The following is a 144,179-nucleotide window of genomic DNA, read 5'->3' as shown; positions in this document are numbered from 1 at the left end:
CTTCGTAGTCACTGCATAGTGACATTGTTAATTATGTTTTTTCTAAGTCTTCTGATTATTATCTCCAGTATATTATTACACATGTATTACCCTATCCCCAAGCGTGCTTCCAATGCTACTGCCGAACACTCTTTTAGCGAATTACCCCCACATGAGTTGTCCTATAGATTTGCGCTGCGCAACAACACATTCATTAGTATGCTACATCATTCTCATCAGACCAGCAATGCTACAAATTGTTGGATATGTGGCCGACTCCCTCCCTATCAGAAATACAAGGGAGTTCTGCCCCTCTTTCCGTATCCGTTCACACACAATGGCTCCTGTGGAGCATGGTTTAGTTTGATTAATTCCCTAGATTCAAATTCAGTAGTTTATCAAGATAACTGGGTTTGGGGAAACCTGAACCTAGTTTTACTTAAAGTCTGCTACCCTAACAAGGAGGGACTTCCCAAAAGAACAGGAACTGATCTAGAAAATGAAGTATATGGATTAGGTAACTTTACACTTAATCTTATGATCCTGAATATTGAATCCGAAGCTACACCGATCTTGCCTACTATGTCAGTATTTCCAGTTAGAGGCGAATTATGTGTAAGAAAGAATGGTTCAATACACACGGGCCATAGTAAATGTACCACTGTAATAGAATTCAGTGATAAAGGCAAATCTACATTTAGAGCTTCTCGTCACTCCTACTTCATCTGTGGTCACACGGCTTATATACGCCTACCCCTAGATTGGGATGGTACCTGTTACATTGCATTTCTTCTGCCACCTGTTTTCCTAGCCCCTCCTGATTATCACAGAAATACCCATTTAATACACAATAGACAGCAGAGAGATCTCCCGATTGTCGACTACACTGAAACAGCATGGGAGAAATACACAGATTTCAATAAAGGTTTCTTTCCCTACATAGGTACAGTCACTAATAGTAAGCTGATACGTAGATTAACTAGAACCCTTGAAGCAGTAGTGAATGAAACTACTTCGGCCTTGGGCAACTTAACAGAGGAGCAGTCTGCGATGCGGATTGTTGTTCTCCAAAATCGTCTTGTCCTTGACGTCATTCTGGCCGATAGGGGCGGAGCTTGTAGGGTCATCGGATCAAGTTGCTGTGTTTTCATACCAGAAAACGCGCCGTCAGTATATAAAGCCATAACTCGACTTCATAAGATCGTAAGCCAGATACACCAGAATCCAGGCACCTGGACTTGGTCCGGTTGGTTCTGGAGCGTGTTGTCAGCCTGGGGATGGAGGATCCTATCCTTCCTAGGTATTGGCTTTCTCATACTATTCAGTTGCTGCTTGTGTCTACAATGTGGGCCAGCGATTTGTGGTCTATGTGCCACATCGTGTATCCCACCTTCAAATTTTCATTCGAGATCCCGGAAGAAGAAAGAAGAACAAATGATGCTATATGAACAGATTGATGGATTGATGAAGATGGATATTTCATGAGGGTCCGTAGGGGACAAGGAGGGAATGTGGAAATATGAATTTTTATGGTCAATTGTGTCCCCTATCTTAGACCCCAACGGCTCCATGTACATGCTATAAGTACATGTATGTTCCCTCCAGTTCCAGCTATAAAGACGCAAATACATGTGCGTCCAACGTCAACATGCCCTCTTTCAGATCCGCCATGAATGGGTCGAATATTCCATTCCTAAGTATGAAAGGCCACCGACTTTATATGGTCCACTTTTCTAGTTTTGTAGTTCAGGCGAGTAGGCCCTGAATTCTGCCATCAAGCCTTTTTCTGCTTCTGCCTCTGAAATGCTCCAGCTTGGACCTGCATCCGTGTCCATGAACTTTGTCTTACTCCCTGCGCGGCTAACGGTGCCTGACGCGGCCTGTTGCCTGCCAATAAAAACTGTATTCAGCCTTCAAGTTATCTGCTCCGCTCCTCATCCAATGCATTCCTGTCTAGTAGTTTAAGTAAACATCCTTCCAGCTACCGAGCAAAGGGCCCAGCCTCGCTGTCTTTTTGCAAGTAATTCATAGCCCTATGGAAGATTCCTGCCCCCCTTGCATCGCATGTAGACACATAGACGCTTGTACACGCACTAACAGTCAGTATAGAATAGGATCTGTCCGAGAAGACCTTTCCTTACAGATAATATGGTTCCTTAAACACAAGATATTAGATATGATTTAGGACTAGGTTGTCCTGACACCCCAGACTTCTGTCTCCATATGTAGAGCTAAATGCCAATTCCCCTTGACCCTCTAGTTGCACGTCAATCACACGTCATGCGGCTGCGCGCGCATCTCTGCCAAATATTTCTGCTGACACTGCAGGATTCTCTTATGGATCCACCCACTTGTGACATCATTTTAAATGACGTTTCTAGTACACGCCTGTATTACGCCTATTTTTCATTACGTATGTGTATTCTTATCTGTATTATCAGCTGTTACGCCTCCTGCATCTGTCCTAATGCAATGCTTTTCATATAAATATTGTTACTTGTCAATAATGTATTGCTGATCCCTTCCTGAACCTTCGTGGTGATGGAATATGATTGCCTAGTTCGAACTATAATTCCTTTGTAAGGAATAAAGCCCTTTTCAGAACCTCTAATATCACAGATTCTGCCTCTTCTTTTGACTGAGTTATTCTTACTAGACTTTACCGCATAAAAAATAGTACAGGTAATTTAAATATTTACCACACATGTATTAGAAACATTCATAATTCCTGTATATGTAATGTGCAGGATGAAATTATATTCGTGCAACGTATCCATGTTTAGCTTACGTTGCCTGAATCTTAGGCCCAATTTGTAAAGTTGTTGACAGTTTCGATTCTCCTTAGCCGCTCAAAACATTAATTAACTGAAACTCTTTTGTATTCAAAATTAGCGTGTTCTCATTCTATTGTAGGTGCAGGAATTCAGCCTCGTTATTCTTAGATTTAAGGAGATACTCGCAATGTCTTTGAAGAAGACTGGAAGGAGAGAAGGAAGGACTCCTTTCGTGCCTGGCCTGTCTGGGAACCAAGGCCACTGGAAGACGGAGAAGAATTAATTAAAGCTACTGGAAAGTTACTGACATTATACAATAGAGTAGTTTGCCACATGATTAATTGGGGGCTGAACTTTGTCTGTTTTAAATATGATGCGTTGGGACAGAGACTGGAGTTTTTCTGCTGATTCTCGGAGGAGAAGGAGCATCTTAGAGCGAGCTCCATACCCTTAAGCTAGGAAAACCATTTGACGTGAGTACTTCTTAGGAAGTCAACACGTGCTGACACCTTTGGGAAATTATATAAGAGAAATAGGTAGGACCCTCATTTAGAGCAGTGTAGGTAAAGATGTTTTTCTTTGTTTTGTTTTCCTCCCAGATGAAAAGAGAACTCGACTCAGCCTCTATTATTTGCTGTGTATTGATTTTGAAGTTCATCATATTATGCCTTTTATGCCGGATGAACTATATTCGTAAAATTGGCTCTGTATTGATTTTCATGTATCTGTATACTCTTATACTCAAGTGTGTTTATATTCAATTATTTTTGGCCTTATAAATCCACAAAATTGGAATTCGGAGTCTGTGGTCCTTTAGAGTATGACTAAATTTGAAAGTATAACCATGACTTGTTTTAATTCCCTCTACCACCTTTAGCAAGCAAATAAAAGACCATCAGTCGTAACTTAGTAGAATAATTAGGGAAGACCAACTTGGCGTAGTCAGTACCGTATAGGTGCCATGATGTACATACAGGAGCTCAGTGTGTTACAGGAAGTAGCTCAGTGAGATGCTGGCTGGAGCTCATTGGGAAAGCACAAGACCCCATTTGGATGGCCGCCGGTGCTCATTGAGGTGTCAGTAGGAGTTAACAAGCATTTGCAATGCAATAGGTCTCGCATTTGCGAGATTTTGGGCTATCGGCATTGTAAATGAGAATACCTTTTATTTATGTGTTTTGAAAACCTGCAAGTGGTGCGTAAACACGCACTTTGTACTTATAGTCGTTGCTTACGAGAATTAAGTCTGGCAGTAACTGTGCCTGTTTTACTGCCCGCCTTGATTCTGGTAAGCAAGGACTATAAGTACAAAGTGCATGTTTACATACCGCTTACAGGTTTCTAAAACACATAAATTAAAGGCATTGCTATTTACAATGCCAATAGCTCAAACTCTTGCAAATGCCAGACCTATTTAATTGCAAACGCTTGTTACACTAAGAGCTCAAGTTGTCCCATAACAAAAACTAATTACGAGTGGGAGGTTTTTTTTTTTTTGCCCTGACAACAAAGCAGGCAGTACTTGTAGTTTCACTTTTCGAAGTATGTGCCTGCAAGTCCCAGAAAGCTACGGACAAATGGTTGAATCACCACAAAAGGCTGCCTAGCCTTTCTACCATCCACATGGGGCTAGTTGAACATTAATTCAGAATTTGTTTTAAAGTGTGCGAAGTGTGTCAGAAAGACACAGTGATGTTAGGATCAGCAACAGTCAAATGTTTTCACACTTTTAAGTTAAAGAAAGCAAACCTCATGTAACACCAGTCCCAATGAAATCTAGACAGTGATATGAACCAATATCAGTAAGTTTCGTAGGTTTCAGAGATGTCAGAATTACACAGTCAAAATGATGTAAAAGCATTGGCGAGGAGGGGGGTAGAGAGGGTTGCAGCTCTCTTGGGATGAGGAAATAGAATTGGGAAGTGATGACGTAGTCAGGGATAGATTTGAACAAATGAGAGCTCATAAGTTTTACCAGTCTTGATCTGCACCTAATCGGGTTCTTTAACTGTGTCTGATGTGGTCATTTTGTAACCTTACCTGACTGGAAACATGGTGCCCCACTATGTGCAGTCCTCCATCTAACCCAGTGCTTAATTTGTAAAAAGACATAAGTGCCAGGGCCCTCGTCAGGAGGCCACTGCTGCATATGCTACCCATTGCCCCTGCCACCGCTTCCAGTGACAGTAGCAACACACCTACTGATCATCACACTGCTACAAGTATGACATTTCTGACTATCCCAGTCGCCAAAGCTATAAGAATGCCTTGGGAGGCAGGTATGAGTCATTTTGAACGTGTATTGAAATAATAACCAGCAATTGTTGTGTTGTCTCTAAATTAGACAAACATCGCCACCATGTGACAATTATGTGCGGTACCGAGCACCGGAAACCACCAGCTCAAATTAACCACGGATCTAACCTGGTTGCAGTTAATAAACCCCACGTCATAAGCGAATCTTGAAGTCAGAAATCGTTTTGAGGCAACTACACAAAGAATGCTGGGACTTGTAGTTTTTCTTCCTTAAAACCGAGGTGTAACTAATGCTATTGGCTAAAAATCATCATAAGATAAAAAAAAGTTAATTTAATGGCATGGAGTAGGTTGACAGCTATGCAACCTAAATATTCTAGTGAATAACGAAGAGTTCAGCAGTGTCAATAAGATGGGCAAATGTGGGCAGAGACCTACATAACGTTATCTGCAGCTCTGAATAACATGTTGACTAGGCAACCTCCACCAACTAAATAACGCAAGGCCCATACCTTGAGGTACAGTGTCTCTAAAGTTCCTCCATACCTGTGAGAGAGGAAGGAGGCCCTTTTGAAGCTTAGGCTGCGTGAGGGTCCGAGGCTCAAGGGTGCAGAAAGATAAAGAAAAAACAACATGAAACCAGGTGCCATGCTAGGAAGCGTGGCACACGAATGCTTCGATAAAAAAAAACACCCATGACACCGGGCACCATGCTACGCAGTGTGGCACCTGATCACATTCATTAAAAAAAACAAAAAAAAACATTAAACCGGGCGCTGTGCTAGGCAGCGCAGTGTCCAAACACATTAATAAAAAATAAAAAACATGAAAGCAGGCTTCGTGCGAGGCAGCACGGCGCCCGAACACATAAAAAAAAAGAAAATGAAACTGGGCACCGTGCGAGGCAGTGTGGCGCCTGAACACATTCATAAAAAAATATTTGCGATGCCATAGCTCTCGAATTTAAATGCAAGAACTATGGCATTAAAAACAAGTGGCTGCCATTGTCCCGACTCAATAAAGAAAAAGTACACATACTGTGTAACAACTAAGTAAAGGGGCCAGTAGCCATGGGACAACATAAATGACGACATGGCCATACTAAGGAGGGACTAACGAGCCTATTAAGGAATCAAACGCCAGCATTTACGAAGGACAAAGACAGAAGCCAATGAAAAATATGGGCGGGGCTTCTCGTCCGTACTCCACCAACAACTGATCGCCAGAGGAGGGCTTGTGCACTGGCTCAAGCTCGACCTAAAAAGGGTGTTCGCTGAAACTAAGTGGCTCATTACGATGGCGGGACAATCGCCACCGACTGCTCGGCAGTGGCAATCGTTCCGCCATCGTCATGAGATTTACCCCCTGCCACATTATGATGGCGATGGATATCGCGGCGGAAGGAAAGTACGTCCATCGCTTTTCTGTTAGTGGCAATCGTCAAGATTGCCTGGCGGGGCGGTTAGCATGCCTACAATGGTGGCGGAGCCTAGAAGGCTCTGCCTGCAGAATTATGATGCTGGCGGGAGCTATCCTTTCCGTGGCGGTTGAACCGCCACTGAAAGGCTGGCGAGGAATGTCTTCGGGGGCCCATTGCGGGGCCCCCTTGTGTTGGGGGAGATGTGGGTGCACTGGGCTCCCTACATTTGACTGCACCAAGTGGCAGGCACAGTGTAGAGCCTGCCACGTAGTGCAGTGAAATGCACAACATGCTCTTTTTGACATTGCGGTGGTGCTGCTGTCAGCAGCCACCGCCGCAATGTTAAGGGTGCGAAATCCGACGACAGCGGTTGCGGTCCCATCATAATCGTGTATGTGAGACCGTCGCATGCATGGTGGTCGGACCCAATCACAGCTACGGTGGCGGGCGGTCCGCCCGCCATCGATATGAGCTCCTAAATAGCAAGTGCGGAAATCAATGGGGTGCATGGGCTGTATTGGACCACTGCAGGAGGTCACTGGGGGATCAGGAGGAGCTTAGTTGGGACTCAACAGAATAAGAGAGAATCTCTACCGGGTGCCAGCTGGAGCTCAACTTGATCAGTGCAGGAAAGTAGTAGTGTGCCAACAGTAAGTCAATAATTTCTAACCTACTGGAGCTGACTAGGGTGCTTGCAGGAGTTAAGAGGAACTCTGCTGAAACCACGCAGGAGCTCAGTTGACTGTTTGCAGAAGCTACATTGGGTGCCTGCAGGAGCTGAATTGCAGAAAACCTCTAAGGAAGACACAAAAGCGAACTTCGCATAGATCAAATCCAAGATGTGCTTCTTCCAAAGATATGGTATTTGCAGTAGTTGTGCAAAATTCATGCAGTACTCTATAATGCATAATTGTACTTTTCGTTTAAAGCTGAGTTTTGTATCTTTTATGTTCCAGATGCCTCCTGTTGGTAACCATATCTGTTTTGCTTTTTAGTTATATAAATTACATTCCACAGTCTTGTGTCATGCATACCAGTTTTACAAAACCAGAAGAACTAAATTTAAAAATACTATTTTACAGTTCCGTCTTTGTTGAAGATACAAAATAATAACAGGGCATGAAATGGAAGTCATCAATTTCCAGAACTTGTGACTAACCATTGACTGGGATCCTCAAAGAGTAAGAAAACTTGCTCTTCTGCTGCGAGTGTTTTTATTTTATTTTTATAGCATCTTTTTATTCTAGAAATACATATATTCGCCGCATATTGGTAGCAATCTGGAACTTCTCATTATCACTAGATTAAAAGGAACATAACTAATAGCATAACACAGCTGCTTTTGAAAGAGAATGTGCCCTCCATAACACAACATTACATCTAAATAAGGGTTTTATTTATTTTCTTATATGCCTATAAAGTGCTTTATATGGGATCTGTCTGAAAGCACTAACTTTCAAAGAAGCTCCTTGAAAGAGAGTTAATAACACATCTTTGCGTTTCGGCTACCAGAAAAACATACTTTGAAGCGTGAATGAAAATACGATGCTGAAAGAAACATGGTTTAAATCTGGGTTTATGTTCTTTTTTTTACTTTTCAGTAAATGTTTATCCTTAAGGAGGCCAAGAAGGTGGCAGTAGAGGAAACTGAGGTTCTCTGTTTGAACAGGCTATTTATATACAGACCAGGTGAGCTATAGGCCAAGCTGCAAGCCCAGCATTTCCTGTCAATGTTCATATTAAGACGACGGTCTGTATGGGCAAGGACAGTTTTAGTTTCTATCGTAAATTACTTCTAAGCTTCTTTCAGTCAAGCCAGTCAGTGCGGCAAGATGTGAAAAAAAACATATATTTGCATATTACATTTTGCATTTACTAACAAACGTGTTGGCTCGTTTTGCATTATTAATAATTCGTGTAGGGCTACAAAGAGTGTCATTTAATTATCGCATACTTTTCCAAATACACACAAAACACATCACAAATATCAATGTGTAAAATCAACCACAAAGTGTGAAAATAAATCTAACGTTAGTTTATGTTTTCTTGCTGTAAATTATTTTTGGGCTCATATGAATCCTAATAATCAAGGAGACCTTCTATATTTCAACATAGGTGAGTGAGGTCATTTCTATTGCAGCGCTGCTACCCTAATTGCCTCCTGGCACACTGTATTTTAAAGTACCTGGAAGTGTTTGACATCTCCGTTTGCCACAACAGATGCCGATCTGCAATGAACACATTCTGGATTTTCCACTCTCCCAACCATAAAAACTTGGACACATTCAATTAGGATGCTGTTCGACTCCCAAGGAACAAGGCAGTCCCTCGTTTCCACCCTCGTAGGCTGTGTTTTCTTGTTTTAAACTATAAAGTTGTGGGGTACTTGTGGCATTAGGGATTTAGCAAACAACATTTGCTCCAAGGCCTGGATTACTAATCCCCGGGCAATAAATGTGGATGGTACCTCCTGCCATTGTACATATCTGGCAAATCCGAATAGAATTTGGACTTCAAAAACAATCAGGCTTGGCATATTTCTTAAGATCTGCTACAGTATGAAGCAGGGCCGGTCTGGGAATCTAAAACAGCCCTGGCAATGTTGTCGCACCAGTCCAAACCCCTTCCCCCCCCTGCAAGTGTGAAGCACTGCTGCTTGTGTTAATGGGGGCCAATACTGAAGCACCCATGCAAAAAGAGCACCCAGTAACAAAACCAGCCCCTACCACTGCAAAACTGGCCCCCACCCTTCCAGCCTCCCCTGAAAACGCCTGATGCCTGCTATGGCCAGTATGAAGGCTGATATGAAGGCGCCCTAGGAAAATATGGTAGACAAACTCTTATGGTCAGAAATAGCATCCTGTAATGCGCTGCTCATCGACTCTATCTGGAAGAAGCTCTAAAAACCCTGCATATATGAGAAGTTTGGAATGTATGACTCAGTTCGCCTGGATTTAAAAAAACTAGTACGCAAGAGTGTTCCGTGGTTAAGCAGGTTTGAGGATATAAATGAACTGGCGCAGCACACCCATGCCTGTTCGGTAATCAACTCTTATTTAAAATGGTCAAGCCAACCATATTTAAAGGCTTAATTTTCCAAGTTCACTAAGAGCAAGGTTATGGTATATCACTCATAATAAATTCTTTGCCCTTTTGCGCACATATTTTGTAAAGCAGTATAGGTCTAAACAAATTACAAACCAGAAAGTCTGCCATTGGTTTAATAAGGAATGTAGAAAGGCACATGAATCATTAGGGCAAGTTATTAAAGCAGGTGATTCTGCCGCTGTGCGAGCAAATAGGCAAATATATAGGAGTACCCAGAAAAAGGCCAAGAAAATCTGGGATGAAAAAAGATGGCAGGACCCTAAGGAGGCTTGTGCCTCAAATAACATCAAGTACTTCTGGAATATAGTAAAGTGGGACAGAGGGGGGCAACCGCAACAGCCACAACATCATGTAATGCAGGAAGATTGGGTTAATCATTTTAAACCCCAATATGTGCGCAGTTTTTCTGAGATAGACCCGGTTGAGTCCACTTATTTGTTTTATCTAGATGAGGCTTTCTGCATAGCTGACGTTGATGCAGCACTTAGATCAGTAGTAGGTGGCAGAGCACATGGCCCAGATGGTGTTCCTGCAGATATGTTTCTTTATGATAAAGCTAGATGGTGTTGGTACATTCTTTTGTTGGCTAACGCTATTGCCCAAGGTGCGCCGGTACCTGACTCTTGGAAAGGGGCAGAAATGATTCTCGTTTTTAAAAAGGGGGATAAATCTCACCCAGGCAATTATAGGCCCATTAGTTTAATAGATTCCCTGCAAAAGATAATAGGGAGGTTAGATCTTAACAAGATCCAGGAGTGGATAGATGATCATAGTATCTTATCCCCCCTGCAGGCTGGCTTTCGGGCATATACTAGTACCATCGATCAGGTGTTTCATTTTATTTTACTATACTGTAAGACGGTGGTCCTGGGAAAAGGCAGCCTGTATGCTGCCTTTGTTGACTTAAAGTCAGCCTTCGATCTTGTCCCCCGCACTAAACTATGGGTGGTGGTGCATGCAATGGGGATGTCTCCTGAACTGCTAACACTCTTTATCAGATTGCATGAGGATAAATATGCTAAAATTCGATGGGGCTCACAGGGTAATGTTACTAGTGCTTTTCCAGTTGAGAGAGGCGTTCTCCAGGGCTGCGCTATGGCACCGACACTATTCTCCTGATTTATCAACGGAATAGTGAATTGTATGGAATCTACCGCTACTGATTCCCCGGCACTAGCAGGTGAAAAAATCCCTATTTTAATGTTCGCGGATGACACATAAATTATCTCAAAGACCCCAAGTGGTCTCCAATGGGCCCTGTCAATTTCTGAGGAGTTAAAGCATCGACAACTTTCAGGAGTGCTCCAATTGGAGTATAACACCTCACTCACTAAACCAATCAGTCCGGTGTTCCAGGTATATAATATGAACGTGGTTAGCTCAACCCTCTATGGAGCAGAAATATGGGGGGGGGGGGGGGGGGTGAGAAATTGTCCAAACTTACCATAGTAGAAAATAGGTTCCTACGTAAGATTACCAACCTTCCTCAAAGTACCTCAGTGTGTCCTTTACTTTACGATCTTGGTAGAAAACCTTTGGCTGATATTTCAAAATTACGCCCTTTACTATAGTGGAGTAGATTATGGAGTACACCTGAACTGGCATCATATGCTGCAGGCTTTAAAGATATAATAAAGGCTGAAAACTTCCATCAAATTAAATGGCTACGGGAGGTTAGAAATACCCTAATAAGTAATGGCCTGACAGTGTTATGTAATGACCCAATTAGTTGTTATTTCCCTTTGAAAAAGATCTTAAAAGAAAAATATTTCGAGATGGTAATGCTCAAAACACTGAGAAATAGTGAGTCATCTTCACTTACAGGAATTTTCTTGGAAATTAAACTAACCCCGAGCTTAGAACAATATTCAGACACAATAACTAAACCGCATGATCAAAAGCTATATTTCCACTGGCTCACTGCCATTAAGAGCTTTCACTGCTAGATGGGCTAAATCTGGCGATAATAAGTGTCCCGTCTGCCAGGTTCATGTGGAGTCATTGGCACATTTATTGTTTGTTTGTCCAGCATATGCTGCCCCACGACGTGCATGGCTGGTGCCTATTAGTAAATTGCTAGGCACTAGAAGGAGCGCAGAAACAGAAAGAATATTACGCACCGACACGTCAATTCCTATTACTGTAGCAGTAGCAAAATTCCTAGGGTGGTCATGGGCCATAAGGTCGCATTCTTTATCTGTATAATACGGTCGAACTTGCTTTTGTTCATTTGTACATGCACCAGCATACTATATTAAGTAGCTACTAGTTCTAACTAAGGGGGTCATTAGGATGGCGGCTAGATCCCAATCCGCACACCATCCCAACCTGATTTCCCCCTGCCATATTATAATCGTTACGATCGCCAGCCGGGTGGACTAGGCCACTAATATGGTGGCGGTGCCTACCAAGCACCGCCACCCATATTAGGATGTGTGCGGAAACTGGCCTTTCCCGCCATGGAAAGGCTGGCGGGGATTGGCTTCGGGGGCCCGTTGCGGGCCCCCTGGGGGGTGCAGTGGTGCACTTGGGGAGTACCCATGGTACCCCCCTGCCGTTCCCTGCACCAAGTGGCAGGCACCGTGTGGAGCCTGCCACGTGGTGCAGGGAAATGTTGTTCATGCCCTTTTACCATTGCGGACGGTGCTGCAGCCAGCAGCACCGTCCGCAATGGTAAAAGGGCAGGATGCGCCCGCCAGTATGGCGGGCGCATCCTAGTTGGGCAGGTGGGACTGCCAGACGTCTGGCGGTCGGTCCCATCAACGTTATGGTGAGGGGCGGACTGATGTCTGCCCGCCATCATTATGAGCCCCTAAGTGTTTGGACTAATTAACTACAGCTAAATTTCCGTGTTTCTTTGGATGTAAACCCCATAAATGCTGCTGTTTTTAAGCATATATTGCTGTTTTAAAAGCTTTTAATGAAACTCGTTTTTTATAATGATTTAACTTAATTCCCCCAAACAGGCTTCAAAAATCATGTTTTGTATTTTGTGTTATGAAATAATTATGTACCGTGCTTTTATGACTAAAAAGTCGAATAAAGCTTGTTTGGATTGGATTGGTGTATCATCTAGGATCACTGCCAATCTTGGATCACACTCGAAATGGCAGAGGACTGACTCAGATAATGCATGCAGGTTCCGTGAAAGATAGTCACGGCTCCTCCGATATGGCGGAGGAGTGTCGCTCCCTTTGCCAGCAGCCTAAAAAACTTGAAAAATAAAATAATAAACAAAACAGGTTTATTCTGGTTATATTTTCATGTTCTAGGCCGGCCGAGTCGTGGGGCAGTCACCAGGAGGAGTGGTAGGTGCACTGCTATCACTGCGCATGTTGGTTTGCCGGCTGTCACAGGACGGCCAAACTGACAAAGGCCCTGAGCTGTCTCCAGCCTAGCTGTGTTGCCGGGTTGGAGACAGGAAAGTACAGGCTCCCGTCGCCCTGGGAGCGCAAATCGAGGGCGCTCAGGCTAAACCTGACGCTGCTCTCATGCATGAGTAGGGTCAGGACTGGCCCCAGAGGAGACTGGGAGTCTGTGCTGCAGTGAGGACCAGAAGAGCAGTGATGTGGCGGGCAGCAGAGCAGGTAAGTTCTGTTTTTGGTTTTTGAATGTTGTCATCTGTTGTTCCGCCCACCCCTACACCTGCGCCACACTGTCCTAATACCGGACGCTACTGGTCAAAGAGACTGAAACGCTCAGGTATGTCGTTCTCTCCATGCCTGCGGCTGTAACTGTTCGCCGAGATTTTATACTATTATTGAAATCACTCCTGCAGGACATACTGTCCATTCTTTAAAATAATCATAGCTGAATAATGAATGTTATAAGTTTCTTATTTAACTATGCATGATTTCAAACTAGTTACCAATGCAGTATGTATGTGACCATTTTTAGTTCGACGTTTCATAATTTCTTATTTTTTACTCTTCTTTTCATGTCTTTTTCATGTATTGTAATGATTTTAAGTAATCACACAATAACTGTATATTTACCATATTTGGAATTGTGAGTCCTGCTGCAAACACCGTACACCTGCAGTTTTCCCTAGTTAAACTTTGGCAGTCCAAACCTGCTGATAATTTACTTTGGGGAAAATGTCCGGTAAATACCAAGACAAGCATTTGGTGCAGTAAACAGTGTTTAATTTGAGCCGTGGTTTCCTGTGCTTAGCACCGGTACTTAATTCTTAATTGTTATCACCGAGACTTTTGACAGTCTACCACATGGTGGCGCTGTATATCTCATTTAGAGATCAGGACAAGAACAGTTGTTCGCGCGGGAGCAGGGGGTCATAATAAAAGAAAAGAAAAAAAGAAAAACTTACGTTAAGGCCAGGTCCCGCGTCTTCTCTGCTTCTGCTCTCCTGCCTCCGACTCGGACAGGAACAGGAAGCAGGCAGCCAGGCTCCCTCCCCTAAGCCAATCACAATGCTGCAATGCAACATTATGATTGGTCTGAGCGCCGTGACACGGAGCTCAGCCAGGGGCTGGAGGGGCGGGCATGTGGAGAAGGGGAAAGTGCACATGACTGGGTTGGGAGGCCCAAGAGGGCTGACCAAACAGTCATTGCGCACTCAGGTGTGGGCAAATCACTCCTCCCCTGCCCTGCTCCGTAAGCAGAGCAGCCCGCCTGCCCACAAAGGAAACATAAAATGGCAGTAACTAAAAGTTGTTACCATTTTATGTTTTTGCTTCTCGCACTGCGAGAAAGCAGTGGGGTGACAAGCAGCCACTGGAATGATTGTAAGTGCAGAACTAAGGAGAAACTGGCCAGGAACCAGAAGGCTGCAAAGACCACAGGAGGACCAGTGTTCCAGGAGGACTTGAGTCACTGATTTCAACAGACTTAATGGCCAGAGTCGAGAGTACAAACACCGCTGAGATTCATTGAAATGTTTTTCCTCATGGTATTTATTTTGTAAATGTAAAGATTGATATGATCAAACTGCCATATTTAAAAATAAATCATCCAATGCAGTGAAACAAGTAAAGCTGCGGTGCTGTTTTGTCTGAACATCAGAGGACAACATTCCCGCACATCCTATGATACGGCATTGTGGTGTTTCCCCTATGCTGGTCCACTTTATGGTGCCGATTTAGACACTCTAACATCATAGTGAAAGTGTGTCTGCCTGTGGTAAACATAGTTTTGCTGCAGCAACGTGTCCCTTTATATACCAAAACAATGCTTAAAAGTTCTGTACTCTTTGTATATATGCACTAGAATGCAGCACACATGCAAAGAGTTATGTAAATATTCTCCTTTGCAACATATACTTCGGGTAGGCATAGTTTTTTTGCAAACACCTGTTAACAAATCTTTGTAAATAAACGATTAGAATCAAACCCCATTGGTGTTTGCATGGGAATGCCCATGCAGAATCCATGTAACATCCCCTTGAGGCAACGTGATGCAAGGGAGCACATTGTGAACATATGCCTTACTTTTATTAACGATCAAATGCAAATTGTGATTTCTGCTGGATTCAAAATAAGACTTTGCATTGGGGTGATGCCAAAAAATAACAGAAGCCCAAAGTCTTTGTACATTTTGGCCTAAATGTGAACAAAATATATTTAAATTATTTAATGTTCAACTATTAAATGTTCTAAATTAAAGTAATTTCTCAACATAATTGAAATAACATAACAGAAATATGAAATGTTATTAATAATAGTAATTTACATGCTGTAATTCATATTTAATCTTTTGTTTTAGAGGAACAACATATTTCTCCAGAGCTACATACTACCAGTGGCGTGTCTCCTGACCTTGGCTCCAACCTGCCCTCATTGGATGATGACCCCTACAATGATCTCCTGGAATTTATCAATGGTTCTCCTCACAACTTGGCAAGGGATGACAATGTTGCTGTGTCTCCGAGCGAACCGCCCCAGACTTCTTCAAATCTAACACTTGCCAAGCATGCTACAGAACAACCAGTATACCAAGAAGTTCAGTTTGAATTAAAAGTGTGCCGGGTACAGGAGGGTGCGTGGCCAAGATGGTGGCCACATTGTATGTGCTGTAACAAGCTCTGATCTGGACCTGCACAATATCCTGCCCCATTCTGAGCATTCCGGGGTATCAAGGTTATACAAGTGATACCCCTACATTGCTACTGTCATGTAGTGTTGCCGGAGAAACGACCCTGCACAGCTGTCACACACCTGTGGTGAACTAAGGAGTCGGACTGTGATGGGCCCATGTGCAAAGCTTCTCCAGCAGGCACCCGGCAACCATAGCAGGGAAGCCATCCAGAGGTCGGGTACCACCATAAAACAGCCTGTGGTACCCCTGAGCACTGATTGCCTCCTCCCTTCTATTTGCGGCGGCCTGCTGCAGTCCGCTTGGTTGAAGGCTGCCAGATACGGGGGACCTGTACGATTGTCTCCCATGGGATTGTGGCAGTAGATGGAGCTATGCAGATGGGCTGCCCTGGCGAGCCCAGACTCCGATATGCACTTTAAAGTATTTAGTGGCTGGTGTAGTGTCCTAGCCACAGAGGACACAGACGCAGGGCCAGGATTCTTTTAACGCGCTTTATTTCCAACCTTCCTTCATCGGTTCCCTCTTACAACTGCCCTTTCCCAGGCCATGACTCCGTCACCCTCTACCAGCCTCCTCAAGCGAGGAGGTCCTAGCGCCCAGTGTCTGAATGCAATACTACATCTCCCCCTTTCTTAACAAATGAGTTAGTTCAATCTCTTCAACAGATAACCAAAAAAATGTCACATAGTTACAGTTCTTCAATCAGACGACTCGGTCTCTTAATGGTTCTGCGTGGACGGATATGGACGTCTGGACAGTCAGGCTCTCCTCCATTAGGGGTCACTCTCAATGGCTGGTCTCTGGTTTCGGTTACACTAAGTCTTGTTTCTCCAGTGACAGGACCATTGAGTAGTTCTTTAACTTTAGGACTGCACTTCTGAAAGTGCGCCACATTTCGGGTGATTCTCTTATCCGATACAGCAGTGATCATGGTTCCCTTTTGTTTGATGACTACTAGTGGAGCTTCATGATAACGACAATCGGTTTTCTTTTGCTGTTCTTGTTTCACTAGTACCCAGTCAACTTCGTGAATCGAGGACGGTGCAGCTCTTCTACGACGATCTGCATACGTCTTCATTCTCTCCTTCTTGAGTCGGTCAGTGACAGCTATGTCATCTGAATCAGAGTCGTGGGATACTGTTCTATCATTCCAGTCAACCATGGGTATTCTGGTGCCCACTGGCCGGCCCAGCATTAGGGTCGCGGGGCACTTACCGGTAGTGGAATGAGGCGTGTTTCTGTACGCTCGTAGGACTTCATTTAGGACCATTTGAGTGTCTTGCCGCGACACTTCAGCCTGTTGAATTGTTTTCTTTAAGGTAGACATAAATCTCTCAACCATTCCGTTGGCCTGTGGCCACAGAGGTGTAATTTTGCGATGCTTGAAATTGAGATGCTTGGCGAAGTCCGCGAAATCTTGACTGTTGAACGGAGGTCTATTATCCGTTTTGACTATTTTGGGAATGCCCCAGGCGGCGAACACTTCATCCAAGACCGGTATTGTGCTGGACGCTTTGGTTGACGCAATGAGTTGTTCAATCAGAAAACGGGAGTACTCATCCATGATAACCAGGATATATTGTCCAGATTTAAATGGCCCAAAGAAGTCTACAGCAGTATGCTGCCACACACCCTCCGGCAATCGGGACATTTGCAGTGGAGCGGGAGGATCAGGTCGGCTGGCCAGTTGACATTGGGTAGAGTCCTTCAATGAGAGCTCTAACATTTGATCTAGCGCTGGAAACCATACTCGCTCCCTCAGGGCTCTCTTGGTGGCCACAATGCCTCTGTGGCCTTCATGTGCCAGATTAATAATGCCTTGCCGTAAATGTTTCGGGATGACTATTCGATTGTCTCGTAAGAGCAGGCCATTTGTGGCTACTGACAGTTCCTCCTTCACATGCTTGAAAGCGGCAAGTTCATGTCTGTTAACTACGCTATTTGGAGTGTTGACATCTAAGTGTCTCCAGTCATTGTTTTGTATACAGCGCTTTACGTCTTGCATAGTGACATCTTCAAGAGTGGCATCTAAGATGGCTTCCAGCGGGACTCCTGGTGGTCGAGCCTGATTCACCACAAAGCGTATGTATTCCTCGGCTACAGACGATCTGCACTTGGTTGTCTCTTTGGGGTGCCTTGACATGTAGTCAGCTGGTTTTCTGCTTTTCCGGGCTTGTGTACAATTGTGTAAGTGTATTCTTGGAGGCGAAGGCCCCAACGTTCTATTCTAGGTGGCATCTTAGCTCGAGGAGTGCCAAAGATGGTGATGAGGGCCTGATGATCGGTGATTAGTGTGAAATGTTTTCCATATATGAAGATGTGAAAGTGTTCACAGGCCCAAACGACAGCCAAGCTTTCTTTCTCGGGCTGTGAATATGCTTTCTCTGTCTCATTCAGGCTTCTGCTGGCATAGGCAATTATGTATCGCTGGTCACTTTCAGAGTCATATTGGGCTAGAATGGCTCCCAGCCCCACGGGACTGGCATCTACGGTGATTTCTGTCTTTTTCTTCGGATCAAAATAAGCCATGTTATCGGCTGACTCCACAGCCGCTTTAATTTCGCTGAAGGCTTGTTCACATCCCGCCGACCACTGGAACGGACAACCTTGTTTTGTGAGTTGTCTCAGGGGATAGCTGATGGTTGCATAGTCTTGGATATATCTGGCACAGTAGCTGGCCATCCCTAAGAAAGAACGAACATCTCATGCATCCCGAGGGCTGGGGGTGTCATTCAACGCAGCCACTTTGTCTGGATCTGGTCTCATTCCCGCCTGGGAGAAGATATGGCCAAAGAACTTCAACGTGGACTTATGGAACTCACACTTGGCTTTATTTAACGTGAGGTTGGCTTCCATTAGTGCATGACAGACTCGTTCTAGGGCGGTGTTGTGTTCTTGCGTTGTGGACCCATAGACCAGGATGTCATCACTGTAGTTTAGTGTATTGGGGATGTGATGAATCGTTTTTCTAATGGCTTCTTGAAAGATTTCAGCAGCAGAAGACACTCCAAAGCTGAGTCTCTTGTACCTGAACAGACCAATGCGGGTTGAAAACGTTGTGATGTAGCGCGACTGCTCGTGTAACTCCAGTTGGTGGTAACCTTTATTGAGGTCCAGTTTGGAGAATATCTTTGCTCCGTTGAGTGACGCAATCATGTCACTGATGTGTGGCCCGGGGTGTCTTTCTCTTTCAATGGCGGTGTTGGGCGCCCTCATATCAACACAAAGACGGACTTTGTCAGGTTCGCCTTTTTTCGGCACGACGACTACTGGAGAAACCCAGGGTGTAGGTCCATCTGTCCTTTCAATGATGTCGGCTTTGAGCAGTTCCTGAAGCTCCTGTTCGACTGCTTGTTGGAGATGAAAAGGGATCCGTCGATGGTGTTGAGATACAGGAGTTATTTGTTCGTTGATGTGTAGTTGAATTTTGCAATGAGCCATCTTTCCCAGGCCAGCAAATAGCTTTGGAAATTTTTGAGCCACATCAAGTTCGTCATCAACCTTGTACAAGATGTCCACTAGTCTTAGCCGCTCAGCAGTCGGAAGACTCAGAAGGCAGTCAGCCTCTGGCCATTTAATAACATGGATGTAGGCAGGAATTGTGCGATCTTGATACGTGAGATGCGTTGAGAACTTTCCCAAGCACAGGAGTTGCTTTTTGGGCATCCAAGTGTAGACCCTCACATGAGCAGGGCTTAGTTGCGGGGGTGACTTCATCCTCTGATATTCCGCCACTGGTATATAATTGAGAGAAGCTCCGCTGTCCATCACAAATTTGGTCCCGTGGGTGCCGATTTGGATGCTAAGCCGAGGATATTTCTTCAATCGGTCGGGGTCAGTGACCATACATACATATTCATCACTGTCCTGTGAGATGGGAGACAGTGACCTTGATTCTGGAGAAGACGCGCGGCGGGATCGATAACTTCGGTGAGACTGACAGCTGGAGCGGGACGATCCTGTTGACGAGTCTCTGTGATCACGTACTGCTTTGGCCTGGTGACGCGTGCTCAAAGGTCGAGATGACCTTTCCTGATCTCTCGGTTTGTCTTTTCTGTAGGTTCCACATACGTTCTCGAAATGGTTCTCCCCTCCACACTTCCTGCATTTCTGACCCATAGCAGGGCACCCGTCCGTGTGAGGAAAATCATAGCCACATCGATAACATTTGAGATGACGCTCCCGCCGTCGGTTATTTCGACTGGAGCTTTGACGTCGTCGGTTCACAGGTTGCTGCTGTATCTTGGACCGGGATGACCTCGGCTTCACTGGAGAATATCTGCGTGTGTTGCGAGATTGAAGCCTTAACGCTTGTTCACGCTTTTCATTTCTCCCTGCTTCCATCTTTTTGGCATGCTCTTCAGCCTGATCATGCATCCGTGTCATCTCCTCAATTTCGTCCAGTGAATAGCTTTTCTTTAACAGTTTCCGTCTTAACGATTTGGACTGACAGCCTTCAGTAACCCTCAGACAAATGGCATCTTCGGTCGAGAAAGAGTCAAACTCGCAATAGCGTGCCAGACGTCTAAAGGTTAAACGTGTATCTCTCATAATCAATGTTCTTTTTGTGCAAGAATTTCCTGTTCAAAGCTTCACACACATCAGTGTAGGAGGTCACATCGGCTGCAGGTAGTTCCTTTATAATTTGGCCGACGTCTTTTCATATTAAATTACGTAGTGCTATCAGCTGTTGACCGGCGTCCGTCACGTGCGAACCCTTCATGAAGTCTTCAAAATCCTCAAGCCACTCCTTCCACCGAAGACCCATGCCTCCTCCCGTTTCGAGGACCAAAGGTTCAGGTGGACGCAGAAACGACACTCCAAGCACCCCCATATGTCCAACATTGGCTCGCGCCGAACCTACTGACGTAGACATGGTGACGAAGCGGCCTTGCAGTTGACTTTACCAATGCTTGACGAATTTCTGACTTTTCAGTTGAATTTATCAATGCTTGATGAATTTCAAGTTATTCAGTTGCATTTATCAATGCTTGATGTCTTTTTGGCTTTTCCCAGTTGCCGTTACCAGTGCTTGATGTTTTTTTTTTAACTTTGCCTGACTTCAAAATGGCCGCCAGGACTTCTTCGCAGGGGATTGGTGCAGGTGCCTGACCTCAAGATGGCCGCCACGAACTCTCGCGCCCCACGAGATTTGGCCTTTCACACACCGGCAGCAGCTCCTCAAGCAACCGGACCTCACCCACCAGCCGAACACGAAGGAAGGCACTCACCTACGGGTACCAGGGCTCAGCAACACGCGACTGGGGTGGGCCCCCAGATCGCTTTTGCATGCAGCACACGTGGGACCACCACGCTGCTCCAACGTCGGGGGGGGCTCCCAGGTGTCCCTCACTCCTTTGGCGCTACTCCCACGTCGGGGGGGCTCTCAACTACCCCTCAGTTCTTCAGCGAGCCAGACACGACCGGGGTGGGCACCCGGATCGCGATGCGCCAAACGAACGCGGTCGGGGTAGGCTCCCGAACCACGCCACAGAAGTCCTTGAAAAGTGCTCCACACGCTCGCACAGCCCCTCCTGGCAGCCGCACTCACAGGGCACGCACCCACACCGCATGGGCCGTGGCCACCCTCGTCGCCAGTTGTAGTGTCCTAGCCACAGAGGACACAGACGCAGGGCCAGGATTCTTTTAACGCGCTTTATTTCCAACCTTCCTTCATCGGTTCCCTCTTACGACTGCCCTTTCCCAGGGCATGACTCCGCCTCCCCGCTTATCCCACCCTCTACCAGCCTCCTCAAGCGAGGAGGTCCTAGCGCCCAGTGTCTGAATGCAATACTACAGCTGGGCACGGAAGAACTGAGGGCACGCTGAATTGCGCCCCGCGAACCGCCGCCAAGCCCCACAGCTCCCCGGAACACTGCCTACTTTTCCCCATACCTGCTGTGGCCTACTATGGTCTGATTGCTGAAAGGCCTCCAGCTACAAACGGCCTACACAACAGTGTTTCTTAGGATGACGGCAGTTGGGAAACTCAGCTGGGACTCCGGATAACCTGGGGCCTGATGCTGCATTAGGCCGCAGGGCGGGGACACTAGGTTGGGGAGCTCACCTGTTTTCTTGAGGACTATCCCCCGTGCTTGATGGGAAGGCGGCTGGGCATGTGGGGTCTTCATAATCCCTATGCTGGCCCCCCAAGCAGAGCAAGAGCTTGGTGACCCAGCCGGACAGCGGTTGCTCATACTCTGCTGTTTCATCGGCCAACATGGTTCTTGCCCCCAGGGAGAGTGCTAATGGACAGACTGGATTGGTGAGCTCCCTACGGATGCACGTGTGACCGCCCTAGAGTTATTGAGTGTGTGAACCAGGGGATAAAGGGGGCCTGACTGAAGTGCTTTGTCCTGACACCCAACGGCTGAGTTTGACACTGCGCCTTCTCCCCCCCCCCCCTGCTGTTGCCAACCTCTGTGCCCGGGACTGCAGCATCCCTACAGGTACCGGCATGAGGATCCACGGAGGGGGCAGTTGGGAAACTCAGCTGGGACTCCGGATAACCTGGGTCCTGGTGCTGCATTAGGCCGCAGGGCGGTGTCACTGGACTATGGGGCTCACCTGTTTTATTGAGGACTGTCCCCCATGCTTGATGAGAAGGCGGCTGGGCATGTGGGTTCTTCATAATTCCTATGCTGGCCCCCCAAGCAGAGCAAGAGCTTGGTGACCCAGCCGGACAGCGGTTGCTCATACTCCGCTGTTTCATCGGCCAACATGGTTTCTGCTCCCCAGGGAGAGTGCTAATGGACAGACCGGATTGGTGAGCTCCCTACGGATGCATGTGTGACCGCCCTAGAGTCATTGAACCAGGGGATAAAGGGGGCCTGACTGAAGTGCTTTGTCCTGACACCCAACGGCTAGGTTTGACACTGTGCCTTCTCCCCCCCCTGCTGTTGCCAACCTCTGTGCCCGGGATTGCAGAAGCCCTAGAGGCACCAGCATGAGGATCCACAGAGGGGGCAGGAGGATGCCATCTCTAGTTCTGAGGCTCAATGGTGCACATTGGGTGTTGGATTTCCTAGCAGACCCGAGTGCATGGAAGGGGCCCCCATGGAATGTCTACCACTGTCATACATTATGAAGGGCATGATGGTATAACCCAAACCTACCAAGAACTTGGCCACAAAACCTAGTGATGCCATGGGTCTGCCAACCCCCTCTGACCACAACCTAGGTGATTTGGGCCATCTGAAAGCCACTGTATGCAATCACTCAGCCCAATTTGAAAAAGTGCTACATGCCATCCCTAACACTAAAACCACATTGGAACGTAAAATTGACACTGTATTGACACTGTCTCCCTGGATGTTAACCTCCTTTCGGTGGACCATCCGAAGCTGACAGAAGGGGTGGATGAGGTGGAGTCCTCCCTGACTTCCATGCACCCCACGGTACCGGATTTCCAAACTCAAATGAAAGACATGAAGAAAGAGACGGCCTCCCTCCACTATAGGGTGGAAGGTGAGGAGGGCCACTCAAGACATAACAACGTTCAGTTCCTGGGGTTCCCTGAACAGTCTGAGGGCCCAAGCATGGAGCTCTTTCTTGAAATTTGGTTGTTGTCTATGGTGCTGGAGGGCAAAGTTCCCAAGTTCTTCGTGGAGCGTGCACACTGCATACCGGGCAGACTGCCACCCCCGGTGGCCCTGCTCTACCGGTAATTACTCGCCTCTTGAACTACAGGGACAGAGATTTAATACTCCAGCAAAGGGCCCATGGCAGTTTGAAGGGGGTGTTGTCACTGCATACCCAGACTTCACCATGGAAGCACAATGTCGTCATAATTCCTATGCTGTATTCAAACTACGCCTCCAGGAGCTACAACTGAAATACGTTTTTTCTATCCTGCGAAGCTTAAAGTAACGGAAAGCGAGCCTTCCCACTTTTTCTCATTCTCTGAAGATGGATAGACCTGGCTTCATGCAAATGGATTGACGAACATCCCTGTTGATGACCAAACAACTGGTTAGTGACACCTAGACCCTGGCACATGAAGAGAAGGGAAATCAGGAATCGCCCCACCCAAGACTAGGTGACCAGGGAACAAGCACAGGCAGAGGCACTGCAGCATGGTAGGAAACATTATGAGGGACTGCCGTCCGACTGGCACAGAAACCGGAAAATCTAGGGCCTGGACAGGGGCGACACCCTAAGGACCAGAACTGACGCCAAGACTGGCAGATTATCTACTTTGAGAGTTTGGGAGTATATGTTAGCACCTGCTGATGTGGCTTGTTGGGATGACACACACTGGGATCTGCAATAGACTTTTATGGATGAGTTCTGGATGCATCGTCATCCGCAGCGGGCCTGCTTGCAGGAGGGCTCTCATTATTGACGTGCCACGACCCGCATGGTATCCAAACAGGACCTGTATGTATTCGTATTTACTTCTTTTATTAGTAGCTGCTGGTTGAGAAGTTTTGGTTGGGGGCACATAGACCTTATAGCCAGGGAGGGGAGGGGTTGTTTATATTTTCTGACTTTCTTGTTGATTATGTGGAGTCTCATGTATACATTATGGAGCTATGGTAGGGGCACTTAATGGCAGTTGGACAGTGCTGGTGAGCCCCTACATTGCAGTCCTGGGGGGTGGCCGCGTAGCTTGCCATGCATTATCATTCACCATCAGAACCAATCGCCACAGCTGCAGGCAACCTGATCCTACAATACAACCTGATGACGTGAAACGTGAGGTGCATGGCCAGCCCGACGAAATGTATTTTTTTTTTATTGTTTTTTATTAAATTTTAAACTCGTTCAACATGAGACTCACATAACATCATGTCCATATCAACAAAGTTTGCTGTTGGTTACATCGGTACGGTACAATCATCAAACAGGCAACATCAGTCCGGGCGAGCAGTCCGGTGGCAGTGGGCTTGCTCGTGGGAGCTGAGGGCTGCGATTGAGCTTCTAAGTGCTTTTAGCGCGTTGTCACGCCGATCGAAAGCGGCGACACGCACTCGTTTTTAAATTGCTTGTTTCTGTTGTTTAACCTGTACTGAAAATTAACAGGTACCTTTTAACCCCCACCCTGCTTTTTCTGGGGCCCAGCGAGGCTGGCTGGCAGCTGATTCCACCTCAGGCGCCTAGCGGTAGTGGCCGCCATCTTGGATCGGGCTGGCTCGCCCGACCCCACCCACGCCACTCCCCCCACGCTGCTCCTCTATTTAGGAGTGCTTCACAGTTTCCCCAGCGATTGCGAGCAGTCCGGTGGCAGTGGGCTTGCTCGTGGGAGCTGAGGGCTGCGATTGAGCTTCTAAGTGCTTTTAGCGCGTTGTCACGCCGATCGAAAGCGGCGACACGCACTCGTTTTTAAATTGCTTGTTTCTGTTGTTTAACCTGTACTGAAAATTAACAGGTACCTTTTAACCCCCACCCTGCTTTTTCTGGGGCCCAGCGAGGCTGGCTGGCAGCTGATTCCACCTCAGGCGCCTAGCGGTAGTGGCCGCCATCTTGGATCGGGCTGGCTCGCCCGACCCCACCCACGCCACTCCCCCCACGCTGCTCCTCTATTTAGGAGTGCTTCACAGTTTCCCCAGCGATTGCGAGCAGTCCGGTGGCAGTGGGCTTGCTCGTGGGAGCTGAGGGCTGCGATTGAGCTTCTAAGTGCTTTTAGCGCGTTGTCACGCCGATCGAAAGCGGCGACACGCACTCGTTTTTAAATTGCTTGTTTCTGTTGTTTAACCTGTACTGAAAATTAACAGGTACCTTTTAACCCCCACCCTGCTTTTTCTGGGGCCCAGCGAGGCTGGCTGGCAGCTGATTCCACCTCAGGCGCCTAGCGGTAGTGGCCGCCATCTTGGATCGGGCTGGCTCGCCCGACCCCACCCACGCCACTCCCCCCACGCTGCTCCTCTATTTTAACGTCCCCCATGTGTCAGCGCAGCGGACGAGCGCAGCGGGCGCGCCGTAGGCTCGCCGGAGTCAAGCCAGAGTCCTGCCCGTCTGCGCCCGTCCGCGGCAGGCCGGGGCTGGGGGCTCTCCCTTATGCCCTCCCGCTGTCATACACTTCCTCCGAGCTTCTTTCTCACTGGATCCCTGGCACTATTAGTCCTATTGTGTCTAACTCAGTACAACATTTAAATCTCCTTACGAGCCCCCCCGCTGCACCCCCCGCCGTTATTCAAAGTTGTCTTCCTCGGCCTCGGGCCGCTGCGCCTATTCATTCCATCTTGCCTGTTCCCCACACGCCGTCCTATAATACCACTGCCATACTCCTCAATACCAGATCTGTCGTTAGCCATCAGCATGAGCTACACGATTTTCTTGACAGCCACAACCCGGACCTCTTGTTCTTAACAGAGACCTGGCTTAAGGCAGACTCCCTCCCCAACGTCTTAGCCGCACTCCCCCCCTCTTATTCCATCATTCGTGCGGATCGCCCGGAGGGCAGGAGAGGCGGCGGAGTAGCCCTGATAACACATACTGACTCCCCCTTTCAAATACTCCCCTCTCCTCTTATCCCCGAGGTAGACTGCCTAATAATTCGTGCTAGCTCTTACTCTACCCCCCTTACTGCTGTTCTTATCTATCGACCCCCGCACACAACTTCCAATTTTGTTTCCTGCCTTCAGGACATCCTCGCCACACTGGTTATTAACAACTCCTCAGTGCTGGTGCTGGGTGACTTCAATTTTTGGCCCAACGATCCCGTCGAAACCCCCCTTTCCAAAGAATTCACCAGCCTCATGACCAGTCTTAACTTTTGTCCCCTCGTTCACAGCCCCACCCATGTTCATGGCCACTCGCTCGACCAGGTTTGGACCCTAAATATCCCCACCACTTCTCCTGTCATCTCCCCCTGTTCTTGGTCGGACCATTTTTCAATCTCCTTCTCCCTCGCGTTAGCCCCAGTGCCTATACCTCTTCTCCCAAAGAACATCTGGGCTAGAAAATGGGGTAAGGCAGACATGCCTTCGTTTTGCTCATCCCTGGCCAATTCCTGCCCTGACCTCTCGGGTCTCGCCGCCCCGGACCAGCTGACTATCATCGATGGCTGGCTGACCCGGGCAGGCGATGATTTTGCTCCCCTGAGACGGATCACGGTGAAGCGTGCCCATGCTGCCAATCGCTGGTTTACCCCCGATCTCAAGGAGAAGAAATTAGCCGCACGCAGAGCAGAGCGCGCATGGAGAAGAGAATATAGTCCCGCCAAAAAAATCATCTACCTCTCTGTGCTCAAAGTATACAAACAAAGCATACTTGACGCCAAGACCCTGTTTTACTCAAACAGGATACTAGCAGCTGAATCTCAATCTAAAGAGATTTTTGCCACAGTACATGAGCTTGCCTCGTCTAATAGAGCCACGGCCTCGATCCCCCCTTCTCAACCGCTTTGCGACTCCCTCAACGACTTCTTCGTTGATAAGGTCGCAACGATCAAGGCTAATATCTCCCCCCCTTCCCTCACCTTCACTAATCCCTCCCCCCCTGCTATCACTTCCAAACTCACTTCCTTCCCCCCTCTGACCACAGTTACACTTCCTCTCCTGCTCCAAAAGGTAAAGTCAGGTTCCCCCCTAGACTTTGCCCCTGCTCGTATCTTGCGAGAAGTCTTCCTACACTGCCCTACCCCTTCCCTTACACTTTTAAATGACTCACTCAAATCCGGAGTGGTCCCCACTGCCCATAAATTTGCGGCAGTCATTCCCATTCTAAAAAAACCCGGTGCCGACCCTTCATCCCCTTCCAATTACCGTCCCATTTCCCTGTTACCCTACCTGGCCAAGGTTTTGGAGACCCATGTAACCAGCACCCTGAGCACCTATGTGGAAGCCAACCACTGCCTCTCCCCCCGGCAGGCGGGCTTTCGCCCCCTCCACTCGACGGAGAAGGTAGTGATCTCAGTGATGGACAGCCTACGTGAGGGCATTGATACCAACGTCCCCCAGGCCCTCATTCTTTTAGACCTATCCGCCGCATTTGACACGGTGGACCACTCCATCCTCCTCACCCGTGTCAAGGCGGCGGGTATAGAGGGCTTGGCCCTCACCTGGCTTAAGTCCTTCCTGAGTGACAGGGCTCAGGCAGTCCACCTTGCTGGCTTCACCGCTGCCTCTCGTAAGGTTGCATGTGGAGTTCCCCAAGGCTCCTCCCTCTCCCCTCTTTTGTTTAATTTATACATTTACCCCCTCATCTTTATGTTACAGCAGCTCGAGGTCACGGTGTTCAATTACGCCGATGACCTCCAGCTAATTTTTGACCTTTCCCACTCCACTTCCTCTGCTTCAAATGTCCAATCCGTCATGCTGTTCATCCAGGATTGGATGAACTGCAACCACCTCAAACTCAACCCGGACAAGACGGAATTAGTCTTGACCAGAGGTGGTTGCAGTCCCTGGTCCCCCTCCCATTGGCCAACCTCACTTGGTGTTCCCCCGCTCCCAGTTCCTAAGGTCAAGACCCTTGGCATCCTCCTGGATCCCTCACTTTCTGTTCACTCTCAGGTCAATTTAGTTGTTTCCTCCTGTTTTTTTTCCCTTCGAATCATTAGGAAGATTTCTCGTTTTTTTTCTTTACCTGCCCTAAAAATTATAGTGATGGCCATGGTGCTTTCGCGCCTCGATTATGGGAACATCATCTATAATGGCGCTCCAGCCTACGCCACTCGCCGTTTGCAGCTAGTGCAGAATCAGGCTGCCCGCCTGATCCACGGCCTGCCCAAATACCATAGAGCTACTCCCCTACTGCAGGCCTTGCACTGGCTGCCGGTGAAAGAGCGTGCTCTGTTCAAGCTTGGCTGCACTACTTTCGAGGCCAAAACAGGCACTGCCCCGGAATTTATCTGTTCTGCCATCACCCCCTACATACCTGGACGAGAGCTTAGGTCCACTCATCAGGCTTTGTTAACCATCCCCCGCTTCAGCAAGAAAAAGACTGGCGGTACGAAATTCGCAGTGCTTGCTCCTGCATTTTGGAACTCCCTCCCCCCGGAACTCCGTATGTCATCTTCCTACATTGAGTTCCGGAAGGGTCTTAAAACTTTTCTCTTTTCCCGTGCTTACAATGCTTAAATTCCCCTCTGCTCCTGCTTGCTTCTCGCAATCCAACAGCGCCAAGAAACCGCTTGGTAAAAGTGCGCTATAGAAATGTTTTTAAATTCAAATTCAAATCATGTGTACATTACCCTCGTGCCTTAACCGGCCGCACACTCTTAGCGGTTACCTCAGAAAAAGTTACCACGCACCTGATCTCCATACTCTAGAGTAGGGATCCTGCAACTTCCTTTTCATTTGTACGCCTTAGGGCCCAGATGTTGCGTCTATCTCCTCCACATTTGCAGTGTCATCGTCTTCATGAGCGTTTCCCTCTACATAAGTTTTAAACAATGCCCAGAAATATTTGGGTGTGTTTCGTGGTGGGAGCAAATCATTGTAAACTTCAGTTTGCGTAATACAATATAGCATATCCCTCAACCATTGTGTAAGTGTGGGAGGAGGCCTTCGCATCCAGCATGTCGCTTCACATCGTTTGGCTAGAAACAACCCCATATCTATTAATCTCCGTACCCCCTTGGGAATTGCCTTAGAGTATCCCAATAAAGCGAGCGATAGCTCTGGTCGCTGCGATAAGTGCGCCACTTGGTTTAGTTCAGCAAAAATCAGTTCCCAAAAGTGTGCTATTACCGGACAAGTCCAGTCCAGATGCAGAAAGTCAGCATCTTGCGCATTGCACCTATCACAGGTCGACTCCTCTCGGAGCCCGTACCTATGCAGTCATTCTGGGGTGTGGTAAATCCTGTTGAGGAATTTGAAATGTATTAGTTTATGCCTCCCATTCAAGGATATGCATTTTGTGATAAGACAACAGTATCTCTGCATATCGTCCGTGATATCCCTCTGAAGGTATCGCTGCCAGGCCAGTCTAGCCTTAGTGTAGTCACCACGCCTAGTGGCCATCGAGATATGGTAGATCCTGGAGACTATTGTGATAGGGGCCTTAGCAGTGATAAGGTTGGTCAGGGCCTTCAGTTCAGGGGGTTTTGACATGTCTTCACCCAGAAGCTCACTAAGTGCATGATGGACTCTGTGAAATTGAAACCGCGTAAGTAGTGTCGGGCTCTCATCATCTGTGCCCAAATCCCCCCAGCTTTTTGCCACACCATTTAGGAAAAGGTCTCCTATTGCATGTATCCCAAGTGCACTCATTGCAGTAACGACTCCTTTATCCGCATATGGCGTTAACTAATGACAAAAGAGGGGGGGGAATAGACCACTTGTCCTGTGTACCAGGGTCTTATTTAACGTGGATGGTTGTCGTTAAAAAACCTTCATATACGTACACAAGTCGTAGGCGGTATATGTTGGTTCTCCGCCTTTATGTGTCGTAATAGCATTATCATTGGGTTTTTTTGTCCAAATGCTCGCCTCCCCATGGAGGAAGACCAACTGGTTCTGCAGTAGTGGTCAGAGAGATAAAAAAAGAGGGTGTGCTCGTGCTCAGTGAAAAGGTGATTCTGGAAATAAAAATCCTGCTGTCAAAACTCTTTTTCTTTATTCTTGAGATATTTGACTTGGGAGATTAAAATCGTGAAACGTGCATGTGGAGACCTAGTTATTGGTCTGATGCACTGGTTATTGTCTATAAGAGGTCTGGTCTACATGTTTCAGCCTCGTGCAGAGTCTAGAGGCTTTCGTCAGGACCAAGGGGGATTAGGGAGAGCTATCTTCGGCTCACCTTGTGAATTCTGGGGGCGGTTGTAGTGTACTCACCACCCTTGACGTTATTCGTCAGAGTCAGAACAAGTGGGTCTGCCGGAGGAACCGCAACAGGTTTTCTACCACCTGACTAATATCCTGAAGCAAGATGTACAATTCCAAAATAAGGAACAGGTACTAAAAGATCTGACTCCTTACATCAAGGGTGGTGAGTACACTACAACCGCCCCCAGAATTCACAAGGTGAGCCGAAGATAGCTCTCCCTAATCCCCCTTGGTCCTGACGAAAGCCTCTAGACTCTGCACGAGGCTGAAACATGTAGACCAGACCTCTTATAGACAATAACCAGTGCATCAGACCAATAACTAGGTCTCCACATGCACGTTTCACGATTTTAATCTCCCAAGTCAAATATCTCAAGAATAAAGAAAAAGAGTTTTGACAGCAGGATTTTTATTTCCAGAATCACCTTTTCACTGAGCACGAGCACACCCTCTTTTTTTATCTCTCTGACCACTACTGCAGAACCAGTTGGTCTTCCTCCATGGGGAGGCGAGCATTTGGACAAAAAAACCCAATGATAATGCTATTACGACACATAAAGGCGGAGAACCAACATATACCGCCTACGACTTGTGTACGTATATGAAGGTTTTTTAACGACAACCATCCACGTTAAATAAGACCCTGGTACACAGGACAAGTGGTCTATTCCCCCCCCTCTTTTGTACTAACCATTGGAAGCTGAATAGACCACCGCTTCTTTTTCCCTCCCCCCCATTGATGATTTGTTAACTAATGACACCAGTCGAGTCTAGCAACCGGAGAATATAGGATAACCCTAGCCTGAAGCTGTAATATATAATGCCAAGCATGTACAACAGAATTGAGGGAGTCCACCATCCCCGTACACCTATCTGGGAGGTTAAACAGCAAAGCCGGGAGCGGAGTGGGATCTGCCACGACCGACTCTATACGGATATACGGTATGTCAAGTGGCCCATGTACCCAATGGTATGCTTGTGCGCTTTGTGCAGCTCTATAATATAGATCCAAATCAGGGGTACCAAGGCCTCCCATAGAGTACGGGAGAGTAAGTATCCGCCAACTGACCCGAGCCTGCTTACCCGCCCAAGCTAGATGGATCATCAGAGATTGGAGTCGATGGAAAAAGACCTTTGGCAGCACCATCGGGATATTTGTGAAAAGGAATAGGAAGCGAGGTAGGATAACCATTTTCATGATAGACACCCTACCCATCAGGGACAGTGGCAACCGTATCCATCTTTCTATATCTTCTTCGAGCTTATTAACCGCCACCCCATAGTTCTCCCGAAACACCATTTCTAAATCTGTATGCAATTTAATAACCAGATATCTCACCGCATCTGTGGACCACCGTAACGGGTATTTTGGCTCAAAAACCATAGTAGCTGCAGTTAGAGGAAATATAATAGACTTGTTCCAGTTGACTCGTAATCCTGACAGGGCTCCAACATGTACCACCTCTCGTAATATTGGGGAGAGGTTGTCTTCTGGTTTACGGATATATAACAGCGTGTCATCCGCATAGGTAGAGACAATCAATTTGTATCCAGAAAACCTTATGCCTCTATGGCTGTGGTATTCCCGTAGTTCACATGCCAGGGGTTCAGCCACTAGGGCATAGAGAATAGGGGACAAAGGGCAGCACTGCCTAGTACCTCTAGAGATCCGAATAGGGTCAGAAACCAGGTTGCCTATTTTTATGCAGGTTGTGAGAGAGTTATATAACACTCCAAGCAATTGGATAAAGATCGGGCCCACCCCCATCCGAGCAAGGACATGTCGCAGGAAAGGCCATTCGACGAAGTCGAATGCCTTCTCCATATCTAAAAATACCGCAATAGCGGGGATCTCCGGTCTAGTGTGTTGCAGTGTGGCAAATACCGTACGCAGATTATACGTCAGATTTCTGCCCGGCACAAACCCAGCTTGTTCCGGCGCTACCAGGGTAGGCACTAGTGGAACCAGGCGGTTCGCTAATATTTTTGCAAAATATTTTGTATCCACGTTGAGTCAATGGCCTATACGATGCACAATCATCCGGGGGCTTCCCCGGCTTGAGGATCGGGACTATGATTGCCTCCCTCATGGATGTCGGCATCGTCCCAGTGATGCACGAAGGCGCAGGAACCTCCTACACACTAGGTCGACGCAGTGAGGCAGTGAGCGCAGAGCGAATCGAGCGGAGGAGCTGAGGAGAGAGCGGAGCCTGGAAACCTTAGCGGAAACACTGCCAGGGTCTGTTTTTGTGACAGGCTCCCGCTCCTGCTCCCGAAAGTTTCTCCCGCGTCCTGTTATACGGGCGTTTTAAGCTTTACTGATCTGCTGCGGGACCAGGAACGGTCACTGCTGGTACCGCGGCGTGAAGGCGCTGTGGTGCTGCTGGTGCGGCGGCCTGCCCCAGGGGTCAGAGGACCCTTGGCCTGCGGGTGCGGCAGCAGCTGTAGGGGACAGAGGAGCTTGCTGCTTGCTTTTACGCATACATACACCAAGCATTGAGCAGAGTCGAGCCGAGGAGCGGAGGAAAGTGCTTACATCTGCCATCTGTAGTGTGACTGGCTCTTGATTCCGCTTTTGCTCCGGAAAGGATTGCCAGCACTCTCCCTTGTACTCTTGACAGCGATGAAGATCAAAGAACAAGCAATGAAGAGCGAGTGGTGAGTGACAAGTGGCAAGATGGTTGTGGCGTGTGGCGTGTGGCGAGCATTTAAGGTTGCTCGGGCAGTAAATTGCTGAGCCATTGGACCTTGTTGAAGCATCCCTGTTGAATCATCCCTCGACCCCTGTATCACTCTGCATGCCTAGACTAAAGCCCTACCCGGAGCTTTGATATTAATCTATTAATTGATTAATAAGTAACTAGCTGTACCAGCGGATTCTGTACTGAGGTGTGATTTGGGGTGCTTTGGGTGTATTTTCCTTGGAGGTGTTTGGAGGTGTTTTTGCTCTATCAAAGAACCCACTGGTCTTGTCACTGGCCCATTTGTCTCTCTGAAAGAGGCAAGACTTCTTTTCCTTCGAGGGGGTATCATGAGGTCAGGAAAGGAGAGGCCACCTTTCCCTCCTATCAAAAGGAAAAGAAAAATACAACAAACATTAATTTTAGATACGTTTCAAATAAAACAGGCAGGCGACATACAGTCCTTTAAATCATCTAAGGTACATACCTTTGGGAAACTGGGAAAGTCGCCGTCAAAGTTTGACATTATGCAAGACCCAACTGGTGCTATGCTAACAATGCTAACTAACTCTTGTGATCGTCAATCTCCAATTAAACCACTGAGTGGAACAAATAGTATATCCCCTAAACAAGGAGTAAGTGAAACAGGCCACCCTGTGTCTGAAGCTGAAGTCGAACGAATGCCAAATTAAGGACCAAGTCAATCATTGGCGTCAAATAACGGACCTAGAGATGTTAACTATTCCACCTACTGGTCGTTCACAACAAGGGGACCCAAAATGTACAAGTCCAACGATGGGAGATACTCAGCAAGCACTACCAACTAGGCAGCCAATGCCAATAGAAGTGCAAGTAAAAATCAGAAAAGCCAACGTCATAGGTGAACCATCTAATTTGGGTCAAATAAATCAACCCGAGCAAGAAGCTCCAAATGATCTAAATGGTGGGGTGCAAATTATAAGTGAAGCCATACCCCACTGAAATTGGATCTTAATCCGCCAAAAATAAATTCTGCTCAAAAACTGTACCACCCAAAATTTAATCATAATAACGGATCCCAAATTAATAAGGATGAATACAAAAGCAACCCAGAAACCCTGCAGCGCTGGAGTACCCCATATCAAACAAATGTTTGGAATAGTAGTCCACAATTCATTAATTCTTGTTATGAAGGACATGATTTTCAAGGACCTCAAAAAGAGGAGTATAAGGACCTATCATTTATAAATGGGCAACACCATATCCCTGGTACTCAGGTACCTGGTAGTGGGAACGCAGGAGCAATTTGGGATTTATTCTTCAAAACCTCGCAATTAACTTTGGAAGTTTTAACATATCAGTCCAACAAAATGGAGGTCCAAATAGACCTCTTGAGCTCTATGGCATCCTCTGTTGCCGGGATTGAGCAGAAGATAAGAACGCTAAATAATTTAATAGTAAGGGCACAATCTCAGCCAATATCTACGCAAGCAGAGTGTAGTTGTCCCCACTAATTAACAAACTCCAGATATTTTAAAAACAATAATTGACGAGGTAAAAGGGAATTTCTCTAATGTGGGAATTCAACCCATCAAGACGACTGTTCCTCTAAAGATACAATAAAATATAAAGACAATAACATTGTTGTTAAAGAAAAAATAGTCGATAAAACAAAAGATCAAGAAGTGATAAACCTATGCTCGACACAAGAAACAATTACAGACGCAGCTCCGGAAGTTCATCTATCAAAAAGACAGAGAAAAAAACAAAGGAAAGCAAGAAATAAAGTCTCTAAAAGTATAAAAAATACATATGTATCAGATATAGTGAGATTGAATACTGGAAACAACCATGACTAAATATATTGTGAAGTTGAGGGTAAACAAATGTCTCCAATAAAACCTTTTTACCCTCTATTTAATAAGGATCTATCGGAGGTACAAGCAGTTATGAAAAATAAATGCTTAAACAAGCAAGCCGATAGTATAAAAACGATAGAGAATGGAAAAAATCAGTCCTTAGAAATGCTGCAAGTAGAGGCAAGTAATAAACAGGTGGAAAATAAGCCATCACAATTGGAAACAATTAGAGCAATGAGTGTGAGTACCAGAGGGGATGAATCGAATAGAGATTTGTTAAAAACCTGGAAGGATATTAAATTACCACAAGATTTGGGAACTGAAATGAAGCAGTTATATAAACATCAACAATCATGGTCTCAAGCTGTTAGTAATCACAATGGAAGGTTAACTGAGCATACTCAAGGCGAAAATAGCCTGCAACAAATTAAATTAAATAATCCAGATCAAAAAGAAGGAGGGGTGCAGGTAATCTTTACGCCGGAATATAAATCTAGGGGCAATAATGATATCTTGAACCGTGGAAACATATTAAAATTGTGTAATGCGGTACCCTCATTGAAGAAAATTAAATGTACCGACATAGAATCAATTGAATGCCTCACAATCAAGAATAATAATCGAGAATCAACATTAGTAACCTGGACATCATCTACTGCCGCCAGCCTCATTATCCAAGAACACAATCTCTTCCAGGATTGGGGAATAAAAATAACAACTCCCCTTCAACCTTCCTACCCTAGCCCTTTTGTTTCATCAAAATTACAAAATCATAACCAAATGAGAACCGAGAATATTAAAAAATACTTAATATTAAAAAAAAACATAGGTATGACCAGCGGGCATCTTTTAAGCGCATTAGAGGAAAAAAAAGGAGACCCACTATTTGACACTGTCAAATTAGGATGGCTAACAGCAGCTCTCCATAATGTCAGGCATGATTGACATATTCTAACCGAAGTTCCTTTAAGGGGGCCAACAATTATGAATGAAAGGGTCAGATTGTGCTTGTGGAATATAAATGGGGTTCAAGCAAAGATTCAGAACAACCAGCTTAGCCACCTTGTGCTGTTTTCAAATCATTTGTTTACAAGAGACTTGGGCTTTAGTTCCTTTTAGATTGGAAGGGTATAAAGGCTATTACTCATTAGCTAAGAGAACAAGTAACTATGGCAGACCTTGTGGGGGTGTGGCTATCTTTATATCAACTGATCTAAAAATGGAAAGTGAAATGGATGTCCAAAGCCAAAAGGATTATCTAATTGTCAAAATACGATACAAGGAACAAAATATGATTAAATCTCTTGTAATAATTAACGTATATATTCATCCCGATATTAAATCACGAAGAACAATGGTGAACAATTTGATAATTATGATATTGCAGCAACTGGACAATGACACCCAACTGGAGATTATCATTACCAGAGATTATAACATGAATATGCTATGGTTTTACGTCAGAGATGTTGAAATACAACGGCAAAACTATTTATGGTCAATTCCAACTTTTTCATCAACAATGGGTATAAGGGAACAAAAGAATGAAAAAATTGGTAAGTCTTTTGTAAAAGAATTAGAGTCCATAGGCCTAAGAGTGCTAAATGGGTGATTTCCTCAAGACTCGCCACCTGCATGGACTTTTCAAGCAGGGGATCATAGTTCTAGAATAGATTATACCATAGCATCGTTGAATTTATTTCATAAACTTTTGTCTTATCGGATAGAGGGAACAGATATAAGCGACCACGATCAACAAATAATTGAGCTAAACCTAAATGGCCTAAGATTTAAAAACTATATGACACTTCTGGGAGAAATAGTGACAGTAAATTATAAAAAATTATATTGGTCAGATAGCATCTAAGATTCTATTACAAACACTCCCCAGGCAATTGTTGATTTTCACATTGAAGGAGATGATTCAAATACTGTCGAAAAATGGTCCCTCTTCACTAAGGAACTAATTACCAATCAACCTCAAATATATGCTAATAAACGTCAGTGGAGGAAAAAACCAGCATGTTCATTGGTGAAAATCTCGTCTGAAAGCCATCAATTAAAAAAAGAGCGTAATAGAATCCTGAGATTGGTAAAAAAGTTCCCAGTTAATTTAATTTACCGAGCAAACTTAAAAGGATAAATACAGAAGTAAGGAAAACGGTCTGGAAGGATAAAATGCAAGAAAAGCAATTGTTGTGGGCCAATGCCCTATATGCTTGCAAAAGGAGTAATTCAAGAGACTTCTGGATTCTAGTAAACAAACTGAGTAGATCTAGTAGGAAAGCTACTTCATCAATAGTAACTGAATCTGAATGGGTATCGTTTATAGATATGCATCTAAATCCAACTCCAAACATGGCTATGAATTCTACTGATTGGGCTATAAATGGAATAGTAGGAGAAAAGAATAATAATTTAATTGAGATAACAGAAAACCAAGTTATTAAAGAAGCAGAGATCCAATGGTGCCCCAGGCCCAAATGGGATTCCCGCTGTGTTGTACAAGGAGAAAACATCATATTGGTCGAGCTATCTAACACCAGTATTTAATCACGCTCTCCAATCAAGAACAGTCCCCGAGGCATGGAAGAGATCTATAATTTCTCCTATATATAAAAGTGGGGACTGGTCCCTCCCATCCAATTACAGATTAATTACGCTCCAAGATATTGAAGCCAAACTATTTGTATCGGTTCTACTTAAGGAGTTAATTGATTGGGCAAACGAAAAACCATTTAATTCCACCGAACCAATTGGGTTTTGTACAAGGTCAAGGAACAACAACAAATGTGTTAACTCTGGGAATTTTAATGGAAAAATAAAAAGCAAAAAAACAGCCATTATATTTATGTTTCGCTGCCTTTGACTGCGTGAATAGGCAGATTTTATGAAGGAAACTGGATCGTTATGGCATTAGCTCCAGCCTTTTAAAAGCAATACAATTGTTATATACCGATACCTGGACAAGAGTTCGGCTAGGGAATGGCTCAAAGCTTTCGAGGAAAATTAAAACAACTCAAGGCATAAAGCAAGGGTGTGTTTTAGCCCCATATTTATTTAATCTATTTTTATCAGACTTTACCCTTGCAATGAACAATGAGTTAGCAGACTCACCAAAGCTGGCTGAGAAACAAATATCGAATTTATTGTACGCTGATGACGTCGTTCTGCTAAGCCAAACAAGGATAGGGCTGCAGCGATTAATAAACAAAACATCAATGTATTCAACTGAGAACAAAATGACTATAAACGAAACAAAAACAAAAGTAATGGAAGTCAGTACCAAGAAACGAAAGGGCAGCCAATACAAATGGTACCACCAAAAGCGGGAGCTAGAAAAAGTTCAATATTATAAATATCCGGGGATACTGTTTGACGAGAAAAGATCTTTTTCATACCATAAAATGGAGATGAAGAAAAAAGCCAAAAGTCTACAAGGGGCTTTTCGCCTACTTTATAGCTCCCTGAGAGGCCCAACCTACACCCCATTAATAAAAGTAATAAAAGCAAAATTGCTTCCGAGCCTTACATATGGAAGTGAAATACTTAGTGGTTTGGATTCTGCATTATTAAATAATGCTATTACAAATACATCTAAACATCTGTTTTGGCTTCCACTTAATGTATCTCCTGCTCAGATAAGGCTGGAATTTGGCTTTTGTAATCAACAATATGCAAGAATGGGTCAGTACGTTAAGACCTGGAGAAAAATCAAAACTAATATCAATAACCCAATGTGCACATTTTTGTGGAAAGAAATGCAACAAAATGAAAAATTGTCCTTCTATAAATATCTGCAAAAAGCTCTCGAAGAATTGTCAATTGCTAAGCTTTGGGAAATGTCTTTCACAGTAGGAAAATAATTAACAAATCAGTTAAACATTTTTCCCTTTTAAAAGATGAAGAATTTTTTATTAAGAGATCCCACGCATGGATGTTAGTCCAGGAATATACAAGTCTTAAAGTCCAACCATATTTGGAAATACCATGGTCTGTACAAACCAAAAACACTTTTATGAAAGCACGATTCGGTAATTTACCGTGCTTAAATCATGTAGTTCCCAGGTTGAGACCATCTAAGCCGACTATGTGCAGACTATGCAACCTGTGGGACGAAAGTGTTTTGCACTTTGTTTGTATATGTGCAGCAATGATGGCGGAAAGAAAACGAAATTTGAAAAACTGCTTCATTGACAGAGGTGTTCATACCTGCAGACATGCCATGGTAGTTTGTTTTAGGCCAACAGATACTAAAATGAACGCCAATTTTACAAAAGTTTTAATACTTGTTAAAAAGAAGTAGGATACTTGTGAGTTGAGCACAGGAAATCTGGAAGTTTCAAAGTATTAAGGACAAAATTTTAGGACTATTTCTATGATATTATACATAAATTATAGAAATATTAATTGCTATGTTTTACATTAAGTCCTGGAAAGATGACGCTCTGACGTAATGTCAATAAATTGTGTTTATGTTTATTTAAGAAAATTATTTTAGACTCTTAGAAATTTTAAAATCTATTGGTCTGTATTTTAAACTGGTGTGCTTTTTTTTTGTTTAACTTTGTTTTATTGAGTTTAACATAAGGCAAGCACAATACAATTCTATTGTGTCCCAAGAAACGTGACAAAAATGAGTCCCGGTACCCACTCTTCCTGTACTCAATAACACAAATCCGCCGAGGTGCTTTTATAAAGCGCACAGCTGTGTGTGCTATCGTAGCCGAAGCTCCTGCTACCGGTCTCGTGCTGGCTCTTGAAACCCCCACCAAGAACAAAACCCTCCCCCCTCCCCTGAAACTCCCCCCACCCCAACCAGTGTACCAAGTCTTTACCTCCATAAGATGTTGGGCATGAAAGCAGGTAAGTGTCTACATTCCAGAAGTGGCCTGCTGGGTCTGTGCGTTTGTAAGTCGCAAGAGGCGGAGATACTTTGGGCAGGTTATTTCGTTAAATTCCGTTGAGAGGAGCGACAAAATAGGTTGCCAAGTTGTATGAAAAGATGCAGTAGATTGCGTAAGAGAGGCGTGGATGCGCTCCATACCCAGCGTGTATCATACTTTTTGTAGCCAGCCGGTGTGAGTGGGCCGAGTGCAAGTACCCCATAAAGATAAAATGTGCTGAACAGCTGCACTCATGACCAACCCCATCTGTCATCCTCTGATTGATTTCAGTGGAAATGTAAGTGCGTTCGGGAGCCCCAGTAGTGTGTAGGCGGGGAAACGGGGAATTGCGGGATCAAAGTGACTGTCAATATCGTTAAGGGCTGCTGTCCAATAGGTCGTGACCTCTCTACAATCCAAAAGCAGGTGTGTTAGTGTACCCTCTTCGTCACACCCTCTCCAGCAGGTCGGGCTGCGGCTACCTCTATGTATCCCGCACCGGTGTCAAGTACCAATACGTCACAAGTTTCACCGCTGATTCCCTGCTGGCAGTGTTCCTAGCTGTGTGATGAGCCCTGTAATATATAGCCTACCATTCCTTGGTCGTGAGGGTTCTCCCCAACTCTACCTCCCAGCGTCGCTGACCTGCTGATTTATGCCCATCTGGGAGAGGGAAGGTCATCTTATATAAGTCCGTGATAAGTTTGCGGTCCGATTCTTTGGTAACTAGCCACTTTTCAAATGTCGTCTACATCCTACCAACTAGGGGACGTGTTTCAGGATGTGTTAGCCAATGTCGGAGTTGAAAGTATTGAAATCGTTGTGGGGCGGTGATGTTGTAATGCTATGGGATCTCTGTAAACTGTATAAACCCTTCAAGGCCAAAAAGATGACCCGCCGATCTGCATGCTGACTTTCGCCATTGCTGGAACGCGTTCGCATTCTTCCCTGAGGAGAAGTCGGGATTATCGAACAATGGTATAAGTGGCGAAGGGAAGGTAGTAAGCCCTCTTTTAGCTGTCACTGAGTCCCACATGCGAAGCACCATGTGAGTTATGGGGGATTTCTGAAGGTATGCAGGCCTGTCCGTACGTTTTAAGAAGGGTATCTTCCAAAGCGAGGTTTGCGCCATCGTCCTGTCCTGGAAGAGCCATCTCTTCTCTGACTCGGGTCTGTACCACTCCACAAGGTATCTTAATTGTGTCGCTTGGAAGTATTGTTGTAGATTGGGGATCCCTAGGCCCCCCACATCTGGTGCCTGATAGGATAGGCTTCGTCGCATCCTTGGCCTTTTCCCGGCCCATATAAAGTGCTGCAGCGCGTCCTGCAGTTTCTTGATGGTGCCCCTGGGGGGAACTACCGGAACGGTCTGAAAAATATATAAAAGCTTGGGGAGAGCGGACATTTTTACCGCAGCAATGCGCCCCAGCAGCAACAAAGGCTGTTTCTGTCATCTCCTGAGGTCCCTTTGAATTTGGGAAGTGAGGTTTGAATGGTTCAGGGTGACTGTTCGCTCAGTGGAGGGGGTAAGAGTGATACCCAGGTATGGGAGCTCCGACTGGATCTGCAAGCCCCCGTAGGTCAGAGATACTTCATGGGTGATTTGTGAGTTGCTGCCCAATGGTAGGAGCATTGATTTCCCCCTGTTAAATTTGAGGCCCGGCACCCTCCCAAAGGCCTCTATCTCGTCTAGGAAGGCAGGCACTGACTGTGTGGGATTGTCTAGCGCGGTCAAGTTATCATCCGCATATAAGATTGGATGGGATTCCCCCCCCAAAGGTGGTCCCGAGGATGTTTGGGTTGTCTCGAACTCTCTGCGCTAGGGGTTCTATATAAAGCGCAAAAAGAAGGAGCGAGAGTGGGCACCCCTGTCGTGTGCCCCGTTGAATGTCGAAGGGTTGTGAGCTCAGGCCGTTGACACGGATCCTTGCTCTTGGTTTGTCTCAGCAGCTGGCAATCCATGCTCTAAAGCGTTCCCCAATCCCAAAGTGTAATAAGAGTTTCTCCCAAAAACCCCAGTCCCCTCTGTCAAACGCTTTCTCAGAGTCTGTGGACAGGTGCATGGAGTCTGACTGCACATAGTGGGTTTTGTCTATTAAATGAAAGATGCGTTTAGTATTATCACTGCATTGTCTGCCGAGGATAAATCCGAATTGGTCGGATTCTATGATTCCAGGGAGTCGAGGTCCGAGCTTGGAAGCCAATACCCCCATGAAGATTTTAAGATCAAGATTAAGTAGGGAAATTGGCCTGTAGGCCGAACAGAGAGAGCCCTCTTTGCCCGGCTTAGGCAGTACAATGATGTCGGCCTCCAACATGTCAGTGGGGATTGAACCTGGCCCCTGGAATGAATTGAAAAGTCTGGTAAGAAGCAGCGCTATTAATGGGCAGAAAGCTTTGTAAAAACCGGAAGAAAAGCCATCAGGCCCAGTTGACTTTTGGGGCCTTAGGCGGGATATTGCGCCGATAACTTCTTCCATTCTGATAGGCCCGTCTAGCGAGGCTGCGCCTTCTGCGGAGAGAGCAGTTGTGGCCACTCCTTGCAGGTATGTCTCATCATTTCCGTCAAGAGCAGGGTCTGCACTGTATAAGGATGCGTAATATTCTCTAAAAGCCTCAGCAATTTGCTCGTCATCTCCGAGCTGCTTGCCCCGATTATTATATAGGGTTGTTATTTTGGACCGTTGGACCTTGGCTCTAAGTGTGCTTGCAGGGAGTCATCCAGTTTTGTCGCCCCCCACGTAATATGTGTGTCGGAGCTTTAGTGCGGCGTACTCGGCGCAATCTATATCGAGTCCTGCCAGCTGTGCCCTAGCAGCCTTCAGCTATTTCCAGATCCTCGGGGCCCATGTGCGGCTGTGTACCCTCTGAAGTTCAGTCACCTTGGCCGTTAGGGAGTCCTGTTTGTCTTTGCGCTCTTTAACTTCTGCTGCGGAGATGGTTATCAGTTCCCCCCTCACTACTGCCTTTAAGGCTCCCCAAATTGCAGCTACAGGTGTATCAGGTCGGTCATTAAGTGTAAGGTAGTCAGTAATGCGGTAGTGAAGTTGTTGGATTATCTCCTTACGTTGTAGTAGGGCCTCTCACAGTCTCCACTTTCCCCCTGTCGCCCTGATGCGCGGAACCCGTATGGTTGCCACCACAGCGTCGTGATCTGAGATAGCAGCTGGGATAATGTCTGCACCCTCCACTAACGCGCGAAGCTCCGAGGAGCCTACAAGATGGTCCAGCCTGGCGTATGTGTGGTGCACATGGGAATAGAAGGTGTAATGTATGCTCTGAGGGTGTAGGTCCTGCCACAAGTCCACCAGCCCCCTTTGACGCATCCAATCCTTTCCGCCCGGTGAAAGTGCCCCAGTGTTACCCAGGCGATGACCTGATCTGTCCACCTCCCTGTCCATGACTAGATTAAGGTCCCCGCTGATGAGTAAGTGTCGTTCTTGGGAGCGTAGGGTCTCCGAGAGGGCGCCTTTGAGGAAGGATTCCTGACCAGTTAGGAACATACAGGGACCCCACAATCAAGGACAAGCTGCCCACCTGGACATTATAAGCTAGAAGCCTGTCTTTAATCTCACCCACCTTTTCCCCTACTTGCCCACAAAAGTGTTTAGCAAATAGAATTGTGACTCCCGCTTTCAGCGGTAGAGGAACAGAATTGCTGGGGGAAGGCCCGGGATCTCATCCGGTGCCAATCTTTAGTTAGAAGGTGCGTTTCTTGTAGCAGGCATATAGATGCGCCAGAATTCTCGAGGTAGGAGAGGACTGCACGTCGTTTAATGGGATTGTTGAGTCCCTTCACATCTAGGGTGATAACTGTTAGGGTGGTAGCTTAGTTTCAGAGGGGACGGCCCCTGCTTGGGGTCGCTCTCGAACTCCGTTCCCCCATGGCACACTGGTTCCCACCCCCCTCCCATCGCCCCAACCCTCACCCAGCCCCCTCTCCCCTGGACTCCCAACCCTGACCTCGACCCTTACTGAACCCTCAGCCCAAACCCCTCCTCCCCCAGCCCTAACCCCAACAAAACAACCCCAACAAGTTACCATAGTCCCAAGCCTGTAAACTCGTGGCGCAGGCCTGCGGTGAAGTCAATTGAATGAGCGTGCAGCCGTGGCGAACCCCCCAGCTCCCCCCCCTCCCCCGGGCCAGCTGGGCGGTAATGCAATTGAGTCCCCATCTCGCAAGTAGATTATTCTTTAGGTGACGTATCTCTAGGCACTGCCTTAAGGGCCGACGCCCGTTCCTGTGACATGGTGGCTGGGCCCGGTTTCAGTTCCGCAATGGGTGAGCGATTACGACCAACCTGTTGCTTACCTCCCCCCGTAGGCACCCAGGAACGATCCGGGGAGGTATTTGTCTCCGTGTGTTCGAGCCCTAATAGAGCGCAGGTCTCCTGGAGGGATCGCAGCTGTTGCAAAGTACTGTTCCATTTAAAGATCAGGCGGAAAGGGTGACCCCAGGAGTATGGTATCCCCTTGGCCCTCAGGAACGCCGTCACTTCTCTGAATGCTTTTCTTTTTTGGAGCGTGATGGTTGATAAATCGTGGAACAGCGCTACCGAATGTCCTTGGTACTGAAGAGGTTGCTTCCGTCGCACCTCGCGGAGGATTCTCTCTTTCAGCGGAAAGTCCAGCAGGAAGGCCAGGATGTCCGAGGGAGGGGCAGGCGCGCGCCTCGCCAAACCCACTCTATGGACCCGGTCAATACGAATTGCAAAGTCCGTATGTTCCCCTAATATCTGCCTTGGAATGCTGCTAGGGTGGTCACAAGCCAGCGCACGGCCCAGCCGCCTAATCAAACTCCCCCAGCCGGTGTAGCGCTAGGCCCCGTATCTAGTCCTGGTCAGGCTGCCGGTGTGCCAATGTAAAGGTCCCCCCAGGGGTTACTGTCCGCTGCTGCCTGGCACTTCCTGCCCCATGATAAATAGTGTTGGAGGGAGGACCACCGGGGAGTCGGGGAGACTACTCCGGGGCACCTTCCTACCGCAAAGTTATAGCCGAGCCCCGCTGAGAAGCCCCCTGGGGGAGGTCCTTCTCCTATGATCGTACTAGGCCCAGTAATACCACCACACAGGACTCCGTATCAGTTGCTTAACTTGGTTCTTTATCAATAGTAGTACGTTCAATATTTACAGTGGGATCGAGGGATCCAGTAAGAGTCTCAATGTCTTTAGAGGGATAGGGTAGCGGGACAGTCTTAGTACCAGCCAGGTACGGGAAGGCTCTGCGCCAGACCTTGAGTGCTGGTCTCAGAGCGGCTCGGACGTGGGGAGCCGCGACGGCATCTGCAGGGCTCGGGTGGTAGTTCCGCTTGGGTCGAGCCGCGACGAGGTCAGCTGGGCTCTGATGGTAAGGTTCAACAAGGTCGGGCCGCGACAGCGTCAGCAGGGCCCCAAAGGTTCGTGAAGGTCTTTAAGCACGGTGGAGCTGCGACGTCGTCAGCAGGGCTCAGAGGGTGGGTTCAGGGTGACTCTTCTTCCGTAGGGTCAGCCGCGATCCGATCAGCAGGGCTCTTGACTCCAGGATACAACTGTTGTCCTGTTGTCGGGTCGCCCCAGATATAGGACTGGAGCCCTTTGATGTCCGGACCCTTGCGCCCGGGGGGGCGGAGAGACCGGGTAGGGAGCGGCCAGACGCCCAGCAGGAGAGGCGCCAGGCCAAAGAGAGCTGTGGGGCGATCGCACCTAGGTGTGGAAGGACGGTTGGGGGTCCCATCGATACTGCCCTCCGCCGGGAGTGGGAAGGGTTCACGTGGTATCCCCCTGGCCAGGGGTTGGCGCCTCGATGTCGGGCCTCGCTGGGACCGAGGCCGGGTGAAGCGGGGTCACGTAGGTGGTTATGTAGAGTCACGTACAATCCAAAATGGAGGAGCCCCGAGGTGCATGGGACCTCGTGCGGCTTAGCGAGGGGGAACAGGACCACGCCACGAGGCCGGCTCCAACACGCGTCCCCCCCAGCTGAAGGCAGGGAGAGTCACCCATCTCCTTGGGGGTTCTCCTCGCCGAGGCGGAAGTATCTGGACAGGCCGTCAGCATTGGCGTGGTCGTTGCCGGGCCAGTGTTCCACGGTGAAGTCCATCCCTTGCAGCGAGATGGACCATCGCAACAACTTGGGGTTCTCGCCCCGCATTTGCATGAGCCACCGCAAGGGCCGGTGGTCAGTTTGGACCCTGAAGTGGGTGCCGAAAAGGTAGGGCCGGAGCTTCTTGAGAGCCCATACCACAGCGAAGGCTTCTCGCTCGATGGTGCTCCACCTCTGTTCTCGTGGCAGCAGTCGGCGGCTGATAAAGGCCGCAGGTCGGTCGAGGCCCTCGGCGTCCATCTGGGAGAGGACCGCCCCGACCCCGTACTCCGAGGCATCGGTCTGAACTACAAATTCCTTGCTGTAGTCAGGGGCCTGTAGCACAGGGGCAGCGCACATGGCCGCCTTGAGGGCCTCAAAAGCGGTCTGACAGCAGGGCGTCCAGTGCACCGCCTTGGGCTGTTTCTTGGAAGTGAGCTCCGTAAGGGGGCCCACAATGCTGCCATAATCCCTAATGAATCGTCGGTAGTAGCCTGTGAGGCCTAAGAAGGCCCGGACAACGGTTTGGGTTGCGGGGGGCTCCCACGCCTGGATGGCATCGACCTTTAACTGGAGGGGCGCCACCTGGCCACTCCCCACCTGGTGGCCCAGATAGGTCACAGATCCTTGACCGATCTGGCATTTACTGGCCTTAATGGTGAGCCCGGCTCTTTGGAGAGCGGCCAGGACTTCCCCGAGGTGTCCTAGGTGTGCGGCCCAGTGGTCGCTGAAGACTGCAATGTCGTCGAGGTAGGCCGCGCTGAAGGCTTCTAGCCCGGCCAGGACTTTGTTCACCAGCCTCTGAAAGGTCGCTGGGGCGTTCTTCATACCGAAGGGCATTACCGGAAAGTGGTAGTGCCCATCGGGGGTGGAAAAGGCGGATCGTTCCTGGGCGCCGGGAGTGAGCTTGATCTGCCAGTACCCAGCGGTGAGATCAAAGGTGTTTAGGTAGCGAGCGGCCAAGCAAAAAACACAAGAAACTCTACCCTTATGTTTGAAAAGTACTAAATATCATAGATTTGACTCCAAACAGGTATGGCACTCAGAAAGGAGAAAAAAGAATGGTGTAACATAGAGGTGCAAAAAATAACAAAAAAAACAAATGCAAGTGCAGCAAAACACAAGACGATCACAATGGATAGAAAATAGTTTCCTTTTATTTAGAAATAAATAAATATGGGAATTTGATGATTCGTTTATGTTCTTTTGCAAAAAGTCAATAACATGCAAAACATACTAAAAGGCTGTACAAAAAACAGAGATATGATACAAATATAGGCCAAAAAACAAGTTCCCAGGCAGGGGGGAGAAGAAAGAAGGTATGGAATAAGGGAACGATTTCCAATCAAACAGGCATACACTCAACTTCAAACAGCTCGCATTCATACAGCATCACAAAAAATCATTCAACAAAGGCCAAACAACCTTTCAAGGGCCCATTCCCAAGGAAGTGATCACAGGGAACTCTGATAATAGGTCAAGATGGTAAGAGTGAACTATTAATCAAGCTATATAGAGAGTCTCAGGGGCGGGAATGGCAGGCCCAACGAACAACGCCGACGCGCGTTTCGGTGAAACCACTCCTAACCAGGAGCACCACCTTCCTCAGGGCGTAACAAACAAACCCCCACAGGCTGGGACCTATAAGGATAAGAAAAAATAATGAAAATGGAAATAAAGGAAAAAATAAAGAATGGAATAATACTTATGACAAACAAACAAATTTACAAACTGAGTGCCAAAGTCCCTAAGGAGGAAAAACGTTACTATTTAGGTATAAATTTTCTATTTTATTGGGAAGCTATAATGCTGAAAACGACAAATATACAAACATACACAATTATTTACACCTAGGAAAACAGAGAGGGAAGATGTTGACAAAAGAGAAACAGAATATAAATACAAACCAGTAAAACGAAAAAACTCATTTTAGGTTTTCTACAAGTGATCCATATCCAGACACAAAGAAAAAAATATAATAAAAAGAATACAGAGTCAAAGCCAAGAGAAGACTACAGAAAAATATATAAATATAAATGCGTTTACCTGCGTAAATGAAAAGTGGAAATCAAGGAAGAAAAAGGCAAAAAAAAATCAAAATCGTTTTCAAAACCGGTCCCAGGGCTTCCAACAGAGGGGCCAGTACCAGGGCCCAGCACAACCCCAGAGATACATACAAACCCGCCAACAGCAGTACTGGAGAACCTGAACAATATCCCCATTTTTAATCTATCCTCCCATACCATGGACCACACCGTTGTTTCACTCCTTTCGAAGGGCTTATCATTCGTTCCATCAACAAGGTTAAACAAATTCGAGTTACTTCGAGATATACATGCCTTCTTCCGCAAAGTTAGGCTAAAAAAGTTCTTTTTGAATAAAGACTCAATTGATTCCAACGATAATCGCTCGGGTCTAAAACCCCCCTCGAATTTTACCCCGGGGTTGGAAATGCTGGGCACGGAAGTACAACTATTTGAGAAAGCTGTTATCAGCAAGATTGAAAAATCTATCAAGTTCGTTCCTGCTCCCTGTTTTAACACCTCCAAAGATGAGAATTCTACTCTCCTGTCCTTGAAAAACGACAGCAGTCTCACCATAAAACCGTGCGACAAGGGTGGCGGCATTGTTCTCTTTGATACTAAAAGATATAAGGAGAAGATGCTTGAACTACTGAGCTCTGCTAGACACTACTGCAAAATCGCTCTCAACCCTGAATCGAGAATCAAGAAACGTATCCTACAGGAGGTAGAACAAGGGATAGAAAGAGGTGACATCTGCACGTCGGAAGCTCTCTTCCTTACACCTACCTACACCCGTATTCCCATTATCTATGGCCTACCAAAGACCCACAAGAACCAGTTTGATCCCCCACTGAGACCGATTGTCTCTACGATTGGTTCAGCTACGGAGCCGCTCTCGAAGTACCTTGACAGGTTTCTCCAGCCCTTGGTGGGCAGTCTGCCGTCATATGTCAAAGACACGGGACATTTTATTTCCAAAATTGAGGGACTTGACTACAACTGTGAATATGAATTCCTTGTTACTCTGGATGTGGAATCCTTATATTCTAACATCCCCCAGGTTGAGGCAGCCAGAGTAGTCAGTAACATCATCCAATCTGACCCCTCATTGTTAAACAAAACTTTTTTGGTTAAAACTCTTGAAATTGTTTTGGAAGAGAACTTCTTTGAGTTTGACGGGCACTATACCAACAAGTGAAAGGTGTTAGCATGGGGGCAGCATGCGCACCGAGCATTGCCTGCCTATACATGGGGAACTTTGAGAGACTCAACATCTTTAATGAGGTCGCGCCATTTTTTGAAAATGTGCGACACTGGTCGCGGTTCATCGATGATGTCTTTTTTATTTGGGCTGGCGACCAAGACTCCCTGGAGGTATATATTGAATGGCTGAATGCGGCAGACTGTAACATCAAGTTCACTGCCCATTTCAGTACTATGAGACTTGAGTTTCTGGATGTCTGGGTGGAACACCATGATTCCAAACTGGCGGTGTCTCTTTACACCAAACCAACCGCCAGAAACACCCTCTTGCATTTTGAAAGCTTCCACCCTAGGAGCCAGAAAGATGGGATTCCTTTCAGTAAGTTTCTGCGTCTTCGCAGAAACTGTACTTCCATCAAGGACTATCTCGCCAATGCTGAAAGCATGAAACAAAAGTTCATTGACAGGGGGTATCCTCCAAGACTAGTCAGGAACGCCATGAAACGGGCTCGTTTCTACAACAGAGAATCTATGTTCCAGAGCAAAAACCAGGAACCTATGGACAAACTTGTTTGTGTTACCAAACATTCCACATTCAACAATAAGATTAGACAGATCATTAATTCGGAGTGGCATCTCCTGAATCTGGGCGAACAACCAGCAGCCATGCCCAAACCGGTTTTTGCTTTCCGCAGGAACAAGAACCTTAGGAACCATCTGATCAGAGCTAAGATCCCTAGTCAGGGAACATGGCTACAACGGTCTATTGAGGGAACCACCCCTGTAAGAGGAAACCACAAGTGCGGCACTTGCCATGCCTGTGCTAATGCCATTGTTGGCACCTCTTTTCACACGAATGGTTTCACTGCGAGCCTTAGAGGTATTACCAACTGCAGAACATCGAACTGTGTTTATGCGATCCAGTGTCCCTGCCCATTGACCTATGTTGGCGAAACCTCGAGAGAGGTTAGAGTGCGCATTGGCGAGCATAAGTCCAGCATCAGACGTCTCAAGCATTCTGCCCCTTTAGTAGGACATTGGGCGGAGAAGATGCACACTGAGGAAGATCTACAGTGGACGATACTGGAGAAAGTACAAGCCCAAAAGGGCACAAATCCAGACGACCTACGTAAAAAACGTGAGGTCTTTTGGATTTTTGTTCTTGACACTAAGACCAGAGGGCTTAATGAATCCCTACCATGGGAGAATGCCATAATTTAAGAACCTTTTTGTGCCTCTTTGTGTCGTTTTGACCTACCTGTATTTTTGAACCTCTCAGCTTATATGTAGATACGCACATTCCTCTTCATGTATATACATTATTCTTTCTTATTTATATTACCATTTAGTTCCTTTTTTATGTTTATTTATTCTACTTCGAATACTTTTTGAATACTCTTCTTCGACGTTTCTCTATTTAGCATTTATACGCCACTCTTTTCGTCTTAGTTTTATTTTATTTTTTGAGAATATTTTTATTTTTTATTTTGGATACCGTTTCGGCTGTTTTGTTGTTGTTATTTCTTTATTTCGTGCATTTGTCGTGGTTTTTGTACAGCCCCGCTTATTGGTTTATCCATTAATTCCGACACATCTAGTTGGTTGACAGTTTTTGTGCCTCGCCAGTTGATTGGCTGATCAGCCGGGAAGGGTTCTGACTCGTAGAGCTTAAATATCCGCTCTCCAATAGGATCTCCTCTTGTGCGATCATCCCCGCGATAAGTTCTTGCTGCTTTGACCGCCGTTATCTAGAACGCTGGCATTGGATATATCATTCAGGTAAACTGTGTGAGTCCGCTTGTGCAACGCTTTTGTTTTTATTTTTTCGGTATTTTGCTGGCTGTGTGCTGACATTTTGCGCGTCACCTTCATCATTATCTTTCTATTTTCGTCTTTATTTCTCTATGTTTCAGCATTCCGAGCTCTAGGTACTCCATCTTGAAAGAATCTCAGCGAATTCGTTTACGTTTTTGACAGCTGCAGTGTGCTCTAGGAAAGGTCCGTTTGGACCCAGGTGAGCTTATCTTTTTTCATTAGGTATCCCCCTGTTTAATAGCGGCCTTTTATTGGTATCCTTGCAGTTTTTGCCTGCCCAGTCTTTTGACTGAATATCCAGCTATGCTTTCTAAGCCTGCACGCACATTACATCTCACTATGACACTCATAGCCTGACCGCTTTCTTTCCTTGTGGTTTCTTGTTTTTCTTAGACTCCAGTTTAACCTCCTGTGGAGATCTTTTCGGCCCGAGTGTATTTGCAACAAACACGGGAGCTTTTTAGCCGGATCCTTTTCCTCACAACGTTTGAATGTTTTTGCCGCTGCACGATCGACTGTTCTGAAATCTAGGTAAACCCCTTTGATAGTCTTTCTACCTATCTTCATTTCCACTAGCCTTCTTGTGAGATGATTTTGGGCCGCTAAATCTTGAAGGGAGTGTTGTAACCGCTTTTTTCTGACCATAACAGATTTTCCTTGTTATTCTCAATTATTTTTTCATTGTTTGTTTTGTTCTCATCCTTGTTTCACCTTTTTGCATTTTTCAAGGTCTTTTCATTCATGTATTTTTTCTTTTATCCTGATTTAGAGAGCCCTATCAAAGAGGTTCTTCACTAGCAAACATTTGCCTTTTTCTTCCTTGATTTCCACTTTTCATTTACGCAGGTAAACGCATTTATATTTATATATTTTTCTGTAGTCTTCTCTTGGCTTTGACTCTGTATTCTTTTTATTATATTTTTTTCTTTGTGTCTGGATATGGATCGCTTGTAGAAAACCTAAAATGAGTTTTTTCGTTTTACTGGTTTGTATTTATATTCTGTTTCTCTTTTGTCAACATCTTCCCTCTCTGTTTTCCTAGGTGTAAATAATTGTGTATGTTTGTATATTTGTCGTTTTCAGCATTATAGCTTCCCAATAAAATAGAAAATTTATACCTAAATAGTAACGTTTTTCCTCCTTAGGGACTTTGGCACTCAGTTTGTAAATTTGTTTGTTTGTCATAAGTATTATTCCATTCTTTATTTTTTCCTTTATTTCCATTTTCATTATTTTTTCTTATCCTTATAGGTCCCAGCCTGTGGGGGTTTGTTTGTTACGCCCTGAGGAAGGTGGTGCTCCTGGTTAGGAGTGGTTTCACCGAAACGCGCGTCGGCGTTGTTCGTTGGGCCTGCCATTCCCGCCCCTGAGACTCTCTATATAGCTTGATTAATAGTTCACTCTTACCATCTTGACCTATTATCAGAGTTCCCTGTGATCACTTCCTTGGGAATGGGCCCTTGAAAGGTTGTTTGGCCTTTGTTGAATGATTTTTTGTGATGCTGTATGAATGCGAGCTGTTTGAAGTTGAGTGTATGCCTGTTTGATTGGAAATCGTTCCCTTATTCCATACCTTCTTTCTTCTCCCCCCTGCCTGGGAACTTGTTTTTTGGCCTATATTTGTATCATATCTCTGTTTTTTGTACAGCCTTTTAGTATGTTTTGCATGTTATTGACTTTTTGCAAAAGAACATAAACGAATCATCAAATTCCCATATTTATTTATTTCTAAATAAAAGGAAACTATTTTCTATCCATTGTGATCGTCTTGTGTTTTGCTGCACTTGCATTTGTTTTTTTTGTTATTTTTTGCACCTCTATGTTACACCATTCTTTTTTCTCCTTTCTGAGTGCCATACCTGTTTGGAGTCAAATCTATGATATTTAGTACTTTTCAAACATAAGGGTAGAGTTTCTTGTGTTTTTTGCTTGGTTGTTTATTCCCCTACATCTCTACCCATATTGTGTTTTTTGGGGGTACCCCTTGTTCTTTGGATACGATTTCCCGGCCCTGTGCCGTGGGGTGTCTTTTGTTGTTATCTTTTTGGTTTGTATGTATATTTTTATTTGGTTCAAATACACCTAGGATCTCCTTTATTGTATATCTGTGTTTCTCTTATCTTTTTCTCCTTTTGTCATCGCTCTGATCCTTTTTTCTTTTTTCGTTCTTTTTTTATTTTTGTATTCTTCCTCATTTGGACACATTGAGCGAGTGTGGTTCGTTTCATTCTAGTTTATTTTTCCTATGGATAGCATCAAAACATTCGGTTTTACCGATGAAGACTTTGCCCGCCTTTTAGGTCAGACTACTGATGGTGACCGTCCTTTTGCTTTGTCGAAAGGCCTTAATGACGACTGGTTGAAACTATTGGATTTAAAAAAGAAGACTAAGCGGACCGACTCACATGCAAACTTTATGCTAGAATATCTGAGGGCAGGAACAATCCCTATTGGCCTTCGGGTGAGAAACATACCGGGCCTCTTTGTTGACATCAGAAAGTTTTTGGAGAAATGGGCCCTTATTTCAAACAGATGCTCTAGGGATTGGATGATCCTCATTATAGAAACGGCTAGAGAGGTCATCCAACTCCTTAATAAAGAGATTTTGGAGCTAGAGGAAAAATTAAAACAGTCCAACCCCATTGACGAGTGTAAAAAGAGGCTTGAAGATATCACCGCTGAACTTGACTCCTTTAGTGAATATCTCCTAAAAAGAAAGACGGACAAACTGCGAAAGGATATCAGGAACTTCTCTCAAGAACGCATCTATCCATTTCTGGGAGAAAATTTCTACACCTATAACAACGAGGGCAAACCCAATGTAAATCACCCCAATTGGGGCAGTAAACGGGTTATTACCTTTTCGGACACAACAGATTCGGACAGTGAGGGATCTCCCTACAGCAATCCCCCACAGGGCCACATCTCTGAGCGGTCTGCCGCAGAGAACCGTTTTTTAGGGAACCGCCGGGGCAATTATCGTCCAAGGTTTCAAAATCGTTTTCAAAACCGGTCCCAGGGCTTCCAACAGAGGGGCCAGTACCAGGGCCCAGCACAACCCCAGAGATACATACAAACCCGCCAACAGCAGTACTGGAGAACCTGAACAATATCCCCATTTTTAATCTATCCTCCCATACCATGGACCACACCGTTGTTTCACTCCTTTCGAAGGGCTTATCATTCGTTCCATCAACAAGGTTAAACAAATTCGAGTTACTTCGAGATATACATGCCTTCTTCCGCAAAGTTAGGCTAAAAAAGTTCTTTTTGAATAAAGACTCAATTGATTCCAACGATAATCGCTCGGGTCTAAAACCCCCCTCGAATTTTACCCCGGGGTTGGAAATGCTGGGCACGGAAGTACAACTATTTGAGAAAGCTGTTATCAGCAAGATTGAAAAATCTATCAAGTTCGTTCCTGCTCCCTGTTTTAACACCTCCAAAGATGAGAATTCTACTCTCCTGTCCTTGAAAAACGACAGCAGTCTCACCATAAAACCGTGCGACAAGGGTGGCGGCATTGTTCTCTTTGATACTAAAAGATATAAGGAGAAGATGCTTGAACTACTGAGCTCTGCTAGACACTACTGCAAAATCGCTCTCAACCCTGAATCGAGAATCAAGAAACGTATCCTACAGGAGGTAGAACAAGGGATAGAAAGAGGTGACATCTGCACGTCGGAAGCTCTCTTCCTTACACCTACCTACACCCGTATTCCCATTATCTATGGCCTACCAAAGACCCACAAGAACCAGTTTGATCCCCCACTGAGACCGATTGTCTCTACGATTGGTTCAGCTACGGAGCCGCTCTCGAAGTACCTTGACAGGTTTCTCCAGCCCTTGGTGGGCAGTCTGCCGTCATATGTCAAAGACACGGGACATTTTATTTCCAAAATTGAGGGACTTGACTACAACTGTGAATATGAATTCCTTGTTACTCTGGATGTGGAATCCTTATATTCTAACATCCCCCAGGTTGAGGCAGCCAGAGTAGTCAGTAACATCATCCAATCTGACCCCTCATTGTTAAACAAAACTTTTTTGGTTAAAACTCTTGAAATTGTTTTGGAAGAGAACTTCTTTGAGTTTGACGGGCAGCTATACCAACAAGTGAAAGGTGTTAGCATGGGGGCAGCATGCGCACCGAGCATTGCCTGCCTATACATGGGGAACTTTGAGAGACTCAACATCTTTAATGAGGTCGCGCCATTTTTTGAAAATGTGCGACACTGGTCGCGGTTCATCGATGATGTCTTTTTTATTTGGGCTGGCGACCAAGACTCCCTGGAGGTATATATTGAATGGCTGAATGCGGCAGACTGTAACATCAAGTTCACTGCCCATTTCAGTACTATGAGACTTGAGTTTCTGGATGTCTGGGTGGAACACCATGATTCCAAACTGGCGGTGTCTCTTTACACCAAACCAACCGCCAGAAACACCCTCTTGCATTTTGAAAGCTTCCACCCTAGGAGCCAGAAAGATGGGATTCCTTTCAGTCAGTTTCTGCGTCTTCGCAGAAACTGTACTTCCATCAAGGACTATCTCGCCAATGCTGAAAGCATGAAACAAAAGTTCATTGACAGGGGGTATCCTCCAAGACTAGTCAGGAACGCCATGAAACGGGCTCGTTTCTACAACAGAGAATCTATGTTCCAGAGCAAAAACCAGGAACCTATGGACAAACTTGTTTGTGTTACCAAACATTCCACATTCAACAATAAGATTAGACAGATCATTAATTCGGAGTGGCATCTCCTGAATCTGGGCGAACAACCAGCAGCCATGCCCAAACCGGTTTTTGCTTTCCGCAGGAACAAGAACCTTAGGAACCATCTGATCAGAGCTAAGATCCCTAGTCAGGGAACATGGCTACAACGGTCTATTGAGGGAACCACCCCTGTAAGAGGAAACCACAAGTGCGGCACTTGCCATGCCTGTGCTAATGCCATTGTTGGCACCTCTTTTCACACGAATGGTTTCACTGCTGGCCTTAGAGGTATTACCAACTGCAGAACATCGAACTGTGTTTATGCGATCCAGTGTCCCTGCCCATTGACCTATGTTGGCGAAACCTCGAGAGAGGTTAGAGTGCGCATTGGCGAGCATAAGTCCAGCATCAGACGTCTCAAGCATTCTGCCCCTTTAGTAGGACATTGGGCGGAGAAGATGCACACTGAGGAAGATCTACAGTGGACGATACTGGAGAAAGTACAAGCCCAAAAGGGCACAAATCCAGACGACCTACGTAAAAAACGTGAGGTCTTTTGGATTTTTGTTCTTGACACTAAGACCAGAGGGCTTAATGAATCCCTACCATGGGAGAATGCCATAATTTAAGAACCTTTTTGTGCCTCTTTGTGTCGTTTTGACCTACCTATATTTTTGAACCTCTCAGCTTATATGTAGATACGCACATTCCTCTTCATGTATATACACTATTCTTTCTTATTTATATTACCATTTAGTTCCTTTTTTATGTTTATTTATTCTACTTCGAATACTTTTTGAATACTCTTCTTCGACGTTTCTCTATTTAGCATTTATACGCCACTCTTTTCGTCTTAGTTTTATTTTATTTTTTGAGAATATTTTTATTTTTTATTTTGGATACCGTTTCGGCTGTTTTGTTGTTGTTATTTCTTTATTTCGTGCATTTGTCGTGGTTTTTGTACAGCCCCGCTTATTGGTTTATCCATTAATTCCGACACATCTAGTTGGTTGACAGTTTTTGTGCCTCGCCAGTTGATTGGCTGATCAGCCGGGAAGGGTTCTGACTCGTAGAGCTTAAATATCCGCTCTCCAATAGGATCTCCTCTTGTGCGATCATCCCCGCGATAAGTTCTTGCTGCTTTGACCGCCGTTATCTAGAATGCTGGCATTGGATATATCATTCAGGTAAACTGTGTGAGTCCGCTTGTGCAACGCTTTTGTTTTTATTTTTTCGGTATTTTGCTGGCTGTGTGCTGACATTTTGCGCGTCACCTTCATCATTATCTTTCTATTTTCGTCTTTATTTCTCTATGTTTCAGCATTCCGAGCTCTAGGTACTCCATCTTGAAAGAATCTCAGCGAATTCGTTTACGTTTTTGACAGCTGCAGTGTGCTCTAGGAAAGGTCCGTTTGGACCCAGGTGAGCTTATCTTTTTTCATTAGGTATCCCCCTGTTTAATAGCGGCCTTTTATTGGTATCCTTGCAGTTTTTGCCTGCCCAGTCTTTTGACTGAATATCCAGCTATGCTTTCTAAGCCTACACGCACATTACATCTCACTATGACACTCATAGCCTGACCGCTTTCTTTCCTTGTGGTTTCTTGTTTTTCTTAGACTCCAGTTTAACCTCCTGTGGAGATCTTTTCGGCCCGAGTGTATTTGCAACAAACACGGGAGCTTTTTAGCCGGATCCTTTTCCTCACAACGTTTGAATGTTTTTGCCGCTGCACGATCGACTGTTCTGAAATCTAGGTAAACCCCTTTGATAGTCTTTCTACCTATCTTCATTTCCACTAGCCTTCTTGTGAGATGATTTTGGGCCGCTAAATCTTGAAGGGAGTGTTGTAACCGCTTTTTTCTGACCATAACAGATTTTCCTTGTTATTCTCAATTATTTTTTCATTGTTTGTTTTGTTCTCATCCTTGTTTCACCTTTTTGCATTTTTCAAGGTCTTTTCATTCATGTATTTTTTCTTTTATCCTGATTTAGAGAGCCCTATCAAAGAGGTTCTTCACTAGCAAACATTTGCCTTTTTCTTCCTTGATTTCCACTTTTCATTTACGCAGGTAAACGCATTTATATTTATATATTTTTCTGTAGTCTTCTCTTGGCTTTGACTCTGTATTCTTTTTATTATATTTTTTTCTTTGTGTCTGGATATGGATCGCTTGTAGAAAACCTAAAATGAGTTTTTTCGTTTTACTGGTTTGTATTTATATTCTGTTTCTCTTTTGTCAACATCTTCCCTCTCTGTTTTCCTAGGTGTAAATAATTGTGTATGTTTGTATATTTGTCGTTTTCAGCATTATAGCTTCCCAATAAAATAGAAAATTTATACCTAAATAGTAACGTTTTTCCTCCTTAGGGACTTTGGCACTCAGTTTGTAAATTTGTTTGTTTGTCATAAGTATTATTCCATTCTTTATTTTTTCCTTTATTTCCATTTTCATTATTTTTTCTTATCCTTATAGGTCCCAGCCTGTGGGGGTTTGTTTGTTACGCCCTGAGGAAGGTGGTGCTCCTGGTTAGGAGTGGTTTCACCGAAACGCGCGTCGGCGTTGTTCGTTGGGCCTGCCATTCCCGCCCCTGAGACTCTCTATATAGCTTGATTAATAGTTCACTCTTACCATCTTGACCTATTATCAGAGTTCCCTGTGATCACTTCCTTGGGAATGGGCCCTTGAAAGGTTGTTTGGCCTTTGTTGAATGATTTTTTGTGATGCTGTATGAATGCGAGCTGTTTGAAGTTGAGTGTATGCCTGTTTGATTGGAAATCGTTCCCTTATTCCATACCTTCTTTCTTCTCCCCCCTGCCTGGGAACTTGTTTTTTGGCCTATATTTGTATCATATCTCTGTTTTTTGTACAGCCTTTTAGTATGTTTTGCATGTTATTGACTTTTTGCAAAAGAACATAAACGAATCATCAAATTCCCATATTTATTTATTTCTAAATAAAAGGAAACTATTTTCTATCCATTGTGATCGTCTTGTGTTTTGCTGCACTTGCATTTGTTTTTTTTGTTATTTTTTGCACCTCTATGTTACACCATTCTTTTTTCTCCTTTCTGAGTGCCATACCTGTTTGGAGTCAAATCTATGATATTTAGTACTTTTCAAACATAAGGGTAGAGTTTCTTGTGTTTTTTGCTTGGTTGTTTATTCCCCTACATCTCTACCCATATTGTGTTTTTTGGGGGTACCCCTTGTTCTTTGGATAGGTAGCGGGCGGCCCCTAAGCGATCGATCAGCTCGTCTGCTCGTGGCAAGGGGTGGGCATCGGTCTTGGTGACTGCGTTCAGGCCCCGGTAATCGACACAAAATCTGAGTTCTGGGGCAGTGCCGGGGGCGGCGGCCTTCGGCACCAAGACTACCGGGCTGGCCCACGGGCTGTCTGATGGCTCGATGACTCCGAGGGCGAGCATCTTGGAGACCTCGGTCTGTATGCAGGCTCGGACTCGGTCAGGTACTCTGTAAGCGCGGTGCCGCACAGGGGGGCTGTCCCCAGTATCCACGTCGTGGACGCACCAGGGGGTCACCCCGGGCGTGAGAGAGAAGAGGGCAGCGAAGGGTTGCAGCAGCTTCTGGCAGTCATGGCGCTGTTCTGGTGTCAGGGTGGCGGAGAGGCGGACGCCCTCCAAGGAGCCGTCTTGGCCCGAGGACCCCAGGAGGTCTGGTAGGGGCTCGGAGTCACTTTCGCCCCCATCGTCGGTAGCCAGCAGCAGGCTTAGTTCAGTTCGGGCAAAGTGGGGCTTGAGCCGGTTGGCGTGCAGGACCCGGAGGGGGTTCCTCGGGGACTCCATGTCGACCAGGTACGTGACGGGGCTCTTCCTCTCAACTACCTTGAAGGGCCCGGTCCACTTGTCCTGCAGGGCGCAGGGGTCCACGGGTGACATGACCCAGACTTGCTGGCCCAGCTCGAACTCGATGGTTGAGGCATTTTCGTCATACCAGCGTTTCATGTCTTCTTGGCTGGCTTCGAGGTTGGCTTCTGCCAGGGCCCGGAACGTCCGAGTCTGGTTCCGCAGGGTCAGGAGGTACCGGTAGACATCGGGGGGGGCATCTTGGACGTGCGCCTCCCAGCCCTCCTTGACCAGGCTGAGGGGCCCTCGGACGGGGTGCCCATACAATAGTTCGAAGGGGCTGAAGCCCAGGGATTTCTGTGGTACCTCCCGATAGGCGAACAGGAGGCAGGGCAGCAGGACATCCCATCTCCTCCTCAGGGGCTCTTCCAGGCCCTTGATCATCCCCTTCAGGGTTCTGTTGAACCGCTCGACCAGTCTGTTCCCCTGGGGGTGGTAAGGGGTGGTGAATTTGTAGGTGACCCCACATTGTTGCCAGAGGGATCTCATGTACTTTGAAATAAAGTTCGTACCCCTGTCGCTCACCACTTCTCGGGGGAACCCCACCCTGGAGAAGATGCCCATCAGGGCCCGGCCCACCACTGGAGCTGTCACGGTGCGGAGTGGGATGGCCTCGGGGTATCGGGTGGCGTGGTCGACCAGTACCAGGATGAAGCGGTGTCCCAGGGCGGTTCGGGGGTCGAGGGGCCCCACGATGTCGATCCCCACTCGTTCGAACGGGGTGTGGACGGCTGGAAATGGTTGGAAGGGGGCTTTAACTCGACCCCCAGTCTTCCCGCTAGCCTGGCAGGTCGGGCAGGACCGGCAGTGATGGTCCACGTCTCTTCTCATAAGGGGCCAATAGAAATGGGTCACTAGGCGGCTGTAAGTTATGTCCCACCCGAGGTGTCCGGCGAGGGGCACATCATGCGCCAGGTTCAGGAGGAACTCTCGGAATCGGAGGGGGACCACCAACACCCGGCCGGCCCCCAGTTCGGCGACTTTCTGCTCGCTATACAATAAGTCATTGTCCCAATAGACCCAGTGGGTTCCCGTGGGGTCCCCCGCGGCCTGGGCGGCCGCTTGCTGTCGGGCCCCCTCGAGGGACGGGCAGGCCTTCTGCTCTTGCTGGAATTGTTCGCGGGTGGGGCCCCCGTCGTGGCGCCACTGGGCCAGCTCGGGGATCTCGCTGAGGGAGGCGGCCTCGTCGGGAGAAAGTTCGGATGGCCCGGCCTCATCGTCAGGTTCCTCCGTGCCGGAGGAGGGTGGTAGTTCGGGGCCCGTCGGCTTGTCGGGGGCCGCGGCAGCGGCTGGTTGGGTGGTCATGGACCGGGTGGTGGCGCAGGCCCACTCGGGCAGCCCTAGCATCCCCAGATGCTCTCGGCGTTCCACCTGGGCCCAGGGGGAGCTCTCTAGGTCATTCCCCAGGAGGCAGTCCACGGGGGCGTCATCGCGGACAGTTACTTTTAGGGTGCCGGACACTCCTCCCCACTCGAAGGGGATCCTGGCCATCCGGCACATGCTCTCGGTGTTGTCCGCGGTCCGGACAGGGCATAGGACATGTGGCAGGATTTGTTCGGGGGTCACCAGGTGGCAGCGGACAGCGGTCACACTGGCCCCAGTGTCCCGGAGGGCTTCGGCCCGTCGTCCATTGATGGTGACCCACTGCTGGTACTTCTGGGTGTTGCTTGGGATGGCAGCTCGGGGCACCATTTCTCGGAAGCCCAGGCATACGAGCGACATGGCAGCTGGTTCCCACTCGGGGGACCCGCCGTCGTGGTTTTCCTCCTCGGCTTCTCCTTCCCCCAGGGCTGCGGCGGCTATTTGCCGGGGAGGGGGCCCAGCGGTCCCGTTCCGTCGGTTCACGGGGCAGGCCGGGTCGCTCGCATAGTGGGCGGTCTGCTGGCAGCCGAAGCAGGTCACTGTCGGTCGGGCTCCAGGCCGTGCGATAGGGGTCCCCCTTCGGCCCAGGGTCGGGGACATGTGGTTGGTGGCTTGGCCTCGTGGCGGGCTTCTGGGCGGCCCGGCCGGGAATTCTCGACTGCGGTGGGACCCCCCTCCTCCGCCTCGCTGGCGGGGAGGCCCCGTGGTACTCCGTTGGTAGTCCCCCACGGGGTTCCGGGGGACCCGGGTGTTGACCCATCGGTCGGCTTCGGCGGCGAGCTTCCGGGGCTCAGTCAGTTTACTGTCCAGGAGGTGTTGCCTTAGTTCAACAAAGCAGTTGTTGGCGAGGTGCTCCCAGACAATGAGGTCGAACAGTTCATTGTATGAGGTGACCTTGCTCCCTTTTATCCATCCTTCAAAGGCTCGGCTGAAGAAGTCCACGTACTCGACCCACGTGGTACCGGGGAGCTTCTTGCAGTCCCGGAAGCGCTGCCGGTACATCTCGGCTGATAGTCCGTAGCGTGTGAGTAGGGCTTCTTTCATGTGGTCGTATGGTGTCATCACCGCGTCGGGGAGTTGCAGCAGGGTATCCCGGCCCTCACTGAGGAATCTCCCCCATAGGCCGGCACCCCAATCCTTCCGGGGTACCCGATGGGAGGTCATGGCTACTTCGTATGCTCGGAACCATTGCTGGATGTCGTCATTTTTATAGTACTCCTTGACGACATCCTTGGGGATATGAACCTTTGGCTCGGTCAGTGGCAGAGCGTCCCGGGATCCGGGGGTGCTGGTCTCCCCCGTTTTGGATTTTAGTTCAAGTTCCTTGAGGCTCCTCTCGTGCTCGAGGGTTAGCCGTCTCTCCTCTAGTTCCCGATGCCGTTTCTTTTCTTCGATTTCCTCTTGCAGCCGTAGTTGCTCCAAGGCTATTTTCTTCTCCGCCAGTAGGAGCTCACCGTCCAGCCGGAGTCGGGCGAGGTCCATTTCGTGTGTCCGGACCCTCTCCTGTTCTCGCATTTCTTCGTGGGAAAGGCTGGCTTCTGGGACGTTTCGCCCCCCATCTGTCGGGGTTGGGGTCGGCAGGTTTCCGTCCCGGGCCGAGGTCCCTTCGGCTCGGGGTGGAGTGGTCTCGGGTTCTGCCCAGGCTTTCAGGGCTTTCTGCATTTCTTCCTTGGTGCCCAATCCTGTGGTTGGGATCCCTTTGTCCTTGCAGAATTGTTTCAGTTCTTTGTGGGTGTATTCTTCCAACCTTCCCGGCTGGAAGGTTGCGGCCACGGTTGCTTCTTGGCCGTCCATGGTTCCCTTTTCTTTTCCGTCTGGTTAGGTAGTGGGTGCGTTACTTTGCCTGTACGATTGCGTCTGGCTCGGATCCCGTCGCTGGCCACCAAATGTTGGAGGGAGGACCACCGGGGAGTCGGGGAGACTACTTCGGGGCACCTTCCTACCGCAAAGTTATAGCCGAGCGCCGCTGAGAAGCCCCCTGGGGGAGGTCCTTCTCCTAGGATCGTACTAGGCCCAGTAATACCACCACACAGGACTCCGTATCAGTTGCTTAACTTGGTTCTTTATCAATAGTAGTACATTCAATATTTACAGTGGGATCGAGGGATCCAGTAAGAGTCTCAATGTCTTTAGAGGGATAGGGTAGCGGGACAGTCTTAGTACCAGCCAGGTACGGGAAGGCTCTGCGCCAGACCTTGAGTGCTGGTCTCAGAGCGGCTCGGACGTGGGGAGCCGCGACGGCGTCTGCAGGGCTCCGGTGGTAGGTCCGCTTCGGTCAAGCCGCGACGAGGTCAGCTGGGCTCTGATGGTAAGGTTCAACAAGGTCGGGCCGCGACAGCGTCAGCAGGGCCCCAAAGGTTCGTGAAGGTCTTTAAGCACGGTGGAGCCACGACGTCGTGAGCAGGGCTCAGAGGGTGGGTTCAGGGTGAGTCTTCTTCCGTAGGGTCAGCCGCGATCCGATCAGCAGGGCTCTTGACTCCAGGATACAACTGTTGTCCTGTTGTCGGGTCGCCCCAGATATAGGACTGGAGCCCTTTGATGTCCGGACCCTTGCGCCCGGGGGGGCGGAGAGACCGGGTAGGGAGCGGCCAGACACCCAGCAGGAGAGGCGCCAGGCCCAAGAGAGCTGTGGGGCGATCGCACCTAGGTGTGGAAGGACGGTTGGGGGTCCCATCGATACTGCCCTCCGCCGGGAGTGGGAAGGGTTCACGTGGTATCCCCCTGGCCAGGGGTTGGCGCCTCGATGTCGGGCCTCGCTGGGACCGAGGCCGGGTGAAGCGGGGTCACGTAGGTGGTTACGTAGAGTCACGTACAATCCAAAATGGAGGAGCCCCGAGGTGCATGGGACCTCGTGCGGCTTAGCGAGGGGGAACAGGACCACGCCACGAGGCCGGCTCCAACAAATAGGAACAGCAACTCACGCCCCCTTGTGTCCCCCTACTGCTGTGCTCCTGACGTAAGTAGGGGACACGTGCTCTCCATCACGTGGGTACCCGCTAGACGGCCAAATCCCTTATTCATTCAGGTACCATCAGGGCGGTGGGCCCACCATGGGCACTATGCTAGTGGTGGTGTCGAGTCAAGCACCACACTTCTTTTCACCGCCACGACTGATGGAAATCAAAGGCGGCCAGCGCTTGGCGCGTACGCAGGGGGAGTGGAGGGCTCCGTACCTTGAGATGAAGGGAAATGGGCCTCACTGAGGCCTCTCCCCCGGAACCCCTGAGTGAGTGGCACTCGGCTGCTTGCAATGGAATGCCTCAGGACTGTCAATCCGCCTCTCGCACTGCCGCCTCAATGAGTCCTACCGGGGGCCGCACCGCCACACCGCCGCGTACTCCTCCGCTCCCCTCTGCCGTGGCTGCAAGGTGGTACCTGTAAAGTGCTCCGCTGGGGGTCTGGTCCACCCCGCCGCCGCAGGGCTCCAGGACACTCCCCGGGGGAACCAGCAGTAAGCCCCCCAAGGCAGCTCCTGAGAGGACAGCAGCCGTCCGCAGCTCCGTAGGCCCAGGATCCCCAGCCTCAATTTCCATGCACCTTGTGGTAGTGCCGCCACTCTGTCGGGTCTTCGGCCCTGCCTCCACTCGCCCGCTGCCGCACCTCCGCAGCGCAACGAGGGCCGGGAGCAGCGACAAGCTAGGCACAGCCGGCACCTAATCCCATCTTTGGTGCCACCCCGCAGAGACCGCTTCAGTATCCAAGCGGCGCGGGCGCCATGTTGTGGTCTTGAGGCGAGAGACGCCACGGGGCCGAACGGGAGTGGCGCTCTCCCCAAAGGTGATCTCCAGGTGGTTCCCGGACTCCGCACCGTCTTCCGCCAATATCCAAGCCACAACCGGGGACTTTGTGCTCAGAAATCGGCCCAGAGATGCGTCTGGCGCGAGGAGCCCCGAGGTCCCGCGTCCTCTCAGGTCGCCATCTTGACCACGCCCCCTGGTGTGCTTTTTTTAAAGAATTTAGTAATTGTAAGAGTTTTGTTAATCATGCAAATAAAATTGACCTTACCTTACCAGTGATGCACATATCCTCGAACAGCATAGTCAGGTGCGGCAGTAGTAGTTCGAAGAACGCCTTGTAAAAGGCTACCGTCAGACCATCACTTCTTGGTGCGCTCCCCGCTCTCATACCAGATATCGCAAGCAATAGCTCCTCTCGCTCAATGGGTCGCATTAAAAATTCTAGATGAGTATTCGTGAGCCATGGTAGTTTGATATGGTTCAAGTAATCAAGCACTTGCTCGTCCGAGCTTCCCCCCGGGGGTATATAATTCAGAGTAGTATTGGCGGAAGCGCTCCACTACTTCCGAATCTGGAAGCAGTGTGTCGCAGTCCGGCGACATGAACTCCGGAACCACCGGCTGTTCCCTGCGCTGCCTGAGCAGCTGTGCGATTACCGCCCCAGGGCGCTCCCCTTCTCCATACACTCGGGCAGTGGCATACTTGCCCATGTGTTTAAACTCCATGTCCGCCTCTTTATAGAACTCTGGCAAGCTCGCCTTTAGCTCCTGCGCAATCGCCTCATCAGGCCCGGCAAGCTGCGCCCTTTCCAGAGAGACTAGTTTCAGCTCCAGGGCCGCTAGGCATTGATGGATGGACCGGAGGACCCCCGCATGTTTAGAAATAGCCACTCCCCGTATGTAAACCTTAAACGCTTCCCACACAGTCTGAAAGCTATCTACAGATCCCACATTTTTCTTGCAAATATCTCAATAGCTGCAGCAATTTCTTCCTTGAACACTGTGTCTAATAGCGAGTATGGGGGGAATCTCCAAGTAAAGGGGGGTATACGCACTTTTGGTGTGTCCAGTACTAGCAATAATGGGGAGTGATCTGAGTAGGTGCGGGGAAGAATTTTACACGTGCGAATAGTTGTAACCAATTGCCTAGTCACAAACCAATAATCTATTCTGGTATGGAGATTATAGTATGCAGAATAGTGAGTGTATCCCCTTGCGTCGGGTGCCGGTGGCGCCATACATCATACATCTCAAAGTGAACGAGTGTGCTACCCACAGCCTTAGCAGAGGACGATACCCGTCGCTCCGGACCACCAGATCTGTCTAGTGCCGGGTCCCTAATTAAATTGAAATAACCAACCCATAGGAGACGGCTTCCTAGGTGAGGACTTATAGTGTCAGCCAATTTCAGGTAAAAGTCTGGATCATCATAATTTGGTCCATACACATTGACCAACAGGAATTCAATCCCCTTTCCCCTGCATCTCGTGATAACAAATCGGCCTTCCTTGTCTGTCTCTACAGGTTTGAGCTTCAATGCCTTCTTGGGGTTCACCCACGTCAAGACCCTTCTCGCGTGTGTAGTGAATCCAGCAGCATGAGTGTTACCCTGTAACCCTCTAAGGCGCAGCATAGGGCTGTCCAGTGGCAAATGTGTCTCCTGTAACATTGCAATGTCAACATCGTGTCGGGTCAAATAACTCAAAACCGTTCGTATTTTACGATGATCATTCAGGCCTCGCACGTTCCATGTGAGTGTGGTTACAGTGTCAAGACCTGTGTCTCTAAGGGAACTATTCATATTTCTGTGAGATAAAATTACAAGTGTCTGCCATTCTTGCTCCACTGTCGTGTAAATGTACATGCTATTCATGCCTATTCTAAGTGCACCATTACCGGAACCTAGTAATGTGAGTCTCAATACTGTCCCGCCCCCCACCCACGCCTGGCAAACCCCAAATGCGCCTGGCCAACAATACCCCTCCCATTTCTCCGCAAAAACCTCCAATAAGAAACTTGAACAGTGTGATACACCTAAGGGCAGATGTTGTGAGCCAGAGCAGTTCATAAGCAGTAGGGGAATCTAGCTCAACCTCCAGAACGCCGCCCAACTATCTTAGTTGTGCCTCAACTATCACCTCCATTACTTAACATTCTAGACAATGAAAATTAATCATCAGCATTCCCCTGGTATAAACCAATTAGCCTGTATAACTTTGGAATCGCTGCTAGGATCCTGGGATACATACATATCACCCCCAACAATGCAGCGCCCCCAAGCCCCCTCCCTCCCCAGCCTCCCCCTCTTCCCCATTGTAAGACTGCATGCCACACTGTGAATTAGCTTACTGGGACCCCAACAGCGTCAAGTTCAATCCTGTTCATCCAAGCTGCCACCAACCGCTCCCTGCATCTCCTCTCTGTCTGGGCTGGGGTGTTTTTCTTTGGACCACTCTTTCAAAGTCTTTTGAAGAGCCTTTGGTTCCGTAAAGATTCAGGAGTGACCATTCCGGTTAACTCGTAGTCTGGCAGGGTATAGCATAGCATAGTCTATATTCAGGTCCCTCATCTGTCGTTTCAAAGGGGCAAACTCTCTGCGCGCCTCCTGGACGCGCACCATGAAGTCCGGATACAGGGTAACAAAGGACCCCTCATACTGCAGAGATTGCTTGTTCCAAGCGGCAGCCAGTGCAGAGTCTCTGTCCTTATAGTTCAACAACCGCGTTATAATAGGCCGAGGGGGTGCCCCAGGTGGAGGGCGGGGCCCAGCGATCGGTGCGCTCTCTCCACCACAAAGTTTATAGAGAACACTTAATCGCCAAACAACGTGGTCAGCAGCTTCTCAACGAAATTCTCCATATTACCGGTGGGCGTCGACTCAGGGACACCCGTGATCCGTAAATTATTGCGGCGTGAGCGCACCTCCAAATCTTTGGTTTTATCTCGAAGGGCTTGCAAAACTTTACCCATTTGCTTATGATCAGTGTCCATCAACGTCTGTGCTTCTTCCACTTCGGTTACCCTGCGCTCCGCCATGTCAAGACGTTCTGCATGCTTGTCAAGTCTTTCGGACATACTGTCCATCCGATATGAGAGCGCATCAATTTTGGTGCCCAAACCCGCCATGCTACTCTGTAGGTTTTTCTCCATTAAAACGAGCATAGAGCGCATGTCACATTCCGTGTCTTCGGACGTCGCATCTTGGGTGAAATCTCCCTCATCATTAGGATTGTCCCGACCCCTCGACTTCTTGGGGTCAAATGTGAGCTTAGGTTGAGTGCGATCTACTCTGCCCATGTTTTTACGTGTTGTTCGGCAAGAATCAGATCCTATTGCAGGAGGCAAGACCGGTTAACTGGTGTCGAACTGTAACTGTCACAATGGCCCAGCTCCCCACTGCTCCCCACTATATCCAGTCCCGGCCAGTTATGCCAAGGAAAAGTCTACAGGGAGTGGAAACCTCGCACCAATCAGAATCAGCGTCATAGAAGCAGGCTGACAGTGTTGCCAGAGTCGCGGCCACACCGGACTAAATTAATGAACACCACACATCAGCGAGATCGAGGCCAGCACCCTCACACTGCCCTCGCCAATTAGAATGGGCTCACCAAATTACTCACTGCCAGACTCCGGAGACAACCTCTATAATCCCCCCGTTCGGTTGGCAGGGTACCGCAGCAATTGTCAGACTCCACTAGAGGTGAGAATGTCTCTCACGCTTTTTTGAGACAAACTTGGATAGGGCGCAGCAGCGTAGGTGCTCAAAACTCCAAGGTCTGTATCTTCGTTTGTCATTGCGCCAGTTCTATTGGTTATTTCCCAGCAATATGATCTAGCATCTGCGTTCGCTGGTCTGCGTCACCAGGATCTCTGATCCATATCACCGGCAAGGGCCTCTGTAGCGTAGCCTGATAGCGTGTGCATGTAGGGTGCCAATCATGCGTCACATGCGATCAGGAATGCAACCATACCAGTACCTCCCATCCCCTCCAGCGGGACGTGCACGACCTCCATCATGCGCTGTCCCAGGTCTCAGGCGTGTAAAAGTAAGATGGCGGTCGTGGACCACAGTCAGCACAGTCGTTCTGGCAAGCTCCACGGGCACAGCACACGAACAGAGAAGGCGGCAAGTAGTTTTCCCACAGCACCAGTAGCCTCACACAACACACTGGCTGTGATCACAGCATATAATCTTACCGCCCCGTTCTTACGGGTCTGAGCCAGGGCAAACCTCCAGTTCCTCCCAGTCAATCTCCCGAAGGATCCGTCACCAAGTGTGTGAGTTTCCAGGCCAACTCCTGGGCCTGTCGCCAAGGCACTTATATCAAACAGTCCGCTAGACCAAGTCGGGAAGACCAGCCGGCAGCCAATCCCGATGGGCGCTTGTCCAGTACAGCGGCGGGTGATTAAATATGCGCCTGGAAGTCGTGTCCCCAAACATCTTCAGCAAGGTCGAAAGGCAAGGCTCAAACAACACGGCATCCGTCTCTCCTAGGGCCAGGGAGGACACAGAGACTCAGGCAGTGCTCCGGGCATTCCGACACCAACAGTTATCTTGGCTCTCTCTCTGATCAGGAGCCGCTTGGGTGTCTAAATACGCACAGCTCTCCGAATGTGAGGAGCGCGACCTAGCGCCCCCCGCCTCTGCGCACTCCAAACCGGTGCTTTCGTTCCAGCCGAAGGCCGCCACCGCGCACCTCCCACAATTCGCTGCCGCCACAAAAAGAAAAAGGAGAGAAAGCGTGCTTGAATAAAACTCTCTCAACACACCCGCACTCAGCAAACGGCATTTCTCTTATAAAGATCTCCGCAAAAGCGACCCTTCGGGGGACCCATTTGGTATTGCAGTGCCAGCCCGACGAGGAGCAAACGCCCGATGATGAAGCATGACACCTGTCGGGTGTGTGAGGGCAACAAGAGACAAGAAGTGTTCTACCCCCCTACACAGTGGATCCTAGACCTAGATTTAACCCATTTCTCTGTTTATTCAAGCACGCTTTCTCTCATTTTACTTTTCGTGTGAGGGTGACTGCTTAGCACTCTCACCTATGGAACAGTGACCCCCGTTTTTAGATTGATGGCTATATAGTGGAGCACGGGCACTGGACCAAAATTTGCTCCTGGTCCCCCCCCTCCTCCTTGGATACTGAAGTGGGAAATTATCCTCAATGGTTTTATAATATGCATTATGCTGGCACGCATTCTCAGCCTCCCCGCGACCAGGGGACAGCCACCTCCCCAGGGCTAATCATATAAGATGAATGCAGGGGCCTGCTTGGCCACCTGCAGCCTCGGGGATCGCCACCTCCGTGTGGGGAATTTATTGAAAACAAGGTGGGGCCACATGGCCCGAGACAGACCCGTGGACCGCCACATTCCCAGGGCAGAAAAAAATTAATGTAGAGAGTTCATCCTTGACCCTCATGGACCACCACCTCCCCGTTGATAAATACTACAATGGAGGGGGCCGCGTGGCTCCCTTAGTGGAGCTGTGGATGGCCCTGGAGACCCCCACCCCAAAGAGTTGGCTCCGGTTGCCTCCCCAGGTGTGCACCATCTGGAGGGAGCCATTTGGTTATGCTTGGTGGGAGCTGACAGCCTTTCAGCAGCTCCCTGTCTGTCAGAGCAATGCTGGCTCCCAGAAGGCTGGAGCCAACTGGGACAACGGGGCCATTGAGCCTCCCCCGCGATCTCATTGCACACTGGGGGCCTGAGGAATTCCCAGGTGACATGGCCGGGCCCCAAGGGATGGGGTCCCTAGGGCCAGAATCAGCCACTGGAGGGGGGCCACGGCCCCCTCCCCATAGTAAAATAAAAAAGCACTTACTTCTGTAAAGTACAAATCATCCAAGTGTGTTTTCTCTGCATTACCACAGTGAAAGGTTATCTGTAATCGGCGATGGAGGGGTTTGCATCCTTGCTTTACTTGAGGACAATATCTCACTTAGGGGCTCCTCCTTGTCATCTGCTGCTGAGACCAGAGATTGTGTTCTGAACTTTTAAAAACTAGAAGTATGTAAACTTGCCTAGAAGCCCCGCCCATTTGGCCCACCCTATATACATTAGTGGTAGGTAGTGTCTTCCAGCCCTTGTCTCAGGATAATGGACAGCTTACTAAAAGACACCCCAAGGGCGTTTCCTGACGATTTTGGAGATAGGTTTTTGATGCCTAGGAATACAATTGCATCTCCACTAAACAAAGAAGCACTTACTTCTGTAAAGTACAAATCATCCAACTGTGTTTTCTCCGCAGTTCCACCGTATAAAGTTATCTGGTGAAGACGCTTGATGAACATTCACATTGGCAAAGTTACAGACTCACAAGATCACTGGAGACATTTCCTCTGCGTCTTTTACACAACTGTAGTTTAGGAGATGCACTATATATTAACCCAACGGGGTAGCACTTACTAATTAGCCAGTAGAACGTACTCCAGTTGGGTAGATGTGTTGAACAAAATGGTAGTATCTTCTTAGATAAATACGAAGGGCAGGATTCATTCTGGCACAATGCTCATTTCACACAAATGAAACCTCAATGGAAAGTACTTACAGATATAAACAAAGCAGGTGCCCATGTTGAGGCTCCACTTCTGTAAAATACTAATCAACCTAACATTGTACACACGGCCAAGGCAAATCAAGTGTGTTTTCTCTTCATGTCCACCAAAAACGTATCTGTAATCCGTGATGGAAGTGTTTGCATCCCTACTTTTCTTCAGCGCAACATCTTACGTATTGTCTGTGATGAGCGGATTTTTTCTTGCCATCTGCTGCTGAGACTGGAGACTGTGTTTTAAACTTTTAAAAAGTAGAATTATGTAAACTTGCTAACTAAAAGGCCCCCAAGCGTGTTACCCGATGATTTTGGAGATGGGGTCTTGATGTTTAGGAATACGATTGCATTTCCACCAAGACAATAAGCACCTACTTCTGTAAAGTACAAATTATCCAAGTGTGTTTTCTTTGCAGTTTCACCTTGTAAACGTATGTATTGAAGACACTCGAGCAACAATCACATTGGCAAAGTTATAGACACCCAAGGTCACTGGAGACATTTCCTCAGCGTTCTTTACACAGCTGTAGTGTAGGAGATGCACTATACATTTACCCAACAGTGTAGCACTTACTAATTAGCCAGTAGAAAGTACTTCAGTTGGGTAGAGCCGTTGCACAAAACAGTGTCCTCTTCTTGGATAAATATGCAGAGCAGGATTCATTCTTTCACAGAAATTAGGTCTTAACAACTTACAGTTATGAAATAAAAAGTAAAAAAACTTTGAAATTTAATGAAAAAACGAAAGGTTACAGGGACGTTATGTTTAGGAAATAGAATTTTAGAAAAACAGAAAAATTCACTGAAAAAAACCAATGCTTTGACTATAGCACTGATTTCTGTGTTTATTGCCTGATTTGTCCCTGTGGTAAATATTATATAGGGAGCACAATTCACAAGGCTAGAAAAAGGATATTAGAACATCAACGAGCGATTAGACGCAATGACAAACACTATCTGGTAGCACATCATTTCAAAGAACTGCATGATCAAAATGAAAAGTTGTTGACCTATGTAGTCCTGGATTAAGTTAGACAACAGGAAAGAAGAGGCGACAGAGAACGCCAGTTAAGGACTATGGAATCCAAATACATCATCGATTTTGAAACCTTAGGCCTTAACTCTAGTGAAGAGTTAGCCAAATATTTGTGATAGGAAGACTGCGCGAATACTTGGTAAGGATAGATATTTGGCTTGGAACTCACTTATTCAATAAATGTGGAATTTAGTTCTAAGTATATGTTCGTTTTAGGATGTTGTGAAGAGGGAATTCAGATCTTACTATAACATACTATATAAAATAGTGAAAGACAAGTTTTGTAATATGGCTTTTAAATGTATAGAGATAAGATTAATTCATGTTTTAGAGTACATTTTTACATTAATTTTTTCTTTTGTATTTCTTTTCTTCTTGTTCCGTTGTGCACATAGGGAGAAAATTTAGCAGAAAGTACAGAGAGCTGACTGTCAATAATAAGAAGATGAATCACGAATGAGCTAAGAATAAGACATATGGGTGCCGATTCCGATCCTGTAAAACCCGGGTACAAATGGTCGTACGGAGCGTTTTCTCCGTACAACTCGTACCCGGGAATTCCACCGTACAAACCAGCAAGTACGATTCGTACAGAAATACCATTTCCGTACGAATCGTAAAAAACACCGTACGGCTAAAAAATACATACAATTCCGATCCTGGACAGCGCGTACGCGACGTCCGCACGGAGTCAGGCAGCGTTTTACGGACCAGCAAGTACGATTCGTACCTACAGCACTCCGCACGGCTATATTTTTACAGGAGCCAAAAAGCGCCGGAAAAGCTAAGTACGCAGCAATGCACGTGGAAAAGGGGGCCTGCTATGCGACGTACACACCATCACCCACATCATACGTGTCATCATGTACGGTGCGTACCCCAACATTGCATATGTACGGCCCGTACCCCCCACCCCCGTATGTACGGCACGTACCCCCTACCCGCGTATGTCCGCACCGTACCCCCCACCCGCGTATGTCCGCACCGTACCCCAGGCGTACCCTCCACCCGCGTATGTTCGCACCGTACCCCAGGCATACCCCAATCGTCGTGTATGTACGGTCCGGAATCGACCCCCATGGTGTTGAAAATTTCTTTACAGGATGAGTTATTGGAACTATTTTTTGGAATGCCCACTTGGGCTTGATAGTCGTATTAAAGCTGATGAGCATAATTAGGCAATTGCGATATACATGAAATTTATACTCATTATGCTTATGAAAGTTCTGAATATGTAAAGTGACGATGCCCACTTGGCCTGATTCCTTTTTGCTGTTTTCATTAGCATGAGTTTTTAAATATAATATAGTACCAGCCAAAACATTGTGTAAAAATAATCCATTCCAAACAAGAATATGGCTTTGTTTCGTACAATGCAATGTTGAAGGGTTTTGTTTATTATAACAGACAATGAATTAACTAAAGCTGCGGAAGATGAATACTTCAAAATGGCGCTCAGAGATACATTGCACACTTTAATTGTATATTTTGCTTGTCCGTTCTCATTTGCAAGTTGCAGTATTTAGTGATATGTGCATTCAACAAAATATAGCATTAACTAAAATAGTGCGCTAAGAACAATCATTCTAAAGAAAAATGAGTTACTTATAATGTAATGATGAATTAATTTGTCCGCGCAAGATGAACATTTCAAAATGGCGCTTAGAAACACTATGAACATTACATGTATACCATGTTTGTCCTTTCTCACTGTTAATGACCATGTGTATGTAAACTGAAGTATGGAAGCTCAAGCCATACCATGAACAAGCCGAAAGGTGAAATGCGTTGGTAGAGAGCATTTTTTGCCAGTAAATTAATTCAGAATCCTGGAGTGTCCTGGAGTTTTCTTCGAGATGAAGAATTTTGCTTCGTATTCTATAGGGTTACCGGAACCCATCCCGGACTGCCGCGCTGGCTAGCCCCAGACTTCCGGAGTCTTGTGTTTGGAATATATATATCTATATCTATATCTATATTTATATATATATATATATATTTATATTTATATTTATATATATTTACATACACATAAAACAGTACAACAAATGGGCTGCAAAAAAATTCTAATATTTCCAATTAAATTGTATGTAATAAGTAAACAATATATAAAAGTATGTTTTTCTAAAAATATCTTTAAAATTACATACATTTATATATATTTATTTATTTTGAGAGTTTTATATAGCGCTGGCTAGACCCGGAGGTATCAGAGCGCTTTACATAAGGTTCCACAGAAATTACAAAATTACATCACTTACACGTTACCTTAGTTACTAGAAGTTACTAGAAGCGCTGGCTAGACCCGTGGGTATCAGAGCGCTTTACATTAGGAATCACATTATTACACAGTTAAAAACAGTTACAGGTTACATCGGTTATACGAAACACATTTAAATAGTATGGAGGAAGGATAAATAGGGCGGATAGGGGTAAGGGGGAAGGGTGTAGGTATAAGGAGGGATTTATTAACCTTCTTGTCAACTTATTTCAAACCTGTATAAATGGGTCAAAATATTTCCATATTTATGCGAAACTTCTACCTTTCCACATTCGCTTTGCATAGAGCTGCTCCAATAAATATACTTTATGAACGTTTTGTATCCACATTTGCAACTTTGGTGGTTCACCAGATTTCCACGATGCTGTAATGATTGAGCTTACCAGCAACATTGCTATATACCAACACCACCAAGTCAAAGTGGGTCTGACACCTAAAAGTTTGAGCAGCCCAACAAAACAGCATTCACATCCACTAAATACACTTTCCCATAACAACCCCAGAACCCTCTCAACAACCTCTTCCCAAAAATTCTAAAACACTATTGCATTCCCAAATAATATGGATGCAGTTGCCCAACTGGGGCATCTGGAAAATTGCCCCACTATATTGGCATTCCATTTATATAGCATGGCAGTGGTATAATATACTATCCACTGGGAATATAGTTGCATTTTACAAAAATTGGGATCAAGCGATACTTTCAAGTTAAGGGCTGACACTGCCAACCATTGAGCCTGAGTTAAGTTCACTCCATTCACTCGTGACCAATTGGTTTGCATACTTGGAAACTAGGTCTGAAAATGAGTCCCTTCTAGATTCAGCCATTTTGGCCATTGAGTCTGTTTTGTATAAAGGTGCACATAATAAAACAGCCTCAACTGCCTCCCGAGTTGTCTCAGTTTGCAATGGCTGGAGTTTTTTTTAAGACAGATGTGATTTTGTAGTATACCAACTTATTCTCCTTGCAAAATATCTGAAAAAGTAGCCGCACATTCTTCAATGAATTCACTATTCAATCCCCAACTTTCCTCAAACTCTATTTCTCCAAAATTGAAGCTACCCCCTGCAGTTTCTTTAGCCATGGCACAAAGAAGGGAATTATCAATCGTTTTGCACTTGTTCAGAACGATAAATAGCACAGTTCAGCAAATGTGCTGCTAAATAATATAATTCGAAATCTGGTAAGGCTAACCTACCTTGGGCCCTCGGCAAAGACAGCCTTGCCATACTTAATCGAGAACTTCTCTTATTTCATATAAATGGAGTTATTATTCCATTCGGCCTTTGAAAAAAGTTATGTAGCACGCAGGGAAAAGATGTAAAACAACATTTAAACGAGGGTAAAATATGCATTTTAACAAGCACCACTCTACCAATGATTGAGACTGGCATCTTTCCCCAGTATTCTAACAAGAACTGGGTCTTACAAAACAGGGCAGGGTAATTCAATTCTTAAAAATCCTCGTAATTTTTAGAGGCCCTTATACCCAGATACCTGACAGACTTTTGCTGATACACCTTTTGAAGATATGAAGGCAAAACGGATATATCTGAATTAAAAAAGAGAATCTTGGTCTTAGAAATATTTGCTCAGTATTCTATAAAATTAAACACACAAACACATAATAATAATATATATTTAAGCAACATTTAAAAATAATTAAACACTATAAATAATAAATATACTATTCCCACTCCAATGTATACAACAGTAGAGAAAGTGTTAAACTGAAGAGGGGTAACATTTACTCCTCCCACTCCAGTCGGTGCACCAGTAGGGAAAGCGTTAGACTCAGTAGAGAGAGGGTAGTTAACTTCAAGCAAATAACATATTCTAACAACACTATTAAATAACTAAAAAATATAATTTACATTTTAAAAATATATTTAAAAATTTTAACAAAAATTAAACAAATTACATAACTATTAGAATGTTTAATAATTATTAGCAATTAAAACAAATACTATTCATGTAATTTTTTTCCCCAGGAGTTTTATATAGCGCGAGCTAGACCCCAAAGGTATCAGAATGCTTTACATGAGCACCAGTTGCATTACAGACAGACACATTTATTTTGCTAGGTACGCAGAGATTAAGTGATTTGCCCAGAATCATAGGATGTTGAGCATCCCTGCTGAGACTCGAACCCGGTACCCCACCTTCGAGGTCGACCGCTCTAGCCGTTAGGCCACATCCTCACATCCTCACACCCAATACCACAATATATTCTCACAATCTTAACAACCGACAAATAAAACGTAATTGAAATTAAAAAGCATACCACAACGCATAAGCTAATAAATAACACAATTTTTAATAAATGAATACATAATTTTACATTTATTGGCACTTAAATAATCTCCCACCCTATATCTTTACAAACTAAACGACACACACCTAAACCATATCCATAGATGCGTAAAAATGTGTCAGAGAAAGTGACACATTGTCACGCTAAGGACTCCACAAAATAAACGCAATGCTTGGAAAAAAATCATCTATAAAAGTTTAACTGTATTTTTGGAAATTAACATTTATAAATGTTGAAGACTATCTAAAAAGATTACAAGACAAATAAAGTTAATAAATTAAGAACATGTGGAAGAAATAAGCCTTTTTAGGGGCTCACTGTTTCAGGAGTTCACCCTTATCAGTCCACTGGTCCTTAAACCAAACAAGATAGAGATTGGCACAGAGGCTGGAATATAAAAACAATGTTTATTAATCACTCATGAGTGCGACTACATCGATACAGCACCCTCGGGCACTGTACGAGATAGTACAAGGAGTACAGAAACCAGAGGCCTTTTATACCATATTTGTTGCACAGTCAGCATGGGACAAAGGGGAGGTACAGGCACATACAAGAATAACTATCGACTAACATGGGCAGACAGAAACTACTTGCTCAGCAATGTGGGAGGAGACATAGTACAGCTTAGTCAGTTAAAAACAGCCTGACAGTGACACTCTAAGACAGGTGTATTAAAGCAGCTACAGGCCTTTCTGAGCATGCGCAGAGCTCTGGCTCAGTACTGAAAGAGTTAACTATAGTTTATGACTCAAGTGGAATACAAAAGCAGGCAACAGTGAAGGCAGAAGAAGCACATGGCTAACACATGGCTAACTTAAATGGATGCCACAAACAAAATGGCTTCAGCTTATGCTAATGATAATGTCAGCAGTTTCCACACAAACATGTATATATATATATATGTATATATATATGTATATATATGTATATATGTATATATTCACTTAAAACACCATAGGTTTCACAAATGTTATAGTTAGCTGGACATTTCCCTCGTAAAAAAACAATGAAATTCCCCCGTTATAGTTAGTGCAGGCAACTATAACTCATGCAACCGCAATCCTCTGCTGATGACGTCAGATATTACATCACTGATTACATATGTGTCTTTCTGAAAAATAAATATTTGTAATATATGTATAGCTAAAGATTAATTGAAGAAGACATGGGTAAATAGGTATCTAAATACAGTGATGTAATATCTGACGTCATCAGCAGAGGATTGCGGTCGCGTGAGTTATAGTTGCCTGTACTAACTATAACGGAATTTCATTGTTTTTTTACGAGGGAAATGTCCAGCTAACTATAACATTTGTGACACCTATGGTTTTTTAAGTGAATTTGCAAGGTTTTTTAAATGCTACCCCCACGATGCGTTGTGGGTGCCGTGCGCGCACGGTGCGCGCACCCCGCGCTTTTTCATCAAAAAAATAAATGTTTTTTTCACCCTTGGGGGTCCTTCAGTGACCCCCTGACAAAGCCTAGGGGGTCAGGAACAGTCCACCCTGCCCCCTTTTCACGTTCTCCACCTTTGTTTTTCACTGCCTCAGACTGCGAGAGACAAAATGGCGGCCGACACTTCCTGATTTCGACCGATTCGAATGTTTACTGACATCTAACAACCAATCAGAATTGCGCTCGCGCACGTCACCGTGCGCGCACCGTGCGCGCACGGTGCGCGCTTATAGATATATGCCACAAGGAATCGCCTCGACAATAGCACAACCTGTATGCGCAAGAGACGAACACAGACCCAGAGATAAGTGCTAGTGGTTTTTATTTAATCCAAAACCCAAATAGCCGCCATGACGCGTTTCGGCCTACCAGAGGCCTTGATCACGGATTATAGATATATATGTACATTTAACTGAAATTTTCTCTGGAACTACTGAACAGATTGACTCCAGATATTCAAAAGGCACATCCCTGACCTGAGGACTACCTCTCTGCCAAATTTCAAGTAATTCTGTTCAGCCGTTCGGGCTGTACCTTGGACTAAAGGTCCCTATGGAAAAATGCATGGGGAAAACGCGTTTTGGGACCCCACTTTTTTCTCGGCCGCCGCTTAACTAATCACCCCGAGACTTTCAGGGTAGGAGCGGAGCGGAGCGCCCCACCTATTTTGAAAAATTCGCGAGGATTCGTCAACCGGCGCCAAAGTTATTCAAAATAGAATTTTCAGATTTCCTATGGAAACACGGTCCTAACTATAACTATCTACTGGCGACCGCCAGTAGATAATATATATATATATATATATATATATATATAGCCACAGCCAGCGCCACTGACCTTATTTTGAGTTTGCTCACGCCTCCCTTTTCATGGTGGTGCGACCGCCATGAAAAAGGTGACGGAGAGGCAACAAAGGGGACCCTAATGCCCCCTATTGCTCCAGGGCCTGGGGGTGCATTCAGGGGGGAACATGTTGCCCCCCTGTATTTATGCACCACAGTTCCTGTACGGTACGGCATGCACCATGCAGAAATTTGCAGACAACGCTGTTACTGCGGCAGTCTACATGTAAGGCTCTCCAATGAGCCTTACAGACTGATGCCGTTACAGCACCCCCTTGCCTCTGCCCCCCACAGATTACAATTGTAATCTAGCGGGCGTGTGGGCACAGCTTTGGTGGTCCTCCCGCATGGTGCTGCAGCAGGAGCCTGCAGGAGGACCGCTTGCTAAAATCATTGCTATGTGTTCACCTTCTGGAAAAACAAAATATATTTTTTTATAACATCATTTTATTAGTTTTGATAAGACACAGAGCAATAACTGACAATGCCGCCCCATTCAAGTGGTCCCAGTAGCTGCAGCTCAGTTACTTTGCCCCCTTTCATCCCACCCCTTTGAGTGCATATGTTTGTGGTTCCCAGTTTGTAGTACACCCACCATTTTCCCATATCTTCTTGAGGCATCCTCTGGCAACATAAATAGGTTCCTCCAGCATTGCAGATCAGTCGCCTTGTCTCCTGCCTTGACGTGTATGGGGAGGTGTCGAGACTGCACCTATTAGACCTATGCAAACCATCATAAAGTACACCAAAATAGATAGAGAAAGGCTCTTAACAGAGATTGAACAGATTTCAGAAGAACTCAAGAAAGAAGATGATCAAGAGTTTATCAACAGCAGATGAGTGAAATTAAAGAGAAACCGCTAAAACAGGAAGAAACAATCAAAAATTGCAAAAGCTGTGAAATTAGGAAAGAAACAAATAGACTATGAACGTCGTCAAATCTACACTTTTACAAAAAGGTTAGAGCTTATATGAAGGTAGAGACTATCAGACAGCCCTACCAGGTAGAGTTATCCCTGATACAAGTTCCGAGCTAAGCTCAGAAGTATAAACGGATCTAGAGGAAGGGCCTACAAGAGGAGAGAAACCCCTGAGTTTGGAAATTCCAGCAGAATTGAATTTTTAATGGCTGGACAGGAGATGGAATCTGAGACCGAGAGGATTACAACAAACAAATGAAGAAGGTTCTACAAAAAATACAACACCAAGCGGAAGTGGACACTCAAGAAGTAGAAAACAAGAACGCTCTTATTAATTTATCAGACATTAATCTTAGCAAAGCGGAAGAACAAATCTTAGAGCTTGGACTCTCATTCTGCTCAGAAATAAATCAATGAACTATAGCCAAATGAGAGTGGACATCTATAAATTCATCAGAACTTAAAAATTCTAGTGTCAAAAACCAGAAAGATATAAGAAAAGCCTGATAGGTGAACCAGGACCAATCGAAATCTCGATGATCTCTGATTTTGAGGACATCAAAGAACTGAAAGAGCTGGAGAATGAAAGTTTTGGGTTAACTGAAACCTTTACAGAGGATGAACTGAAAAGAATCTTTAGTATTGGATGTATATGGTAGAGCCCCAATAAACTTCAAAGCAACATCTACAGTTTATCCATTTCTACTGAGTGATGGTATTGACATTTAGGTAGAGCTGGTAACGCAAGAGATGAAAACACTGTATCGTGAAATTTGACACAAGAAATGCATGACTTATGGACAAATACAATTGAAAATTGACAATCAATTGAAGAAGATAAAGAGTAGACAAGATATAGTGGTCAGAAGACGAGACAAAGAGGGTAACATAGTACTTTGACCCCTAAAGATGTACAAAGGAGAGGTGTATAAACAACTAAATGATATTGATTGTTACAAGAGAACCACAAATGCAAATATGCAAGAGGTTTGAACTGAGTACAACAAACAGTTATATACTTGGAAAGATGATGGTTTACTGAGTCAAGGAGAATACTATTTCCTTAAGAAAGACAACCAAAAGACTTTTGCTTTTTATCTCATACCAAAGGTTCGAAAGTATGAGAGTTTACCACCTCCCCATGTTATAATATCAGCCATAGACGGAGTGTTTGAGAACACCTCGAGATTTGTAGACCACTTTTTACAAGCGTATGTAAAAACACTGCCATCATGCGTGAAGGACCTGGGAGACTTCCTGAAGAGAATTTATGACATCACATTGGAGAAAGACTATGTACTGATGACACTAGATGTAACACCGCCTTACACAAGCATACACCATGAAGATGGAAAAAGAGCTATAAAACACTTCTTGGACGCACGAGCAATATGTTTGCTGAAACAAATGCAAATGTAACTAGAGATGACAAAATGGTGTCCTAGTAATAACTTTTTCCTATTTGATATGGAAATATTCCAACAGATCACTGGTAGCGAGATGGGCATCTGCTTCGCCCCAAGTTATGCTAACTTGCATATGGGCTGGTGGGAGGAGCAAGAGCTCCACCAAAACTGTGAACATGCGTGGGATCAAAACATTGTCTTATGGCAGCGTTTTATAGATGATTTGTTTGTAATATGGAATCGGGTAGTAGAAAATGAAGCACATTTTTTAGGGCATTAAACAGTAAGGATGTGAACATCAAACTCACTAGCACCATTAGAACAACAGAGATTAACTTTCTATACCCCACCATTTACATAAAAGAACAAAAACTGCATTCCAGAATATTTAGGAAGCCCACTGCGGGAAACACAGTTTAACATGGCAACAGTTTCCACCGATTAATCTCAAAAGAAGTATCCCTTTTAGGGAAAATGGAAGATTAAAAAGAAACTGCAGTGAAATGAAGAGGAATTATGGGTACAAAAGGATCTAGTTATTAGATTCAAGGAGAGAGGGTATCCACAACAAATGCTAAAGACAGCAAAACAAGGAGCATACACAATGAAAAGAGAAGATATGATCTTTGGCAGTACAAAGAAAAGGAAGAAAGTCAATGCCCAGGAAGAGAAAAGATTTATTACAGATTATAGTACAGAGTGGCAGCAAATCAGAAGGATCATGGCAAAACACTGACAATTAGTCAAGAATGATGCAATAATTGGCAAAAAAGCAGCAAAAAGAATACCGATGGACTTACAGAGGAGTAACATCGATGAAAGCCATATTGGTAAACACTATTCTAGAAGTGTCAGACAATACACATTGGCTAGCAAAGAGTAGGGGATTCAAGAAATGTACAAGATGCAAAGCCTGTCAAATGGTATTGGAAATTTTTTGCAGGGCGAGGGAGGCAACAAATCACGTACACAAAGGATGGTACCCCCAATACTGCCTCGTCAATTGAACAAATACTGGATTTGAAAATTGTTATGATGTAATGTTTGAATTAGAGGATGATGAGATGTCAGAGTCACAAATAATAAAGGAATTCAAAATAAATATGATGGACCACAAGCATACAACATTTAAAACAAAGCCTAAGTTCCAGGAAATAGGATTGACATATATCATGACTTTGTCATATCGTACCTAGTAAAACTGACAAAGAACATCCAGATGAATAGAAAAGACAATCTAACACGTGCAGAATGGTAGGCACTACAAGATCTGATGAACAATGAAGAGCTTGAAATAAAACCTACTGGCAAAAGAGGAAATGTTGCAGTGATGGATAAACTACTATATATGAAAGGGGCATTAAGACAACTAAATGTGGTGAGTAATTATAATAAACTAAGATACAATCCAATAAATGAACTTACAATGAGAATGAATGATAACATCAGAAATTGGCAGGAGGAGGGTTTATTGAATGAAGACAAAGCAAACTTTCTAAAAAATGAAAATCCAATTATTCCAACAATATACTTCCTCCTGAAAATTTACAACACAGTAAACAACCACCCAGCAAGACCAATAATATCCAGCTGTGGGGTTCTTTATGAAAACGTAGCCACCTATGTGGATTATTTCCTAGCCCCTCTAGTAAATTTTAAGTTCATATATAAAAGACACTGGGATTTTTTGCGAATCCTTGCAGACACAGCATGGCATGATGGGATTCTCTTGATGACAATCGATGTAGTGTCACTCTATACTTCTATCAGCCATGGCGTAGGGTTAAGAACAGTGAAATACGTTTTGTCCAAGAGAAATGCCAAGAATTTTAAACACTCACAGATGTTGATGGAAATGATAAAGATGTGCCTTCGGAATATCATCTTCTTACTTGATCATCAGATGTATTATCAGATCTGTGGGACAGCTGTGGGAGTTTCCTTCTCTCCAAGCTATGCAAATCTCACCATGGGTTGATCGGAGGAAATCTTGACTTGGAGGGAAGGGAATGAAAATTACACAGATAAAATCACACTATGGCTAAGATTCATAGATGTCCTCTTTGTAATTTGAAATGGCACAAATGAGGAATTCATGGAATACTTCAATAAATTGAACTAGAATAAACTAGGGCTAACTCTCACATATAACACAATCACAACTACAGTACAGTTTTTGGATGTGAAAATTTACATTGAAGAAAATCAGATTAAAACCACCGTATATCAGAAACCTACGGCAACTAATAGTATAGTTCATGGCTCTAGCATCCATCCCAAGTCGTTCAAGAGGAGTATTACATACAGGGAATTCCTCAGAATAAAACTAAATTGCTCAGATGAGAAAGAACTGGAAGCGAAAATGAAAGAAACAGAATGGAATTTTTACTAAGAGGCATCGGCTATACTAGAAGGAAATAAATGAACCGACTGCATCTCTAGAGCCCAAACAGTGGTAAATCCAAAAATAGACAACACATCTGGAAACGATGAGAAAAAAATAAGAACACTACTTGGTTACAGTAAGGAGAACCATCAAATCATGGATATCATGAATAAATCTGGGCGGTGAACTCCGCTCTGCTCGCGGAGTTTGCAGAGATTTCTGCACGCCGCGTTACGCAGAGCTCCCAGAGTTCAAAAAAACTCTGCTCTGCATAGTGAAGCAGAGTTTCTCCCTCGCTCGTGTTCATCAACATCAAGCTGGCGAGCTGAGCGAGGAAAATCCACCTCCCTGCGAGATTTTTCCTCGTTAGCGATTGTCAACATCAAATTGGCGAGCGCGAGGGAGGAAAATCCACCTCCCGGTGAGATTTTTCCTCGTTCGCGATAGTCAACATCAAGTTGGCGAGCACGAGCATAGAAATTCAACCTCCCGGCGAGATTTCTCATCAAGGGCAGTCAAATTTCTCATTGTGAGTGGTCACGTATGCACATGACCACTTGCGTTGAGAAACCGCCCGCTCACGCTGAAAGGAAGCAGCGCCCGCTTGTGCTGTGCATGATGCCGTTCAAGATGATTGCACAGTGCGGACAAGCACCTGGCACTGAAAATCACCGCAAACTGCATTTATCTAAAGAAACTCCACCGCTCGCGGAGCTCCGCGTATTGCGGCAGAGGTTTATTTGCACTACGCCGAGGCTTAATCATTATTAAGTATTGGAATATACTAACAAAAGGATCCAGATATTGGAAAGAAACTAGGTGAAAGACCCCTCATTGAAAGATAGATTAGTTCAAAGTCATTTTGTAAAAACCAAAGCAAAATCATGGTTGGTAAAACATCAAAAGGGGTTTAGGAAAAGTGAAAAATGCAAGCTGTCGCACAGGCACATGTGAAACCAATTATGTGGTCTATATGATTGAATGTTAATGTGGATTTAAATACTTAGACATCCCTAAATGCCCATTGAGGAAGAGAATATTTTAGCATATTCAAGCTGTACAAAACAAAGATATGAACTGTGCCATGACAAAACACATGGAAAAGCACCAAGGGTACAGTTGGCAACAAATAAAATATTTGGGGATAGCCATGGTACCCATAAAAGAGAGAGGCGGTGTTAGAGCATTGAAATTGAGATGTTGATTATAAGATTCAGAACAAAACGGGGATGAAGAACTGCACCTTCATCTTTATACTGAACAAGTTGATACTGATGGACAGTTTAATTATATATAAACTTTTTTTTATAATAATAAAAAAGTAGAGACTTCAGAGTAAGAGAGGTAGCTAGTGGGTGTGGAATAAACCTGAGGAACTAGGAATTATACCCAGGATCAATTGATCCTGATTGAATGATGGGAAAGCTGTTGCAATATCCAAAGTGTAATAGATGACACTAAAGGGCACTGAACCCAGCAATGCGGGAACAGATAAACGAGTTGGAAACTATAGCCAGGTATTATATCAAAATCCTACCAAAAACTGCACCAGGGATGTGTAGATGGTAACAAACAATTTTTAAAGGGGGCACTTAGCCTTACAAGGTGGATGTGATGGGAACACTAAGTCCAACTCTGCACAGTATGATGATATGATACACATAGAGATAGAAGAAAACACAACACTTTTCAATCTAAATAACAACATAATGTGTTATTTTTGTGTACATAAAGATATATATATATTATCTACTGGCGGTCGCCAGTAGATAGTTATAGTTAGGACCGAGTTCCCATAGGAAATCTGAAAATTCTATTTTGAATAACGTTGGCGCTGGTTGACTTATCTTCGTGACATTTTCAAAACTAATGGGGCGCTCCGCTCAGCTCCTACCCTGAAAGTCTCGGGGTGATTCGTAAAGCGGGGGCTGAGAAAAAAGGGGGGTCCCAAAACGCGTTTTCCCCATGCATTTTCCCATAGGACCTTTAGTCGAAGGTACAGCCCGAACGGCTGAACAGATTTACTTGAAATTTGGCAAAGAGGTAGTCCTCAGGTCAGGCATGTGCCTTTTGCATATATGGTGTCAATCTGTTCAGTAGTTCATGAGAAATTTGCAGTAAAAAGTACATAAATATCTATATGCGCGCACCGTGCGCGCACCATCTGTCCGCGAGCGTAATTCTGATTGGTGGTTAGATGTCAGTCAACATTCCAATCAGTCGAAATCAGGAAGTGTCGGACGCCATTTTGTCTGTGACAGTGAAAAAGAAATGTGGAGAACGTGAAAAGGGGGCAGGGTAGAGAGTTCCTGACCCCCTAGCCTTTGTCAGGGGGTCCCTGAAGGACCCCGAAGGGTGAAAAAAACATTTTATTTTTTTTCAAAAAATCGCGGGGTGCGCGCACGGTGTGCGCACCCCCCAGCCGCCATTTTGAGTTTTAGAGGCAGAATAGAGCTAAAAACACAAGTGGAGAACGTGAAAAGGGGGCAGGGTAGAGAGTCTCTGACCCCCTAGACCTTCTCAGGGGGTCCCTAAAGGACCCCAAAGGGTGAAAAAAACATTTTATTTTTTTTCAAAAAATCGCGGAGTGCGCGCACGGTGCGCGCACGGTGCTCGCACCGTGAAAAACCCTTAAAATAAAAAAAAAACATTTTAAACTGTTTATACGTTTATAGAAGATATTAACTATGCTGTTCAACTTTATGCAAATTAAAAAAAAAAGAGCTGAGCCATTCCATATTACAGGATACAGTCAATCTATAACTATATACATAGGTAGTTTATTGTAAAATAAATATAATAATACATACATATATTAGCATTTAAAAAACCTTACAAATTCACTAAAAAAACCATAGGTTTCACACACGTTATAGTTAGAAATTAGCATTTAAAAAACCTTGCAAATTCACAAAAAAAAACATAGGTTTACACACGTTATAGTTAGGAATTAGAATTTTAAAAAACCTGCAAATTCACTGAAAAAATCATAGGTTTCACACATGTTATAGTTAGCTGGACATTTCACTCGTAAAAAACCATTGAAATTCCCCCGTTCTAGTTAGTTCAGCTAACTATAACTCGCGCGACCGCAATCCACTGCTGATGACGTCACATATTACATCACTCATGACATGGTCAGTGACATCACTCATGACATCACTGATCACATCTCAAATGACATCACTGATCACATCACTGATGACATCATCCTTGTGTAAGAATGGCAGACCTCCTCTTATCCTAATATAAACTTTGATACACACATTGAAAATTACAAACTAAAGTTTTGAAAACTATAGAGATACCAATACCATTTAGAACAACCTAGTCAGTAATTCCTGAAAGACACATATTCACTGGATGATGTCATGAGTGATGTAATATGTGACGTCATCAGCAGTGGATTGCGGTCGCGCGAGTTATAGTTAGCTGAACTAACTATAACGGGGGAATTTCAATGGTTTCTTACGACTGAAATGTCCAGCTAACTATAACATGTGTGAAACCTATGGTTTTTTCAGTGAATTTGCAAGGTTGTTTTTAAATGCTAATTCCTAACTATAACGTGTGTGAAACCTATGTTTTTTTTAGTGAATATATATATATATATATATTTATGTCCTCCAACAGTTTATCCCTTTGCTTGGAGACGCACTCAATGAAACAAGCAGGACGCCATCACTTCTAACGGAGTCCTTTATTAAAGCACAAACCGGCATTTGCTTTCAATAGTTTACGAAGCCCTACGCGTTTCAGTGCTCCTGCACCTTGATCACGGGCTGGCAAAACAGGTTTGCGGCGGATTCATGGGTAGAGCAAGTCTCCATCTTTAAATAGCAGTTACCTGCCCCCTGGTGGGCGGGCTCTAGTGCCAGTCACAAGGCATGCTGGAACTTGCAGTCTTCTCCCATGTGATTTTTTTCTCCGTTAGAACTCCACCGTATCCCCGTTCACTTTGTGCTGATTTAATACCCTCCAGTGGGTTTTGAAAGGAAAGCCGGTTTCCAATATCGCTGAAAACTTGTCATTCTGCTCTTTGCTCAGGTCCCAATACCTCGCAGCAGCCCATCACCTCTCGACGGCGGTGCGATCTCCACGACCAAGGACTGGCCGTTATTTATGTCCTCCAACAGTTTATCCCTTTGCTTGGAGACGCACTCAATGAAACAAGCAGGACGCCATCACTTCTAACGGAGTCCTTTATTAAAGCACAAACCGGCATTTGCTTTCAATAGTTTACGAAGCCCTACGCGTTTCAGTGCTCCTGCACCTTGATCACGGGCTGGCAAAACAGGTTTGCGGCGGATTCATGGGTAGAGCAAGTCTCCATCTTTAAATAGCAGTTACCTGCCCCCTGGTGGGCGGGCTCTAGTGCCAGTCACAAGGCATGCTGGAACTTGCAGTCTTCTCCCATGTGATTTTTTTCTCCGTTAGAAATAAAGGACTCCGTTAGAAGTGATGGCGTCCTGCTTGTTTCATTGAGTGCGTCTCCAAGCAAAGGGATAAACTGTTGGAGGACATAAATAACGGCCAGTCCTTGGTCGTGGAGATCGCACCGCCGTCGAGAGGTGATGGGCTGCTGCGAGGTATTGGGACCTGAGCAAAGAGCAGAATGACAAGTTTTCAGCGATATTGGAAACCGGCTTTCCTTTCAAAACCCACTGGAGGGTATTAAATCAGCACAAAGTGAACGGGGATACGGTGGAGTTCTAACGGAGAAAAAAATCACATGGGAGAAGACTGCAAGTTCCAGCATGCCTTGTGACTGGCACTAGAGCCCGCCCACCAGGGGGCAGGTAACTGCTATTTAAAGATGGAGACTTGCTCTACCCATGAATCCGCCGCAAACCTGTTTTGCCAGCCCGTGATCAAGGTGCAGGAGCACTGAAACGCGTAGGGCTTCGTAAACTATTGAAAGCAAATGCCGGTTTGTGCTTTAATAAAGGACTCCGTTAGAAGTGATGGCGTCCTGCTTGTTTCATTGAGTGCGTGAGAGAGAGAGAGAGAGAGAGAGAGAGAGATAGATAGATAGATAGATAGATAGATAGATATATAGATATATATATATATATTTACAAACGAAAACTCCTCACAGCCTGCAATTCTCAATCATACAGCTTTTCTTCAGCGGGACAGAAAAGCAGGCGGCACAGGGTGGCAAGTTCCAGTAGATGCATTTGCAGACTGGTGGATAAAGGGGGTGTGGTCACCGAAAATCTCTAAGCAGACCCACCGTGAGGGACTTACTTGAGGTAACAGGAGGGGCAGTTGGCCCCCAAGGAGGATGTATGACGTAACAACGCGAGTCATTACAACGCATGCAGTTACATCGCATTCGTTACAACGACTGCGATGTTACTACGCGATGCCATTACAACGCAAGTCTTTACATCGACCTGCGCTAGATGGCGTGCTAACATTAGAAAAGCATAATTTACTATTCCAACTGCAGTCCACTTAACAGTAGGGAAGGTGTTGGGATAGTAAACTACACTATTTGTAATGTTAGCACGCCATCTAGCGCAAGTCGATGTAAAGACTTGCGTTGTAATGGCATCGCGTGGTTACATCGCGTTCGTTGTAACGACCACGATGTAACAGCATCGCGTTGTAGTGAATGCGATGTAAACGATGTTTCCCCCAAGGACCCTCAATAGCCAAGGTGACTTCATCCTTCTACTAGTAGTTCGCCAGGAGGTACATTTCAAGATTTGTGAAGAAGGGTGGCATGGCCTCTGACAACCTCTCAGCAAATCCTGCTGTGTGGGACCTACTGGAGGTAACAGGAGGGGTAGTTGGCCCCCCAAAGACGTCCTTGAGAGTTAACTACCCCTCCTGTTACCTCCAGTAGGTCGCACACAGCGGGATTGCTAAGAGGTCTTCGAAGGCCATGCCCCCCTTTCACTGAATTTCATAGTCAATCACACAGACACTTAATTCACCCATACTCTTACACAAGTACCCACTTATTCATACAGATACTAACATGTAGTCACTCACCTATACAGTTACTAACACAAGCACACACTCACCCATACAGCCACTCTCACATTCACTCAGTCACCCATACAGTCACTTCCTCACCGACTCACTCATCCTCACAGACAGTTACACACACCCTCACCCACCCACAGACAATCAGACACCCATACAGGTAGTTAGACAACCAATTATTCACCCATACAGTTACTCACATACCCACTAACACACCCGTACAGTCACTTTGGCACCAACTGACTGACTGAAACTGACATCCACACAACCAGTCACTCAACCATACATTAACTAAGACACCTAATCACTCACTTATACATTCAGTGATCATCCATACAGACACTCATACACCCACTGGTTCACCAAAGACACCTTGATATAAATATTTAACACTTATACCCTTTTTTTAAAACACTCACAGTCACTGGACAATGTCATTAGTGATGTCATCAGTGATGCCACTGACCATGTCATGAGACCATGCCATGAGGGTTGTATGATGGAACTACGCATTTCGTTGCAACGCATGCCTTTGCCACGCATGCGTTACAACGAGAATGCCTTCACCACGTATAACCTTTACCACTCATGCTTTTACAACGTATTTTGTTGTAAAGCATGTATGGTAAATGCCTCCCTTTTTTAAAAACACCTGACCATGCTCTAATCCCTAAATCTAGACCCCAGAGCACACCTGCCATTTTTAAAAAAAATACCCGTCTCTGCCCTAATTCCTAAATCTAGACCACAGCGCGCTCCCCGCCCTGTTTAAAAAATACCCATCTCTGCCCTAATTCTAGACCACAGCGCGCTCCCCGTCCTGTTTATAAAATACTCGCCTCTGCCCTAAGCCCTAAATCTTGACCCCAGTGCGCCCCTGTCCCGTTAAAAAAATACCCGACCCTGCCCTAACTGCCACGGTTTCATCTGTGGTAACTGTTACATCTTGGCTTACAAAGATACCAACTACGTCTCGTCGTGTTCCCGTATTATAAGACAAGCATGCTCACAGCAATGCATACTTCAGTCTGCCCAATGAAACTCAGCGCCAGGTTCCAGCAGCAAAAAAATGAAAGAACTGAAGTCTGGCCTAGGTTTGTAAATCTTGAGAACGGGGCTCTCCCTGGTCCTAAATTCCTACCTATTGAAGCTGCTGTGCGATGCAGAGATGCCCCGCGCGTGTTGTCATTGTACACGCAGACACGTTTTCACGAGGCGGGCACTCTGATACCAACCAAGGCGTATACTTGCTCCCTCGGTGGCTCATCAGCCAAGCCGTAGAGAGGGAAGCGCCGGGGAGATGTTATCACGGACAGAAACTGCCACAGTGCGGTACAGGTCGTCAAGAGGAAGCGGAAGTATCTCTTCGCTCCTCTAACGAAGCCGATAGCCTTGACCACGCAGGCGCCGTTACCGCCATATGCCCTCACCACATACGTTGTAAAAAAATGCGTGGTGAAGGCTATGCGTGGTAACAGTGTATGCGTGGTAATGCCTGCGTGGTAAATGCCCTGTGTGGAAACAGCCGCATTGTAATGGCTGTCTCCTGCCATGAGAGATGTAATATATGAGGTCAGTGTATTGCGGGGGCATGAGTTGTAGTTAGCTCAGCTAACTATAACAGCTGAATTACACTGGTTTTGTACAATGAAACCTGAGCCTAAATATAACGTCTCTGTAACCTTTGGTTTTTTCAGTAAATTTCAACGTTTTTTAAATTCCATTTCCTTACTATAACGACCCTGGAACCTTTGTTTTTTTAAGTGAAAAAAATCTATATATATATTTAAAACCATGACTTATACATACCTTATCTATGATCATGCTGAATGAAAACAAAATATTAGAATTTTTAGAAGGCAAAAATATTACTCACTGAGACCTGCAGCCTGAACACCCATCAGGCTGAGCATCAGCTTGAGCAAGATCTGTTCCCTGTCCAGGACATCTGCCCAGCGGTGCATCAGGTGCTGTTGGGTGCATGCGAAGCCGGTGCTGTGGCGTATACATCACCGCACTTGCCCCCAGAGCACCCGACACCCCTTTAGGGCATATCCCCTTACTGGACCTGCGGCCAGCATGTGGGGGAGGTGGGGCTGCACCAAGAAAATGAATGCGCCCACTTCTGCCTCGGTGAAGATGGGGTGGGTCACATACCTGACCGCCTCCGTTGTCAACAGGGGGTGCAGATGGTGATGCATACACCATGTTCGGCTCCCAGGCCACGCCCTCCTCGTACTTTGTTTTTACATTTACTTTCCTGCATATCCTCCTTTATCCTTCCATTTGAGTCTGACTCCCTCGCTTGACTCCAATCCTCTTTCCCCATCTTGGCAGATTCAGGCATCACCATACAGTCACTTTGGCACCAACTGACTGACTGAAACAGACATCCACACAACCAGTCACTCAACCATACATTCACTGAGACACCTAATCACTCACTTATACATTCAGTGATCATCCATACAGACACTCATACACCCACTGGTTCACCAAAAACACCTTGATATAAATATTTAACACTTATACCCTTTTTATAAAACACTCACAGTCACTGGACAATGTCATTAGTGATGTCATCAGTGATGTCACTGACCATGTCATGAGACCATGCCATGAGGGTTGTATGATGGAACTACGCATTTCGTTGCAACGCATGCCTTTGCCACGCATGCGTTACAACGAAAATGCCTTCACCACGTATAACCTTTACCACTCATGCTTTTACAACGTATTTTGTTGTAAAGCATGTATGGTAAATGCCTCCCTTTTTTAAAAACACCTGACCCTGCTCTAATCCCTAAATCTAGACCCCAGAGCACACCTGCCATTTTTAAAAAAAATACCCATCTCTGCCCTAATTCTAGACCACAGCGCGCTCCCCGTCCTGTTTATAAAATACTCGCCTATGCCCTAAACCCTAAATCTTGACCCCAGTGCGCCCCTGTCCCGTTAAAAAAATACCCGACCCTGCCCTAACTACCACGGTTTCATCTGTAGTACCTGTTACATCTTGGCTTACAAAGATACCAACTACGTCTCGTCGTGTTCCCGTATTATAAGACAAGCATGCTCACAGCAATGCATACTTCAGTCTGCCCAATGAAACTCATCGCCAGGTTCCAGCAGCAAAGAAATGAAAGAACTGAAGTCTGATGTAGGTTTGTAAATCTTGAGAACGGGGCTCTCCCTGCTCCTAAATTCCTACCTATTGAAGCTGCTGTGCGATGCAGAGATGCCCCGCGCGTGTTGTCATTGTACACGCAGACACGTTTTCACGAGGCGGGCACTCTGATACCAACCAAGGCGTATACTTGCTCCCTCGGTGGCTCATCAGCCAAGCCGTAGAGAGGGAAGCGCCTGGGAGATGTTATCACGGACAGAAACTGCCACAGTGCGGTACAGGTCATCAAGAGGAAGCGGAAGTATCTCTTCGCTCCTCTAACGAAGCCAATAGCCTTGACCACGCAGGCTCCGTTACCACCATATGCCCTCACCACATACGTTGTAAAAAAATGCGTGGTGAAGGCTATGCGTGGTAACAGTGTATGCATGGTAATGCCTGCGTGGTAAATGCCCTCTGTGGAAACAGCCGCATTGTAATGGCTGTCTCCTGCCATGAGAGATGTAATATATGAGGTCAGTGTATTGCGGGGGCATGAGTTGTAGTTAGCTCAGCTAACTATAACAGCTGAATTACACTGGTTTTGTACAATGAAACCTGAGCCTAAATATAACGTCTCTGTAACCTTTGGTTTTTTCAGTAAATTTCAACGTTTTTTAAATTCCATTTCCTTACTATAACGACCCTGGAACCTTTGTTTTTTTAAGTGAAAAAAATCTATATATATATTTAAAACCATGACTTATACATACCTTATCTATGATCATGCTGAATGAAAACAAAATATTAGAATTTTTAGAAGGCAAAAATATTACTCACTGAGCCCTGCAGCCTGAACACCCATCAGGCTGAGCATCAGCTTGAGCAAGATCTGTTCCCTGTCCAGGACATCTGCCCAGCGGTGCATCAGGTGCTGTTGGGTGCATACGATGCCGGTGCTGTGGCGTATACATCACCGCACTTGCCCCCATAGCACCCAACACCCTTGTAGGGCATATCCCCTTACTGGGCCTGCGGCCAGCATGTGGGGGAGGTGGGGCTGCACCAAGAAAATGAATGCGCCCACTTCTGCCTCGGTGAAGATGGGGTGGGCCACATACCTGACCGCCTCCGTTGCCAACAGGGGGTGCAGATGGTGATGTGTACACCATGTTCGGCTCCCAGGCCACACCCTCCTCGTACTTTGTTTTTACATTTACTTTCCTGCATGTCCTCCTTTATCCTTCCATTTGAGTCTGACTCCCTCGCTTGACTCCAATCCTCTTTCCCCATCTTGGCAGATTCAGGCATCACCATACAGTCACTTTGGCACCAACTGACTGACTGAAACAGACATCCACACAACCAGTCACTCAACCATACATTCACTGAGACACCTAATCACTCACTTATACAGTCAGTGATCATCCATACAGACACTCATACACCCACTGGTTCACCAACACACCTTGGTATATATATTTAACACTGATACCCTTTTTTTTAAAACACTCACAGTCACTGGATGATGTCATTAGTGATGTCATCAGTGATGTCACTGACTATGTCATGAGACCATGCCATGAGGGTTGTATGATGGAACTACGCATTTCATTGCAACGCATGCTTTTACCACGCATGCGTTACAACAACCACGTATAATCTTTACCATGCATGCTTTTACAATGTATTTTGTTGTAAAGCATGTATGCTAAATGCCTCCCTTTTTTAAAAACACCTGACCCTGCTCTAATCCCTAAATCTAGACCCCAGAGCGCACCTGCCCTTTTAAAAACAAAATACCCGTCTCTGCCCTAATTCCTAAATCTAGACCACAGCACGCTCCCCGCCCTGTTTAAAAAATACCCGTCTCTGCCCTAATTCCTAAATCTAGACCACAGAGCGCTCCCCGTCCTGTTTATAAAATACTTGCCTCTGCCCTAAGCCCTAAATCTTGAACCCAGTGCGCCCCCGTCATGTTAAAAAAATACCCGACCCTGCCCTAACTGCCACGGTTTCATCTGTGGTACCCGTTACATCTTGGCTTACAAAGGTACCAACTGCGTCTCGTCGTGTTCCCGTATTATAAGACAAGCATGCTCACAGCAATGCATACTGCAGTCTGCCCAATGAAACTCATCGCCAGGCTCCAGCAGCAAAGAATTGAAAGAACTGAAGTCTGACATAGGTTTGTAAATCTTGAGAACGGGGCTCTCCCTGCTCCTAAATTCCTATCTATTGAAGCTGCTGTGCGATGCAGAGATGCCCCGCGCGTGTTGTCATTGTACACGCAGACACGTTTTCACGAGGCGGGCACTCTGATACCAACCAAGGCGTATACTTGCTCCCTCGGTGGCTCATCAGCCAAGCCGCGGAGAGCGAAGCGCCCGGGAGATGTTATCACAGACAGAAACTGCCATAGTGCGGTACAGGTCGTCAAGAGGAAGTGGAAGTATCTCTTTGCTCCTCTAACGATGCCGATAGCCTTGACCATGCAGGCGCCGTTACCAGCATATGCCCTCACCGCGTATGTTGTAAAAAAATGCGTGGTGAAGGCAATGCGTGGTAACAGTGTATGCGCGGTAATGCCTGCGTGGTAAAGGCCCTGCGTGGAAACAGCCGCATTGTAATGACTGTCTCCCACCATGAGAGATGTAATATATGAGGTCAGTGTATTGCGGGGGCATGAGTTGTAGTTAGCTTAGCTAACTATAACAGCTGAATTACACTGGTTTTGTACAATGAAACCTGAGCCTAAATATAACGTCTCTGTAACCTTTGGTTTTTTCAGTAAATTTCAACGTTTTTTAAATTCCATTTCCTTACTATAACAACCCTGGAACCTTTGTTTTTTTAAGTGAAAAAAAATATATATATATATTTAAAACCATGCCTTATACACATTATCTATGATCATGCTGCATGAAAACAAAATATTCGAATTTTTAGAAGGCAAAAATATTACTCACTGAGCCCTGCAACCTGAACACCCATCAGGCTGAGCATCAGGTTGAGCAAGATCTGTTCCCTGTCCAGGACATCTGCCCAGCGGTGCATCAGGTGCTGTTGGGTGCATGCGATGCCAGTGCTGTGGTGTATACATCACCGCACTTGCCCCCAGAGCACCCGACACCCCTGTAGAGCATATCCCCTTACTGGGCCTGCAGCCAGCATGTGGTGGAGGTGGGGCTGCACCAAGAAAATGAATGCGCCCACTTCTGCCTTGGTGAAGATGAAGTGGGCCACATACCTAACCACCTCCGTTGCCAACAGGGGGTGCAGATGGTGATGCCTGCATCTGCCAAGATAGGGAAAGAGGATTGGAGTCAAGCGAGGGAGTCGGACTCAAATGGGAAGGATAAAGGAAGACAGGCTGAAAAGTAAATGTAAAAACAAAGTACGAGGAGGGCATGGCCTGGGAGCCAAACATGGCAGACGTGTCTCCGTACAGCTCCTCAGTTCGCTCCTTCCAGAGACATCATCCGCCATAATCCTGGTCGCAGACACTCGGCTTGGGTGAGCGGATTGCACGCGGGCATGGGGTGATCGTGCTGAGGTGCTTTAGAGCCGGCAGAGAGCCCGATTCAGCCACCGCACCCGCGACTCGCCGGACCGACGGAGACCACGCACGCATTGGCGGGCGGCTGTGGCCGAGCTGCGGCGGCCGCGCTTCACAGGCGATGCGGCTGGGGCTGACACCATCCTGCCCGGCGGCCCCCTTGTAGCTGCAGATCGAGTCCCGGTCCTGAGAGGCAGCGGGGGGCGCACTATCATCGCGGCGCCCCTCTGCCGGCTGTGTCTGCCTCCGATCCCCTGCTGGACAGGCTTTGGGCCTGATGAGGCCTACCCTGGGCCTGGATTTTGCCAGTGGGGCCCTGCGGGCCTCCGGACTGCCGTGGACTGCCGCTCTGCCTGAGGACTCCTGTGAACTACGTCATTGCGGTGAGCTGGGCGGGGAACCTGTCGGGCTGGACTCTGGTGCCCATTGCGCCCATATACTGCTACCCCATGCGCCTGACCCCCTGAGGAGGACGGAGGGCTCCGCCGGTCAGGGGCAGGTTTGGAAGGGGGAATCGGCCAGTGCCAGCCAGCTTACGCCCCCCAGACCTAAGGCTGCCCGGGGCGGCCGCACTGATTGTCCTGACTACCCCAGTATATTGGAGGCCCCGGGGGCTCTTTGAGGGGATACCTGTCCGCGCTGCCTGGGATTGGACGTCCGGGCAGGGGACACAGTTGTGGTGCTCCGCCCCGCCCTGAGGTGGGTGGCGTACCCTACCGCTCCGCCCTTTATCTCTACCTCTGGCTGTGGCACTGACTGTTCTGGAGCAGACCCCCCACACCATCATGGGCAAGGGCAAACCCGGTGCGGCGGCACCCAAACAACCCACCATCGACCAATACACCACAGCTACCCGAGCGGGTAAAGGTGCCATGGAAGGCGTCTCATCAGACACGGTGACACTCCTGGAGGCCATCAATCAGTCACATCTGCCCTTGAGGCCCAGATCGGTGCGGTGGGGTCTGAAGTGTCGTTCCTCCGCCAGGACCTCCGGAAGGCGGTCGATCGAATCACCGAGGCTGAGACGAGGGTCTCCAGGGTGGAGGATACTGTCTCTGCCCTCCAGAAGAAGGTTGACAAGCTGGCCATGGTATCTAGAGAACTGGCGGCTAGGGCCGAAGATGTGGAAGGACGGGCCCGCCGCAACAACATCCACCTGGTGGGTTTTCTGAAGGGTTGCGAGGGATCCTCAATGGGTGGCTTCCTCTGGGACTGGCTCAAGGCGCTGCTACCCGCAGATGACATCTCTTCCTGCTTCATGAATGAGAGGGCCCATCGCACCCTGACCAAGAAGCCGCCGCCGGGGGAGCGCCCACGACCGGTTATTGCTCGCCTTCTTAATTTGCCAGGACACATAAGGAAAAAATGGTCTTTGAGTCCCATCACATCATGGCCTTCCCGGACTACACCCGGACTATCCAGCAGCAGCGTCAATCCTTTTTTGCTGCGCAATCTGAACCCATCCTATGCGCTCATGTTCCCGGCCCATCTGAAGGTCATCTACAATTCAAAAACGTACTTCTTTGATACCCCGGAGGAGGTAGTCGCGTGAACAGATGAGCGACGCCACCTGAAGCCACATTCTCAGCCCCGTTTAGACTCTGACTCTTCTCAAGGCTTGCATCGAAATGGCTGGCAGGGTGGAGACGCCTCTCATCGACGACATCGATGCCGTTCCAACCGGCGCTCCCAGAATAAGAAAGTCTCTGCAGACTGAGGCAGCCCGAGAATGGGCCATGCTTTGGTGTATTGACTCTTCCTTGTCTCATTCGACTGCGGAGCCCGTTGGCTGCTGCTACATGCCGGGATATCCTGCCACTATGAGCTAGGGACTGCTGCTCTTTCCCTGGAGGGAGCAGGTCTTACACGCCTTCCCTGTTTTGAGTTCTCATGGGTAATGTTGGGAGGGGGGGATCCCTTGGAGGGTCTGCCAGGGTCTTCACGTTTGGGGGCCAGGACGAGATTCCTCCGCGACAGGTACTCCGTGTTTTAGGATGTATAGGGGTTTGGGGGGAGGCGGGAGGGGCTGGGGGAGCTTGTTTCACAGTTGTCCACATTGTCCTCTGCTCTACACCCCACCGATGGTTCATGACACACACAGCTAATGACACTCCCCTAGGAGATCTCAATATCGTGTCCTGGAATGTACAGGGCTTGTTGAATAATATTAAAAGAGGGGCTGTACTGCACCTGGCAAAACGTTACTCAGCTGATGTCCTTCTGCTGGTAGAAACTCACATGCTAGTCAACAAGGCCCTGTGTCTTTCTCGCTATGGATATGCAACGGTGTACCACTCCGGCTTCTCTAGGGGGGCACACTGTACAGCCATACTTATTCACCGCAGAGTCCCATTTCAAGTTACTCAGCATTGGTCCGACCCGGGTGGCCGCTTTACGGCCATTTCTGGCACCCTGGCTGGGGAACAGATTTCAATTGGGAGAATATACGCCCCACCTCCTCTCGGTCAGATGTTCATTGACAGACTGATGCAACTCTGGGGGGATTTCCCTGACGGCTTGACTATCCTCGGTGGGGACTGGGATGACTTAATGGCTCCCCCGGATAGGTGGTGGGCACGACCTCCGACCACCCCTCCTCCTAGGTCTAAACTTAACATCTTGTCGCATACATTGGGTTGAGCGGACACATAGCGGGCCTTTCATCCCTCTGAAGCTGGATTTACATATGCATCATCCGTACACCCCACCCTCTTACGTCTAGATGACATGTTCCTCCCATGTAGCTACCTGCACCGGGTGTCACAGACCTCTATCCTTCCACGTGGCTTGTCCGATCACTCACCCATTCAGCTCAAACTCCGCCTGCAGACCAGTCGTCCCTCATATCGTTGGCGCATGTCTCCTTGATTGCTTAGAGATTCCAGATATCAGGAGATGCTCCATCGAGCCATGGCAGATTATTTCGCTTTCAACACCGGGTCCACTCAATCCCAGATAATATTGTGGGAAGCCTTTAAACCTACGATTCGGGGGGCTGATATCAGCTATTGCACTGGGGAAAAGCGGCGCCGCCTGGCACAGATTCAAGACCTAGAAGATAGACAGCTTGCTCTCCAGGCCTCGTTAGTGGAGTGCGCCGACGCCGGTGCCCGCCGCAACCTGCTCCATGTCCAACAGCAGCTGCACCAACTGCTCACGGACAATGCCAAAGATGCCTGGCTGGCAACTCAGCACAGGATATATCAATGGGGCGATAAATCTAGTCAGATGCTCCACAGACTATGTCAAGCAAGGGCCTCCCCGACGCAAGTCCCATTATTGAGGTCCCCTGCCGGCGACATGTGCGCCTCCCTGGGGCAGTCTTCTATGCGGCCCTATACAGTATTCGTGAGGGACTCGCTGAACCGCTTATAGATGCTTTTCTTGTAGATATTCCTCCAAAGCTCCTCTCTGATGAGCAGCGAGATGTTCAATACAAGCCCATCTCTTTGGAGGAGCTGCAGGCGGCCCTCACCAATACACACCCGGGCTGTGCAACGGGTTCCCCTGCGATTTTTTGCACCCCCATATGGGGACCGTTGGTCCCCACCTTCTTGGCGCGTTGCAGCAGGCGTTGAAGCAGGAGATCTTGCCCCTGGACTGGCGCCATGCTGAAATTGTTGTTTTTCTCAAACCGGGTCGCCCTCCGGAGGCCCCGGGCTCATACCGCCCCATATCCCTATTAAATTTCGAGTCGAAATTACTGGGGAAGGTGTTAGCTGATTGCCTCCTCACCTGAATTCTAGACCTCGTTCACCCAGACCAGTCTGGCTTGATGCAGCAACGCTCCACCAGGCATAACATACGGCGCGCGCACAATGCTGTTGCTGAGGCCCGCCATCTGGGACGCCCTGTGGCTGTCCTGCTAGCTGACATCGACAAGGCGTTCGACTCCCTGAGTTGGACCTATCTTTTTCAACTTTTCGAAGCTGTCAACCTGGGGCCCCGGTTTCGCGCATATGTTAAATTGCTGTATACAGATCTTACAGCCTTGATTCGTGTGGCCGGCTACCGTTTTCCCTCCTTCCCCATCCGCAGGGGGACCAGACAGGGTTGCCCCCTCTCTGGTCGCCTGAGTGCTCGGACAGGATAGCACTCTTTGCTGACGACACGTTATTCTTCTTTTCCGACCCTTGGGTCATCGGTCCAGATCTTACGGGTGTTCGGTGAAACAACAGGACTGCATGCTAACCCGTCCAAGTCCATCCTTTTCGCCATATGCAGTGAACAGGGGAGCCAATCCTGGGCCTCGCAGGTGGTCATCGCGGATGAGGGGTTCAGATACCTCGGTGTCCATATCACAAGATGTCCCACCATGGCGTGGTCGTGCAACACAGCTCCCTTGCTTCCAGCGGTACGCGAGGAGACGACGATATGGTCCCACCTTCCCTTATCCTTATACGGACGGTCCGCTATATTCAAAATGGTGTCCCTGCTGCGTTTGCTTTATATGCTGCAGAATTTCCCGTATCCTATCCCTCCGTCGTGGTTTCTTCAAATCAATGTGCTCCTAAATATATTCCTCTGGGTGGGAGGGGCGGTCCGGGTGGCTCTAGCGACCTGTATCCAATCAACCTATTGCGGTGGCATTACAGCAGCAGACATACGGGCGTATTATTGGGCATCTCAGCTCTTAGTCATTAAGACTGATCCGGCCTATGCGGTGGAGCGGCTCTTCCTGGTGGAACACCCACTATTGGATCTCTTATACAGTAACTCGTCCTTGGAGGCTCTTCCCCCGGCCTGCCGTACGGTAATCCAGATCTGGAGACGTGTATCCCGGGCCATGGGCTGGTGGGGTATGCTGACAGGCACGACTCCCCTTTGGCGGGGCACGCACCTCGGGCCCATCTCCACTCTAACCGGGTTCCATAGATGGGATACTATAGGAATATCTACATTAGGTGATGTGATGCGCGGGCCCATGCTTAAATCCTTTCAGAGGCTGCAGGAGAAGTTTGACCTACACAAGTCCCAGTTCCACAAGTATCTTCAGCTCCGCCATGCCCTGTCCCCCCTGATAAAGCCCCTTACGTCCTTACCCAAATTCCACCCACTAGAGGGCAGACTGTTGATGGGGGATCTGGGAGGACACAAAATCCGCCAACTATATTAGACCCTGACAACGCACTCCAAGACACAGATCCCGGACTAGGGCAGCGTGGGAGGCGGATTTACCGGCCCTCACTGACGATGACTGGACTGAGGCCCTTGCCAGCCCCAGGTATGCCGCCGTCTCCTCTAGGTACAGGTTGATTCAGTTTAAGTATCTTCACAGAGTATATTACACCCGCCTTCGCCTTTGGAAGATGGGGGCTATTCAGTCCCCTACCTGCCTCCATTGTAATTCTGATGACGGGTCCTTCCTCCACATGGTCTGGAGCTGCACTGCACTACAACTGTCGTGTCTGGGGCGGGTGTTATGCTGGGACCTCCCGGAGGATCCTCGACTACTACTTCTTCATGGCACGGAAGACATGGGGGGAAACAGATATAAAAGGCACCTTCTATTCCTCGGTCTCACCTTAGCCAGACGCGACATTGCGCAGCATTGGAAGTCTTCCTCTCCCCCCGGGGTAGCGGGAAAAACAGCCCTAGATAGATGTATGTCGGCTGAAGTGGCGGTGTTTCAGGCACGGGGGTGCCCGCAGAAACATGGGAAGATTTGGACCAAGTGGGCTAAATACCGGGGTATTGACTTATCCATCCTTTCACAGTCAGCGAATCCAGACCCTATTGAAAGGCTAATCATCAATGATTCACCAATCTAATGTGCTCATTGGCTGTGGCAGTGCACATAGTTATGTGATCGTGTGTGTATTTATTGTTCCATGTGGGAAGTATGGTGCAGGGTTGGGGGGAGGGGTGGGATGTTGGATCGAATGTTTTGCAGATCCTCTGGTGAGGTACTCTTCGGTATCTTTTGTATCTACATTTCGTCATATGTCTATATACCGATTACTGGGGTTCGCCCACTGGGTGTTATAAACTCAAAAAATGTGTTGTTAAAAAAAAAACAAAGTACAAAAAAGTTGCAAAAAAACAAAGACAGAAATGTATACTACTTACAGGGAAAGTCAGACAATAATACTAACAAGTACACAAAAGTTGGGATTGGGAACTGGGGGATCAGATTGGGGTGGATTGAGGTGGATTAATTTAGTAGTGGAGCAGGCAGCCAGCAGGGAGAACAGGAGCAAGCAAATAAAATGGCTGCGCCCTTGTGCACCACGTGGTGTCATTCCTGCTGATTTTTCAGTGCGGAAATCGTTACTGGCATGGAAAAAGTAACACAAATGACAGGACCGGCATTTTCCTGCCCATTGACAGAATTCTATGGACTCTCATAGAGTTTTTCTGTAACTCTGAGGAATTACTCCTGAGTGAACCTCCGCGAGTTCCGCCCAGGCCTACTTTTTAATACTTTTAAGTTACCCCTCGGGTAGGCTGCCATGACTCCCACTTTTATGGCCCATGAGTGTGTACCCCACCACATATGCACATAAGGTGGCCATAGGAGATGCTCGGACTTTATGCATAGTAAACCCAACACTGTCATAGATGGTTGCATGTATAGACAAGTACGCAGTAGCAAGAGCTGATGGGACAGTTATGGCTGGCAATGTAGCATTAACATAGCAGCTTGTGTAGCTAACAAGCGCATAAAATGAACTGCATAATTTATTAAACACATGTGTAGTATGTCTTACTGGGTACAGAACTATGGCAGGTAATAAGAAGCTTGTCATAGTAACAGGCTGAACGAAACTGTAGTGAATTGCGCCATGCGCGGTATGATTTCCTTTGTTTTTGTTGTTTACATTGGGACTAACGTGTTCTTTCTTAGTTCTAGTTGCTCGCAGCCTCACAGGATTTTCCGCATCGCTGCTGCCATCTTGTTCCCAGCCACTATAAAAGCAGCCACGCCCAAACGCTGGATGCAGGTTATCGAGGATTGAAGGAGATGGAAGCCGTGCAGTCCTGGCAGCTCCTGGAGAACGCGGTAGGCTACACTATACAAAGCACGCTGCCTACAGGTGGGAAGACAGAATTTTTCTACGTTCTTTTTGGAAGCCGAATTCAAAGGCTTTGCTCTTGTCACTGCCTAAATCCGAAAGCAGAGTAATGTAGACTTCAGTGTTGGACTTGTGCTGTACGGACATTGTTTAATTGACTCTTAGAGAATCTGAAGCCATTATGTCTGCACAGAACTTGCTTCTAGAACTTCGGGCATGGTTATTGAAGCGTATAACTAGTTGATTTGTTTATGGGCACATTATGAAACCTTAAGCGTGATATTATTGGTCCACATTTAACAGACATCCAGTGTATGAGCACGACATACTCAAAGCACAGTGAATAGTCACATCTTGAACATAAGTGCAAGAGTTAACATTGCAAGCTTCAGAGATATCCTTGTTGCGCACAGCATATACAAATGTGAATTGCTCATGTACACTATCTGACAATAAAGGTGATTGTTGATCATGGAAGCATTGCATTTTCTTCCACAGTTAAACCAGCAGACTATAGCCTTTGCATGTATGTTAGTGTTCCATGTGTGGTGATCAGGAACCAAGTATTGAAGACTTACACTGTCTGTTCCAGATCTCCCTCCCCGCAGTACCCACTGCAATTCCCTTCCCCTCGCCTTGCCACTCTGAACCTCTGTACTACAATACAGAGCCGCTAGAAGGTGGGCTTCTTGATGATACTGCACCTGAAGAACTAACGGACTCTGACATAGGCCCTGAACAGCCCTGAGGCAGGGTTCGGCGTACTTAAAAAGTAAGACATATTTTTAAAGTATTACATGTCCTGGTAGTGAAAAACTCTTAAATTCATTTTTCATTACACCATGGCCTACCTCTCCTATAGGATACCACTGGGTTACCTTATTACATTTAATAAGTGATAACTTCCAATTGGGAGCACTTAGACAGGTCGAGTTTGTTGTCTAAAGAATTGTAATTTAAAGCCTTTTTTAATGGTAAAATCGGATTTTTATTCACAAATTCTAAAAACAGCACTTTTAGAAAGTTGTAGCAACAAAAAGAGGGGGGGGGGGCAGGAGCAGGTTATGGTCCAGTGCCTGTGCTCCTAAATCTAATCATTAGATCAAAAACGGGAGGACACTGTTCCGAAGGAGGGGGTGCAATGTGTCACCCACTCAAAAAGATGGAAAAGAGAGAGAAACTGAAAGCCAGAAAAGGGGGATCCTAGGCCTAGAACCCACTGGTTAGAGGGAAGAACAAGTCTTGCCTCTTGTTGCCCTCACACACCCCGAAGGATATCATGATTCATCATCGGGCGTGCGCTCCTCGTCGGGCCGGCGCTGCAATACCCTACAAGTCCCCCGAAGGGTCACTTTAGCGGAGATCTTTTGAGAATTGCTGTTAGATGCGTGTGGGTGTGTGGGGTGAATCCTATGTGTAGGGTGGTTAAGTGCGTGTAAGTTAAAACTGGCTAAGGGTTATCAAAAGGGTGTATTTAATGTGAAGGTACCCTTGCCAGAATAAAAACCTGAAGGTTGTGTGTTACTCCAACAGGCGCAATGTGCCCAGGCAACTAAAAGGTCGCATGTTTCGCGCCTGGTTGGTCACAAAGATCCGTGGCGCTTCATCAGGACTGAAAAACAAGTCGTGGTGTGAAAGTGCTAGTGAGTAAAAAAGGGATAAAAGCCCTCTATGGAATCAGGGCATGCCAAAACTGTGAACCCTAGAGTAGGGCTACAACTAAATAGTTGAAACGCTCCTGATGTGACCTAGGAAAGAAGGAAAAAACAACAAAAGACATACATCAGACATATAAAAGAGGCGTTGTTTTATGCCTCAGTGATTTACATTAAGGACGCGCACATAGCGCATGTGAAACACGAGAATGACTGAGTGAGGGTACCATGGGACCAATCCCCAACGTGGTGGCTATCGAGCAGTTGCATTTTCTTGTATTAACTATTTGGTGCCTGCATCCTGTTCCTGGGTCACATGAGGAGGTACAGCTGACAGTTGGTCTTTGTGTATGGCTCAGACAGTGATGCAAAGGTAAGATATGCAATGGCAGGATGGGCCACTCTGAGTTACCAAAGGGGGAGGAACTGCAACTACCACACTTGCACATCACAAAGGTTCTGCCTAAGCAAAGAGTTTGACACTGGACTTTTGTGACCCCGGACAAGCTGGGGCCGGGGCAGGGAGGAAGGGGATGCGTAACACTTCATGGGAGGAAGCTACCTCTACTTCACAGTGGGCACCAGGTACAAATATTGGACCCTTACCCAACTCTTCAGTACCTGTCGACCCTGCCAGGAAGAAGGACTGCTGTGCTAGTGAAAGGGCTGCCACTCTGCTGAACTGCTGCTCTGAAGGACTTCTGCTTTGCTATCCCTAACCTCTGCCTGTTGCCCTCTTGCTTAGGAGAGGAGGATTGAACCGGCATTATTTGAACTCAGGACCCCTAATGACTCCAAGGGCTAAATGGCTGGCCTAATGACTTGAACATCAGTGACACAAGGCTTCAACAGTCTAGAACCCATCACCTGGACTCTGCGATCTATGAGATCTACCTTGCCAAGTGGTACTGCTGGAGTGGGGTTTTCTTTAAAAATCGTATACCATCTCCATTTTGCATGTTTAGATTAATAAGATTAATTAATTAATAGTAATTATATTAATTGTTTGTTGTGTGAACTGATCAACATTACTAATATAAGAAATACACGTGGGAATTGCATTTGCATGGCCTAATTAATGACGTAAACTAAAATACGTATGCATATTAATAATAGATTTTCAGAAATTGCATGATTATATGTTGCTTTCGTGATGTATTCGTGATCTGTGCTTTATTAATGAGAATACAACCTGCATTAAGTGTTGCTTCTGCTAGATAAATACATACACATATGGGTATTAGTAAGGGGATAACAGATTATTAGTCATTTCTATGTATTAATTACATTTTTGTGTTTGTTTGCTTAAGTTGACCATTTGGTGGCCACAAAATGGCCGACGTCCCTGTTAGACGAGAACAACTCCATTATGAGCATCTCTGGGTGAAGTGCGCATGCGTTGCCATCAGCTGCCGCGGCCTTTACACGACCCCGACTCAACTGTGACAACCAAGGCTATATTCCGGGCTTTCGGCCAGCTGCTCTGAAAGAAACAATGAAAAGATAATATTGCGTGGATTGGAACTATATCTAAAGACACATTATATGTACAGGAAAGAAGTCGAACTTTCCCCAATGGACCAATTGGATTTGTTCAAACTATTAATTGTTACACTTCGGAATGTAAATATACTATAAAAATGGTAGACTAGAGAGGATAGGCAGATGATGATTCGGTCGAGACCCTTCAGAAGATTTGCGATTTCCTGACGTTATGCTGACGGAGAGGACGGTGACACTGCAGGACAGCTGTTTCCAAAGACTCTGATAGTATGAACTGATGACCAAGATTTTGACTTAGAGGACGACTTTTAGCCAGAATAGGTAACTATGATGATCTATTTTGCTTGATTAAACCCAGAGACTCGAATTTCAATTATTTAGATAAAATGTATTATTCATTACAAGAACTGTGTTGGGTCATTATTATTGAGCAAATGTGTTTATGTAAATAATGTTATAGATTTTGTTATCACTTCAACCTGCAGCTAGTAGATCCATGGCCTTTACATGGGAGGAGTACTAAAGGTGAAGCTTAGATCTTTATGAATAGGGTTATGTGAGTACTCTCTTCCATTACAGCGAGTGGCACAATCACCTCTTTGAAACAGGTTATTAGATGAGTGTATGTTGGTGTTATGGGCCCCACCAGCGAATGTAGTATTGTGTGTGATCTATGATCTGTGACGAAGGGAGGGATTTTGCATTCCGCGCTGCATCAGTTTTTCTTGGTAGCAGAGAGTTGGTTTACTATTGTTTTGGTTTAGTGATCATGGCTTGTAAATAGTTTATTGATTATTGATTGGTACTGATTTATGTACTAACACTCTATTTTGAGTTGCGTCGAGTTTTATGTTGTTTGCACGGCTTCTGGGATGTAGGAAGTCGGAAGTTTGTAACAGTTCCGTAGTAGAGCAGAGGTAAGCGCTGCTCTCGGGAAAGACGGAATTGTTGTTGCCCTGTAGGTACACAGGGGAAACGTGTGACAAGTGAAGTTGCACGGCGCATTGTCTGGGTTCAATTCGGTGGCATCGTCGTGTGTTGCCATTAGAAATATTCTCGTGTGAGAGAAGTGTGTATGAAAGCGAAGGTTACCTGTGAAATTTTGGTCTTTAAGTACCAGGAAACCAATTGGCATACCGATAACGCTTATCACTGAAAAGGTAGCAGGTGTTCTCTGAGCTTGTTAGAAGGACAAAGTAGAGGGAAGCGCTGCTTTGTTAACGTGTGTCATAAATTCTGTAGTAGGACAGACTGTTCGCTGTTCTCGGGAAAGACAGGATTCTGTGCGTAATGTACTACATTTTCTTGTATGAACGAGTGTGAATGTAAAGGCATTCGGGTTGATTGCGAAACTCTAGGTTTATTTCTAAAATACCAGGGAAACAATTAGCTAATGCTTGCTAGAAGGGTGAAGTAGAGGGATGTGCTACTTTATCAACGGAAGTAACGATTCCGTAGTAGGGCAGAGGTAAGCGCTGCTCTCGGGAAAGACGGAATTCTCGTGAGAAAGGTCTATTGCTATTCTTTGGTTAGTGAAGCAGACAATGGAGATGTTTTAGTGTTGTTACTAATAGAATTGTAAAGTTGCAAAAAGAGTTCACTGAGCGGACTTGTAAAGGAGGGGTAGACAGGAGCAGAGCTGCCGCAGCGGCTGCTGACATCAAACGACCGCGCTGGGATTGGACAGTGGGTCAGAAGTATAGAACATTCCGGATTGGTGCGTTAGTGTAAAGCCGCGCTAGGAGTGGAAAAGTACAGGGTGACGTAAACGCTTCCCATTGGTGTGTTGGTGTGAGTCGCGCTGAGATTAGAGGACAGAAACAGTGAGGTAGATGCTCCTGATTGGTGCGTTAGTGTGAGTCGCGCTGTGAGTGGACAGAATAGCGGTACAGTTGTAGAGAGACTAGCGATACACGGAAATCAAGAAAATGTATTACCAGCCGCCAGACAAAGAGAAAAAATCGTGGTTTGGTAAAATAAAAAAGTGGTTTAAGAAAGACAAACAGGTCAAGACTAGGGAAGGACAGTTACTTCCTCCACCGAAAACGCCCGCATCTTTGATGATTGCGAAATATGGGTACCATACTTGTATTTGGTTAGACAATTGGGTAAAATATACCAAGGACGATGGAGTCTTGGCATTTCCAGAACATGGTTCCTTTAATTTAGCGGTTTTAAGGAATCTGCGTGAGAAGATGACATATTTAGAACCAAGACCTAGACCGACACAATTTGAGGCATTGACAGAATGGGAAGACGAAATGCACGAACGAGAAAGACAAAGGAGTTGTAGAGGATATAGACATCTATTTGGTAGACCATATGGACATGAAACACATGAGGATCGAATGAAAAGATGGCGGAATGCAAGTATGACTGAGGGTGTGTTTCCTGTAAGAGCGGTAGGAGAGAATGAAGGAAGAAAATGTGTGGAAAAAAGGAATAATGTGGAATCAAGAGGTTACGGAGCAAATGAATCAGATGATGATGTGTTGGATGATGTGTTTTATAAAAATCCACCACCGTACCGACCAGACCCAGAAATGTTGACACCAAGTGCCCCAATGAGAGAAACATTACGAATTATCAAAACTGAGACTATGTCACCAGATTTAGGGAAGAGAAACTCCATTAGAGAAGTAGAGAAGTCAGAAAACAGAATAAATAGTGAAAATTCAACAGAATTGGCCAAAACAACTCTAGAATTGACAGAGAAAATAAGAGAATTAACTAAGAATCTAGAAGCTGTAACAGTTCCTGTGACTATAGGTCCAGTAATGCCCATTTTTGAGAAGCAAAAAGATAGAGAACATTGCTTGACGGTACCATACCGGAACAATAATGAGGTTGAGAGTCCAGAATGGGGTCAAATTGAGAATCCATGGGGACCGACAGTAAATATGTTTGAACCACATGTTTCAAATGATCCCTTTATAAATCAGAATTATGTTGAAAGAAGTAGAACGACAGTGGAAACTTTGTTGGAACCCCAGAGAAATCCAGAGCAGAGTAGCGTAAAGAACCCGGTAGGACCTTCTGTGGAAGAACTGAGTGAATGGTTAAAAGGGTTGCAGAGACCAGATAAAGATTCCCAGTCAATAGATGTGGCTAAATTACGGATGGTATTGGAAGAATTGATTGTAGGGACTATTCCGGTAGAAAAATTAAAGTTTTATCAGGATGAGGAGCTGTTATTCCTGTGTAAAAGTGTGACATGGAGAGCGAGGAATCTGCATGAAAGACTAGGAGAAGTTGCGAATGAAATGGGTATAGATATTGATAAGGTAAAAGCCTTACAGAAACCCTATCGAGTTGATTTTACTGAAAAAGACATTGAAAATCTGAACACTACAGGACAGATAGGTCAGATTAAGGACATAATCATTGTATTGAGAAAATGGGGAGATGTGGATAAATGGAGAAGTAAATGGTATAGAAAATGAAATGATGCCCCAGACAGGACAGTTTCAGCATTCCCTGTTAGAGAAAAAGAAAAGGTAGTGACTGAATACCCAATGAGGGAGATCCCAGGAGGGGGATATGTACATGTCCCATGGACAAGACAGGACATTTTGTCATTTACGAATGATTTCCCTCGACTACGTGAAAAGCCCGTCGAGTGGTACAGGCAGGTAGACAGATTTGTATAATTGTCAAAGGTACTGTGGATAGATTTGAATAGTCTGTTCGACATAATAGTACCAGCAGATTTGTGGTCTGAGTGCAAGTTGATGATCAACTGGCCAACTCAGGAGTACAATAGGGATCCTAAGACAGGAGCCCCAGACCCTGAAGTAATGAAAAAGTATGAACAGGTTATGGCATTTTTAAAAAACAAGGTGCCCCCTAAAGAGACAGATTGGGTAAAAATCGTTCGAACGCATCAGGAAGCAAAGGAATCAGTACATGCATATTATGAGAGACTAATTCAAGCTTTTAAGCAGTTCAGTGGAGATGAGAACCTGAGTGATAAGGATTTGAGTCATTTCGTATACAGATTTGTATATGGTTTACGCCCAGAAATTGGTGACATGATAAAGCAGCATACAGTTGATTGGCAGAATAAGAAAATAGATGAAGTACTGAGACATGCTAAATATTTCAGTGATGAAATCGAGGCTAAACAGCGAAAATTAAAGGAAAAGGCAATGTGGGCACACGTAAAGGTAGCTGAAAGGCAGGAAGCTCAGTTGGTCGAACAAGCAAATAACCCAGGCACTAAACCAAGATTTGACTCAGGAAAAGGGAAAGGTAATATAGAAGAGGCTAAAAGAAGTTCCCATGCCATAATTGCGGTAGGTTAGGGCATTGGAAATCCGAGTGTAAATACCCTCCAAATACTAGTAATGAAAATGCATCATTGAATCCGCAGGTGCAGAATGAGGTGAGTGGTCAACTGCAGCAACAGCAGCAGGTGGTTACTTCACAGAATCAGGTGCCAAAACCACCTTTTCCGCAGAGCAGAAACACCCAGAAGTATAGTAGTGAATCGGGATTCTACAATGAAGAACAGGTAAATAAACCACCACGCGCTCGCGCCGTTTCACAGTATTGGTTGCAACGCGATGAGAGTGACTCAGAGGAAAGCTATTGACGGTGCCGAAAGGAGGAAGAAGAGTGCGTACTTGGCGCAACTCTAGAAGTAGACCAGACAGGACCATTTGTAGATGGGAAGGTTAATGATGAAAATATTACTTTCCTAGTGGACACTGGTGCTACTCGATCAACTGTTAGATCAGCTGATGTTAAGAATCTTCCTCTTTCGGATGAAACAATCCAAGTGGTTGGTGTGTCCAACAGACAGTTAAAAACATTCTTGACAGAACCAGTGAAAGTTAGTATAGGGAAATTTATAGAAATGCACCGCTTTGTTGTGTGTGACACCAGTCCGGTGAATTTATTAGGTAGGGACCTGTTGTGCAAGATGAATTGCACTATATTCTATACTCCAGATGGAATAGCATTTGAAACACCAGATGAGGATGTGCTATATAAAATGACTATAGCTAACAGAGAAAATGAGGTACCTGAGACTTATGCAATATTCAACCCTGATGAATTACCAAATGAATTAAAACAGTCAGTGAAGGCGGAAGTGTGGGATTTTACCAGAGAAGATGTAGGGTTAATGAGAAATGTAGATCCAGTCAGAATAACTGTGAAGGAAGGAATAAGTTATCCAAATGTCCCTCAGTACAGATTGACACCGGAGATAATTGAAGGGGTTACTCCAATAATTGAGAAAATGATCAAGCAAGGAATTTTGAGAGAGATTATGAGTAGTCCATGTAATTCACCGATAATGGCACTGAAAAAGCCTAATGGGAAATTCAGGATAGTGCAAGATTTGAGAAAGGTAAACAAAATTGTGGTATCATGTTCTCCTATTGTGCCAAACCCATCAGTAATTCTGTACCAGATTCCCCATGATGCGGAATGGTATACAGTAATTGATCTATGTCATGCATTCTTTTCTATCCCATTGCACCACGACAGTCAGCCAATATTTGCATTTCGTTTTGGAGAGCGGATTTTGGCATGGTGCCGAATCCCACAGGGGTATACAGAGACCCCTCAATATTCAATCAATTGTTGAAGAAATCTTTGGAAAGTCTGCAAATGCCTGAAAGTTCAGTACTAGTGCAGTATATCGACGACCTTTTGGTAGCGTCAAAAACACGTGAAGCTTGTGAGGTAGACACAATAGCACTACTGAATCATTTGGCAGACGGAGGATTGAAAGTGTCACCAGCAAAATTACAGTATTGCAAGAAAGAAGTGCAATATTTGGGACATTACATTGAGAAAGGACTGAGAAAAATAACAATAGACAGAATCAGAATTATAAAAGGAATGAGAGCCCCCATGACCCAAAGAGAGGTGAGAATGTTTCTGGGAATGGTGGGGTACTGCCGTCAGTGGATTAGTAACTTTTCCCTAATTGCAAAGCCCTTGGTACGATTAACAAGGAGTGATGTAAAAGATCCTCTTGAATTGAACAAGGAAGAATTGGCAGCATTCAAAAGATTAAAAGAGGGTTTGTGTGAAGCACCAGCACTGGGCATGCCTGACTATGAGAAAGAGTTTGAGTTGTATTGCAGTGAGAGAAATGGATGTGCACTCTCTGTGTTGATCCAGAAGCATGGAAGATTGAGGAGACCAATTGCATATTTTTCCTCAATGCTTGACCCAGTGGCTGCAGCTTTACCTGGGTGTCTGAAAGCAGTGGCTGCAACATGTCGAAGTTTGGAGCAGAGTGAAGGTATTGTGATGGGGTATCCATTGAAAGTGTTTGTACCTCATGATGTGGCGATTCTTTTAACAAGGAGTCGTACTCAGTATATGACACATAGTCGGCTGACTAAGTATGAGAAGGTCATATTAGGTGCAACGAATGTGAGCCTTGCGAGATGTGTGAATGTGAATCCTGCAACGTTGTTACCTGATGCTGAGAATGTGAAAGTAAGAGATGAAGCAGATCATGATTGTTTGGATGTTCTTGAGTACTGCACAAAGCCACGACCAGATATAAAAGATGTACCTCTGCCAGAAAGTGATTTTGTGTTGTTTGTTGATGGGTCATGTTTGAGAACAGAGGAAGGAGTGCTAAGCGCAGCATATGCAGTATGCACAGTTGCAGCAGTGATGGAAGCATCTTATTTGAAAGGAGTGAGGTTAGCCCAAGTAGCTGAGCTCGTTGCTCTGACCAAAGCATGTAAAATTGGGAAAAGTGTGAGAGTGACTGTGATAACTGACAGCCAGTATGGCTTCGGGGTCGTCCATGATTTCGGCCAGCTTTGGCTGCAAAGAGGTTTCCTGACCTCAAGTGGAACCCATATAAAGAATGCTGTAGTGGTCGGGAAATTGATTGAGGCGATACAGCTGCCTAAACAATTGGCTGTGGTAAAATGTGCTGCCCATAGTCAAGGAAGTGATTAACATCACTACTGGGAATAGGTATGCTAATGATATGGCACAGTATTGTGCACAGAACCAGAATTCAGTCAATCGGGCTAAGGAGAGAGAAATGTCTTCTTGCTCAGTAATGTTTACTAACACAGTAGGGACCTGGGAAGAAGTGAGACAATTGCAGGAAGAGTCAGGAGATGAGGAAATGAAACAACAGATAAAAGCAGGGTGTGCACCAAGAGAGAAGGACCGTGTGTGGGTCTATCGAGATGGAAGACCAGTAATGCCTGATAGCATGATGTCTACAATGGCACGTATGTATCATGGCCAGGGACACATAGGGATAGACGCCATGATAAGATCTTTTAAGCAGACCTGGTACAATCCAAAATTCAGACTTGTAGCAGAGAGCTTGTGTCAGATATGCCTGATATGTCAGCAATACAATCCTGGGAGAAAGACAGTGGTGAGTCTAGGGACCATAGGTTGGGAAGGTGGACCTTTTACCAGAATGCAGGTTGATTTCATTAAAATGCCTCCTTGTAACAAACTGAGGTATGTTCTGGTTGTAGTTTGCCTGTTCTCCAGGTGGGTGGAAGCATTTCCAACAAGAAGAAATGATGGGATGAAAATGGCAAAGCTACTTTTGAGAGAATTCATCCCTAGGTTTGGGTTCCCAGTGACTCTTGAATCAGACAGAGGAGGAAATTTTCATAACGAGATTGTAAAATTGATTTGTGAAGCATTGAATGTACAACAGAAACTACACTGTGCCTACCGACCAGAGGCTTCTGGTGTGGTTGAACAGATGAATGGTACAATCAAAAACAGAATTGGGAAAATGTGTTTAGCCACTGGTATGAAATGGCCTGATGTATTGCCTCTTGTTTTAATGACCATTAGAGCAACACCAGACAGAACCACAGGGTTAAGTCCTCATGAAATAGTCATGGGACGAGCGATGAGGCATGTTTACATTCCAGTCAACAAGCTGATGACAATAACTGATGACATGGTGTTGGAGTACTGTAAAGGCCTGGCTGACGCAGTTCATTCTGTGTTTCATCAGGTTGGAGCGGATGCCACCACCCTTGAAAGGAAGCCAGCCCATGATCTGAGCCCAGGAGCTTGGGTAAGGATAAAAGTCCACAGAAGAAGAAATTGTTTGGTTCCAAGGTGGGGAAAACCAAGACAAGTCATTCTGACCACAACAACAGCTGTGAAGTGTGCTGGAGTGAAAAACTGGATCCATGCCAGCCATACTTTGAGGATACCAAATCCAGTTGACAGCAAAGGAAAAGAGTACTATGACGAATCAGAGTCAAGTACTGAATCAGATAACGAAGAGCCAAGAACACAAGAAAATCCTGAAAGGGGGGAAAAAGAACCTGATCAAATATTAGTCCCCAGAAGTATCTCTCTGAGAAGACGATTGCAGATTTCTGATATCAGTTCAGATTCTGAAGACGAACAGGGAAGACAAGGTCCCAGAAAAGAACACAGAAAGGAAAAAGGAAAAGACAACCACGAAGCAGTAAAAGAAATTCGAGAAAAAGAAGTTCCAGATGAAAGACCAAGAGAAATTCCACCCGAAATAATAGACCAAAGTGGAACAGGTACAGAGAGAGAGGGACAGATTGCGGAAGACCCCTGAGGAGGTGTAGGGAACTGCAACATCCAGCTAGGTGAAGGGACAAGTAGCCAGCAGGAAGATTGCGTGTCAGAGACCCGAGGAGGGACAGAAGTAGGGAAAACAGTGGTGGAAAAAGAAGTTGTCGAAAAGAAAAAGCAAGTTGAGACAGAATCTGAAGAGAGTGAGAATGAGATACCAGAAGGACGAGTTCTAAGGAAAAGAGCTTGGAGAGAGGAAAAGAACAATAAAGAAAGTAAACAGAAAAGAGTCAAAAAGGACGAAGTGTGGCCAAACAAAATAAAGAGATTGAGATATCGGCTGACACGAGTGAAATCACCAAGAGCAGATCAGATGAATGAAGTGACAAGTCAAGACAAATCAAAAGAAGAAGAGACTAATCAAGAAGAGGGAAAAAGGACAAGGAAACCCAACCAGAAGTATAAGTCACCAGAATGGACGTACGTGGCACTGCCTGAAACGGAGGAAGAGACAGATAGTCAAGGAAATCCAGAGGAGGCTGTACTGAAAGTGGTTGAAGAAGAGGAAGAAGCAGGAATCCTGAGAGTTATCTTATCCGATATTGGAAAAGAAGGAACGGAAGATCAGGATATTCTGTATTTGGATGAACTGAAAGAAGTGAAAAATGATGAAATGCCAAACTGAGAAAATCTAGAAAACTACTGATGAAGTAGTAACAATTGAATCAAATGATAGATACTGGTAGAACTAAGTAGGGCCATAGAGGCCTAAGATTAGAGAACTAGTTGCAAAATAAAAGAGGCTAAGTCAAAAGACACAGTCCAAATTAACAAGATGGCTAATATAGATAGTAGCAAAAGTAGATGTACATTCACGAAGAGATGGTGTAAAATGTGTTGTTGTTATACAGGATTATTAATGCTTCTATGGAGTATACTTGCTCTGCTGATTTCTTTTAAGGTCACTATAGATACACTATAAGGACATACTGAAAACATTACTAACATAAAGAAGATTCCAAAAGTAGTTCCGACTAGAATAGATAATAATTATTTACACAAGGATAGGTCTATTAATGATTTTTCAAATAATGTGTTTTCAAAGTTATTGTATGAATATGTAAAGACCATGGACGTAAGGAATTGCTACGTGTGTATGCAGTTACCTGCTTCTGTGTCAGAGGGAGTGACATATCATCACCTTCCAGCAACGTATGGAATAGCATGTAGTGTGATAGCAAGCTTATTTTATACAACAGGTAAATTAGAATATTATTTTTCAGATGTAGATAACATTTTTGCGCAAGTACCTGCTAATAACAAACTAAACAAAGTAAGACCAGCTAAATTATTAGGTGAATTTTTCTTAGTAACTAAGGAGCTAACATTAAAATATATATTTAAAAATAATTTGACATGCAGTTTGAAGAATGAAGAAAAGACATTCCTAGACATGTTCGAGGAAAGGAGATTGAAAATGAGAAGAAAGGGATCTGAAGGAAAAGGGGAGAAAACAGTCTGGGATGTAGAAATGGAAAAACATATGAAGGGAGAGTCTAATCCAACTTTGGCTCTAGATTGGCCTCAGAAAGGGAAACTGTGTATAAGAAGAAATCAAACGGCGTACGATAATAATTTTGTAGGGAATAGCGAGTGCCATGATACATATCGAATCATAGGTGGATGGGGATTTAAAGGTGGAAGAGATCCAGTTTTTCCTGGACTTTATTTTATCTGTGGGAACAGGGCATATTATCGTTTGCCAGACCATTGGTATGGCACATGTTACGTAGGCCTGGTCTTTCCAAAAATCTTTCACGTGGACAGAGATAAAGATGGTGTACATAGGTTAGGTAATCAATTAACACGTGGTAAAAGAGAATCTTGGGCAGAAATTGTAGGTGACAAATTTGGAGCATTGATACCAGCAGTGGGAATATCTCTGAATTCGAATAATATTAGAAGATTATCAACAGTAGTGGATCGCTTGTCAACAAGCACCGCTGGAGGATTCTTATTGGTCAATACTGAAATGGTTGCCATGCGTGCTATGGTAATGCAAAATCGACTTGCCCTTGATATTTTATTGGCAAAAGAGGGTGGAGTCTGTGGAATGCTGAAAGTTCAACATTGTTGCACTTACATTCCAGGCGAAAGCAAAGATCTGAAAGTTTACATTAAAAATATTACTGAATTGCATGATGAAATTGTACAACTGGAGGTTGAAGGTGTTTGGGAAAAGATTGGGAAGAAAATTGCTGCTATTAAAAATTTCTTAATTAAAATAGGTAGTACAGTTATAGGTAAAATATTATTCCCATTAACTTGTGTGATTTTTGTTTTACTAATATTAAGATTAGGATGCATGTGTTGTAAAAACAAGAAAACAAAGAATAAAACAAAAAGAGAACAACTAAAAAGAAAGAAGGCTCCAGATGGAGACTTAGAAGAAATAGCTTTAGAAGAGTGGAAGGAAAGCATGTATAAAAAGGCAAAAAGAGATGAAGAAGAAACTAAACTATAATTAAGAGCAAGAATACATTTCAATTTTCCGTAAAAGGGTGAATCAATTTAGTGTTGTGGTGGTGATAAAATCACCAAAGGGGGGATTGCTGGAGTGGGGTTTTCTTTAAAAATCGTATACCATCTCCATTTTGGATGTTTAGATTAATAAGATTAATTAATTAATAGTAATTATATTAATTGTTTGTTGTGTGAAATGATCAACATTACTAATATAAGAAATACACGTGGGAATTGCATTTGCAGGGCCTAATTAATGACGTAAACTAAAATACGTATGCATATTAATAATAGATTTTCAGAAATTGCATGATTATATGTTGCTTTCGTGATGTATTCGTGATTTGTGCTTTAATAATGAGAATATAACCTGCATTAAGGGTTGCTTCTGCTAGATAAACACATACACATATGGGTATAAGTAAGGGGATAACAGATTATTAGTCATTTCTATGTATTAATTACATTTTTGTGTTTCTTTGCTTAAGTTGACCATTTGGTGGCCACAAAATGGCTGACGTCCCTGTTAGACGAGAACAACTCCATTATGAGCATCTCTGGGTGAAGTGCGCATGCGTCGCCATCAGCTGCCACGGCCTTTACACGACCCCGACTCAACTGTGACAACCAAGGCTATATTCCGGGCTTTCGGCCGGCTGCTCTGAAAGAAACAATGAAAAGATACTATTGCGTGGATTGGAACTATATCTAAAGACACATTATATGTATGGGAAAGAAGTCGAACTTCCCCAACGGACCAATTGGATTTGTTCAAAATATTAATTGTTACACTTTGGAATGTAAATTTACTATAAAAATGGTAGACTAGAGAGGATAGGCAGATGATGATTCGGTCGAGACCCTTCAGAAGATTTGCGATTTCCTGATGTTATGCTGACGGAGAGGACGTGACACTGCAGGACAGCTGTTTCCAAAGACTCTGATAGCATGAACTGATGACCAAGATTTTGACTTGGAGGGCGACTTTTAGCCAGAATAGGTAACTATGATGATCTATTTTGCTTGATTAAACCCAGAGACTCGAATTTCAATTATTTAGATAACATTTATTATTCATTACAAGAACTGTGTTGGGTCATTATTATTGAGCAAATGTGTTTATGTAAATAATGTTATAGATTTTGTTATCACTTCAACCTGCAGCTAGTAGATGCATGGCCTATACATGGGAGGAGTACTAAAGGTGAAGCTTAGATCTTTATGAATAGGGTTATGTGAGTACTCTCTTCCATTACAGCGAGTGGAACAATCACCTCTTTGAAACAGGTTATTAGATGAGTGTATGTTGGTGTTATGGGCCCCACCAGCGAATGTAGTATTGTGTGTGATCTCTGATCTGTGACGAAGGGAGGGATTTTGCATTCCGCGCTGCATCAGTACCACTATAGTATGGACCCTTTGAAGTGGGCCTGAATGTGCTCTGCCAGTCCATCTGTGGTTTCAGCAGAACCAATGCAGCTCCTCTGCTGAGTGGAGGAACCCCGAGCAGTTCCAACGCATCACCTCCGCTGTGTGGATTTCCCCAATGCAGGGACTTCACATCGCCGTCCACAGCTTCCCGCAACCACAAATGTGCGATGCATTCTCAACGCAGGCCTTTACAACGCAACCCGTTCGTTGACAGCATTCTCGATGAGGACACAGACTCCACATCACAAGCACTGCAGCGTCCTCATAACTAGCCGCTGTGCGATGTAGCTCGATGCAGGACTTGGCATTGCTGCTTCTCAGCTCCTAGGAATCGCCGCTGCACAAACATTTCTTAACACAGGACTCCGCAAATCACCACAGCCAGGATTTGAGGTACTCTTCTTCAGCTGGCCTAACTGGGTGTCTGTAGCCGGCCTGCGCTTCATCTCGGTCCGTCTAAACTTGTGACTTTGTCCCGGTCTAGCGCGATTGGAAAGCCACAGATAGCGCTTTGTGCTTTTTTGGCACAATGTTCACTTAAATCTTTAAAATTGCATATCTGCAGTTCTACTGATTGGATTTTTGTTGTTTTGGTCATAATTTATGTAATAAAATCCACTGTTTCTAAATTGGTGTGGGATTTATTCTTGTGTTGTGTTTCCAATTTATTATTGTTTGAAATGCTGCATAACTACTTTACACATTGCCTCTAAGTTAAACCTGACTGCACTGTACCACGCTACCAGAGTGTTGAGCACAGGTTAATGTGAGGTTTGATGGTGACTTTACCCTGACAAGGAGTGTGGTTTCTGCTTGAGTAAGGTTTTGCCTCCCTCAACCAGTAACCCAATTTCTTACAAAGTGTATTTTTGATAATGTTCTTGTTGGACTGGCACCTGCAAAAGAAACTTTTTTTGCCAGGCGGCCTAAACTTTCCTTTATAAGACATATAAGTCACCACTAGCATAGGCTCTAAATAGCCTGTTAATATCGGTGTATGCGATGTCAATGTACGCCATAATATATGTACACATAACAATGTCAAATCCAGTGGATGCGGTCAGTGTACGCCAATATATATTTACGCATAACCAATTCCTGCAAATATGATTTTGATGTACACCATGACAAATGTATGCATAATAAGCGGTCAGTGCTATATCAATTACCGTGTTATATGTACACGTAATGATGAACTCGTATCATTGCTGTTTAATCCATCCAAGATGACCTCCTCACCAACCCCAAGTCACAGATACATGGTCAGACATGCCCTGCGACCAAAACCCAAGACTACCATTTGATAGGTCACTGGTGGGGTTACACTTAGCCTGTAGACAAACGCGCAAACAGGCAAAACCCAGATCGGTCCCAAAAATAAGAATTTTTACACTGTCCAAGGAGATTGGCCCCAATAAAGCATGTTTGGCCAAAGGGGCGGGCATTCCCAAAATACCACAAAATCAAATGCTACATGCAGTTAAAACACTCAGTCTATCAGAACACAGAATGCAGACTACATGCAGAGATCATGCGCTCCCCACACAGTACATCTGGACACATACACACTGAGACCTCAATCCCGGACGCACAGCTGAATCCTTGATACATAAACAAAGATGCCATAGGTTTGTCCATATTTTTCCAATTTATTATTCCATGTAATCCCAACACTTTCACGAATTCATTTCTTGTTCTCTTATCACATGAGAGATGTTTACACTTTCACTGTATTCTAAAAGCAGCAGACATGACAATCCAGGCCTTATTCTGAAGCTTGAAGTGTACGTAAATTATTAACAAGAGGTGCTCTTTCTAACCCAATGCATTTCGGGCCTTTCTTGACCCTTCGTCAGGGGTTCTCTACAAATTGAAAACATCGATATTAGATTGTGTATTTAAAAGTCCATGCCTTATATTACAGCTCACCCCATAATCAATGTTTTCCCGCTAGATACGTGGCCACATATAACCACTGAATAAATCCCCAGGCAGACCCCTCACCTACTCTTTAGCCTTCCCTTGTGTACTTCCTGTTTCTAGCTTGGGGATCCCCCACTAATCACTTACCATGTGCTTAAAGTAAACCCCTCTCCCAATCTACTTGTTAACCATCATCCCAACTAGCTTGTACCTTCGAGCTCTGTTGGTGTCGTCACCTTTCCGACATGATTTTCACCTTCCAACTATCTTGTTCTCTAATCACTCTACCTTTTAAGCACCTCTGGCTTAACCCCACCCCTTCGTGTCACCTGTTAACAATTGCCTTCCATGAGCTCTTTGTCCTACAAATCCCATCATGCGCTACGTGTACGGCCATCTTAGCCCCTCTATAATGATTTTTTAAAACCATATTCCTTATGCTACCACGCTTCCTGTAAACACAACTTTAGTTTACCACTGGATCCTCATTTCAATAATTGTTGCCCTTATACGTATGATGTCATCACCTTCCCAACGTGTGCTCACCCTTTGGGATGATATCTTCTCTGTTCACTATACCTTTCAAACATTTCACCCCTTCATTCCATCTGTTAACAAGAACTACCACCACCTTTTATCCTATGAGTCCTATAATACCTTTCTAACACTTCACCCCTCCACTTCATCCGTTCACAATGACTACCACCATCTTTTGTCATACGGGTCCCATAATGCACTGCTTTTATCTTCGCGTTATGATCAAGGTCGTTTTTTCTAAACCATGTTCCTTACATTACCTCGAACCCTGTTCCCACGACCTTCCTGGGTATCTTACTTTGAAGGCCCCGCCCACTCTCGGATATCATATATAACGTCGATTATACAGTGTATCCCATTTCATAATTAAACCTAAGCTGCTAATAAAAACATGCTATACAAATTGTACATTCGATGTAAAATCAAACATGAGTAAAACCACAATCGTTCATGCTTAGAAACAGTTATTAGTCAGATCCCGCTATCAGGATAGGATGTTATGTCAATTGTCTCTCATGTGATGATGTCATTTTTATTAAGTTTATTTTTAATAGTCCACTCGTCTGGCAGGTAGTCAATAATATACTCACGAAAAGAAGCAGCAGAGTGCACACCAGTTTCTTGCTTATTCCGACTTAATCAAAGGAGTTTTTTGTTTTAGTTTTGAATTTGTACAGAATCCCTGACGAAGGGCCAAGAAAGGCCCGAAATGCATTGGGTTAGAAAGAGCAACTATTGTGGATACTTTACGTACACTTCGAGCTTCAGAATAAGGCCCGGATTGGCATGTCTGCTGCTTTTAGAATACAGTGAAAGCGTAAACGTCTCTCATGTAATAAGAGAACAAGAAATGAATACGCGAAAGAGTTTAGATTACATGGAATAATAAATTAGAGAAATATGGACAAACCTATGGCATCTTTGTTTATGTATCAAGGATTCAGCTGCACGTCCGGGTTTGGGGTGTCAGTACGCTCCTATCTTTGAAGTGCTGCACAAGTGCGTGGCTCAGGGCAGACCACGCTCCTGGGCTTGCATGCAATAAAAGAAAAATGAAAAACTCCTTTGGTTAAGTCGGAATAAGCAAGAAACTGGTGTGTACTCTGTCGCTTCTTTTCTTGAGTCGCTTCTTTTCGTGCACATACACACTGACCCACATTAGGTCTCCACAAAGTCAAGAGCCACCTGTGCCTCCATGTCAGACAGTTAAATGGTTCATGGCCCAGATTTACGTGCTCTATAAGAATAGGTAATCGGTTTATTGTACTTCAAGAAATGTTTATAATGCCAGCCGAAACCTACGTACATCGAGACAGTCTTCTGATACGTCTCTGTTGTTGCTCTCCCGGCTGCAGCCTTTAATTAAACCAACGTGTTCCTGTTTTGCCCAATGCCTCTTGTCTTTTCATTTATTCAAGGTAGGGTGTAGTGTATTTAAAAAGATGGACATGTACTTTTAACTTTTACATGCCCTGTTAGTGGAAAAACCCTTCACTACTGTATGGCCTGCCTCTAACATAGAATTACAGTGGGTTACATCTTTACTTTTAATAAGTGATAACTTTCATTTGGGAGCAGGAAGGAATGTTGAGTTTGATCTCTAAAGAATTTTAATTTTAAATCCTCTTTAATGGTTAAGTTGAATTTTAAGTCACAATTCTGAAAATTCCACTTTTAAGAAAACTGGCATATTCTAGTCCCAATCATTTTGTGCCTGCAGCCTGTATCCTGGGTCACATGACTAGCTGTAGCTGGCAGTTGGTCTTTGTGTCCTGTTCCCAGATAGTGTAAGAAAGGGGACAAAGGTTTTGGCAAATTGGGCCATTTCTGATTTGATTGGGAGCTGAGCTGTCACCTACCACACTTGAACATCTCTTGCTCAGCACACTCATAAAGGGTTTCACACAAGTCTTCTTTGCCCTCTGACCGGAGGTCAGGGCAGGGAGGCAAGAAGTTCCAGACACCTCTCCAGGGGAAGGGCTCTTGGCTCTTCTTCCACTTCAAAGTGGGCACCAGTTTTAAGTAGTGGACCCTCAGACCCAACTCTTCAGTACACATCTGGACCTGTGGAGGACTCAGAAGAAGGACTGCTGTGCTGCTCCAATGCAAGAAAGACTGCTTCTCCGCTGGCCTGCTACTCTGCTGCCCTGTTGCATGACCGAGTACTGGACCTGCATCTTGACCTGAGGACCACCAGAGTGCCTCCAAGGCCTAGTTGGCAGGCCTACTGATCAGAGCCTCAGGGACAGAAAAGGCTCCAAGCACCTTGATGCCTGCACCTAGTCCCGCCCTGCTGTGAATTCTACTCCCCCAAGTGATGCCACCCCAGTCCTGGATCCTTGAAAGTGGGCCTGAAGGTGTTCTTCTTGCCGAACTATGGTCCAGCACAACCAACTGATCGTGACACATTGCCTCACTTCCGAACCCACTGTGTGACGCATCCCAGATGCAGGACTCTGCAAGCTCCTAAAAACCACCGCTAAGCAACACATCCTCGGCACAGGACCTCGCATCGCAGCCCTGCAGTCCCCTGGAACAACCACTGTGTGATGCACTCTCGATGCAGGACCTCACATCACAGCCCTGTCACTCATCTGAACTGCTGCTGCGTGACCCATCCTTGACACAGGACCTTGCATTACAGAAACGCAGCTCCTCAGAACCTCCTCTGCATGAAGCATCCTCACAAAGTTCTGCAACCAGGATTTAAGGTACTTTGATAAGCGGGCTGGCCTAACTTGGCTCCTGTATCCGAGCTGCGCTTATTTATTTTTGGGGGAGTTTCAAATAGCGGGAACTAGACACGTAGGTATCAGAGTGCTTCACATGAGCACCAGTTTTGTTACAGACAGACACGTTCATTTTTTTTTCCGTTAGGCGCGGGGAGATTAAGTGATTTGTCCAAAATCACAGGATGTTGAGCATCACATTGCTTCTACGTTAAGTCTGAGGCACAGGTTAATTTGGGGTTTACTTGTATTTCACCCTGACAAGAAAGGTGGTTGCTGCTTGAGTAGGGCTTAGCCCCCTCAACCAGTAACCCAATTTCCTACAGTTCTCAATCATTTGCTTACGGGTTCCAGGTCACCCATTGTAGTGTTTGATGTATGCCTTGGGATGTGTAGGTTAAGATGCGGGCCTGCCAAGGTGTGTGCTAGGTACATTTTACAGTAAATAAAATATGTGTGCACTATCACTAATTTTATCTAGGCATGTGTGTTTTTATAGGGGAGGTGTCCTAAAATTTAGGCCAACCAATGAAATCACTCTGACCTAGTCAGTATATTTTTTATTATGTTTGTGATCAATAAATAATGTGTATTGGATTGTGCACTGTGAGTTTGTTAAGATGGGGAAGTTAAGTTACCAATTAAGTCTGCCACTGTGTGAGGTTTGCCCACACTACACCTGTGGGTGTGTAGCAGATAAAGTTTGCAATCAGTGAATTATGTGTTGTCACCATTTGTATTGCAGCGTGCGCATGTTGAGATAGGAGGGCTAATGTTTGGGCTCTCACAGCTTAGGGCCTCATTACGAGTTTGGTGGCGTGGCACGGCTCCGCTCCTGCACCGCTAAAGCTGTGGTTGAACTGCCCACCAGATTAGGAGTTTTCGCCTGTCTGGCAGGTGTGTTTTGGTGTTTCCACGGCAGTGTCTATGAACTAGGCACTGCAATGGAATACCCTAGCACTTAACACTGAGAAAGCATCATGTAAAAAAATTATAAAGACAGTGGCAACGCACAAATAATGCCTGTGATAGCGAGGCATATAGAGCTCGTTACCACCACATCATAAAGTCTACTCGGAAAACATATATCTCTGATCAAATTTCCCAAGCTAAAAACGTTATTTAAAGTTCTAAATGATTTTGTAAATCCTAGAGCATACTCTCAAGACATTCAGGCATCGCAAGTTGTTTGTGATTCGTTGACCAATAATTTTGAAGAAAAAGTGAACAATATCTTACAAAACTTCCCAACCCACCCAGAGGAGCCAATTTTTTTTCTTACCCCCCGCCCCTCTCCAGTGGTGGATCAAACTTTGGAAATGTAAGGAGTTTTCTTTGAAGGAAAATCAGCTGGCTCTTGCTTCAGCAAAATCAGGATATCCTTTAGATATTCATCCTTCCAAGATTTTGGCTACTGCCTTCAATCAGTTGGCCCCTGCCATTCATTCTTTAACAAATCTACCTGTTAATACTGGAAAAATTCCAGCTACTTGGATGGCGGCCCAGGTCAGGTCGATCCAAAAAAAAAGCTAATCTAGAACATTCCAACCTTTACAACTATGGCCCAATCTTGCTGCTTCCTCTACTGGTTATCTTCTAGAATGATCAATAAACAAACAACTTTCAGAGTACCTAGAGGTTATTAACATCAGACCTTTACATCAGTGGAGGCTCATCCGCAAAGGCAGAGGGATGGAAAAATAAAATGAAAACTTATTGTTATTATCATTTTATTTTTCCTATTGCAGTCAGTGGTAGGGCGGGGCAGGCTGACCAAAGCAGGGAAGGAGTGCTGTGAACTCCCTAAGTGCGCATGAACTGTTCCGCTGGCACTCTTGGGCCGACGAAACAGTTCTTGCACACTTTTTCATGTTCCTACTAGCTGCATTGCACAGCCTGGTGAGGAACATGCACAGGCTCCCTGTTCCAGTCTGAGCGCCGATTCACTGTGCTCAGACCAATCACAATGCTGTATTGCAGCGTTGTGATTGGCTCAGAGGAGCCTGGGTGGTTCTGCTGCTGGTCGGGAGAGGAAGATGAAGAGGACAGAGAACGGAGGAGAGGTGGCCGGCCAGCCGTTAAAGGTAAGTCAATTTTTTTAAATATGTTGCACCCCTCACCAAGACTGTAAGAGCCTTTGGCTTTGAAATAATATTGTATGCATACGACACACAGCTTATAATCTCCTGTGATAAAGATTTGACCAAAGCAAAAGAAAGCTTTTTAGCTGAATGAGAGCAATCGCTGCCTGGATGACAGAGAACTGTCTCCAGCTGAATGCTGGAAAAACTGACATTATGCTGTTTGGCAAGTCCCAACAACTGTGGGCTGCTGATTGGTGGCCTTCGGAACTTGGCATTGCTCCCACACTCAAATAGGTGGTTAAGAACTTGGGAGTCCGTCCTGACCAACCTCTTACCATGAAAGAGCAGGTGATGTCCACCTCAGGCTCCTGTTTCCAAATCATGCACTTACTGAGAAGAGCCTTTCATTTCCTTGCACTCACAGCGAGGAAAACGGTGGTTCATGCTCTTGTAATTAGCCGTTTGGATGACGGTAACGTACTTCTGGCTTTGGCAAATGAAACGTTATCAAAGTTAAAAGTGGTGCAGAACACTGCAGCCCACCTGATTTGCAATTTGCCATCAGGGGCTGCATCCAATCCCCTCCTGCTTACCGTACACTGGCTTCCGGTTCAGAAGAGAATCATTTTTAGGTCGAGGGACCATCCGGTCTGCCGAAGGCAGAACCGGAAGTCCGGAGATTTAATGTTTCTTAGAGTGGCTATTTAGCCCGCCTCTCTTTTTGGCTCTCCTCCATTGGCTAGCTTCCTAAACGGAGGCCAGCCATTGGAGGAGAGAGCCGTCCCTCCAAATAGGCTCCGTCTTTTTCAGATTCGGGGGCGTGTTCCGTGCTCTTCTTTCCACTTTTTAGCCACGCCCTTTTTAGGCGTCTTTTTCTCTCCTCCAGCCAATGGCAAGAGGAGAGAAAAAGAAACACGCCCCCGAATCTGAAACCGCCGCTGCGTTTCTCCGAGGCATTTCTGCTTCGCCTCGGAGAAAGGCGGCGGTGTGGGTGTTTTGGTCTTACTCGTGACTCTGCAAGTTGTGTTTCTTTTCTGTAAGTATTGTCTGGAAACCAGAGTTCGACCCTCGGGGTCGCGTCCACGTCTTGTTTCTCCTGTCCCCTTTGCTGTCCCCGTGATTCTGTGCCTTTTTTTTCTCTTTCTGTCCCCTTCGTTTCCCCCAGTTACCCTTTCCCCGGCCTGCAGACTTCCAGTAGCTGCCCCGGTGTCTACCCCATGGGGATGTCATTCATTTGTTCACCTCTCGTGTGCGCTGCGAGGGCGCCCCTCCTTTCTAAGTCTGAAGGAGAAACTAATGGTGTTTTATGGTATTTAGATGCATGGACTCCGCATCTCTCATGTAGGTCAACCGCAACAGGCACTGTAAGTGAGTTTAATGCGGGCTCCTGAACTGGAATATCATATGTTTAATAGCCGTGTCGGTTATTTTAATTAAACAGCATTGCTGCAGCGCTTTTCACTGCATGTTACTATTTATTTTGCCGCTGCCACAACCGTTCGTAATTAACCCAATGGCATTTCCTGGCTGCCATGGGGGGGAGAGAGAGTGGAAGGGTTAATCTGTGTGCACTGTGCGTGCTTCCTCAGCTGTTCTGCGCAGTTTGATGTTTTCTGTTGCAAAGTGCTTCGGTATATGGTTCTGGATGTAGATTGGACATGGAAAATAACTCACTGTGTACAACCACGTATTTCAGTGTCTTCCTGCAACCCCCACCGCCTTGACCACTTTTCCTTCCGCCATGTTGTGAAGACAGTGCTTTTCAAAGCCGAGCCACCTTCCTGTAACAACACCAGTCCCCGCCGCATGTCTGCGGCCCTCCCCACCTCCTCTACCACCTCTGAGTCCCTCCTGTCCTAATTAAACCGATACACCCCTGCTCCTTACTGATTGATTTATGAATGTCCTCAATGGGAAGCTATTAGGTATTTCCCTGTTGTATAAAGCATTGAGTCATTACTGTGCAGTCCACCGTCTTGGTGCAGCTGAAGGAACCTTCTAACTAAATCTAGACTATGAAAGAGTTCCCGATACTCTGCTTACATCTGCAGGAAGGGTCTGCTTGATCTGAGGAGGGAGGAGGGCGTGGGCTCTAGAAAGGTGAGGAGAGCGTTGGTATTACCAGCAAATCGCAGCATTTGAGATGTCCTGCGGTATCTCTGGGGAGCACCGCGTTGGTGCCTGATACACAATGCACACGCCATAGCCACCCATGGACACGGCAACAGTTGAATTATCTTCTGGATTGTTGCATAGACCAGTGGAGGACATTCTCAGCTCTGACTCTATCTGCTAGAGGAACATCTGTGATCGCAAGTGTGCGTAAGCCTCAATGTACTTAAAAAGCCTTTTGTTTAATAATCTATTGCAATTAACTCCTTTTAAGATCGTCCAATGCAGTTAAAAAACACTATTTTAGTAGGCTTTCATTGCTCTGGACAGGACTTGTTAATCATTTCTGCAATCAAATCATCTGTTCTAGAAGACTGTGATGTCATATCCAAGAGTAGAGGGAACGTAGAGACTTTTGTTATGATGAGGCTATAATCGTCAGACTATAGATGTGTAGCGCCCAGGCAGTGAAGCGGAGAACTACTGGGTGTGGCAGGTTGGGTCATGCCTTGTTAGAAGGGAGTTGTGAATTGGAGCCCTCTGTACCCCAGGTAGGACAAGAGCTCTGACTCTCAAACACACTGCCTTTAAATGACTTACATTTCGTCCCTCCTCCTTTCACAAGGTTTTCTAATACTGATCACAAGAAGGCTGTATGACAAAGACATGCATGTCTAAACCATGTGTGCCTCTACAATGCTGCCCGAACAACAAATACATCTTAACAATGCATTCCTTTACAACGCTTGCCTTTACCTCACAAGCTGCCCCGGTGTCTACCCCATGGGGATGTCGTTCATTTGTTCACCTCTCGTGTGCGCTGCGAGGGCGCCCCTCCACAAACCGCTTGAAGTTGTGGGGTACTGGATGCCATTATACCCATCTGATTAAAAATAATGAGCAATACCAATAGCTCTACCTATAATATTGCCGAGACCATTACATTGTAAATGCTTGTTTAAATGTGTTGCCTTACTCATAGAGGCCTGACTGGAAAAGGCCCTGGTTACCTAGCTTCAAAGATTAGGCACTATTGCCCTCCTAGATTCCTTAGATCTAGGGATAAAGCACTTTTAATTGCTCCTCGAGTCAAAAAGTCTAGTTCAGATGGCAGGTTTTTTTTTTCTTAGCTCCTTATTACTGGAACAAATAGCCACATCATATTCTAACTTGTTCGGATCACTTTCTCTTCAGGAGAGCATTTAAGACTACTTTTTCATGATTTAGTTGCTGCTGTTGCGTTTGTCTCTTGGTTGGGCTGAGATACCCCTACCAGGGTGATTTGTGTGAGTTATAAAATAACATGCCGTGCAAGCACTGGAGGGCATGCACACAGGAGGGCACAACATGTGCGCCCTGCATGCACCCCATGGCATTGAGGCAACAGGGGGCCCTATTCCTTAGTTTCCTCTCCACCACAGTTTTCAGAGAGGAAACTTGTAATATGCTTGGCGGATCTGTGGCGGTCCCGCCAAGCATATTGCGTCCTCAAGACTGCCGCGCTACCGACAGGGATCTCTGATCCATGGCGGTTGTGACAGTCACACGGTGGCCCAACCTACCTGGTCATAATAGGGTGGTCAGAAGACCGCCACCGCTGTACCCCTGTGACTCTGACGGTGCATGGACTGTCAGACTCGTAATGAGGCCCTCAGTCTTTTACGACATCGGCCTTGTGAATATGTTCTAAATATTGCTCACAATTAATGAGTTATGTGTGGAGGGTCACCCATTGCATTGTGGTATGTGTGTGTTGTGTGCATTGGGATAAGAGAGTTCACATTTGATCTTTTTGGTATGTTTTAACTAAAGTTCGTTTTCAGTGATTTATGTGTATTTCGAAACGTCTGTATTGGCACGAGAGGCTTAACATTTGGACCTGCCAGCGCGTGGACTGCTTCCATGCGCTTATCGTCATTGAGGTATGGGTGTAGGGTTACCTGCAGTAATGTGTGTCTGCTGAGATGTGTACAGGTCACATTTGGACCTGCGAGGCCCAAACCGTTAGTTTATTCGACTTATAGATATATCCACAGCCGGGGCCTGCACCCTGGTGTAGTGTTGCCAGGTGGACCCTACCACTGTCGTGGGGGTCCCTGGCAGAAGTGAAAGTAATGTTCCCCCTTTGAACGTGCCTGCTGTGGACGTGCCTGACGTCCACACCGGAGGCACGTGGTGTTAGCAAATATAAAGCCCGGAGTGCTGGGCGTGGCAAGCAGTGTTCTAGCCACTAGTCCAGTACACGTGTGTCGTGGCTAATGATTTCTAGGCCCTAGGCCCCAACACTACACTGGCGACGAGGTGGTCTCGCCACCCCATCGCGTGCATTGCCGCATCTCGCTCTTGCCCAAGGAGCGGTTTGTTTTCCCCACCTCGTGAGGATTTGCACTGCCCAGCGTGGCCCCCAGCCGCCTCCAGGCCGCCTACCTGGTGCCCAGCCGTGCTGCGCCCATCCCCCGTCTGGCCGGGCCCTCCGCTCCCTCCTCGGCCTCCAGCGACCGTCTCCTGGCTGCCGGGAAGATTCTGAGCCTGCGGAGCCTGCACCCGCGGAACGACGGACCCGTCTGCCGTTTGTCACGCATCTCGCGTGTAACGAGTGATCCAGCCTTGCCGTTTCCAACGCATCTCGCGTGAGATGCGATTGTGGCCATTCTGAGGCCCGGAGTCGCCCCTCCTGCTTCCCTGGATGCCCCTGGACACCGAGAAGGCCCCTAAGGACCAGTGCACGATGCCTGGAGGACTAGGGAGCCGGTCCCGAAAGGGTGAAGGTGAGCCTACCCCCGCTGCTGCGCCCACCCCCGACGACCATGGCCCTTTGGAGCCATTTGCAGTCACCGGCACACCCCCGTCGCAGGCGGCACGGTGGAAGAAGTGGGTGGAACGGCTCGAGACCTACTTTGTGGCGGCGGAAATCGCGGCAGAGCGGCGGCGCGCCATGCTGCTACACTTAGGAGGAGAAGCAATCCACGACATATCAAAGGACTTGACGTAGACTGGCCCGCCCAGGACATATGCCACGCTGCGCGACGCTATCACTGAATACTTTGAACCGTTTGCGAGTGCCGACTATGAGCGATTCTTACTGCGCCAAGCCCGCCAACTCCCGGAGGAGTCAGTCAACGTCTTTTAGGCAAGACTAAAGAAGCTAGCCAGCACATGCACCCTCCCTGACGTGGACGACGAGATCCGCGCCCAATTCATCTAAGGCTGTGCGTCATCGAAGTTGCGCGAGAGGGTGTTAGAAGCAGACAACATGCCCATGCGGGACATCCTCGTGCTCGGGCGGTCAAAGGAGTTGTCTAAAGCACGTGCCGCGCACATGGAGCCAAAGCCGATGGTCGCAATCAAGACAGAGCCAGTATGCGCCCTCAAGACCGACGCCGGCGAGAACAACACGAAACAGCCTCGGCGGAGAAACCCAAGACCGGCGCAAGCCCCCCCCGGCCGCGCCTGCGCGTGGTGTGGAGGCACGACGCCCCACAGAGGAGCGTGCCTGGCACAAGGCAAAGTATGCAGCGCGTGTGGAAAGGCCAACCATTTCACGAGCGTATGTCTGTCGGCACCCAGGAAGAAACAGAGTGGCCCACCCAGGAGGGTAAGACAGGTAGAGCCACTACCTAGCATATCCACCAGCAGCAACATGGATGACGATGAAGCGGACGTGGCCTCCGTCCATGTCGTGAGAGTTCTCCACACACTGGCGGCTACTCCATCCGCAGAACCCATGTGCACGGTTAACGTACGGGACCAAGCAGTGCCGGCCCTGATCGACACAGGCGCATCAATCAACCTGATGGCTGCCAGCGTATACCGGACGCTAGAAAATGCCCCGGCACTCCATCCCACGAGGGTACAAGTATACGCCTACGGCACCAGTCGCCCACTCCGCCTGTGCGGGATGTTCCGGACGGACCTGTCCCACGACACCACTCGTTTACAAACCCAGATCTATGTGTCGCAAGAGGGATCAGGATTCCTGCTTGGTTGCCGAACAGCCCAAGACCTCGGGCTGATCCATTTCGCGCTCACAGTCCAAGCCCGCAGCCTCGACCATCTGGTTCAAAACCACACATCTCTATTCGAAGGGATAGGCTGCCTGAAGGGACCCGCCATCCTCCTCCACATAGACAAGTCGGTCGCCCCGGTAGCCCTCCGTCACCGACGCATTGCGTTCCACCTACAACCCAAGGTTGAAGCAGAGCTGAGAATACTCGAGCGAGCTGGAATCATTGAGAGGGTAAGCGGGCCCACCCCGTGGGTGTCACCCATCGTGGTGGCCAAGAAGCCGAAACAGCCGGACGCAGTGCGAATCTGCGTGGACATGCGCATTCCCAACCTCGCTATCAAGCGCGAACGCCACCTGACGCCAACCGTAGACGAAATAGTCGGAGAGCTGTCTGGCTCAAAGTGGTTCTCCAAGATGGACTTGAGGTCTGGATACCACCAGATTCCCCTGCACCCTGATTCACGCCCGATTACCACTTTCTCCACGCACGCGGGCCTCTGGCGTTACACCCGGCTCAATTTTGGAATATCGAGTGCAGCGGAGGTGTTTCAAAACATCATCCAGAACGTACTACAAGGACTCGAAGGAGTTCTGAATGTCAGTGATGACATTTTGGTCCACGCACCGACTTCGGACGAGCACATCCAACGCCTCCAGTCAGTATTCACCCGGCTTCAAGAGCAGGGACTGACTCTCCACCGAGAAAAATGCGACTTCCTACGCAAGGACATCAGTTTCTTCGGCTACCGGTTCTCAGACCAAGGAATTTGGCCGGACCCAGAAAAGGTCAAGGATATCCACGCGGCTCCAGCCCCCACGTCGGTGACCGCAGTCCGCAGCTTCCTTGGGATGGTCACCTACTGTGGGAGGTTCATCAAGGACCTATCTGACCTCACCGGCCCCCTTCGGGACCTCACACCTGGGAGTGGGGCCCGGCACAGCAAGAGGCATTCAGAGGACCAAAGCGGCACTATCGGCCGACACCACCCTGGCCTATTTTGATCCCCGCAACGAGTCGCAACTCGTGGTGGACGCCAGCCCGACAGGCCTGGGGGCCGTGTTAACCCAACAACAAGCATGCGGAGAATGGGCCCCCATTGCATATGCGAGCAGGACCCTCACACCGACGGAGCAGCGGTACTCGCAAATCGAACGAGAGGCCATCGCCATCCTGTGGGGGTGCTGGCATTTCCACATTTACCTGTATGGGCACCCCTTTGTGGTCATCACGGACCACAAACCTCTAGTCCCGCTGTTCCAAGGTTCTTCCACTCGCCCCCCTCCTCGCATCGAAAAATGGGTGCTCCAGCTCCAGGAATTCCAACTCACGTGGAGTATCGGCCGGGCACCCGGTACCCTGCTGACTTTCTGTCGAGGCACGCACGTCCTGCCACGGACTCGGAGGCTGCAGAAGCTGCGGCCACGGAAGAATATGTCAGGATGATTGTGGAAAGGTCACGGCCGCTACCGATCTCTTTGGAGGAAGTGGCGCGAGCCACCAAAGATGATGACTGCCTACAGATCACCATCCAAGCCGTCACGTCAGGCAACTGGAAAGCACTCCAAAGCCCATCGTCGTTCCGCACACCGGATGCCCAAGCGACCCTTAAGGCCCTCCATCAAGTCCGGAACGAACTGTCCGTATCTCCGGAAGGATGCCTCCTGAGAGGGCCCCGTCTGGTGCTACCTAACTGCCTAACCCAACAGGCAGCCCTTCTGGCGCACGGCGCGCACCAAGGCATCGTGAAGTCGAAGAACCGCCTTCGGAGCAGGCTCTGGTTCCCCGGCCTTGACAGGATGGTGGAGACAATCGTCCAGCGATGTCCTGTGTGTCTAGCGACCAGCCTACCCAACCCCCCAGCGCCAATAATCACCGAGGAAGGACCAACGGCTCCATGGGTGCGAGCCAGCGCAGACTTCGGCAGCCTCCCCGGAGGTAAGTACATGCTGGTGGTGGTGGACGATTTCTCGCGATACCCCGAAGTGGAGCTCCTGTCCTCGACAGCCGCTGCGGAGGTAGTTCCCAAGTTGGAAAAGATACTCGCCACACACGGCCTCATTGGGGAGCTGCGCACGGACAATGGTCCCCCATTCAATGACGCCGAGCTGGCAGAGTATCTGCAGTCACACAGCATTAAGCACGAATGCATAACCCCAAGGTGGCCGCAAACTAATGGGAAAGTCGAGAGACTAATGAGAACTTTAAACAAGACAATTCAGATCGCACTGGCGGACGGCCAAGGCATAGAGCTAGCCCTCTATCAATTTCTAGGGGAGTACAGGGTGACGCCCCACTGCACCACGGGGGTTTCTCCAAGCCGCCTCTGTTTCGGCAGAACGGTCACCGACACTATTCCACACCATCCCAGGTGGGCGTCAGCACCGACCCAGCCTAACCGGTCCATGGAACAAAGGACAAAAACTAACCGCGAAGCATCCCGGAAAAGGAGAGCTGCCGACAGCCCCATCCAAGTGGGTGACCGGGTGCTGGTGAAAGACCGCCACCCCGGGGGAAAATTCCATCTGCCCTTCGAGCTTGACCCCTGGACGGTCACGAGGATCAGCGGAACATTGATCATGGCGGTCAGGAATGGAGAAGAAGTCACAAGAAACGTGTCATTCTTCAAGAAAGTCCCGGAAGATGGAGAGGAAGAGTTTCCCGAGCAAGAAGACTACTGGCCAGTGGCACACCCGAGCCCCAGAAGGGCCACGGAACGAGAGACAGTGGCAGCAGGAGAAACTCCACGCAGTATTGAAGAAGCGGAGAGCGCCCCGACTGCACCAGCCAAAGGAGGTCGGGAGTCGCAAGAGGCACAGACCCGCCCCCATGGGGCGAGTACAGACTGTTCGGAGGACATGTTTCTAACTCCTCCCGAAGGGCGCAGCCAGAGTAGGTACCACCTACGCCCATGCCCGCAGCCATCCCAGAGGTACCGAGACTTTGTGGCCCGCTGTCAACTCCCGAAGCGGAAGTGAGCTGCGCCAAGACCAAGTAAGACTGTTCTTTGTTTATGCTTGTTCAGAAAATCTGCAGAGACTGAGCTAGAGACTTTAAAAGAAATGTATGACGGTGGTCGCTATGCCTAATGTTGGTTTTGGTTTTTTGCATTTGTGGGTAAAGGAGGAATGTAGTGTTGCCAGGTGGACCCTACCACTGTTGTGGGGGTCCCTGGCAGAAGTGAAAGTAAAGTTCCCCCTTTGAACGTGCCTGCTGTGGACGTGCCTGACGACCACACCGGAGGCACGTGGTGTTAGCAAATAAAAAGCCCGGAGTGCTGGGCGTGGCAAGCAGTGTTCTAGCCACTAGTCCAGTACACGTGTGTCGTGGCTAATGATTTCTAGGCCCTAGGCCCCAGCACTACACCTGGAAAGTAACCCTTTGTGACGTCTGTAAGACGGGGAGACGAAAGCTGACCAAACCAAGAACAGGCACTCAATAATGGACAGCCGGTCGTACCAGTAAAATGTGGTGTAGTTGTATTCAGCCCATTCGGAGTTATGGGCAGTTAGCCAAGTTATTTGGAAAAGTGAGGAGTTCGGGACACCCCTCGTAACGTTTGGGCCTTGAACAATCTGCACCAATTTTGGCACGCTCACTTTACTGTCTCTGAGATTGGTGCAAACTGCTCCGATGGCAGGCAAGGTTGCTGAGTGTGCCACAATGAATAATATTTAGCCAACCTACTAGTACGTGTAAGTTTCCTTTTCTCATTTCAAATCCAACCCTCGCTGGGCTGCCCACACCTGACATGGGATTGAATATACGTGCTCGTCTCTAGATCAATAGTTAGAATCAAGTTGCAATACCGGTACAGATTTTTTCACGCTGCCACGCGGAATCAAGGCCTGCATTGGGCTGTTATTTGTTAAGTCTGCCAAGGAGGCACATCATTGTAACACTGGTGTTGACACGGGATCTCTCACGTCAAACACCCCCTAGACATTATGGGAATCTGGCTACAATAAGGACATTTTATATGCAGTGCGTTTTATTCATAATCTCACCATAGGGTTCACACCTGCGCTAGGCGTGAGAAAAAAGATTCCGCCCAAATGCATTTAAGAGCACAAACAGCCATGCGCCGTGATACTCGAAGGTTAATTACAAACAAGCACGGGTCATTATGTATTCTCGAATGTTGTTTTCTGAGACAAAGGCCGTCTAGCCTGGCCAGCCCGAGCCAGCAGCGCTGTTTCCTCCTCCTCTCTCCAAGCCCCGCCCCTCCCTTGCTTTCGCTATCCTGGACCCCGGCTCTATTGAGAACTGAGTAATTAAACATCGGGGCCTCTCGGTTTCTGCCGCGCTGCAGGGGGACTCCTCCTTGTAATAAGCTCCAATTACTGACCACGACTGCAGTTGATGAAGGATTATCTTTTCGCTGAGCTACGGCAAGCGCCCGAGTATAATCTTCAATTAGTTCAATTCATGTGGCACACTGGCAGGCCAGCCACTACGTTTCCCACGAGTTACACAAACAGCCTTTCTTCGACACCCTCCGCACTGCACAGATGGTCCTGGGGCTGTCTGTTGCAGAGTTCAGTGCATCTGGTCTCTAAACCCTCCTACTGCAGCCAGCAAAACAAGTGCGGGGGGGGCTCAACAGGGCTTGCTTGTTTCAGTTATAGGGCTGTGTTTATATAGAAAAGATATTCAAGAAGTCAGAAAACAGGTGGATCAACGTAAAACACATTAACCTGCAAAACAAGCGGCTGCTTTCATCGCATAAATGTAGTTATCGCCTTCCTTGTAAGTCTGCCCACGGCTTTACAGGTGAAGAACAGTCCTAGCCATTAAAAACACGTTATGAATGCTTTTTACTTGAACACATTATAAGAGTTCTATGCTTGATACTTTGGTGAAGGGCACATATGTTCCTCATTAAATTAAATGCGTAACTGCTTTAGACCGAGCCCACCTTGGCATTTGATGCAGTGCACTATACAATATATTTACCCTGTTTCTCAAATTGCATTAGTTTAGCAATTTAACCAAGTGTACACGCATTTAAACTGTGAGCCTATTAGGTCGTAAAGTGATAGCGCGTGCCCACTGTGTATGCAGGTGTGAGTTATAGCGCGGTGGCAAAATATAAAATAGACAATCATGGCATAATTGTCCCGAGCTTGTGTCAACATTTCCAGAAACAGTCAAATTATTATGTGTATGTTGTTACTGGATTTCCAAAAATAACAGAGCTAAATTGTCATTTCATCTTACTTTTATCTCAAATTGCTCTGAGTAGACAGTGAAAAATTAATTCTGTCTAATTGTGGCTCCCTGATCCTCTTTAGGTACAGACTGCCTCGCCAACGTGGAATGAGAGGTATTTGTTGGTTCGCACTCAGATAATAATCGCCACAAGAGTCGTGCATTTTGTGATACTTCTTGCATTTCAGTGACCACTGATCACGTGGGTGGAAGTTACACACCAAAGGGATAACTGTTAAGTTCTTTGATTGGAGCTCACTAATCCTCTGCCAAAGAATCCTTTCACCGAGATGGTATCCTTTCATTGGGTGTTTGCCTATCTCACTGAACCAATGCCAGGCCTGAGGCCGAGGAATGGCAGACGGAATCACACGAATGGAATCAATGCTGATTGATGGGTGGACTCTACCCGAAGGTCGCCTGTCTTACTGGCCTCTGCCCCACAGCAGCTCCCGAGGTACGAACCGACAAAGAGTGCTGTCCTACTGACTGCGTCACAAACACATCATCTCCTGTGGCCACTCTGTAAACAAGCCCAACCCCAGAGTACCATTGCTCCATCTCCACCTTATGCTCTATTCTGTGTCTCCATTACAGAGTGCCCAACGTGTGCCTAGGTAGCATGCGGACCACCCAGACCTACATCCCTTCCTACAATCCCCACTTCAGGAATGTTCTGTGAGCGAGGGGTGCTTGCACTGCTGCTGCCCGAGCTGTACCCGTGCACAATCAGCTATATGATGTGATTTGGATAACATAAAATCGACAGCCACATCTGTTTATTATTGCCAATGTGTGGATCAGAGGCAAAAAATAAAGGCATTCAAATTACAGCTTCCCACCTGTAAGCCTTGTGATCTAAGGCATGGGCCAGAGGTGGACTCTAGAACTCGACTCAATGAAAGGGAATCTCTGCTCAATACTCTCTTGCTTTGGCTCAAGCAAGAGGAAATCAACACTGATCTGTGTGTTAATTTCAAGCAATATCAACAACTGGAAAGAAAAAAACTTAACACTATAAAATTCTATGTCAGTACCGGAGTCGAGGATTAATCATACTCTCTCTGCTTTGTTTTTTACAGCAGTCATTTTAAATAACATCAGAAAACTACTATTCGCAGGAAACCTTGGAGGATATAGGAAAAAAATCTCATAACAGTATGAACCAATAGGCAAACAAGCCCAAAGCCAAATCATTCAGGACTCCACGTACTGCCATATACACCATCAACATGGTCCCACAGTCCTCTTTCTTTGCTGCTTGCAGCCTAGCTAATTCTTTTTTAGGTCTCGCCTACGCAGCGCGCATGCGCTGCGTAGGAGGGGAGCTCTTGGAATCGATCAGCTTTTTTGCCCAAAAACGTGCATGCTTTGCATTGCTTTCAATTGCAACGCGTGCACGTTTGGCGTTTCCCTTGCGGGAGAGAGCTTTGGCGACATCTGTTTGTAATTATCGCGCTCGCTCCCACAAGGTAAACGCTGCATGTACCTGCTCTCGGCCGCACTCCCCCCACCCCTCCCACTTGTTTATTATTGTAGGCGGCCACTCCCCTTCCTGTGTGCGACGCTCGCCGGGGCCGTTGTCTTTAAGCGCTTGTTACATTTAGATGGCGCAAGGAATCTTTGCCTGTTGCTTTCGCTCGCGGCAGGGGTTGAAAGAGCTTTGTCTCTTAAAATCAGATTATCAGAGTCGGGATGACCAGGGAGGCTAGACCGATGTTTTTTTTCAGCATCCCATGATTGTCTTGTTTTTTTATGCAGATTTCTATAGCGCAAACTCTACCTGAAGGTATTGGAGCGCTTTACATGAGCTCCGGTTGCGTTACACAAGGGCACATTCAGGCACGGGGAGATTATGTGATAGGAAGGCAGAGCTGCTCGGGAGCAGCGCTTGAGGCAGGCTGGCACAGTGTTTTTTTTAATGCAGATTTCTATAGCGCGAACTCTAGCTGAAGGTATTGGAGCGCTTTACACACAAATCATTTTTTCACAGGGTATGATGGCAATTGCCTCCTGGATGAAATCAAACTATCTCCAGCTAAACTCTGAGAAATCTGAGATTTTGTTGTTTGGGGGTGCTGAAATCTGCTGGTCACCCAGCTGGTGGCCTGAGAAGTTGGGTAAAGCTCCTTCTCCCAAAAAGGAGGTTAAAAATGTGGGCATCTAGCTCGATCAGAAACTCACCCTTGAGACCCACGTCAATACAATTGTGGGTTCCTGTTACCACATCCTGAGTTTACTTAGAATAATCTTTCCGTTGCTCCCTACTTCCACCAGGAAGACTTTAATTCAGGCACTGATTATGAGCAGGATTGATTACTGCAATGCCCTTCTTCTTTCTGCCCATGCAGCTTCACTGGGTAAATTACAGGTCATCCAAAACACGGCTGCTCGTTTGGTAACTGGTGCACCTGCTAGGACTCCCTCATTGCCTCTTCTATTTAAACTGCACTGGTTGCCAGTTAAAAAAAGAGTGGAATTTAAAATGGACTGTATGATATTTAAGGCCCTGAACGAGCTTAGTCCCTTCTATCTTGCCAGGAAACTGAAGGCATACACTCCTAGATGTTCTCTTAGATCAGGGGCTAAAAGACTTCTTTCTATTCCGAGAATCAACAAGGCCCGTACGGGTGGCAAAGCCTTCTCGTATCTGGCTCCAATGTTTTGGAATAGTCTCCCTCAATATCTTCGTACTGAAATGTCTCTTCTCCAGTTCAGAAAGCTGATGAAAACGCATCTTTTCTAGTGCCGGGATAGTCTTCTGTTGCAAGCGCAGAGATACACCTTTGGGTGATTCAGCGCTATATAAAATCATAAAAATAAATAAATAAATAAATTACATGAGCTCCGGTTACGTTACACAAGGGCACAATCAGGCACAGGGAGATTATGTGATCGGCAGGCAGGGCTGCTCGGGAGGAGCCCTTGAGGTAGGCTGGCACAGTGTTTTATTTTTAATGCAGATTTCTATAGTGCGAATTCTACCTGAAGGTTTTGGAGTGCTTTACATTAGCTCCGGTTATGTTACACAAGGGCACATTCAGGAACGGGGAGACTATGTGATTGGCAGGCAGGGCTGCTCGGGAGGAGCACTTGAGGCAGGCTGTCGCAGTGTTTTTTTTTTAATGCAGATTTCTATAGTGCGAACTCTACCTGAAGGTATTGGAGCGCTTTACATGAGCTCTGGTTACGTTGCACAAGGGCACATTCAGGCACGGGGAGATTATGTGATCGGCAGGCAGGGCTGCTCGGGAGGAGTGCTTGAGGCAGGCTGGTACGGTGTTTTATGTTTTTTAATGCAGATTTCTATAGCGCGAACTCTACCTGAAGGTATTGGAGCGCTTTACATGAGCTCCAGTTATGTTACACAAGGGCAAATTCAGGCATGGGGAGATTATGTGATCGGCTTGCAGGGCTGCTCGGGAGGAGCGCTTGAGGCATAGCCAATAGGTCTCGCCTTTGGGACCTTATAAGTGTTTACTTATCCAGCACAATATCCTTGGTGCAACAACATCAACTGTTGCATGGCTAAACACTTATAAGGTCCCAAAGGCAAAACCTATTGGCTATGCCAATGCTTGTTTTCCTTACCTCTGCGCTCACTCTACCGATTGCATGTGGTCCTTGTTATTTGGACACTGGTGCATTATCGTTATATTTGCATTCTTGTGCCTAGTCGTCTCTTTGCTACACTGTATTTCGCTGCGCGCCATTTGCTTTTTCTTTGAGCTACGACTGGGCGTGGGACCGCTCTGCACTCCCTTTGCAGCCATTTCTGGTGCAGCCCTCCGCCCACTAGGTGGTGCCTGTCAGGCGCGTTCCTATCCACGATACAGGATCTTTATCCCTCAGTTACGGGTGGAGATCGCGCGCCCCGCTTGGAGCCTCTGAAGCCTAAAGAGTTATGCCCCACCAGATTCTGGAGTCTGTTGCCTCATAAGGGTCTCTTTTTCAAAAGCGGCTTGTACATTCCGTATCAGGGGTCTGTATTTTCCAGCGCGTTCATGCACAATTCCTTAGGGGGGCATTACTCCTCGTGCTAGATCAGCCTGCCTGGCCTTTCACCACAGAGCTGACAGGTCCATGAGAGTTTTGAAGTTTGTTTAACACACGTTGTCTACATTCTGGGCCACACCTCCCAGGCTTTGTTCCCTTATAAATTGCAGCACCTGGGGGAGTGTCCCATGGCTTGGACCCAATATAGTGAGGCACTGCCCTGCACAAAATCTGTTTGGTTGTCTCCCAACCCTTCTGCATTTCAATATTGTTCTGGCCTCATCTAGGGGGAGGTGTTTTCATTCTTGTGTTCGCCCATTGCCCTTTTCCAGTACTATGGAGGCCTTTGATGATTCGCAGGGAGACCCCCTGGATTACCTGCCATTTGATGACGATTTTTATGAGGCGATGATACATCCATATAGAGGGCAGTAGTGGAGGCCATAGGCCCCATGGAGCAGAGGTTCTTCCAGCAGCTGGTGTTGGGAATGTTCCAGGTTAGCTAGTTTGACCCCCCACTGTGGGCCTATAGGCTCCGTTTCAGCCCTCTGAGAGCGACACAGCCCCATCTAAGTGCCAAAGTCAAAAAGGGGTAGATCATGATGCCTTTGAGCGTCTTAAACATACCTCCCTTAATCAGGGCCCACTGGCATCCACCTCCTGGGAACCCCATCAACCTAGCTCCACCCCCCCTAACTACCCGGACCAGGATGATCCCCATGGGGATACCGATGACAACCAGGGGTATCAAGACCTTGGCTCCCTTCTTCCCACCCTACTACCCCCCACAGACCCCTCCGCCCTCGAGGCGGATCTACTAGACCCAGTTGATATCATCCACCTCAGGTCGGCGGAGTTGTCCCACTGTGACAAGGTTGCCTCATATGTGGCAGTGCACATCCATAAGCCTTTGGAGAAAGAGGCTCAGAGCCGCCTGTGTGCGGAGTGTCCCCACCGATCTATGGAAGGAAACCTGGGTTTCCTTGGCCACGAAGCTTGACCCCACCATGGCCACTTTCCTAGCCAAATTTATCCAAAAAAACTAACAAGGGATTGATAGGTCCTAGCATTCATGCCAGGTCAAGCTCCTGGATACCCTTGAATCATCCAGCGCTGATAGATACAGAGATTTCTTCTCTTCTAGAGAAGGGCGGGATTTGTCTCTCGGTTCCCCATCCACGGGGATTCATCAGCAATATCTTTTTGGTGTACAAGTCCGATGGCGGTCAACGAACCATCATTAACCTCTGCGAGTGACTTGTGTAGGGCCACTTCAAGATGGAGGGCATCCATCTTCTCTGAGACCTCCTGCGACCGTCCGATTAGATGGTTCGTCTGGTTTCAATAATTTAAACCTGAACTTAGTCCCTGGTAACTATGGTACAGAGCAGACAGGTTTATCTAACAGGAAATATGTAAAGCATCTAGAAGTACCAAAACTGTTAAAAAATCTCACACATAGCACAATAAAATCCCACTCCCAAGTTATAAACATGGAGAACAATTTAATAAGCAAAATTACACCAAAACAACACAAATTTAATAAGGGGAAGCAGAGATATGTAATTTTTATTTATTTAAGAAAAAGTAGTGCCAAGAAGTACAAAGTGCCGACTTTCGTCAATGATAGCCGTAGACTGGGACCAACACACGATTTGAGGGGGACCGTGATGGACCACGGGTCAGATGTACCAAGTTAATTAGCTCCTTTAGGCCTGGAAGTAGGGAAGTTCAAAGAAGTGTCCAAGTCCCAGTGTGAACAGGCTTTGGCAAAAGAAATAGGTCTTGGTTTGTATCACAGCCTCACTCATTGATTGCACGTCTCACAACTTAGAGTATAGTGTTACTTGTGTATACCTTTTTCTCTCTTAATGCATCTCCTTCCTCATAGAGTGCATGTGAGAAGGTGGCCTGATATATGATGTCCACTAGTTCTAGTGGGCACCTTGTATCAGTCCAAACAACCCCTCATGGTGATAAGTTAAAGACAACCTTTATTGAAAGCTATCCTAGTGGTAGCTATGGAGAGCAGCCTTCAGGCTAAGTCTTGAAGGAATGTAAAGCAGCTTGTTTTACCAGTCTATAATCTCTTGAATGATCAAATGAAAAGACAACCACACAAGGTATATATTCAAAATATATGTATTTAAGATAAAACACACCACTCTAGTCTCTTTATGAGACTGGAGTTCGAAGTACTTAATTTACAAGTTAGCAATCAACAGTAATAGCACAAATACATGTTTGGGCCCTAGGGGCGTACCACACCATATACCAAAAAAGTGGTATAAGAACCACGACTGGAATAGACACAAGGCCTAGAGCCTGTAGAATTGCTGGGACCCCAAGGAACCACCCAAGGTAGTGACACAGGGGACCCACGGGGACTGTATGCAGTGTGTAAACACAACCGCAGGTTCCCGTTAGCTTCTATGGGCAATGTCGCGGTTGGAAATTTAAAGATTAGGGACACTTAGAATCGAGTCAGGACCAAACCCTTTTGGACTTAAGAAGTTCTAGAGCTAGCACCCACGGGAGCACCGGAGTACTCGAGTTACCTCACCCAGGGAAGCCGGGTGCATAGG

The sequence above is a fragment of the Triturus cristatus genome, chromosome 4_1 (genome assembly GCF_964204655.1).
Source record: "Triturus cristatus chromosome 4_1, aTriCri1.1, whole genome shotgun sequence".
Classification (NCBI taxonomy): Eukaryota; Metazoa; Chordata; class Amphibia; order Caudata; family Salamandridae; genus Triturus; species Triturus cristatus.
The sequence above is the reverse complement of the archived record's forward strand: the minus strand, read 5'-3'. Positions refer to the sequence as shown.